Source organism: Oryzias latipes, chromosome 1 (assembly GCF_002234675.1).
Source record: "Oryzias latipes chromosome 1, ASM223467v1".
NCBI classification, from domain to species: Eukaryota; Metazoa; Chordata; class Actinopteri; order Beloniformes; family Adrianichthyidae; genus Oryzias; species Oryzias latipes.
The window spans coordinates 14934248-15073213 of record NC_019859.2 but is presented as its reverse complement, the minus strand read 5'-3'; the positions used below and the strand labels follow the sequence as shown (position 1 = coordinate 15073213).

General features: G+C 38.7%; 6 protein-coding genes and 4 long non-coding RNA genes across 21 annotated transcripts; 5 read left to right on the top strand and 5 right to left on the bottom strand.

Moving 5' to 3' along the window:
* Positions 1-33902: 33902 nt before the first annotated feature.
* Positions 33903-90386, top strand: bdh2 (3-hydroxybutyrate dehydrogenase 2). The gene is made up of 13 exons (XM_023957017.1): positions 33903-33939; positions 40176-40266; positions 40699-40777; positions 41483-41579; positions 84550-84640; positions 85688-85766; positions 86471-86567; positions 86882-86990; positions 87139-87199; positions 87960-88073; positions 88253-88311; positions 89266-89358; positions 90136-90386. Exons 2-13 carry the CDS (start codon positions 40195-40197, stop codon positions 90187-90189), a joined length of 1005 nt encoding a protein of 334 aa, XP_023812785.1. The 5' UTR covers positions 33903-33939; positions 40176-40194; the 3' UTR covers positions 90190-90386.
* On the bottom strand, positions 36721-39717 carry LOC105354166. The gene is made up of 2 exons (XR_908844.2): positions 39342-39717; positions 36721-36966 (listed from the first exon to the last, which is right to left on the bottom strand). It is a non-coding gene; the product is annotated as an uncharacterized LOC105354166 (long non-coding RNA).
* Positions 43315-43826, top strand: LOC111947685. Its single transcript, XR_002873566.1, has 2 exons — positions 43315-43349; positions 43524-43826. It is a non-coding gene; the product is annotated as an uncharacterized LOC111947685 (long non-coding RNA).
* On the bottom strand, positions 50364-59756 carry LOC105358280. Its single transcript, XR_002873565.1, has 7 exons — positions 59350-59756; positions 56757-56882; positions 54844-54911; positions 53029-53197; positions 52445-52567; positions 52104-52228; positions 50364-50693 (listed from the first exon to the last, which is right to left on the bottom strand). It is a non-coding gene; the product is annotated as an uncharacterized LOC105358280 (long non-coding RNA).
* Positions 60601-67343, bottom strand: LOC111947681 (3-hydroxybutyrate dehydrogenase type 2-like). 7 transcript variants are annotated; one of them, XR_002873561.1, is made up of 9 exons: positions 67089-67340; positions 65966-66056; positions 65453-65531; positions 64649-64749; positions 64210-64337; positions 63251-63260; positions 62883-62913; positions 62545-62708; positions 60601-62096 (listed from the first exon to the last, which is right to left on the bottom strand). XR_002873561.1 is itself a non-coding variant. In XM_023957019.1 (8 exons), exons 2-8 carry the CDS (start codon positions 66035-66037, stop codon positions 61982-61984), a joined length of 690 nt encoding a protein of 229 aa, XP_023812787.1. In that variant the 5' UTR covers positions 66038-66056; positions 67089-67343; the 3' UTR covers positions 60601-61981. The 7 variants fall into 7 exon arrangements, 4 of the variants coding, with proteins under 4 accessions (XP_023812787.1, XP_023812792.1, XP_023812795.1 ...); XR_002873562.1 differs by having other exon boundaries at positions 60601-62051; XM_023957019.1 differs by lacking the exon at positions 63251-63260 and having other exon boundaries at positions 67089-67343.
* Positions 69657-76179, top strand: LOC110015130 (protein TsetseEP-like). Its single transcript, XM_023957041.1, has 5 exons — positions 69657-70063; positions 71667-71792; positions 74966-75268; positions 75717-75882; positions 76009-76179. The coding sequence occupies exons 1-5, from the start codon at positions 70032-70034 to the stop codon at positions 76018-76020; spliced, it is 639 nt and encodes a 212-aa protein (XP_023812809.1). The 5' UTR covers positions 69657-70031; the 3' UTR covers positions 76021-76179.
* On the bottom strand, positions 76991-80966 carry LOC105354169. The gene is made up of 3 exons (XR_908849.3): positions 80269-80966; positions 79121-79269; positions 76991-77742 (listed from the first exon to the last, which is right to left on the bottom strand). It is a non-coding gene; the product is annotated as an uncharacterized LOC105354169 (long non-coding RNA).
* A 229-nt stretch (positions 90387-90615) lies between the features above and the next one.
* LOC101158668 (sodium/hydrogen exchanger 9B2) lies at positions 90616-100924 on the top strand. Of its 6 annotated transcripts, XM_023956994.1 has the most exons (14): positions 90617-90683; positions 91101-91177; positions 91972-92241; positions 92526-92727; positions 92937-93107; positions 94010-94152; positions 94229-94356; positions 95317-95492; positions 96911-97017; positions 97232-97381; positions 97473-97581; positions 98777-98913; positions 99007-99229; positions 99499-100924. In XM_023956994.1, exons 3-14 carry the CDS (start codon positions 92095-92097, stop codon positions 99558-99560), a joined length of 1755 nt encoding a protein of 584 aa, XP_023812762.1. In that variant the 5' UTR covers positions 90617-90683; positions 91101-91177; positions 91972-92094; the 3' UTR covers positions 99561-100924. The 6 variants fall into 6 exon arrangements, with proteins under 6 accessions (XP_023812773.1, XP_023812762.1, XP_023812766.1 ...); XM_023957005.1 differs by lacking the exon at positions 91101-91177 and having other exon boundaries at positions 90616-90683; positions 91980-92241; XM_023956998.1 differs by lacking the exon at positions 91101-91177 and having other exon boundaries at positions 90618-90683.
* Positions 100925-101825: 901 nt separating this feature from the next.
* On the bottom strand, positions 101826-104523 carry cisd2 (CDGSH iron sulfur domain 2). The gene is made up of 3 exons (XM_004065871.2): positions 104334-104523; positions 102829-103043; positions 101826-102693 (listed from the first exon to the last, which is right to left on the bottom strand). The coding sequence occupies exons 1-3, from the start codon at positions 104434-104436 to the stop codon at positions 102604-102606; spliced, it is 408 nt and encodes a 135-aa protein (XP_004065919.1). The 5' UTR covers positions 104437-104523; the 3' UTR covers positions 101826-102603.
* Positions 104524-106673: 2150 nt separating this feature from the next.
* Positions 106674-129052, top strand: suclg1 (succinate-CoA ligase alpha subunit). The gene is made up of 9 exons (XM_004065870.3): positions 106674-106789; positions 108556-108656; positions 112918-113034; positions 113151-113363; positions 113884-113941; positions 114794-114877; positions 117558-117709; positions 122476-122664; positions 128787-129052. The coding sequence occupies exons 1-9, from the start codon at positions 106756-106758 to the stop codon at positions 128811-128813; spliced, it is 975 nt and encodes a 324-aa protein (XP_004065918.1). The 5' UTR covers positions 106674-106755; the 3' UTR covers positions 128814-129052.
* Positions 129053-138966: the final 9914 nt, after the last annotated feature.

Sequence of the window (138966 nt, the reverse complement as noted above, 5' to 3'; positions counted from 1 at the left end):
TCAAGAAATATTGACAAAAATGGGGGATAAAAACATTTCTTTCATGTGCTGGTTCCAAGTCTCAGTTAAATAGGGAGGGTGGTGTCAGGAAGGGCAACCAACGTTAAAAAAAATCAGTCATGTGAACCACAAACAAGATAAGATAAGATAAGATATTCTTTTTTGATCCCACATTGGGGAAATTCAATTGTCACAGCAGCTCCAAAAAGCAGAGAAAAGTGACAGCAATGTGCAAAGGTGAGGGGTGTTCCAAAATTTGCAAGTATACAAATACAAAAATGTGCAAAAATAGAAAAAGTAAAAAGTAAGTAAGAACTTATGTACACTATTACGACATAACATATGTTATGCCTAATTATAAAATTAAATAAATAAAGTAAAAACACAGAATATACAGATGAGCTATGGATGTATGATTACCGGTTTGTACATGCATATTTAAACTGTGACATTGTACAATCTCACAGCTGTTGGGATGAATGACCTGCGGAACCGTTCCTTCCTGCATGGGGGGTGTAACAGTCTGCCACTGAAAGAGCTGTTCAGTGCTTCCACTGTCTGATGTAGTGGGTGAGAGGTGTTGTCCATGATGGATGTTAGCTTGGCCAACATCCTCCTTTCCCCCCACTTCCTCCACAAAGTCCAGTGGGCAGCCCAGGACAGAACTGACCCTCCTGACCAGCTTGTTAAGTCTCTTCCTGTCCCGGTCTGTGCTGCCTGCTCCCCAACAGGCCACGGCGTAGTGGATAACAGAGGCCACCACAGAGTCATAAAAAACCTCAATACTGGATCTGTTGTGGCTCGAGTCGACAAAGACCATTGCTGGTGTTGGTGGCAATATTGATTGAAGAAGGAGAGGAGGAAAACATCTTCATTGGCAGAGAGAGAAAAGGAAAGTCAGGAGTGGATTCAACATTCAACTGCTGGAGGCACATTGGATAAGGGAGCAAGTCTGGCTTCCAAAGCTTTTGGATTTTCATTGCTTTATTTACTGTATTATCCATGAAAACACTAGCGGCTGGATGACTCAGTTTGCTGCATGCTGGATAGTGCGTGGGAAACCTGGTGCGATGCAATGAGTTTACTCCAGTGTGGGACCCCATTAGCCAAGATCCCTCATGCTACTTGCTAAGGGCCCAACTCTGGGTCTCCCCAGCCCGGATAAAATACAGGGTTGTATCAGGAGGGGCTTCCAGTGTAAAAATCTCTGACAAACCATATTTGCAGATCATTGAAAACTGATTTGCAATGATGGGATATGCTGAAAGGTGAACAACAATAATCCATGACAACACTGAGGGGGGGCTACATTTTTATCTGAACTAGTGATCTTGATTTTATGGCGGGTATTGTTTTTCTAATAAGTAAACCCGACAGCATTTCAAACTTTACTTTGTCCCACCCAATTGCTGCTTTCAGAGCATTTCGAAGGTGATCTCAGGTCAATGAACCCATCACACCTTAGGCCTTATTTTCCATCAGTAGAATCCATCCAGGTTTGTCACATACCTTTGGTATCAACAATTCACGGAGAAAATGAAAACATGGTAACTGGAAAAAAAAACAGTACACACAAATGTCAAATACAAGTTAAATGTATTTTAAGCTAAGAAAGTAAAAAGAAAAGCAGAACTAAAAACAGACTCTGGCACATTCTCTCGAGCACGTGTTGATCTTTCTGTCAACATGTAATGCTCTGTCATTTAGGATCTGAAGCTTTGACTTTGATCTCTCACTTCGCTGTAGCGTCCTGCATCTCTCAGAGCCCAGCTCTGCCCTTTAAGTTGCTTTCTCCAAATAAAACCTTCAAGAAGCAATTATTTTAATATTTGTTTTCCTGCAATGCAGAATTTTCCAAAATGCATTTGATTTGAAGAGTTGCTAAAAGTGACTTGACATAAATTTTCTACCAAAGACATGATAAAAAATATAACAAGGTATTGAGCTGCTATAGAAGACAGTGAAGCATAAATGCACTTACAAAGATGTTTTCTTTTTTTCAGTTTCACTTTAACATGGAAATTCCTATTTGCCTATTTTATTTTTGTTTAAATTTGTATATATTTAGAAAAAAGGCAGTCTATTAAGTTTGGTAATACAGGTCATAAATTCCTTTCTTAAACCTACTTGGATGGGTTTAGAAACAGTGGAAGCTGAAATTGTTCCCAGATAGTTTGCACTTAGAGGTGGCCATCACAGAGCACTTAGGTTTGCTTTTCTAAAGTTTATGTGTTTGGAAGTGGTACAAAGATTAATGCTGGCTTTAAACCAGCACTCAACCACAAGCACTGAGCTCATTAAACCAGGTTTCTTTCTCTAGCATGAATAGATAACACTTACAACAATTTTAAAGACATGTATCGTATCAAAAACATTATTTGTGCTCCATAGTTGGGGAATTTGGAGTTTATAGATTTTTATAAATATAAAGAAACAGCCTACAATGAAGCGCAGTGTAAGTTTGGCTACTCTGGTTCATAATCACCTGCAACCTACTTTTGTCCAAGTATGATTTAAACCAATTGGATCCAGCGCAAAAACATCCCAATAATCTTTTAGATAAAAAAATCTGTAATTTGAACTAACTAGAGTGACACTAAGCAGGATTTGTTTTAAGACCAATTCACTGTTACCTCTTTTGTTTACTTATGCCATTTTGCACCAGAACAAGAGTAATCTTAATGAGGCTGTGTGGCCCCAAACAAGACTTGAGGACATTTAAAACAATTGTGCCAAGCTGACAAATGATTTTGTTTCTAATGGCCTAATAACTGCAGTTTTCAGAGCTTGGGAAATAACAGCTGAGGGAACAAAAGTCAAGACCCTTGATAGAGGGACAGCTAGAGTAGGTCTTGACATATAAAAACATTTTTAAGACGCATCTGAAGTTCTTTAACTGCTGAGTAAAACTCAGCTAAATCTAAGTAATAATGTAGAACAACTGACCTCACCAGCAAATAAACTTTAATCTCAATACAGGGGCATGATGCCTTAGAGCAGGGGTGTCAGACTTGATTGCTCAGGGAGCCAAAATCCAACACACGCTGAAGGTCGAGGGCAGAAGGGGATGCATTTTTGTTGAAAACACCAAACTAAACTTTAAAAACGTGACTTTTAACATAAAAATCAATAGAAATAGACTGAAAATATTATTCCAGAATGAATCTGTCATGATTACAGCTGGCAGCTGGACCCTCCCTCTTCCCTTCTGTGTGTTCAGCTGTTTGGGGTTGTGGGTTGGTGTATAAGTTTCAGGTTTTCAGTGTCGCAGACCATGACCAACCCAGCAGGAAGTTTTCAGCTTAGGGACTTACCTGGATCATCCGCTGAAGGAGGCTCCACCGCCGGTGAAGAGCTGTTGGTCCTGGCTTAGGAGACGTTTGGTTTCGTTACAGAACCAATTTAAACTTTAAATAGATATTAATTTTATACTCTATAAAAATGTATTCTGTCAAATTTATACAAGTTAGAAATAAAGTAATATTAAAAGAACGAAAAAACATTGTCATTTATTTACTCTTATGTCATTTCACAATGGAAATATACTAAAAAGTTTTCCTCTCCATAAAAATTTATCCTGTCAAAATTACACAAACTTAAAATGGGAACTTGCTGCATAACAAAACAAACAAAGGTTGGAAATAAAAATAAAATTTGTGCTTTTCTACAATAAATCAATTTCTGTTTTTCTTTGCTCTTGTGTCATTTTATCAGAGCTAAACGTCTGGCATCACATTTGGCAACAAGCTGTTTTGTTTGGTATGAGGTCCTGTGTTGTGGAGATTCTCAAGATGAACTGCAGGACATTGTCAGTGTGACGACACCTGTCTGCTGTTTTGTTAGCCTTCATTACTGAGAAGAGCTTCACACACAATAATGTGCTACCCAACATGCACAATGTTGGAGCCACATGTAGACGGAGCAACTCAAAATTCCTTTTTTGTTCTGTAAAGTGGCGTGCAAACTCAGTGTGCTCAGCTTCTCAGCAAGGGCGTGTTTGATGTTTGTCTCATAGCGCTGTCTTAGATTATATTCTTTAACTACAGTCACATTCGCTCCACAAATGAGTCAAACAGGTTTACCAGTAATGTCAGTAAACATTTATTCTACCTCCAATCGGTTTTAGAGGCTCTGTTTTCATAATCAACTCTTTTTCATTGTCAGGGCTAGCAGAAGTGTTCGGCTACATTCTCTACAGTGATTATGATGCCACCATTATATTTCATCAAGCAGTTGAAGCACTGCATTATGGGATCTGTAGTGAATATGCTATGAGCGCTACATTTTGCCAGGCCATTAATAACAATAATATAAAAAGATCTTGACTTTGACAAATACCATGGAGGAATGCCATCATCATTATCATTTATTTATTTATAAAGCAACTTCCACCACCAGCCAAGGAGACCTGAAGTACTATACACATGGAGAACGAAACATAAAAGAAGCTGTGAACACATAAGATGGTGTGTACACTCCACGCATGTGATGGGTGTTCAAGAACCCATGTTCAGTGCATTCTTGAACACACTTTTAGCATATGAAGTTCACACTGGACTGTCCCTACCTGTCAGTTCACACCCCTTCCTCTACCTGCAGGCAGCCTTGCCAGGTAAATTAGTTGATCAGAGTCAGCTGTAATGCAGCCTTTAGGGCAAGCACTGCCCAGCTGATCAGAGCCAGAAAGTCTCCAGTATCTGACTCTCCAGCCAGTCTGGGGTTTCACTGACTTGCTAGCCCAAACATTGCTGCTGTTTGGATCGCCTGCTCCCTTTTTTCACTTTGGTGAGACTGTTCAGATTTTGTTATCTTCTATTTGTATTTGAAACATGAACGGCTTGGATTCTCTTTATTTTTAACCAAAGTTCAAGTTGGATTGCCTGGCTGTGCCTCCCTTCCTCTCCTATGGATACATTCAGTTCACATTCTTCCACAAGAGTCTTCCTAATAACAGAAGTGAGTGACCAACCAACGTTAGTTTTCCCACAACTCCTCCTTACTTGGAAATAACCTTGTCCTTTCATCACAGTGTGCCTGACACCTCCTGGTAGACTAAGGAGCAATTACGTTATATCCACAAAGACTCTTCTTGTGCCCTGGCAACCATTAAGAGTTTTTTTATTTTTTTGCTTTATTAGTTCTTACCAGTGTTCATATTTGGGATCCATTTGAGTCACTTCCTGAAACAAACCAATACTAGCCAATATACTCTGGGTTGGAGGAGGCTTGGTGCAAAATGTTGAGGTGGTGCCAATCTCATGAATCTTTCCCCAGACTTTTTCTTTCACATCTCTTTTCTAAAACATGAAATCATAGCAATCTGGCCGGGCACAAACCGCAGTAATTTTCTCCTCTATGATCAACTTTCAAACGATTGACACTTCTGCAAATGAAAAAGGATGCTACCCATACGTGACTACCAAATCTGAGTCCCTGATTGGTTTGTAGTGCCCAACAATGGTCGTGGTTTTGAAAGAGGAACCTTAAAAAGCAAATTAACACGCATTTACATAGACTTTTCATAGGAAGTGTTCGCTTAAACATGCTTTTCTGAACCTGGTATGAACGTAGCTTTAGAAAAAAAAATCTGCACTTCTTTTCCTGCTTGACATAAATTAATTTTTCTGCTGTTTGTGCAGCATTGTAGTACATTTTTTGCTTATGTATTAATGAATAAAATGGTTCTTTATTTTTTTCTAATTTGTGTCCAGAGAATCCATCTTGATTTGGACTGACATTGAAAAAATATTTATTGTAAATGATTCATAAAACACCTTTCAAGACTTGCTGACCACACCATAGCCTTGTTCAAAGCTCCATTTATTTATACGTTGCACTTTCTCAATCAATACTGTATTTCTTTGTTTGGCATGCTAAGTGCTTATTTTCCCGCTCGTCAAAAGCACATGTATTCTGCCCAAGGACATGCTGATGAGTAGAGTGCAAAGACATGCAAAGATTTTCACAAAAGCAAACACCTTTTGCAGCTCTTCAGAGGTAAATGGTTATTTTTTTCCTCAATCTTTGATATTTTCACATCTCCTCAATCATTTGCTTTATTTAAAGTGATTGCACCTAACATGAAATGTTTTTTAATGTATTTAAAAAAATAAAATACCTGATGACCTTCCACTCCATCTCTACATTGCAGCACTGTTGATCTTTTTCAAAAAATCAAGTATCTTACCCTCAAAAGAGGAGCAGCACGATGCGTTCAATGTCCTAAGCTCTGCAGTTTCCAAAGTGCACCCTTTGTTTGCGGTACTTCAAATTGTTTTCTTCTCTGTGGAAAACTCTTTCATTGTTGCGGTCATTGATTTCAGTTTTTGCTAAATGCTGAGAGGCTGTTGCAGTCATTGTGAGTAATCTTGGACACTTCCTCCAATGGCAGCAATGAAAGCTTGTTGACTCTGTTCTCTTTAAGAACATCTTTTAGAAATCGATGTGTGAAGAGAATGCAGCCAACTTATTTCCCTCTAAGCAGTTTAAATCCAGTTACATACATATATTTGCCACAGTGACAAACATTGTTCCATTTGTGGATGAAAGAACAGCACAATTCTTTTTTAAGAAGTTAATTTCAATAAATCAAACTACTATTGTTTGTTTAAACCTGTTAATCAAAAGGAAAAGGATTAAAAACAGGATTTCCTTTTACAACATATACTTCAGGTATTCTTTGCTGGAGGAAAAGCATACTTAATATTCTGAAGATCCACAGTACACACTTGATACTTTGACCATATTCTTCACAGCCTCAGCAGCAGAGATATATGCATCATTGTAGTCTTGCAAGTGTAACCCTGACATGCTTTGCAGCTTCGCCCCATCCACAGGTATGACATGAGGGTCTCGCGAGAGTTTGCGCGATTCTCGCACTATGCTTTATAAAGGGGCATGCGCAGTCAGTTTGTTGACGGAAGTCGGACAAAGGGGCTGTCACTGCATGCATGAGACGCAGGCGGGTGATGAGACGTGCTATGCGAGCGAGTAGCGTGCGAACTGGTGAGTGTTTTGTATATATCAGGGTGTCATTCTTATTAAACACTCTCGGTTGTGTGCCCAGGCGGATCAGTTGATGCTGGCGTTAGCTGAGTTCGTCTCGCTGAACGGGTTATGTGTGTTTTGTTGTTCTGTTCACACGGTGGTTAGAAATGCTGACGTGTTGTTGTCACTGATGTTTGGGATTTGATTCACTCTTTATTGGTTTGTATTCACAGAATTTATTGATTATGTTGATTTGGAGTACTCTTTTTGAACTTTAGTTGTTTATTTGCTGGAATTTGTGTTTTACTTCAATGTCCTCTTCCAAACAAGTTAGATATTCCTGGTTCTGTGCAGGCCAGGTTCCACCGAGGATGGAGGCTGTTCGGCTATGAATTCAGGCTTTTCCAAGCTGGAAACATTGGACTGGGTGGTAGGAAGCATCTACACTACACCCCCATATGTGGATATGATGGATAATGCAATGAACTTTGCTTACATTGAACTTCTTGGACTGGATTTATGAACATTATTGGAGGATGGACAGCAGATGCACTGCAGTGAACTGATTTATGTTTTTTTTTGCTTGTTTATTTTCTGTTGTAAATCAAATATAAATACCTATATACACTTTCTGCATCTTAATGTTGCTTCTCATCATTTGCACTTCCTCTGAAACGAACTTTGGCCCTTATAACTAGTTTTAACTAGAGTCTGGTGGATTCTAGTTAACTGGCTACATAAATTGGCGAGCTAGCTAGGAGGAAGTGCATGGTGGTTAGTGTTATTGTTTGTATTTTTTTTTCTCTCTCTCTGAGTATCAAGAATAACCATGAATGTGTTTTTGGATCTTGGTATTAAGTTGCCAAATGCTATTTTAGTTGAAGGCATTATAAAACCTGCATATGATGAACTGATTGATTTTGTGCGACCCTATGGCTCTATTAACAGGATAGAGACCATTAGTGATGCAGATTCTGAGTTTAATGATGCGCTTGTTGTAGAATTTAACAATGGGAGTGCTGTTAGTGCACTGCGTCCTATATTACCATATACATTTCTTTCAACCGAACATGAACTTAAATTTTATATATCTGAACTCGCTACGATTTTCACCGAGCATTTTTCTAAAACTAAAACAAAATCATACTTGTCTGAGTTACAAAACACAGCCAAACTTACGGGTGTTGAATATAAGGACATGCTGGCGCATATGTTGGCTCAGGTTGGGTTGGCTGTCACAGAGCTGGGTCCAGCTACCAAGGAAGAAGAGGAACAAACCCCGCATGCAGAGCCTACTCTGCTTCTCCCATCTGCTAAAGACTCTTTATTCACCCCACTTTCACCTGTTCCAGAGACTTTTAGTGTCAAACCGGAATGCAAGCCGCATCAACCAGCACCAGACCCCCTGTTAACCTCCAGCAAGGAAAAATCCAATCCTAATATAGAAGTTCAGCCTTCTGAAGTCCAGCGCTACATTGTAGAGCATATTGTAAAGAACGAAGAGGTTGCAGTGCACCATCAGAGGCTAAGGGTGTTTTCGGGTAGGATACCCAGACCGTCAAACGAATCTGATTATGAGACCTGGCGGTCAGGAGTAGAGCTACTGTTGGGAGACCCAGCTGTGTCTGATCTTCAGCGTTCCAGGCGGATTGTTGAAAGCCTTTTGCCACCTGCAGCAGATATGGTTAAACATCTCGGTCCTAATACAATGCCAATGGTGTATTTAGCCACTCTTGACTCTGCATATGGTGCCGTTCAGGATGGGGATGAACTATTTGCCAAGTTTATGGACACCTATCAAGACACCGGAGAAAAAGCATCAGCTTACCTCCAACGCCTTCAAGTTGCTTTAAATGCTGCTATAAAAAGAGGTGGAGTCAAGGAGTCTGATAGTAGTCGCCATTTACTAAATCAGTTCTGTCGTGGATGTTGGGATGATGGGTTGATAACAGAACTCCAACTTAAACAAAAGAAAACTCAACCTCCTACTTTTGCAGAGCTGTTGTTGCTGTTACGCACCGAAGAGGACAGAGAAGCGACAAAGACCCTTCGGATGAAACAGCATCTGGGTGTTACTCGACAAAAAGTTACTAATCATCCCCAGTATGTGCGAACAGACAATAATGATGGGGGAGCAGTGGCTAAACTGACCAATATCACCCAACAGCTTGCTCATCAGCTAGCAGACATACAGCGGCAGCTAGCTATGCTGACTCACGGACAACCCAAATCAGCCTCTCATCCACCGGCAACAGCCCACAACAGACCACCAGCAAAAGAAAAGCACCACACAAACCCTCTTCGTCATCCCATGCCATTTCCACAGAAACCAGGCTTTTGTTTCCGGTGTGGTGAAGATGGACACATCCGTCCCCAGTGTAAGAATGAGCCAAATTCTGCTTTGGTTGCCCATAAAAAGAAATTATTTGGAAAAAAACAATACAACAGTTCCACTTACAATCATTTAAACTGAGTCCGGCTTCGGTTGAGGGACAAACAGGAGCCAAACGGGACCCAAACTGTCCCAAGAAGAGGATCGTCCGGTGTGGGAAACTGTTACAAGCAAAGCTTATAAAGAAAATGCCAAAAGGGCTCGTTGGTTCTAAATGCACCGCTATCCTTAAAATAGCACAACAAAACCATAATTGCCTTTTGGACACTGGTTCTCAGGTCACCACAGTTTCAGTTTCCTTCTTTAATCAGTTTCTCCATGATCAACAAATTCGTCCGCTTTTTGACTTATTACAGGTCGAAGGTGCAGCTGGACATTTAGTACCATATTTGGGATATGTGGAGTTGACAATAACGTTTCCCAAAGATTTTTTAGGGTCTGAGATTGATATGCCAACTCTAGCACTTGTGGTCCCAGATGCAAAGCCCCACAGCCACACACCTGTTTTAGTGGGAATGAATACATTGGAATCTTTGTATGACTTGGGTCGTAATAGTGATGTTTTCTCCCTGCCCACTATTCCAAAATATCGAGCTGTTCTGAAGTTGCTACAGATCAACCATCAGCAGAACCATGCAGGCTCTTCTGGAGTTGTGAAGTTATTAAGTCAGGCTCCAGTTTCTGTTCCCGCTGGCCGTACTGTTGTTCTAGAGGGCACTGCACAATTAAATGGACAGCTGTCAGGTCAGTGGGCTGTAATTGACCACTCAGGATCTGTACTTCCTGGGAAGCTGTATGTGCAGAGTTGCCTGGTCACAGTCTCAACACAGTCTCCCAATAAGGTTCCTGTTATTGTGAAAAATGAGTCTAAACAAGATGTTACCATTCCCCCTTTTGCCGTTATAGCCAGTATAGGGGCATCGCCAACCATCTTGAGTCATCAAACGAGGGATGTCTCCCTGGACGAGAAGGGGAGAGGGAAATTATACTTTAATTTTGGAGACTCGCCCATTCCTATTGACTGGAAAGAGCGAGTAAAAAATAAGCTCACCCAAATGTCTGATGTGTTCTCCCACCATGACCTAGATTTTGGTTGTACAAACCAAATAAAACATCAGATTCATCTCCATGACCCGACACCATTCAAGCATCGAGCCAGACCCATACATCCGAATGACATAGAAGCTGTGCGGAAACACATACAAGATCTGCTAAAGGCTGGCGTAATTAGGGAGTCTGAATCTTCATTTTCCTCCCCAATTGTTGTTGTTCGGAAGCGGAACGGAGATGTGCGCTTGTGCATCGATTATAGAAAACTAAACTTACAAACTATAAAGGATGCCTATGCCCTGCCAAACCTCGAGGAATCCTTTTCAGCATTAACTGGGTCAAAATGGTTTACAGTTCTTGACTTGAAGTCCGGGTATTACCAAATAGAAATGGATGAAAAAGACAGAGCCAAGACTGCCTTTGTGACTCCATTGGGTTTTTGGGAATGGAACCGCATGCCTCAGGGGGTGACGAATGCTCCAAGCACATTCCAAAGATTAATGGAGAAGTGCATGGGAGATTTGAACCTCAGGGAAGTTCTTGTTTTCCTAGATGATATCATTGTTTTTTCTGCCACCCTGGAAGAGCATGAAGAACGCCTGTTGAAAGTGTTGAAAAGATTAAAAGAGTTTGGATTAAAACTCTCTCCAGATAAGTGCAGGTTCTTTCAGTCAAGCGTGCGCTACTTGGGACATGTGGTGTCAGAACGCGGTGTTGAAACAGACCCAGAGAAAGTGTCCACTTTAAAATCCTGGCCAGTACCCCGAAATCTGAAAGAACTAAGATCATTTTTAGGTTTTGCCGGATATTATCGGCGGTTCATCAAAAGCTATGCCACAATAGTAGGACCACTTAATCATCTTACTCGTGGCTATGAACCTAGCCGCCGGACTGACAAGAGCAAGAAGACTGCATCAAAGTACACAGATTCAAAACAACCGTTTGGAGACAGATGGACTCCTGCTTGCCAAACATCTTTTGAAACGGTGATAGACAAATTAACATCGGCTCCTGTTCTTGCATTTGCTAACCCCAAGCTTCCCTATATTTTGCACACAGATGCAAGTTTGTCTGGACTGGGGGCTGTGTTGTATCAAGAACAGGAGGGCCAGCTTCGTGTCATTGCTTATGCCAGCAGAGGACTCTCCCAGAGTGAATCTCACTATCCTGCACACAAGCTGGAGTTTTTAGCATTAAAATGGAGTGTCACAGAAAAATTTCCTGACTATCTGTATGGTTCCCATTTTACTGTGATCACTGACAACAATCCTCTCACTTACATCTTAACCTCTGCGAAATTAGATGCCACCAGTCATCGGTGGTTGGCTGCCTTGTCGACGTACTCATTCAAGCTGCAGTATAGATCTGGCAAGCAAAATAATGATGCAGATGTTTTGTCACGGCGACCTCATCCCCCCATACTGAATGAATCACTTCAGAATGGGGAGTGGGATCCTGCCTATTGTATTGTAGAGCGTCTATCTCATTCAGGCAGACCCTCTGAATTACCTCCTGAAGTGGTGGATGCAATCTGTCAAGGTGCTCTGTTGAGAAGTTGTCTACCTCCGTCAGCTCGCATTGATGTTGCATTGGTTGAATCAATGACAGTCTCTACTAACGTCTTTCCAGAAGCCTTTGAGGAGGAGTCATCTCATGGCTTGTACATTGTACCGTCCATGACTGACATTGACCTACAAGAATTACAGTATGCAGATCCAGCAATCAGAGAAGTTATACAGCAGCTTGAGGCGGGAGAGAAAGTTCTGCCTGTTGCACATCGACTTCTTCCTGAGCTCTCTTTGCTACTGAGGGAATGGAGTAAGTTGAAGCTGGTGAATGGAGTCCTTTATCGGGAGAAGAAAGAAGAGGATAAACCTCATCTCCAATTGGTTCTGCCACCAGATTTGCGCCCTGTTGTTCTTGAAAGTCTCCATAATGATATGGGTCACATGGGGATTGAGCGGACATTGGACTTAGTACGGCAAAGGTTTTTCTGGCCCAAAATGGCAGCCGCAGTGGAGCATTATGTCAAGACTTGCAATCGCTGTGTAAGGCGTAAATCTTTACCTGAGAAAGCAGCACCCCTTGTTAACATTCACACCACCAGACCATTGGAACTCCTGTGCATGGACTTTCTATCTCTAGAGCCAGATAGCAGTAATACGAAGGACATCTTAGTATTAACTGACCATTTCACCAAATTTGCTGTCGCTATTCCAACTCCGAATCAGAAAGCCAGGACTGTCGCAAAGTGTTTGTGGAATGATTTCATAGTGCATTATGGCATCCCAGAACGTCTGCATTCTGACCAAGGCTCAGATTTCGAGTCTAGGTTAGTTGGAGAGCTTTGTGACATGACTGGCATCAAGAAATCCAGAACAACTCCCTATCATCCCAGAGGGAATCCGGTAGAGCGTTTTAACCGGACATTGTTAAACATGCTAGGCACGCTCGATAATGAACAAAAGGTTAAGTGGAAGGAGCATGTCAAGCCTCTGGTTCATGCATATAATTGCACACGGAATGATGTAACTGGGTACACGCCATACGAACTCCTTTTTGGGCGGTTACCTCGCTTACCCGTAGACTTAGCATTTGGGTTACCGATAAAGGAACCTCCAACTGTAGCACATACAGACTATGTAAAGAACTTAAAAGCCAGACTAGAAGAGAGTTATAAACTTGCTTCAAAGAATGCTTGGAGGTCTGCAGATAAGAATAAAAGTTCTTTTGACAAGTATGTGAAACCTGCTAGTCTGCAAGTGGGAGACCGTGTATTAGTTCGTAATGTTAAAATCCGTGGGAAACATAAGCTTGCTGACAGATGGGAGCACGATGTGTATGTGGTTGTTAGTCGTGCCGGTGACCTACCAGTATATGTGGTACAACCTGAATCTGGAGGGGGACCAACTCGCACGCTTCACCGGGATTTGCTTCTCCCTTGTGGATTTTTACCTCCTTGTTATTCGGACAATGCCCCAAACTGTACTACCCTTCGGAGGCCGCATACTCGTAGCCAGAGTCGACTTCAGTCTTCCCCTGATATAACGGAAGATCAGGAGCAAGAGGATGATGAAGTGATCATTCCTACGGGACGGACTGTCCTTCCGATGAGTTTCAGTATAAAACATGTGACTGATCATGACCAGCAAGCTGAGGTCTCTACTACTGCAGATGTCATTCCCTCCACCACATCGGGCTGTGTTAGTCCTCCTCAGCAAACTCTGGTTGTGGGACCTGCTGTGTTTAGTAATCCTCCTTGTTCAGATGCAGCACAGATTCATAATGCGTCCGAGGACGGACATGGGGATGAAGAGGATTTGGATATGGTTCTAGGACCACAAGTCACTGAGGAGGACGATAAGCTGCCTGCCCCTGTTCACCCTCTGGATGTCGCGGGCCCTTCCAGCGATGACTGTGAGCAGTCAGCCCAGTCTGTGTCACATGTGCGTCCAGTTCCGAGCCCTGTTACTTGTTCAGATGATGCTGATGCACTTCTGAGAAGGTCGAGTCGCATGCGCAAGCCGCCTAGTCGTTTTCAGTATTCTGCTTTGGGTAATCCCCTGGTGTCAGTTGTGCAGAGCTTGTTTCAGAGTCTTTCTGATGTTTACACAGAAGCTCTTGCACTCAGCGATGACCCCATTATCGCTGACCCTTAGCACAGGTGCGACTGGGACAGTCGTGGTCCAGCTGGGGGGGGTGTAACCCTGACATGCTTTGCAGCTTCGCCCCATCCACAGGTATGACATGAGGGTCTCGCGAGAGTTTGCGCGATTCTCGCACTATGCTTTATAAAGGGGCATGCGCAGTCAGTTTGTTGACGGAAGTCGGACAAAGGGGCTGTCACTGCATGCATGAGACGCAGGCGGGTGATGAGACGTGCTATGCGAGCGAGTAGCGTGCGAACTGGTGAGTGTTTTGTATATATCAGGGTGTCATTCTTATTAAACACTCTCGGTTGTGTGCCCAGGCGGATCAGTTGATGCTGGCGTTAGCTGAGTTCGTCTCGCTGAACGGGTTATGTGTGTTTTGTTGTTCTGTTCACACGGTGGTTAGAAATGCTGACGTGTTGTTGTCACTGATGTTTGGGATTTGATTCACTCTTTATTGGTTTGTATTCACAGAATTTATTGATTATGTTGATTTGGAGTACTCTTTTTGAACTTTAGTTGTTTATTTGCTGGAATTTGTGTTTTACTTCAATGTCCTCTTCCAAACAAGTTAGATATTCCTGGTTCTGTGCAGGCCAGGTTCCACCGAGGATGGAGGCTGTTCGGCTATGAATTCAGGCTTTTCCAAGCTGGAAACATTGGACTGGGTGGTAGGAAGCATCTACACTACACCCCCATATGTGGATATGATGGATAATGCAATGAACTTTGCTTACATTGAACTTCTTGGACTGGATTTATGAACATTATTGGAGGATGGACAGCAGATGCACTGCAGTGAACTGATTTATGTTTTTTTTTGCTTGTTTATTTTCTGTTGTAAATCAAATATAAATACCTATATACACTTTCTGCATCTTAATGTTGCTTCTCATCATTTGCACTTCCTCTGAAACGAACTTTGGCCCTTATAACTAGTTTTAACTAGAGTCTGGTGGATTCTAGTTAACTGGCTACACAAGGTACATAGAAATCTAAAAATGTTGTTTCATAAAACAAACAAAAAAAAACCCAAAACACTGGACTTTTCTTCAAAGACACTAAAGAAGGATGTGCATAGAGCAACTGTAACCAAAGAGAACTGCACTCCCAAAAACTGTTTCTGAGGCCACTCAAACAAGACAATTCCTTTTCTCTCTTTAATTGAATTGGGAAACTCTAACCATTCACACAAACTCACAAAATGAAGGATAAGGACTGACCGTTAGGGTTTAAGGCTGACATGAGATCGGGCTTCAGTTTCCTCCCCATCAGGTGACCAAAGGGTGAAGCAGTTTCACTGATTTTATCAGCAGAAATAATACATTTAAGCTGCCACTTAAGTTTTGCAAAACCCGTTAAAACAGCTTTGAGGGTAAGTATTCAAAGCCAGAATATCAATTAAAAACCACATTTCAGTGCCATTATATTCTTTAACTTAAAATTAAATTACGTGATGTTAAAAAATATTAAACACCCAAAGCACACCAAGAATGGTAATTTTTGTTTTAATATTCTACTTCGCAACCCATTTCAACTTTTTGTAACCTGGAGATCTGATCAGTGTTTTTTTTTATGTGGCTTCAAACAGGAAGTTTAAACGTTGCTCTTTTGTCATTTTCTTTTTAATTACATGTATTTAAGGAAGGCATTTGATAGAGGAGATAAGAAAAAAGATACCATGTGTAATTTATACCAGTTTTCTGGTTCTGCTCCTAGTTTCATTGTCAGGCCTCTGTACCAGATTTCTGTGTCTCTCCTACCTCTCAGCAAGACAAGTTAAAGTACCTGCTGTGGACCGAAGCAGTGAAACATAAAACTAAAAGGCCACAGCAACCCTTGAACACCCATTGAGGGCTTGATGGTCCATTGAAGGTACAAAGCATCATGTTGATAAAAGCACAAGGACTAAGCTGCTTTCAGGATAAGCACGTTGTTGCGGCCTGTTCATCCTGAGATAAGGTATATAAATGATGTTGTGAGCAGGTGTGTGTGGAACAGAGTGTCTCCATTTTTGTCAAAAGAAGAAAAAAAGTTTGCTCAACAACTATGTGTGTGTTCTCTCCCAGTTTTAAAGGAACTGTTTACAGGTTTAACCAAACTGTGTGGACAGAGCAGAGCACTTGGTGCTGTAGGACATTGTGACTTGTCAAACACAGGTGGAATTAACACGATAAATAATGGCCGGGTTCCAGCTCACTGTTCCACTGCAGGAGATACGACAAATGCCTCATTCATCTGACGTGGCCTCAGCCGCTTACAGCAATGGAACGACACAAAAGTGACAATTAAAAGACCCTGCTTGAGTTCAAATTAAAAGAGTCTTGTTTAGTAAAGCTCGACTCAGAGCAACCCAATACACTCATTCATCCGTTCGGATGACTAGTTTGCCATGGGCCCTGGATTTCTTTTTGGCTATTTTTACTTAAAAGCTCTAAAATATGTCATACTGGTGAATGGTTGTCCATAAATAAAAGTAAACCTTTTGTTTTTGTATAATGAACTAAAATAGCTATGAGCTACAGGGATGTCTGACTGTCAGCGAAACAAAAACAACAATGTGTAAATCAATTTGGTGCATTTATAAACAGCTCACGGATTCAGGATTTTACTAAATAAATTTACGATGTGTACCTCTTGAAAGAGCACCAGCAATAAATTATAGAACATTTTAAAACGCAATAGTACAAATTTGTAAACTGTGAGCATAAATGATTTATTGTCTCACAGAGTATGCTGGTCTGTGCAAGATGCTGCTCCATTTTCTTCATTATTATCGTTTCTTTTCATTAACCCCTAAAATGCATTATCTAGATAGATATGAGAGTCAAGCTGAGATGTGTGATACCCTCTAGTGGAAATTAGTGAAGCACGTAGAAACAACAGGATGAAAGCATTTTTTGATCTTATTATGATTATTGTTGTTTTGTTGTGGTATAAAATATTTTTGTCTCTTTAAGGAATTTAGGATTACTTGATTGAAGGATATAAAAAATCCCAAACCAAAAGGTTTCCATCAATAAAAAAGGAAAGCTGCAATATTAACTTGCACAGTGTTCTTACATTTAAAATGGGTCAAACCATAAGTCGTGTTTAGATGTAAAACTGTTTTGGCTAAAAGGCCTGAACAACATTTTTCACTGTTCACACACATTGAGGGTTTCTAACTATGTCCACATATATGCTGAAGCTTTGCAGCTTTATTTTTTTCCCAGCAAAACAAGCTGATAAGCAAACCATTCATCCATCCACTCATTTATCTTCTCCAGCTCGCACTGCAGAGATGCCCGGACTTTTTTTCTTTTTACAGAAAGGTCCTATAACTTTGCCTATAGCTTTCAAAAAGTGCTTCCTGCTCCACTCATACATTGAAACAACCCATTGTGAAACTTATGACTAAAAATCATGAATTAAATCACAACAATACATAAAAAGTGCATTACTGTTCGGCCACTAAAGACAGAAATTCAAATTAATTTGTTGCCAAATAAAATTGAATTTGATCTTTAAAAAAACTAGGATCCACCATTAATAAGTGCTAAAAATGTTAAAACCAGAAAATAATAATAACAAATGTGAAGAAAACACTACATGATCACATTACTGTGAATTTAGAAAGAAAAAAACATCCAACATTGCACCATTCAAATATTGTACAAGTCCAGATTTAATTTGAATGTGTCTAGCTATGCTAAAAATGTTCATTGTAGTGAGATAAAAGCAAACTCCCAAGAGTGGCAGCTCAATGTTTAGTCTTTTGTATATTTTAGATTTTTTGTTTTTTGTTTCATTTGCAACTGGTCTTAAACCTGTTGCATGCAGGCTTTTCAGTCTGATATGATTTCACTGCACTACCTTTGTTCCACTTTTATTCCAACTCCAGTGGGAAGTCACAGTCGAATCAAAGCTGAAACAACAGCTGCTTTGCTAGCAGTTCTGAAACGGAGAGCGGTGGAGAGTCTCTGGAACACCAAGTGTAATTATTTCTCACGTCTGAAGGGATTTCCCTGGATCTCAATACCATCAAGACCTGCCACCCACTTCCCAGGAGAAAGGAAACAGATAAACCAGCGATCCTCATCAGGTTTGTGAATCAAAAACACAAGCTAGTTCTGATGAATCAAAGGAAGAACCTGAAGGGATCTGCTGCTTATCTGAACGACCATCTGACCAGAAGGAATGTTGAAATCGCCAAACATGCACGGCTTCTCAGGAAGCGTAAGCAGATTGAGAACATTTGGGTTAAAGGCTGCAGGATTTACGTCAAACCACTCGGTCCACCGGACCGGTCCAAGGTTCTGGTTATTAACACCATGAAAGACTTTGAGAAGTGTATGATCACGGAGGTCTGAACCAACATGCAGTAACAAATCAAAGAGCCACACAATTTCAAGAAATATGACACCTGGATTCATCGCTTTCTCCAAAAGTCTGAAGTGACCTGATTTTCAGCAAAAATCTGACCTGCAGACAACTTGACCTCAACTTCCAGCGCCGCTGATATCAGCTGAAGAATGATATGGGCCTGCAGACATCTGCAGACATAACATCGAAGAGAACTATAAGCTTTGTTTAAACACAGAAGAACGGCTGTTATCAGTAAAAGAAGAAATACCAACCTTGGACAATCGACAGATTATGGACTCTTTTAATTTTACTTCACAGCATTACTTTATTATAAAACATAAATAAATACCAAAAAAATAATAAAACAAATGATTAATCAATTATTGAAAATGGTTAAATTGATTGACTTTTAATGATATTACTTCACTTGCTCCAAAAAATGGATAAGTTGATTCAGGATTTTTCCTAATGTAACATAATTTTGCACATTTTTAACTTTTGATACTTGGTCAAATTTTGAAAATTTTGGAAACAATGTTATGTCTATTTTACTAATATAGTATTATTTTTTAATCATATCAATGACTTTTATAAGTAACATAATCTGAATATATTTTGGATACTTCATTGCCATGTTGATTTCTAAAAGTTATTTGTTACAAAATAAGTTAAGTAATTCATCTTTGTCATGTGCTTTATTGATATTTCAGGATTCTTAATTCTGTCCGTTAAAAGTTATGAACTGGATATTGATAAATCATGTGATAAAATGGTTACAGTGGAACGGGGTGGGATTATATAAATTCGCTTCCTTCCACTCCCTTTCAAGCAATATTAATTATTATGTCTCATTATCCTAAGTTTGATTAGTTATTGTATGAATGTATAACTGATGATTGTATTGTTTTTGTGTATTATTCCTATTTGATTGCTTGAAATAAACCATTTCAAATCACAAAAAAAATTATAAAACCACACAAAAAGTAAATTCCATTACTTTTATGGTGTTGGCATGAATTCCTCATCCTGTTTTATTCTTTTTTTTTACCACAGAAATTTCTGTTTCACCACTCTCAATATGTTTAGTTCGACTTGCCATGGGGGACAGATGAAACACTACTTTTCTGTCTGCAGTATAAAGTTGTATTACAAATTTATTGTCATAAATTTCTGTGGAAGAGGCTGCGTTTTTCTACATGTTCTACGTCACATGATGTATTTACAAGGATTCTCAGCTTGTTAAAGCTCAGCGGCTGGATGGTCCAGTTGGATGCCTGTATGGGACTGATGCATAAGAAACCATGGTTCGTTACCCAGGCGGTGTGATGAGCTTCATCCATTGTGGGTCCTTAGGCAAGACCCTTCACGCTACTGCCTATGTAGCCACAAGGGGGCAGAAGTCTGGGTCTTTCTGTGCTGGCCCAAAATACTGGGTTGTGTCAGAAAAGGCAGTCCGCCATAAAAAATCTCTGCCAAAAACCAACTGTGGCTGATTCGCTGTGCCTAAAGGTGAACAATAGCTCAGCTTGTTAAACCTCTTTGGTTTTACTGCATTTTCCCCAGGAAAAAAGACAAAACAGAGTAAATGTATTTGGCACCTTTCCTGCCCCTAATGCCCCACCGACAACAAAATAAAGATGTAAAAACAAAACCTTTTCTGGCTGATTTTGCCAGAATTCTAGACACATGCAGTTCTGTATCAACATGACCTGTGTCCACAATTAGCACAGAGCAAAGAAAATAGCTTCCTAAGGAGTACTCTGTGTGAAACACTCCCACTTCACACAGCAACTGTTCAATGTCCCTCCACCCATTAATTGTTTCCTCAGAAATACATTTATGTCAAAACGATCAACTATGGGTGTCATACTAGTATTTTATATCTTTAAAACAGAAAAAAATCTTAATGAACCCATATACTGTATTGTATGAGAAAGTGCAGTGATGCTGAAAGACACCTGTCAGAAGTGCTTCTACTTCTCACCTAAAACGGATTTTTTTTTTTTTACCCAAACCCTAATTGTAAAGTAATGAAATCATAAAGCATAAAATTAGCAGAAACTCTTCCAGTTGAGTGTGAATTAAATATTCCTGTTAGCCTAGTTAGGCAATACATAATTAAAAAAATCATTAAAAAATCAAATAAAAGTGACAAGTAAAAAACGATGACAGAAAATAAATGTCACATTTTAACAAAAAAATAAAAATGAGAACAGAGTCATAATCTTTTAATAAAAGGTCATAATCTTGCAAGAATCAAATAGTAAAAATTCTTCATTTTAAAAGAGTTATGCTTTTTTGAAAACAAAGATGTCATTTTTTTAAAATAAAGTTGTGGGTTTATAAAAAAAAGGAAAACAGATTTAGTGAGACTCTTCAGCAATGGGTTGTCCATCCTGTTTCTCTGAATTATGTGCAACACAAATTCAACAGCTAATAAGTGTCTTTGTTGAAACATTTTCAAAGCTAAATGTACTTTTTTTGTTGAAAAAGCATCACTTTCCCCCCTAAAATTATTGAAGTGTAATCATACAACTTACTTTTCATAATTGTATGACTTTATTCTCTGAAATCTTTGTCTTACTTTCTCATACTTTTACCACAAAATTTTAAATAAGCAATTATTTATTTTTTTTTTCTTAATTAATGGTGGCCCTAATACTCTGTCAAAAACTCTAGTCCAATTTATTCACGATAAAAAATAATTTTAAAAAAAGTGAGATAAATTAAACTTTAAAAAACAATAAAAATAAATAAATAAAATAAAAAATAAATGTATATAATAAAAAGTTAACCTGAGATGATTGCGGAATTTTTATTTGTATGCACTGTCCTCGTTTGTGAGAAAATATTATTTCTATTATGTTGGTTTGTTATAGAGCACCAACACTGCAGTGTTGTACAAATTCATCCACATAATGCAGACAGAACTGTGCATTTGAGAGGAGTACTGCAAACTTAAACATGTTACTGACCAAAAGCTGAGGAGTCGTGTGTTTATGGCAGTGTATGATCCTTATTAAGCCCTAAAGAACGATTATAGTTGCAGCGACAGTTGGTTGTTAATAAAATGACAGTTAAAATCTACTTTGCAACAGGTTCCTGTTATGAGGAAACTCCCTTGATGTGACATCCAAAGCCTTCAAAGAACCACCTTCGTTGACATTTATATAATGTAATATTTTTTTGTTGTTGTTCTTGGCTCTTACAAAAAGTCAAAGTAGGTTAAATGTTATGTTTATATTCATATTAGCTAAAAAAAAAAAAGGACCCTGGGCTATTAATGGGATTCTGTATGCAAGCGATATGAGCTCTGAACAAATGTTTCTTTTCTGTAGATAGTGAGTTTTTGTTTTAGTCTTTAATTGCTTTATTAGCTGCTGTTCTGTGATTTCTCAACACAATCTTTGTAATCTTGGCATCGTAAGACCCTCGGCCAAGTTCCCAAAACCAACCTGCAGTCATCAGTGCGAGTGTTCTGTGAATTTGTATGTCACAGAGGGGTGAAATAGGGCATTGAGCGTCATGGATGTGAGGCATTGAATTAGAATGCATTGTAAGTGGCTTCAGCTAAATTAACAAGCGGTACTAAGGCACTGTGCTGATGTCAAAAGAGGTTGTCCCTGAGGGGCTAATTGCTGGATAGAGTTAGCCATGTGAAGTTGGGGGGGTTTCATGCGTTGTCTTTTTTTATTTTATTTACAGATTCATAAGTTCTATTTTTTTTGTGTTTTTGGAAACTGTGGAACACAAAAAGTTGGTTTGTAAAAACATTTCCATAAAGAATTATTGCAAAAAAAAACATTATAATGGATTTTTGGTTTGTTTATATATTTAAGCTTTTAAAATCTTCTAGTTTCATTTCATGAGGGTACTTGATATTGAACACTAATGTGTGTGATTTCCTCCTGACAACAGCATGAGCTGAAGCTCATAACTTATAGGTTTTTTTTTCAAAAGCGGAGGCTTCTGAAATGGATTGAAGTCCAACTCCTCCAGCTTTAGTGTAGCTGGTAGAGTTCCTTTGCAGGGGTGTCCGGATTCCATGTGAAAGCCTGCTGAAAAACGTTAATCTCAAACAAAAAATTCTATGGATAAAAGAGAACCAGAATATTTCAAAGAGAAAATTGTTCAGTCCAAGAAAGACAGCAATGTAAATGCAGTGTGGGCAATGGGAAAGGAGTGCTCTTTACAGCATTTAAAAAAATATATTTATTTCAAACCCAAAATTACAATAAACACAAGAGTTAAAAATCGACACATAAATTGTTGTTTTATTTTTTCAAACTACATAAAAATAATTTAAAAAAATATTGGGAAGGATATTACAGTAAAAAGAACATAGTTGGAGTGGGACTTAGCAAGCTCTACTGCGCTACCAAGTGGTCAAAAATGTAGTTGCATACTGAGTGTTAAAAAAACATGATGGGGTCCATTACATGCTAATCTCGTTTTCTATGTTTTATTAGTTTTTTTGTCTATCCTTCAGAATCATTGGGAATATAATATTTTACTGAGTCTTATATTTTTCAACGCACAGTGCGAAAAGGGTAACTCACTTAGCATTATGCTGGCAAGTAGCTAAGTGGTAACAGTGGGTCTCTGAGACGTTTAAGCAAAGATCCTGTCTGTGTAATTAAGCTATGATGAATTTGAAGAAAACCGCTGTTTCTACATTTTTTCCAGGTGAATTTTGGCAGATTATCATTTTCTGGCTGTATTTCTGCAGGCGAATTTTTAACATGACTTTTTTCCAGGTAAACTTTGGCCTGCGAACTTTAAAGTTAAAAAAAAATCATATACATAATAAAACAGGATAAAAAATTCAGTGTTTTAAATTCAATGTAAAAAAAAGTTGGACTCTGATTGAACGGTATTTCTTCCATAATTTCTAGCCTTGTAAAGTTTCTTCATTGACATTATGTATGATTTTTTGAATACTTATAAACTTTTGCTTTGTTCTAAACCTTCACACCACACACCGATAAGCACATTTTCTTTTTTGTAGTGCGGATGCACTGCTTTTTGAAGTTCAATTGATTTCTTAACTCGTAACCCTCTTCTCTGTCCTTGAACATTTGTTGAATGTTTACAGGAAGTACCTTTTTTCTGGCTTTTAACATAATGAGTACTGTTTTAAGTTAGTTAGTAGTTACTAGTTAGTTACTAGTTCCCATAATTTCAATAAACCTGATTTTAAAAATTGTGTGTTTGTATGTGTCCTAATTTTGTCATCCATAATTACTCCGATTTCAGTCACTCTTTCCAAAACGTGATTATCAATAGCAACTTTTTTTTCTAAATCTGCAGGAATGTGGCGATTTCCCAAAATTATGAATTTTATTTTAACATTGAGTGAGAGTTTATTTATGTCGAACCATTTTTTAGTTTCCCTAACTCTGTATTTACTATTTTTACAACTTCCCTGAGATTCTCCCCTGTAAACACTATGATTGTGTCACGGACATATAAAAGGTATTTGAGTGTATTTGACACCATGTGTATGTCATTTAGATATAGAATGAACAGTTTTGGGCCTCCTAAAAGACTGACCCTTGTGGTACTCCACAGCTTAACCTTTGTGCTATCCTATGGGGTCCAGATGACCCGATCCTTGCACTGATGTGTAATCCCTAACATGACAAATGGGGATAAAGGTGGAGAGGATTTCAAGTAATCCATGGACACCAGTGAAGATCACAAATCATTGAAGAAAAAAGGTTCAGTGTACTGTCTAGTGGGTCTAGATGACCCCACTCCCAACGTTAAAGTGCCTAGGATAGCACAAGGGTTACATTTGGCATGGATGATTTACAATTTTCAGGTAAAACAAGCTGCTGCCTATTTTAATGTAACTGTTTAACCAATTTAATGCCAGTCCTTGTATTCCATATATTTCCAGTTTGTTTACTAAAATGTTATGATCAATAGTGTCAAAGCCTTTTATTAGATCGATGAACACTCATCGAACTCTTCATCGTCTGTGCCTTTTATAATTTTTTCAGGTAATTGCTAATCGCCACGGATGTTGATCTTTTTGTCAGAAACCATATTGACCGTCAAACATTAGTTTATATTTATCAACAAAATCTTACTTTTAAAGAAAGTTATCATAAAATACAAGAAAAGCATCATTTTATCAAGGGTCTAAGATGATGGAGGACATATATGAAGAAAATTAGGAAGATTTCTTTATTTAAAATCATTGCTAATCAGGAACAGATGAAATAATGCTGTTTGATAAAGCTTATAAATGTGATGCAGGACTTACAACAGCAAGCCCTCTCTGCTTCTATATCCATTCTGATGCATCCACTTGCAGACAAACAGATCCATTTATGTCTCTGTTTTCCTCGTCTGAACTGGCATCTGATTCAAAACTGTCATATTCCAATATTCTTCACCATGTTACACCGGTAATGTTAGGTTGGGGTTGTGAGGGCTGTAAGCTAGCAGGAGAGCGTGTAAACAGTTGGATGAGGGGAAATGGGGCAGGGCTTACTCTGTGCCAACAGTGCCACAACACAGAGGCGAATTTCTAACGAATCCTGCCGCTCTGCAGAAGCTATGTCCTGTAAACCAATACAGGTTTATATACTTTGGATAAAAACAGCAAAACCATCATTAAAAGAGCACTTAGAAAGCTTTGAAATAAATCAAAAGATGATTTGGATGGGACTTTCAGACCGTGTAATCCAGCTGTGTCCACATTCATTCACGCTGTTTCTAGGCAGATGGATGTGACTTCTTGACCTCATCCGTTTTGCTTGTCCAGGAACAAAGGTGCTCTTCTCTCCTTCCTTTCCTCTCTGCCATCCTACTTATTAGCACGGCTCATGGTTCTCATTGTGTTTGACACAGCAGGTGGAGGTCAGACAGGGGGTTGATGATATGACAGGGTTCAAAGAGGGGAAGGATGAGAGGGAAATGAGGGTGCACACTTGTGGATGAAAAGTTGGGCCAAATGAAAATCAGAGGGGGTTTGTCTTCTTTTTTTAGGGTTAAAAATTCTATAAGGATTTTTATGGCTGTGGTTTAAATCTCGTTCATTTTCTACGTCTGCATCCTCTTCTTCTAGAGGCTGGATTGTAGCTGTTATCAGTAGGGGACGTCGCACACTCCTAACAGGATGTTGCTGACTGACTTGACATCAGATCCATAATCTGCTTTTTGATGTTATGAGGCTAAGTTTAAAAAAAAAAAAAGAAATATTCTGTGAATCATTCATCCTTCCTCCATACTGAGAACCAGCTGGTCATCATAGGGATGAAGGAGCTCATGGTGGTAAGCACCAGTAATCGAAGAAATCCACAAAAGATGGATGGATTTCAAGAATTCCTTTTGTTCGGGGAAAATGCTTCTAGAAGCTCTAAACTCTGTGTGCCTGTTTCCAGATGGGGATAAAAAGATAAGTGAATATAAACAGACTGCAGTTTGAAAAATGGTGGGTGGCTTCAGGTGAATAATAGAGTAGAACCCCCAGGTCACAGAAAACCCGCAGCCATTTGCAAACATCCGCCTCGACTTCTCACAGTTGCAGCCCTGAAGTTGATGGAACTTTTTTTCCTCAAAGGAGAATCTATGTTCTGGTCAGTTTCCCTAGAGAGCATGGACTGAGCTTCTGAATTGAAAGAGCGTTGTTAGGATGTCTGCACGGAATCCTCCATACTTCTTTAAAAATCGGAGAAAATTAGAAATGACTCATATAGTCCCACGCCAGCCTTTTTCTCGTGTCCTGAAAGATTCTTGCCTGAATCGCTGTTTATTATGACTAAAGGCACTTACGGCAAAAAACTAATTAGGACTACTTAAGTTCATGTTTATTCATGTTTTATCTGAGGGCCCTCAAAGAACATGTTTGACTTTAAAAATGGGTTGCAATGCTTTTTTGTCTGTGTGGCCAGGTACCTCAGAGACAAGGTGTACCCTAAATTACTACAGGTAATTTAGTGTTCTTGTTTTTTTTATTTCCAAGTTATTATAGTGAGATCCTCCTATCTTGACGTACCAGAAATGCACTGCGGCACTGAAAAAAAAAAAAAAACAAGCATGAAAATTGATAATTTATTGTAAAAGCTTGTTTTTTTTTTAAATAATGGTTAGTATTTGTCCTAAAAAAATGGTTCTGTAAAGTTCAGTTAAAAAGAAATGGATGTAGTTGGTTAAAACTTTGTTTCAAATATTGACATTGCAAAATCTAATGGCGACTTTTAGTTAGTGCCTATATTGAGCATCATGATAAATGCAACAAACGTTTGAAATTAATTAACATCTTTGTGCCTTATTCTGAAAACCAACATGTCACTGAGCTGCCAGGAGACAGCTGTCATGCAGTTTGAGTTCTCAACAGCGTCCATCCATCCTCCCTGGAAAACGTTGTTCCTCTGGTCTCCAACAGTGAGTTTTTCTCTTTCTTTGTCTCTCCTTTGTTTGTTGGTGCGTGGAAAGAAGCAAAGAAAGATGCTGTTCTTTACAGACCAACTTTTCTGAAGCTCGATTAGAGCAGACATCCAAGTTCAAAGAAAAGCAGTAAACATTTGCAATAGTCATTATTTACTTTATTCGCCTTGTGAAGTGATTTCAAATGCACAATTTCATTTTAAGATTCTTTCTTATGGTTTAAACTTTGCTGCAACCCGCTGGTGCATGTTAGAAAATAATTGACCAAAGACGGGTTGCTTATAAGTCTTTAGTGTTTAACTGACAAGAAGGAACTAATTTCTGAAACTCCAGACATTTAGATCTATAAATTTAGAATACAAAAGGAACCTGGACAAGGCTTTTCAACAAAAGCACATTTTTAAGGCAATTCTTTTGTGTTTAGTGCATTTGTATTCATTTTCAATAAAGATTTAATGTGAACTTTTATGTTTCTTCAGTGGGGGTGTACTACTGTTGCAGCCTCATTGACCCCATTGATTTAAACTGGGGTCTTAACATCATTTTGGTGAGACAATTCTAACCAAATCAGCCAGCATTTACCAAATCTGTTATGATTTCTTCAAATTCAAAAGAAAAACATTAATCAAGTAAAGGTCAGAGCTTTGAGTTTAGCAATCAGTTGGTGTTTTCTTTAACAAAACAAATTCTACTGTTGGTTAATTCAAGGGAAAATATCCATTAGATTTGTAAGAAAGCCATAATGAATACATCAAAAATCATAAATAAGTTTTTTCTTTCAATTTCCAAGTTTCCTGTAATCTCTCTTATTCTCACAAAGTAAATCACATTGCCTAACTTTTTTCTTTTTTTAAATTTCATCCATTTAAAAGTTTTCTCCCATGGTCAGTGACTGTGCTGTTTTGTAACCAAGTCGTGATCATTACTTGTGTTATGGTCCTGGCTCTCGGCCGGCAACAGGGAAAAGTAACATTTCCACTTTAAGCAGAGGCAGAAAGGCAAAACAACTTCCCAGTTCCCCCAGGAGTCAACAAGAACTAAAACAAAGGTCCTAATTTTCTCCAAGTGATTGTTGTTAAATGAATAACAAGAAAAAGACCAGAAGTGATGAACCAGCCAGTCAAAAACCCACACAAAACAGAATGGACCTGAAAACAACAGTTTTGCTCCTTCCAAAGTGGATCTAAGAGCGTTGCTGCTCCAGGCACTAACCCAACAGAAAATGGAACCCAACAACCTCAAACCACATGGGTTATCAGAGTCATTATCTGATTCAAATGGAATTGAAAAGCTGTTGCTGGCACAACACAGAAGATCATAGTGGTTGGATACCAGTTACTCCAAGTGTCAGTCAGCAGACAGAAGTGACTAAATCCAAAATAGAATAGGGACTCTTTTCTACATGTTGACCCTCAAAAACAAAAACAAAACACTTGGCACACTAAAATTATAAATCCACATTCATTCTGACTGAAGAGCCAAACGTTTTCTTGATGCACCTCTGAATTTATGCTTCAATGAAGCTTCCAACTCTTTTTTTTGGGTCAATACTCTTATTGTTGCAGAATGAGAATTAAAACATAGCATATATTTTAAACTTTGATTAAAAAAAACATCCTTTAATATTGAATCCTTCTTTTAAGATATATAAAAGATGAATAAAATTAAGACAAACCTACATTTAACACTCATTTTTTTTAAAGTTATACTAGTTAAAAAGAAAGTTCTCACTTTTCACCACCAGATATCATAAAAAAAATTCTTTGAGTAATAATCTAAGGCAATATTGTTCATGAAGTGGTGCAACACGTGGTTTATTCCTTCATTAGAACATTACTAAGCTGCAGCACCTGCTTGTTGGCAAAAATATTAAAAGTAAACTAAAAACACTCAAAAATACATTTTATTACCTAAACCTCAAACTATATTACTGGTAAGTCAAAAAAATAAAATAGATAAGCACATGAAAAAAATACAATAAAATTAAATAAAGCTAATTAACTTGTGGATTAGCACCAGCAAAGAAGCATGATATTTAGTTCAATATTCAGCAGTCATATATTTTAATTTTTATGCTCTATTAGCAGTAGTTCATTACATATTAGCACTGTTCTTGTGTTTTATCACAAAACCTGTAATTAATTTGGTTGCCCAAGACAGATAAGAAGTTCAAGCACAAAAGAGACCTGAATGATAAGATCCTCACTATACTTGAAGAATAAGCATCGGTGCCTTAAATGTTACATAGAAACCCCATAAAACAAGTCAGTTCATTCATTGTCTAAACTCGTTTTGCCCCTTTTGGGGTCATGGGGCTGCCCGAGCCTATCCCGGGTGCTCGTGGGTGAAGAAAGGGAAAACCCTGGACAGGTCACCAGTCTGTCGCAGGGCCACAATTACACACACATGCACTCTCACATGCACACCTATGGACAATTTAGAGTAACCAATTAACCTATGAAGCTTGTTTTTGGTCGGAGGGAGGAAGAAAAGCCACACATGCACAGGAAGAACATGCAAACCTCTACACTCCACGCTCCACTCTTTTTCAGGGCCCCCAGCTCGGACTCGAACCAGGGGCCGGCTGTGAGGCACCGTGCAGCCCCCCAAAAAAACAACAATTTTATTATATTTAGTATTCTGCCTTGAAATAGGCACCTATCATCTTATGTGAACAAAAACTTGTGTCACAAATTTTTGAACAAGGGGGGTAGTTTCCTTTATTATTTTAATTTTAAAGGCATTTATGGCATTAAATTTCTGAGCAGTTGAAGAGTTGTATTTATGTCTGAAAAAATTTTTTTCAAATATGAAAAAAATTTTTGTCTTTTCAAAGACAATATTGAGTGTTTTCTTTTTTCAAACTTAAACACTTCAAGAAAAACTGTTCCGCCGTCTTTGATCAATTTTTCCGATGATTTAGCTGAAAGGTTCCTGTATGAGAAAATACAATTTTAAACACTATAATAGCTCAGTGAGTTCAATCAAAGAGTTTAAAAAAATAATGTCCACCTTTTATAAAGGCCTGACAAATAACCTTGGATGTAATGCATGTGCAGCTGTTGAGAGGAAAATGCTTTAATTCTCATGTGACTGAACCAAATCAATAAGCCATTAAAGGTCTGTAACAAGTCACTTTTAATGTAATTTAGTCGTCCTTCCACAACAACAAATGTTCTGTACTATAGCAGAGTGTGTAGTGATTCTTTACCAGGAGTCCATCAGTTAGACATCACAAATTCTGCATTCCTACTATGTAATATTTGATTAGACTCTATCAGATTAATCATTTTTTAGACCAATCCAACACATAAATAAACAAAAGTATGATTTAGAATGATGGTGAAAAAACAAATGATTGATTATTTTGCATAATATGCAAAATAATCAATCATTTGGGGTTTTTTTAAGTCCCGTGTTAGCAGTATCGTACTGTTTTAGTCACCTTATGGGTCAGTTGATTTCAGCTACTAATTAATATCCAAAGAAAATAAAAGAATCAAAGTAAATAAACATGTTAAAGACAAATCTTTTTCTGTTGATGCACCATAGATTCTAAATCAGAGAATTAGTGTCATTTTCCGTGCGTCATCACATTTTTCGGACACTTGAAACTCTTGGAAAGCTCTTGGGTTTTCTGGAGTACTGTCATTTTCACTTTCCAACTGAAATTGCGAAGCTTCTTGTGAGGAAGAGCACTCACCACTGAAGACACTTTTCTTTGTGAGGCTGTGGGATTGTTTTGGAGCAGGCACAGAACACATTCATGGGATAAATAGGTTTGAAATAAAAATTGCAAAATTGGGGATTTTGGAGGTTTATTTGTTAAATTAAATGTGACGTGTTTGCGTGGCTTGTTTCTGTTATTTATTCATTTTTATTACCAAGACCAAGGCTAAATGTCAGCTGGTCCAAAACCATGTTAAGTATTTCTAATTCAGATCATGTTTGTCTCTTGTAAGACTAAATTGTAATTCAATAGAAAAACGTCAATTAAAAACGAGTTCACAGTTTGAACTCTAAATATGGGATATAACTGTTGACGGTGCAATAAAAGCAAATCCTTAGTTTTAGAGGGCGGCCAATCTTCAATCTGTTCCATTCCCGCCTTGCCCGCCCATGTGTCGAAATGTCCCTGGATAAGACACTGAACCCCACCTTGCTTCTGGTGGCAGGTTGGCGCCAGTGTTCGGCAGCGGAGCCGCCATCAGTGTGTGAATGTGTGTGTGTGACTGGGTGAATGGGTCTATGACTGTAAAGCACTTTGGGCCTCGAAAGAAGGTGGAAAAGTGCTATATATGTATACGCCATTTTTGGAGAAGCAAGAGATAACTGCTCCCTGGATTTGAATCAAGTGGTGATTAACCGCCTCCTGCAGAACGTGAAGCAATTCAACCACTGCAGCAGATCTGTTGGAGCAGGAAAATATCTAAAACATCCAGGACAGTGGCCCTCGAGGACCAGGATTGAGACCAGTGAAATACAGTAAGAGTAAAAAAATACTAAAACTATAAATGCTTAACAATTTATTTGGGCTGCAACATCAGTACAGCATTAGAATTGGGGTAGCAGTATTAGACACATATTAAAATATTTAAACAAAAAAAAGAATTATAAAAACATGAATCAGATACAAAAATAAATTAAATACAAAGAAAATTAAAGCTCTGTCATCATCTTACAAACCCCCTTGCTGAAAAGTTCGCTTTAAACATAATTTTTTCTCTAAAGAAGAAATTAAAAGTACTTTAAAGCTAAACATGAGTTCTTATTTAACTATTTTGAGCACAACCAGAAAGATTGTCACAACAGTATATGCATTAAGTATATAAACTTAATGCATACTCAATCTGGCTGACATGCTGATCATGAATACTTCCAGATTTTAAACAAACACACTGAAAGCACTATTGAGGTACAAGAAAAAAAAAAAAAAAAAATCACACTTGGAATAAAAATATGTAACCACGTAAAAACGTACCTGATAAAAACCTTTTCTGGAACTTGCATTCTACCAAATCCATGAACTTTAATGAAGACTGAACCTTTTAACTTGACATTTATGGAGAATATTTAAATCATTTTTATTAAAAAACCACATGGTTTGTTAATCCATCAGACATTTTTATGAAGTCTCATAAAATTTAATAAAATGTGTCAACACCAGCATCTTGGTTTATGGGTTCACTTTTTAACCACAAGAAAATGTATGATGGGATATTTTTTTACTAAAATTAAGAAAATTATTTGTTAAATCTAAAAAAAGTCAGTTAAAGAGAAGTTTAAAAGTGATTCTGTTTCAGGATTAAAATCTTTAAACTTCTTATCACTGATGCTGTTATTGCTGTAAAAAAAAAACAGAGGTTTGCTTCGCTTTTAAACACAGACATCATTTCAAATTAAAAGCATCCTATTCAGGAGGGTTTAACTGCCAAGTTGTTTACCCCATCAGTTCATAGGAATAAACCGTTACCGCTAACCGTTAGATGAGGTAAAAAAAACTGTCCGCCTTTTGTGAAAAATGCGATCCGAGTCGGGTTCAGATCCCCGAACATGGAGTGGTGACAGGCGCCACGAGATGTCCAGTGCGGTAATGCAAGCGAACCCGGAGAAGCCGGCCGGAGCCCCGGGGAGAGTTCTCCTTTCTTCGTGAAGGGCAGGCCACAGATTCAGATGGCCAAAGATGGCGCAAAATCCCAAATGTCCTTAATTGAGTTCAGACATCAATCTGTTAAATTTTTTATACACACCACCACATACGCATGTGTGCTCTTGTGTGTGCGTGAATGTGTGCCAGTGCATGTGTGTGTTTGTCTAAACCTAGCATCATTGACCCAACATACATACTTGTTCATTTATGTTTATCTAAGCAGTCAAAAGAAAAGTTTATTAAATCGACATTGCAACATTGTCTTGAAACTTCATGTATTATAAAAAGTTTCAAAAAGATGTCTTTTGAGGACATGAATGTCTAAATGATTTAACTCTTCTCTCTTGAAACTGTAATTGAGTTACGTATATGAGAAGAATGAGAAAACCAGATTAGTCTCAAATGGTTCTCATTTATGTCTAAGAGACGTAAATGAGACAGAATCGAGATCTCATCTTCAATTTTGCTTTGCTACGGGAAATCTATGAAGAATTGATTTTTGCAACAGATATAAACAAACTATTCATCTGGGAACTTCTGCTTGACTTCCTTTAGCAGAAAGTAGTCTATTTAAGTCTATTACAAAAATTAGTCTATACTACAAGTGATGCACTATACTTGAAATTATTATTATAAACTATGTGTTTTAAACTTAAAATGTTCCAATTTAGTCTGAAGAAGTATTGAGTTAATATCACTATTGCATTACTTGTCATGTACAAGTACCTATATACAGTACTTATACTAACACTCAAGTAAATATACTTCAAGTGTACTACTTTTACCAAGGGGGGTTTTTTGGTTTGAATATTGAAACCTTTAGGTATGACCTTTACTCACTTTTTATTGGATTCAATATGCGAAATGTTTTGCTAAGGTAAAACAGAATGTTTTCTTTTTATTCCAATATTTCAAAGTGAAGGTGTGATAAGGAGATTAAGACTGGACAAATCCCTAAGCAAAAAGTAGTACTGTAAACTCAAGTTTATTTTAAAAAAGTATACCTGAATATTAGCACAGCATGTTTACCTTAGACCTAGTACATGTAGTGCAGAAAGTATAATAACTGAAAACATTCTGAGACAAAAATGAAAACAGTTTAGACTTGCAAAATACAGATTGTATATCAAAGGTAAACTGAAGTATACAACATTCCCACTTTTAGTAGACTGCAGCATACTGGAATAGCCTTCAATAATGAGGAAAACGTTTAAAAACTACTTTGTTTATTTTTACATTGGCTCTAATCTCCTGTAAAATACGTGTAAAAATAAAAGTTGTTTTGTCTTTAGTCAATGCAGTGACGGTTTGTAGATTGGGTCATTTCCACTTTGAACTTCCATAGTCCAAGTGTAGCAGGTTCTATGGTACTACTTCCTGGTCTCGAACCAATAGGATTCCAAGAACGACATCACGTGTCTTTTCCCTTTCGTCTGTCGTTGTGATTGCTGTGCAGCCAAAAAGTAAGTTCTCAACAAATTCCCGTGGTTTTGACCACGAGTTTTTGGTTTTCTTCTTGTTATTGCTTTGATGAAAGCACGAAGTAATTTCTAGTTTGTAATGAAAAGTCGTCCTCGGTGTTATGCAAGTATTAATAACAGAAATGCGTGCTGTTGGAGTGAACATGCAGTTGTCTCATCATCATAGGCCTCAGTGGCGGTTCTACACTGACTTACTCCCTGGGCGAGTAACCCCACCAGCCCCCCCCCCCCCCCCCCCCCGCACACATGCAAAATTTGACAACAACATCCTGTTGTGTTCCTTATATTCTATTTAGCCATTTTACAAAAAAAATGCATGACTTTTCTAGCCTCGTATTACAGCGGGGGTCAAACTCAGTCACACAGGGGGCCTAAGTTAAAAACACGCTTAAGGTTTTGGGCCGAAGAAGATAAACATTTACTGAACACACTAAAGCTAAACTTTTAAACCTTTTAAACTGAACTTTTTGAACATAAATATGAATAAAAACAGGAACACAAGTTAAACCTTAAATAACTTGTAATATTTTGCTCTCCATAGAAATATATTCTGTCAAAATTATACAAATATGAACATGCTTCTGAACAAAACAAAGAAAGCCTGGAAATATTAATAAGAAATTACAAATCAAATAATTCCGTTTTTTTGTTGCTCTTTTATCATTTTTTAGAGCATTTTTTTTAGAGCTGGACTCCTGCTTCATTTTTAGCAATAATTTCTTAATGTGTGACGTCCTGTGTGTGTCTTTGTGAAACATATCAGAGGGATTAGATCTAAAAAAAAAAACTTATTGTGATTGATATGTTTAGGTCTTATAAAACATTAAAGACTAAATCATAGAACTCATCAGTGGGATTATTCAAAAAATATTTGGCATTTCCCTAATTTTGTGCAACACCAACAGTAGAAATCCTCCAAAAAACCTCAATCCATAAAAAATGGTCTGCGCTCATCCCCCCTCCCCCTCCCCTTCCCTCTGACACACGCGGCTCCGTCTCTATGACGGGAGCCGCAGCTGCGGCTCAGAGTTGATTGTCAGATAGAAAAAGACTCCCCTCACACCTGTTAGTGTGATTCAGCCAGCCACCGGTGAGTTGCGCCCCCCTCTCGAGTTTTTTGACTTATGTTCCAAAGACTGCCGCAAAGAGGTGTGGCCGCAAATGTCTTGCAGCAGAAGGCGGTGGTCACGTGCGTGTCGGGTCTGCCGTGTCAGAGCAAGGAATTGTGGGAAATAATCCCCATTGCCTGCTTTTGTCGAAATTTGGTTGAGCATGGGTGTTTGTTCTGCCCAATTCCTTTTCATGTGCCTGTTTTACGTTGTTTCACTCTGAGTTATTTCATCTTTTTTTTTTGTTTTTTTTTTTTTTTTTTTGCACCATAAGTGTGAAGAGCAAATAGGATGAAGACATTCTTAACAGTCTGATGTATCAAAATAAAAGTGTTGAGTGCCGGCAGCTGAAGCAATTTCAAATTAAAAGCTGCAAGCTTCCTCTTTGAATATCGTTGACACGCACGCATCGGGCACGGCAAATGCCGCCCCCCACGAAGTGCCGCCCTGGGCGACCGCCCACATCGCCCATATCAAAAACCGCCACTGATAGGCCTTATTGCATTGCAGGAGCTGCGTGTGGTTTGAAATCCCCTTCTCTTTTGCATTAACGCAACTTTTAGCGAACTTGCTCTAATATAAGATATTTTTACGCAAACTTAGAAATCGTTACAAGAACAATTAGTATTCTCATTGTCAAGAGTCCCATCATCTATTAACATTTTACTCTAGTTGCAACCTAGTTTTCAAAATAAAAGTGTTATGAAATTAAGCTTTTTGTTTTACTTTGAAAGAAACTGATGAGAAAAGGACCGAATTGGCCAAGTTCATGTTTAATAAGATACAGCATAAGCTCTCATTAACATTACCTGCTATCAAAGACAATATTTACTTAAAAGGTCTGTAAGGTTTATAGCATGGGACTTTGAAACTGTCACTGGCGTTCCGTAATCCTTAAAATGGTCATGAATGTGATTTATAAATGCTACGAGTTGAACTGTAAAGTCTGCAGAAGTTATTAGAAAATTCTGAGTTACATAATTCTGATTGGTGTGTTTTCATAAGCCATGATAGGATGGATAATAGTGGAAGCTACTGGCCTGAATTTTCAGTTTCCTGTATAGGTTTTGGCATTCGGAGCAGACACCAAAGTAAGAATTTCATAGTGCAGGGAAACACGTTTCTCACTGTGCGTATGACAATAAACCCTTTGAATCTTGAATCTTTGTATCTCTTCATTTAGAAACATTTATGTCATCAGCCACAGACTTCCCAATAAAAGCTGTTTGTTTAATAGACAGTGAACACAGCTAATGAACAAACAGGTTTTGTGTTTATCATCATAATGATCTTATTGATCAGTACTAGGGCTGCACAATATGAGGAAAACTTGCGATATGCGATATTAGTGATCAATATAGCGATAACGATATAATTTGCGGTAAATAAACAAATAGAAAAATAAACAAAATCATTCCCATTTCATTGCAACAGTTTAAAATTATACTCCAAATGACCATCGACATGGGGGACAAACATCTAACATAATAGGCCTCCATCTGATTGGTCAACAATGGGAAGGCGTCCATCTGATTGGTCAAAGCATAAAGGGATTTATTTGATTCTGTAACGCTTCCAAGATTATGGGACTAGACGCATTAATCCGAATTTGTCTCAGGGAGCCCAAGGTATGTAAATGAAAACAAGACAGCGATAAAAGTAAAATGCAATCGATTGTATTAACAGAAAATAGACATTTAAACAATACAAACAAACAACAAAAGGAACCGGGATATGGGTCTGAGTCCTATTGAGTGGTTTCCAAAAGTCTATTGGTTGGGATGTAGTTGAGGTTTCCTGCAGGTGAGGAGTTGTTATTGAGGGTGGAAGTATCACGAGCTCAGATTTGGGTGGCTCGCCATCAAGTTGTAGATCAAAGCATACATAACAAAAACCTGACCTAGAAAGGGTCAGAAAAAAACAAATCAGTCATTTCACTGGGTATACTGAAATAGAGCAGATTAATCATTGTAGAAAGTAAAAGAAAGAAACAATATTATCAAAAATCAAATAGCTGTTTCAAATAGAATTCAAAGTGCGTACACATGTCAAACAATTCCATATCATTTCCGGTTCCGGGTTACACGGCAGGACGCGTGGCGTGCCTCTCTGCGAATACAACTATCTTCAAATTACTTAAAAGGTTGATTTTCAAAAAAGAGAGCTGACCATGCCCCCGAAGAAACCCCAAGAATATGAAGACCTCAAAAAGACTCTTGACATTATTCAAGAAACGCTGAAAAGTTTTATGGAACAAGTGTCGGCTAAGCTAACGCCCCTTTGGGATATGATGGAAGAGTTCCGAAGATTTCGGGCTCAAAACGAGCAGCGAGAAAATCAGGTCGAGATTCTGGAGAAAAGACTGGACGATGTGGAACAGCAAGTAAGGATGAATAATGTCATTCTCACTGGAGTACCAATCAAGCCTCGAGCTAGCACTGCTAATGCTAGCGCTAGCGTAGCTAGCAGTGCTACTAATACGGAGTTCGGTGCAGCGTCTTTGGAGCAGCAAATACATTCATTTCTCACATCTAAAGGGATTTCCCTGGATCTCAATACCATCGAGACCTGCCACCTGCTCCCCAGGAGAAAGGAGACGGATAAACCAGCGATCCTCATCAGGTTTGTGAATCACAAACACAAGCTAGCTTTGATGACCCAAAGAAAACACCTGAAAGGTTCGGCTGCTTATCTGAACGACCATCTGACCAGAAGGAATGCTGAAATCTCAAAACATGCACGGCTTCTCAGGAAGCGTAAGCAGATTGAGAACACTTGGGTTAAAGGCTGCAGGATTTACGTCAAACCGCTCGGTCCAGAGGACTGGTCCAAGGTTCTGGTGGTGAACACCATGAAGGACTTTGAGAAGTGCTTGACCACGGTCGTCTGAAACAACATGGAGTAATAAACCAATGAGCCAAATAATTTCAAGAAATATGACACGTGGATTCCTCACTTTCTCTGTATGTCTGACGTAACCTGAATAACAGCAGAGTTCTGACCTGCAGACAACTTGACCTCAACTTTCACCGCAGCTGATATCAGCTGAAGAAGGATATGGACCTGAATCTAATGTCTGCAGACATAACATGGAAGAGAACTATAAACTCTGTTTTGAACCCAGGAGATCAGCTGTTATCAGTAAAAGAAGAAATACCAACCTTGGACAATCGACAGTTATGGACCCTTTTTACTCTTCCCCTATAGCATTACTTTATTATAAAAAAAAAAAAAATACAAAAAATATTAAAAAAAAGTAAAACAAATGATTATTCACTTATTGAAAATTGTTAAATTGATTGACTTTTAATGATATTACTTCACTTTCTCCAAAAATTGATAAATTTATTCAAAAATCTTTCCTAATGTAGCATAATTTTGCACATGTTTTTAACTTTTGATACTTGATGAAATTTTGCTATGAAAATTCCTGAAACAGTGTTGTCTGCTTTACTGATATAGTATTATGTTTTATTCATATGAATGGCTTTTATAAGTAACATAATCTGCATATAGTTCAGATGACTGATCTGCATTTGCCATGTTGATTTCTAAAATAGTTATTTTTGACGTAATACTTAAGTAATTCATCTTTGTCATGTGCTTTTTCGATATTTTATGATTTTTATTCTGTCTGATAAAAACTGGGAACCGGATATTGATAAATCATGTAATAAAATGGTTATAGTATAATCGGGGTGGGATTATATAAATTCGCTTCCTCCCACTCCCTTTCAAGCAATATTTATTAATATGTCTAATTATCCTAAGTTTGATTAGTTACTGTATGAATGTATAACTGATGTTTATATTGCTGTTGTGTATTATTTCTACTGAATTGCTTGAAATAAACCATTTCAAATCAAAATCAAAATATCAAGGTTCAAGGTAAGTGGATAAAAGTTTTAAATCAAAAATGTACTCTGAAGTTACCAATTAATTTTATTAACAAAGTAGAATAATTTTAAACAAATTAAACTTTCAAATTTCAAACGTTGCGCAACATGGTTTTTCATTCCATTATCTAATTCAAAGAGTGGCCATTTTGGCATCATGGAAATAAAAGTAACTAAAACAGTTCAAAGTGTTCAATTAACACAAAAGTAAAGCGACTTAACAAAATTGCTTCGGCTTGAATTCAGCCGACTAAATTAAAACAACCAAACAAGAACCATTAAATAAAACAAAGTCTCAAAGGTGAGGCAGCATTAGCTTAGCTCTGTGACTATGATAAAGCTTTTTTCTGTTTTCGGTGTCGCGACCGCAAAAACTCACCAATGAGCAGGTCTCTTTGGGGTTAGTTAGTGTCCAAAGGTAAATGCTGAGGTGTCCAAATATGTTCGTATTAAGAAAATGTTTTAGGCGTCCTGGTGTGGCCACAGCAGCAGCAACAGCTGAGAGCAAGAAGCAGCCAGCAGGAAGCAGGAAGTAGCAAGCAGCAAGCAGGAAGTGCACCAGCTGACCAGGAACTTATATACACACCGGGCCTCTCATAATAAGGGCGGGGCCAGGTGTTCACAGTTAGTCTGATGGCTAGTCTGATGCCAAGGGTTACAATTCGTTAAATGCTTCAAGCTGCTAGAAGATTGTTTTAACACATTTTGGGTTTGCGATTTATTGCGATATTCTCCGTCTTTTGCAATATGCATATTGCAGAGCTGGATATTGCGATAACGATAAATTTGCGGTAAATTGTGCAGGCCTATTAGAGATTAATATTGGGATAACTGTATAATTTGCGGTATATAAACAAATAACAAAATAACCAAAAAACATCATTCCCATTTCATTGCAACAGTTGAAAAATTATAATCCAAATGACCCTCATCGACATAGGAGACAAACATCTAACATAATAGGCCTCCATCCAATTGGTCAACAACGTTAAGGCGTCCATCGGACTGGTCAAATGTATAAAGGGATTTATTCGATTTGTTAAATGCTTCAAGCTGCCATAAAGTTGTTTTAACACATTTAAGGTTTACGATTTATTGCGATTTTCGCTGTCTTTTGCGATATGCATATTGCAGAGCTGGATATTGTGATAACGATAAATTTGCGGTATATTGTGCAGGCCTAATCAGTACTGTATTTTTGCCTGTTTCACAGCCGCCGTGAAAGGTGCATCATGGGTCGCCTGGATGGGAAAGTGATTGTGCTGTCTGATGCTACGCAGGGAATTGGACGTGCTGCAGCAATTGTATGTAGATTTTGTTACAATTTTCTTCCAAATTACATTGTAACAAATTCCAAATAGTTTAAGGTTGCAAATCTAACATTTATGAATAGTTTGACCTGCATCATGTCTTTTAGCCATTCCTTGTGTAGACAATGTTTTATCATCAACAACTATTTTCCTATAAGCTATTATTTTGATAAACTGCCTTACTCACATTGGTCAAATCATTTTTATTGGATGTGTCTTACTTAATGAATTTACTATTTAGTCTCTAAATAATTATAAGAGGTCTGTGGATTTGAAAAAATCCATCTGGCAAATGTATTCCTACATCTATAATAGAAAAAAAGGCTGTTAGTAACCATCTTTTGCAAAAAAAAAAAGGGAGAAAAAAACTGTGTTTGCCATGACAGACATAGATGTTTGGAACTAACTCAACCTTTTTAAATTCAGGCTTTTGCAAATGAAGGAGCTCAGGTCACTGCAACAGACATAAATGGAGAAAAGCTGAAGAAGCTGGAAGGAATTAGAGGTAAGATAAAGAGAGTGGTCTGCTGCTGCCATCTGCTGGATTACAAGAGGCTTAAGGCCTGGACAGTGGAAGATTTTTCTGTCATTTTACATCTTAATTGTTATGGATTTGACTTTTAAGTTCAAAACACAACCTCTAAAGCTGTGACTTAGTTTGGGTTTGAGTGTGTGGAGCTTTCAAACATGCTTCATTTACCAAATCATATCATCTTGTGACAAGTTTGAAACAAAGTGCTCAATTTATCAACTTTTATAGCAAAACTTAATAATGATTAAATAAGATGTATAAAAAAAACATACAAAAATATGTATGCTTCTGCAAAACAGCAGAAGTTGTAATATATTTATAATTAACCATAATCCTTAAATACAAGTGTATTTATGTGTTAAGTGGAAACTGCTTATGTTTAACTTTTTGTTTAGCACAAACAAAAACTTTACTGAAATTGTAAATTAGAGGAATCTGAGCATCGCCAACCCTTAACCTCTCTGCAAGTCGCTGGTCATAAGCGACCATCATAGACTGTAGAAGTATTTGGCAGACTAAAGTCTACCAGAAATAAATGGTGGAGAGAAAAAAGGGTTATTGAACGAGTTTTTGCTGCTAAGGCTGTCAGCACATATGCATGTACTCTCACTCATAGAAGAGGATGTAGAAATGCACATTAAAACTGTGTGCACTGATCCGTTTTCTTCCTGATTTTAGGAATCAGAACCAAAGTGGTGGATGTGACCAAAAAGGAGGAAGTGGAAGCTTTGGCTCAAGAACACGCTCATGTGGATGTGGTGTTCAATGTTGCAGTGTGTGTGTGTGTCCCACTCTCCTTCTCTTTAGAGAACAGCCCAACTTATTTGTTCCTGTAAACGGTTGCCTCACTTGTTTACGCCCCTGCTTAATCGCCACTCCAAAGTCCTTGCATCGAAAGGGTTAAATCTCAGCTTGTGCTGCTGTCAATCCTTTTAAAAGGACTACTGCTGATGCTTTGGTAAAGCACAGAGACTGATGACATTCACCTAAACCCCATTTCTAGTTTCCACCATTGTGTTATCCCCCAATAAGAGGCATTATGGTCTGCAGCCTGTGATGACATGCACTAAAGCTTTAAATGTTGGTACAGGTTGGTGCACCATGGCAGCATAACGTGAGGCAATTCAACCACTGCAGCAGATCTGTTGGAGCAGGAAAAGATCTAAAACATTCAGGACAGTGGCCCTCGAGGACCAGGATTGAGACCAGTGAAATACAGTAAGAGTAAAAAAAAAGAATACTAAAAATATAAATGCTTAACAATTTATTTGGGCAGCACCATCATCAGTACAGCATTAGAATTGGGGTAGTAGTATTAGACACGTATTAAAATATTTCAACAAAATACAGAATTCTAAAAACATGAATCAGATACAAAAATAAATTAAATACAAAGAAAATTAAAGCTCTGTCATCATCTTACAAACCCCCTTGCTGAAAAGTTCACTTTAAACATAATTTTTTCTCCAAAGAAGAAATTAAAAGTACTTTAAAGCTAAACATGAGTTCTTATTTAACTATTCTAAGCACAACCAGAAAGATTGTAACAGCTTTGTTTTATACCCAGAGATCTATTTAAAACGATGTGCAAACTTAGTTTATAAACTGCATTAAGTACATGAACTGTGGCGTACTCAAAATCTGTCTGACATGCTGATCATGAATACTGCCAGATTTTAAACAAACACACTGAAAGCACTGCTGAGGTACAAGAAAAAAAGAATAAAAAAATCACACATTGGAGCAAGAATATGTAACCACGTAAAAAAGTACCTGATAAAAAAAATTCTGGAACTTGCATACTACCAAATCCATGAACATTAACTTTTATGAAGACGAAACCTTTTAACTTTACCTCTATGGAGAATAAATAAACCAGGTTTATCACAAAACCATCCTGTTGTAAATCCAACAGACATTTTAATGAAAATGTCAACATCAGCATCTTGGTATATGAGTTCACTTTTTAACCACAGGAAAATATGTATGATGGGATATTTTCTACTAAAATTAAGAAAATCATTTGTTAAATCTAAATAACAGTTACAAAGCCGTCATATCTATCCATTTGGTATGTTCCGAGTCATACCATTTTTTAACTATTCTAACGGCTGATTTTTTTATCCGTTTCAAATTCCAACGGCTGGAATCGCAAATGTCTGGCAGACACAAAATGGTGAGATACATTTTTCTGTTTCATTGAATATAATTTTTTGTGTGTGAAAACTATGGTTAGATAGATTGTTAGATTGAAAAAGAAATAGTTAAATAGTTATGGTTCATAAATATCAATTTCTATCAAGCATATTAATTTAAACAGCCATGGCCCGTACCGAAACGTATATTGGAACCGAAGTCTGAATCGAACCAAATTATTGAGATTTTTTAGCTTATTGTTACACCCCTAATATATTTAGATAGATATCATTTTGCTGGAAGTGACATACATTCCATAGATAAGTGAACAACTTAACTATCATGCAAACAGCAGCTTTTTTTTCTTTTCAAATCTAGTACGGAAATCCCAAAGCAAAACCCCTTCAAGGTAAGATACTGTTTCATTATTACAATTTGTTGTGTGTGTACTATAGTTAGATCAATTGTTTGTTAAATATATATGCTTTCATTGTTTTCTTTTGTACAATAAAATGGAAGCTAACCACTCAGCTTGTAGGTACTTCAACGTTAACGGTTTCACGTATGTTTGCCGAATTAACAGATAATGGAGAAGCAAAATCCCCCCCAGCAAACCCCCCGGCGCAAAATAACCCCCCAAAACCCCCTCCCCAATGAAACAACCCCCCCACCCCGCCCCAGACCCCTGGTCTGGCACAGCGCCACAAACAGGGCCAAGGAGGCGCGCAGGGTGGCCTCAGAAAACCAAGTGAGTTAAAAATGTTTGCTCAAAAACATGACATCTTTCTCACATACGACACACCTCATTTCTCCACGATATTTTTTTTTACAAAGAAGTACAATTTATAATTACAAATATTATTGTAAAATTGACTTTAAATGTAAACAGACACATTGCAATTTTGCCTTTTTAGAGTTTTCATCATTAAACTTTTACCATCTATGAAAAAAGAAACCAAACCTCAAACCCAGAAATGACTTTCTGCAAGGCCTTTTTCATAATATTAACAGAAAAGCAAGGGATTGGTGTGGTTGGTGTTTTTATAAACTTAAGGTAATACTTAAAAAATGCTCTTTTCCACATTGGAAACTAAAGAAAAGTGATTGTTCTCATGCTGTCTGTACAGCAGTTTCACTCACTCCGCCTCCGCCCCATGACTGTTTCGAAGAAGAAAACCCCTCAAGCCAGAAAATATGGAGAATCAAAATACCCCCCAGGAAAATAACCCCTCACCACAGCAAAATAACCCCCCACCCCCACGTCCTCAAAGGAACCCCCAAGCTGCCCCCAACCGTATGCTCAGACCACTGGTCTGGCATACCGCCAACGCAAGAGCCAAGGAGGCCCGCAGGGTCCAATGGGAAAACCAATTTCTGTTGAGGAGGCTGCTGGCCTTGGCCAGAAATGAGGAGGAGAGACGCCGCCTCCGGCAAATTTATGGCGCAAACTAAAATTAGCCCAAGTTCACGCTGCGACTTTTGGTGGGACCAGTGCCATTTGAACGGCATCCTTCCCCTTTCTGCTTGCAACAATTCAGCGTGTTGTGGACAGAGGTGCCACTTGAAAATGTTGCTGTAAAGTTGAAAAAAATGTGCTGTGTTTACTTTATACAAAATATTGGTGTGCTCATCTTTTAAGGATTTCTGTCCACCAAGATGGCGGTGCTCTCCTCCCATGAGGAATTACGTGATGTCTCCTCTAGTGATATGTGCCTTAACCGTTCACATATGTATTCTGAACTCACAGGAAAATGAAGAAATTTCCACCCACACCCTCTCTCAGAACCCCACCCCCTCGTAGAGCCACTCCCCAGCCCAGAGCCCCACCCCCTCCCAGAGCCCCACTCTGGCCCAGAGCCCCACCCCCTCCCAGAGCCTCGTTCCCGCCAAGACCCCCACTCCGGCCCAGAATCCCACCCCCTCCCAGCGCCCCGCTCCCGCCAAGACCCCCACTCCGGCCCAGAATTCCACCCCCTCCCAGAGCCCCGCTCCCGCCAAGACCCCCACTCCGGCCCAGAGCATCATTTATATGGCATGGGGCGCAGGGCAGGGCCAGGGAATTGGCCAGAATACAATGGGAGAACCAAGTGAGTTATAAGTTTTTGCTCAAAAACATGACATTTCTCTTTAACCAAAGTGCATTTTAAGAATGGTGCACTCGTCACAAAATACTCATTAAATTAATTAAAGTTTCAATACTTTTGACTGTTTTTTCTCACAATTGTAATCCTTTGCATCCTTCTCACATATGATACGCCTCAATTTTCCATGATATATATATATATATTTTTAAAGAAGTAAAATTTATAGTTACAAATACTCTTTTAAAATTGATTTCAAATGAAACACACACTTTGCAATTGAGTCTTTTTAGAGTTTTCATCATTAAACTTTTTCCATCTATGAAAAAAGAAACCAAACCTCAAACCCAGAAATGACTTTCTGCAAGGCCTTTTTCATAATATTAACAGAAAAGCAAGGGATTGGTGTGGTTGGTGTTTTTATAAACTTAAGGTAATACTTAAAAAATGCTCTTTTCCACATTGGAAACTAAAGAAAGGTGATTGTTCTCATGCTGTCTGTACAGCAGTTTCACTCACTCCGCCTCCGCCCCATGACTGTTTCGAAGAAGAAAACCCCTCAAGCCAGAAAATATGGAGAATCAAAATCCCCCCCAGGAAAATAACCCCTCACCACAGCAAAATAACCCCCCACCCCCACGTCCTCAAAGGAACCCCCAAGCTGCCCCCAACCGTATGCCCAGACCACTGGTCTGGCATACCGCCAACGCAAGAGCCAAGGAGGCCCGCAGGGTCCAATGGGAAAACCAATTTCTGTTGAGGAGGCTGCTGGCCTTGGCCAGAAATGAGGAGGAGAGACGCCGCCTCCGGCAAATTTATGGCGCAAACTAAAATTAGCCCAAGTTCACGCTGCGACTTTTGGTGGGACCAGTGCCATTTGAACGGCATCCTTCCCCTTTCTGCTTGCAACAATTCAGCGTGTTGTGGACAGAGGTGCCACTTGAAAATGTTGCTGTAAAGTTGAAAAAAATGTGCTGTGTTTACTTTATACAAGATATTGGTGTGCTCATCTTTTAAGGATTTCTGTCCACCAAGATGGCGGTGCTCTCCTCCCATGAGGAATTACGTGATGTCTCCTCTAGTGATATGTGCCTTAACCGTTCACATATGTATTCTGAACTCAAAGGAAAATGAAGAAATTTCCACCCACACCCTCTCTCAGAACCCCAACCCCTCGTAGAGCCACTCCCCAGCCCAGAGCCCCACCCCCTCCCAGAGCCTCGTTCCCGCCAAGACCCCCACTCCGGCCCAGAATCCCACCCCCTCCCAGCGCCCCGCTCCCGCCAAGACCCCCACTCCGGCCCAGAAATCCACCCGCTGCCAGAGCCCCGCTACCGCCAAGACCCCCACTGCGGCCCAGAGCGCCATTTATATGGCATGGGGCGCAGGGCAGGGCCAGGGAATTGGCCAGAATACAATGGGAGAACCAAGTGAGTTATAAGTTTTTGCTCAAAAACATGACATTTCTCTTTAACCAAAGTGCATTTTAAGAATGGTGCACTCGTCAAAAAATACTCATTAAATTAATTAAAGTTTCAATACTTTTGACTGTTTTTTCTCACAATTGTAATCCTTTGCATCCTTCTCACATATGATACGCCTCAATTTTCCACGATATATATATATATTTTTAAAGAAGTAAAATTTATAGCTACAAATACTCTTTTAAAATTGATTTCAAATGAAACACACACTTTGCAATTGAGTCTTTTTAGAGTTTTCATCATTAAACTTTTTCCATCTATGAAAAAAGAAACCAAACCTCAAACCCAGAAATGACTTTCTGCAAGGCCTTTTTCATAATATTAACAGAAAAGCAAGGGATTGGTGTGGTTGGTGTTTTTATAAACTTAAGGTAATACTTAAAAAATGCTCTTTTCCACATTGGAAACTAAAGAAAAGTGATTGTTCTCATGCTGTCTGTACAGCAGTTTCACTCACTCCGCCTCCGCCCCATGACTGTTTCGAAGAAGAAAACCCCTCAAGCCAGAAAATATGGAGAATCAAAATACCCCCTAGGAAAATAACCCCTCACCACAGCAAAATAACCCCCCACGTCCTCAAAGGAACCCCCAAGCTGCCCCCAACCGTATGCTCAGACCACTGGTCTGGCATACCGCCAACGCAAGAGCCAAGGAGGCCCGCAGGGTCCAATGGGAAAACCAATTTCTGTTGAGGACGCTGCTGGCCTTGGCCAGAAATGAGGAGGAGAGACGCCGCCTCCGGCAAATTTATGGCGCAAACTAAAATTAGCCCAAGTTCACGCTGCGACTTTTGGTGGGACCAGTGCCATTTGAACGGCATCCTTCCCCTTTCTGCTTGCAACAATTCAGCGTGTTGTGGACAGAGGTGCCACTTGAAAATGTTGCTGTAAAGTTGAAAAAAATGTGCTGTGTTTACTTTATACAAGATATTGGTGTGCTCATCTTTTAAGGATTTCTGTCCACCAAGATGGCGGTGCTCTCCTCCCATGAGGAATTACGTGATGTCTCCTCTAGTGATATGTGCCTTAACCGTTCACATATGTATTCTGAACTCACAGGAAAATGAAGAAATTTCCACCCACACCCTCTCTCAGAACCCCACCCCCTCGTAGAGCCACTCCCCAGCCCAGAGCCCCACCCCCTCCCAGAGCCCCACTCTGGCCCAGAGCCCCACCCCCTCCCAGAGCCTCGTTCCCGCCAAGACCCCCACTCCGGCCCAGAATCCCACCCCCTCCCAGCGCCCCGCTCCCGCCAAGACCCCCACTCCGGCCCAGAATTCCACCCCCTCCCAGAGCCCCGCTCCCGCCAAGACCCCCACTCCGGCCCAGAGCGCCATTTATATGGCATGGGGCGCAGGGCAGGGCCAGGGAATTGGCCAGAATACAATGGGAGAACCAAGTGAGTTATAAGTTTTTGCTCAAAAACATGACATTTCTCTTTAACCAAAGTGCATTTTAAGAATGGTGCACTCGTCACAAAATACTCATTAAATTAATTAAAGTTTCAATACTTTTGACTGTTTTTTCTCACAATTGTAATCCTTTGCATCCTTCTCACATATGATACGCCTCAATTTTCCACGATATATATATATATTTTTAAAGAAGTAAAATTTATAGTTACAAATACTCTTTTAAAATTGATTTCAAATGAAACACACACTTTGCAATTGAGTCTTTTTAGAGTTTTCATCATTAAACTTTTTCCATCTATGAAAAAAGAAACCAAACCTCAAACCCAGAAATGACTTTCTGCAAGGCCTTTTTCATAATATTAACAGAAAAGCAAGGGATTGGTGTGGTTGGTGTTTTTATAAACTTAAGGTAATACTTAAAAAATGCTCTTTTCCACATTGGAAACTAAAGAAAAGTGATTGTTCTCATGCTGTCTGTACAGCAGTTTCACTCACTCCGCCTCCGCCCCATGACTGTTTCGAAGAAGAAAACCCCTCAAGCCAGAAAATATGGAGAATCAAAATCCCCCCCAGGAAAATAACCCCTCACCACAGCAAAATAACCCCCCACCCCCACGTCCTCAAAGGAACCCCCAAGCTGCCCCCAACCGTATGCCCAGACCACTGGTCTGGCATACCGCCAACGCAAGAGCCAAGGAGGCCCGCAGGGTCCAATGGGAAAACCAATTTCTGTTGAGGAGGCTGCTGGCCTTGGCCAGAAATGAGGAGGAGAGACGCCGCCTCCGGCAAATTTATGGCGCAAACTAAAATTAGCCCAAGTTCACGCTGCGACTTTTGGTGGGACCAGTGCCATTTGAACGGCATCCTTCCCCTTTCTGCTTGCAACAATTCAGCGTGTTGTGGACAGAGGTGCCACTTGAAAATGTTGCTGTAAAGTTGAAAAAAATGTGCTGTGTTTACTTTATACAAGATATTGGTGTGCTCATCTTTTAAGGATTTCTGTCCACCAAGATGGCGGTGCTCTCCTCCCATGAGGAATTACGTGATGTCTCCTCTAGTGATATGTGCCTTAACCGTTCACATATGTATTCTGAACTCAAAGGAAAATGAAGCAATTTCCACCCACACCCTCTCTCAGAACCCCAACCCCTCGTAGAGCCACTCCCCAGCCCAGAGCCCCACCCCCTCCCAGAGCCCCACTCTGGCCCAGAGCCCCACCCCCTCCCAGAGCATCGTTCCCGCCAAGACCCCCACTCCGGCCCAGAATCCCACCCCCTCCCAGCGCCCCGCTCCCGCCAAGACCCCCACTCCGGCCCAGAATTCCACCCCCTCCCAGAGCCCCGCTCCCGCCAAGACCCCCACTCCGGCCCAGAGCGCCATTTATATGGCATGGGGCGCAGGGCAGGGCCAGGGAATTGGCCAGAATACAATGGGAGAACCAAGTGAGTTATAAGTTTTTGCTCAAAAACATGACATTTCTCTTTAACCAAAGTGCATTTTAAGAATGGTGCACTCGTCACAAAATACTCATTAAATTAATTAAAGTTTCAATACTTTTGACTGTTTTTTCTCACAATTGTAATCCTTTGCATCCTTCTCACATATGATACGCCTCAATTTTCCACGATATATATATATATATTTTTAAAGAAGTAAAATTTATAGTTACAAATACTCTTAAAATTGATTTCAAATGAAACACACACTTTGCAATTGAGTCTTTTTAGAGTTTTCATCATTAAACTTTTTCCATTAGACTGACTTAAGTAGAAATGCTTTGTGTAGGCACAACGTTTAAAATTTCACGTCATTTTCTTATTTAAACAATTTTATACACGGAGATTGTTTGAAGTTTTTTCTTGTGAAGTCATATATTGATTTTATTCTGTTGTCAGTTTCTCCTTCGGAGGCTCCTGGCCTTGGCCAAGAATCAACGGGAGAAGCGCCGCCTGATCCGCATATATGGCCCCAGATAAAATGGTGGTGAAATATTATTGGATGTTGATCAAAATTAATACATATATATTTAATCTGCAACTTTTTTTTTTGGGAACAAATGGGGTTTAAGTTTTTTTAAGGCATTAGTAGCAAGATTACTTTTATAAATCTTATAAAAACCGCCAAACAATTAGATTAGACTACATGTTTTTCTTATTCTTTTAATTCTGTTTTAATATAAAAATATGCGGTGAATAATGCACATTAAAGTTGAACACTGACTTCCTAGTGACATGAAAGTTTATGTGAAAATTCTAAAAAAATATATAAATTGACTTTGAAGCAAATTGTTATATAGTTTACTTACAATAAAAAAACATGCTCAATAGGTTTTTTGGCAACTCTAAATTGTCCATAGGTGTGATTGTTGTGAGTGTGAGAGTGAACAGTGCGATTGTGGATATTCTACCCTGCGACAGACTGGCGACCTGTCCAGGGCGTCCCCTGCCTTCGCCCACAAGTGGCCGGGATAGGCTCCGACAGCCCCGTGACCCCGAAAGGGAAAAACGGAATAGAAAATGGATGGAAGCTCCCCCTGCCCGTCCAGAGGGCCAAAGAGAGTAGAGTCCACATACTGGACCGGTTCATGGTTCCGTCAGAACTCAGATGTTCTCTTTGTGTTTTACAGAAGTAGATCCTGATGGCCTGCAGAGTTCTGTCGTTCCAATGTTCTTAGCAGCAGGGTTGTTGGGGTGCATCGTGTGTAGTTTGGGCTTCAAGCGTAGCCGTCTCACTGACTGTGGCTCTGGAGCTGACTGACCTGGAATCTGAAGATGCTGAAAAGAGAGATTTAACCATGTAGCCATTTATTAAATATAATCTAAAAATGAATTAAGCAACAGAACAAAAGAGACATTTTTTATTCCTGAAAATTAAATATTCTATATTTATGTAAGAAAAAAACAGCATAGATCTGAATTAAGTGCTCTCTGTAATAATTCTCTGTACTGTTGTGAGTTAAGCTATTCAGTCTTTTACTTAGAATTCTCTAAAGACAAAGCAAGAACACGTGAACATGAATGATCAGTTTTTATCATTTAGCCTAAAGTGTCGTTTCTGTACTGTACTTGGTGGATTTACTTCTTATATTAAAAGAAAGAAAAGAAAAACGACCTTTACTGAAACAAACTAAAGAGCTTTTTTTAACCAGTAAAATTCAAACGTAATGATTAAAGCATTTTATAAATGAGTTTATCAAATGTAGATTATTTCTCTGGTAGTTGATTCAAACTATATATTTGAGTCTAGGGTTGTGCCGATGGACGATGGGTGACTGACATCCCGATGGAGAGAAAACATTGTGAATGCCACGCCCCCGCCACGTTGCGAGTCAACACCATAAGCCGCGGTTACATGTGCAAAATATCTTGATCGGATCAATGGTCGGATTAGAATTCAACCGTGTACATGGGCCCAGAGAAATGTTTTCAGAATATAACAAACATTCACATGGGTCACACTTTAGGTCGGAATAAATCATTCGCACATATGGGATTACATATCAGCCAAAAATTGAAAGGGCGTAAAGACAACTAAGCGGGCGTATTCAGGAACTGAGTGAGTGAACCTTAAAACCGTGCTGGCGCAATCTTAACAAAGCGACCCCGTATTTTACAAGTGAACGGCTGAAATCCTAACCGAGCGGTGATCTTGCTCGGTCAATTCTCTTTTGCGCCCTCACCTGGATTTACGCTCGGTGTTATGGGGGCGTTTTTGTCACTTGGGGGCGGTATTCAGGGGCGTGTTTGTCACTTAGGGGCAGGAATCTTTCTGGTTGATCTGATTGGCTAAAATTTGCATGTCAAGCAGTGGGGCGGGACTTTCACTTTGGAACTTTAATAGAAAAGGAACGGCGGCTGTAACGTGGATGTAAACTGTAACAAATGCGTCTAACATGTGAATTTCACATGTAACAAAGCACACACACCCCCCCCCCCCCCCCCCCATCAAACACAAAGCTGTAAGTCCGCGCCCCGCCGGTCCACTAGACTAGTTAAGTGCGGGAGCAGACTACTGCTTTTCTATTTTGTTTGTTACTCTTTTTGTTAAAGTCCCTTCCCTCAGTTTGGACTGGATCATCGCGGATGAGTCATTACTTGGGTAATAAAATAAATAAAGTAAAATAACGAATAGCAATTATATAAGAACGAAAAATAAAAAATAGCCCCCCCCCCCAGGTGTCTCACAGGCCAGTCCACGGTTGGTGTCGGCTTCTTCTATTCCTCTCTTTTTAGAATTTGATGATAGTTGATGTCTTCTGTGCTATCCTATGGGGTCCAGATGACGTGATCCTTACATTGACGGGTTATCCCTAGCATAACACAGGTGGGTAAAGGTGAAGAGCATTTCATTTAATCCATGGACACCAGTGAAGATCACAAATCGTTGAAGAAAAAGGTTCAGAGCACTGTCTAGTGGGTCTAGATGACCCCACTCCCAATGTCAAAGTGCCTAGGACAGCACAAGGGTTACCATTCAAAGTACTTACTAATAATCAAACACAACAGCTGAAAGAATATTTACTCACATTTATCTTAATTCTTGTACAAATCCTCCTCTTCCTCCTTTTCTTCAATCTCATCTGGACTCTGGGAGACAGACTCGCCTTCTGCCGTGTCGGCTAACAAGCTCATGAATGCTCCACTGGGTCCTGTAAAGTTGTTTACATTTTTACTGTATCTTCTACATTTTTATTATAGCAACCACTGCTGCCAAATTATTTTTGTTTAAATAACAAAACTTTTTCTTTTATTCTTAAAAATGCAAAACGTAAAAAAAGGTTACAGCACGCGCTGCAGAGCCACTGACATGACAACTAAGAACGCACGGATCCGATTCAACAAGTTGTTTAAGGCAATATGCTGCAAACTCTTTGTTAAGTTGTTATCTTACATGTTCATCTAAATGCACAGACATTTAGATGACTTCAATTTTAAATTTGATTTTCAAAATCAGTATGTGTCTTTAAGCACAACATTTCAAATTCTATATATGTAGAGCTTCCGGAGCTTGTAGTCTCAAAGATAGCTAGCATGTTGAAAAAGTGTGAGCACCCCTGTTCTAGAGTGATCCAAATCTGTAAAATTAGAATTTGAAGTCAAAAAGACAAACCTCTGGAGATACTCCAAAGTTGATGCCAGCTCCGGTGGATGGTGGATGTTGAAGGTTTAGTAGTTTGGGAACATCATGCATAGCAGAGAGATAAAGGAAGTATTGTTGGCTTGCACAACAATTCCATCCAGACTCAGCATGAACTTTCTTGCAGAAAGGCAGGAATGCCCTAAAAATGAAGAAAGAGTATGAAAAAAAAAGGATGTCAGTAAAAAAAAAGGTTAGTTTTCTATAATAAAAAAGAAACAAGTCTACCCTCTTGTTTAACAGTACTTTGATCAGAATGCTTAAGCTCAATAGCCTAAACCAATAAATAAGCACGGATCACAAATCAGATAATGAATTAACTCCCACTTAAACTACTTTTTTTCTTTTGTTTGACAGTACCGCGAATTAGCCGCAGCTTCAGCTGTTTTTGATAAAAGTCCCATCCTTTTAACCGTCTCCACCAATCATTCTTGGAGGCTTAATCACACGTCATCAGTTTGACCAATCAGAAGTTGTTAAAGTCTTCACTTCCTTGTTCTGATTCTGCTCATAAAGTCTCTCAGTTCGAACAAAAATACCAGCTAAAGCTAGTCTTAAGCGGTGTAGCTTTACGCGGGATCCGGTGTCAGACCGTAGAACAAGTGAACAAAATAATGAAGCTAAGAGCAGTGATCTCCGGCCGTTTTTGCACTACATCTCCCATGATGCATTGGATTAAATTGACAGTGTATCGGCACTGCAACGAGTTTTCCCTGTTAAACGTCTTGAAACCACAATGAACACACATCAAGTAGTTTTTAAGTCTTCTTGATGAATTCAGAGGTCAACGGTTTAGTTCTCCTTCAAGGTTTGTGTTTATTAACAGCCAAACATCCCAGAGTTTGGTCCAAGTCATCTTTCTAACTGAAACACTTTTCTAATAAGGTCTGGATTATTTTATATGTTAAACTTAGGTAGAAGTAATAACATTTAAGAAACAGAATTAAGGTGAAGTGGCCAACAGACACAATTAATCTAAATTAAAACGGTTTAATCCTCTAAAAAAAAATTTTTTTTGTTAAAGTTTTCAAAGATTATCTTTGATTAAGACAAAAGAAAAACGAATCAAACTTCAACATGTTCACCTTTTGTGTCGCTACAGAAAACATGTTAGTTTTTTTGTGTGTAAAATTTATCAAACATATTGTGATAAAATTGTTCAAAAATTACAGTTGCCTTTGCACCAACATTTAAAAAATAAATCACTATTTAGAAAGAATATATGTGTTTTTTGTGAGGTTACATAAAATTGCATGTTTATAAACTGAAGGGAAAAACAATTACCAGGGTAAAATTTCAAATAATTTAGTTAAAAATTATTACTGAAAACTAACTTATTACAACTTTTAGAGAGAGAAAAACAGCTGCAACCTCCAGCTTTTTCTGCCACAATTATCACAAAAATGCACGTGAGACTGTGGAAGGACTTTAGATCAATGCAGACTATAGACTTTCTCCTTTTTTCATTTTTGGATGCTGGTGTGCCGCTGAGTTTTTGTCAGGGATAAAGTGTGCCGTGGATCAAAAAGGGTTGAAAATCACTGCCCCAGAGTCCAGTGGCGGCGTGCTTTACACCACTCTATCCAGCGCTTTGCATGGTACTTGGTGATGTGTGTCTTGGATGCAGCTGCTCTGCCATGGAAACCCATGGCATGAAGCTCTCTGCGTCCTGTACTTGGACTAATCTGAAGGTCACATGACTTTTGGAGCTCTGTAGAAATTGACTGTGCAAAAAGTCTGCGATTTCTTTGCACTTTAGCATCCACTGACTCCTCTCCATCAACTTACGTGGTCGGTGGCCGAGTTGCTGTTGTTCCCAAACTCTTCCATTTTGTTCTGATAGAGCTGACAGCTGACTGTGGAATATTAAGGAGACAACAAAGTTCACCACTGGATTTGTTGCACAGGTGGCGTCCTATGACTGTTCCATGCAGGAGTTCACTGAGTTCCTGAGAGCGGCCCATTCTTTTACAAATGTTTGTGAAAACAGTCTGCACGTCTGAGGGCTTGATTTAACACACCTGTGGCCAGACCAAGTGATTCGGACACCCAATTCTAGATTCTGGATGGGTGAGCAAATACTTCACTTTACGTGTTGTAGAATGATTATTTGTATGTGCGTGTGTGGGAGCGCACAAGTGTGTTGGGGGTGCGTGTTGATTCTTCTGCAGCGGACCGCTCTGGAGCTCCAAGCGAGTTTCACCTGTGCTCTGTGGTACACACATCTTCTCAGAATATTATATACTGCCCAGGTATAAACGAGACTGCAGACACATTGTCACCTTTCCAGTAGAAATGAAGCCTGACACCCATGAAGAATGCGGGGCAGGAGGCTCCGCCGTTATTTATGCATAAAATGTGCTGCATAAAATAGTTCCCAAACAAAACATGTAGTGATATTCATCAAAATCTAATTGTGCGCATTCAGTGTTATGTAATGAAAGAGAACAGTAATAACCCCACCCCCCCACACAAAATCCTCAGGCGGGCGGCCGTGTCGCGCACTTGAGAACGCATGCAGCTTGTAATGGAAATTAATACAATGGAAATGAATAATTAGAACACAGTAAATTTGTCGTATTTCCTCATGAGACTGAAACTTCTGTTGTAGAATTAATGAGGATGTGTGCTTCTGAAACCGCACGCCTAGTAGAGGGAGCGCCTGAGTAGAAGGAGCGGGCTGCGTGCAGCATAGAGGCAGTGACAGCCGCTCGTAGCCCAAGATGTGAGAGGGACGGCGCAGGGAGAGAAGGACAAGTCTGAACACAGGACTAGCAGAACAAGTTAATTATCAGCAAAGATGAATGTGTTTTATGTGTTTATTATAGTTCCAGTCATGCACCATATGCAGAACTTAAAAAAAAAAACGTTCAAAGAAAATGACCCCCTAGCTATGTCACAAACAAGCTTTTTTAAACTGCACCACAAGGCACCAAGAACATGATTTTCCAATTGAGTGGGTCTTTAAAAAAAACCTTGTTGGGTGTTTTTAACATGTTCCTGTAGCCTGTTTCTCATGATGGAGACTATATATACAATAGTTTAAGATTAAAATTGCTCTTGTGTTGCATGAGGAGCTGCTGAAAACCCGGTGTTTGAAAAAGCGATGGGCGGGAGAAAGTCCTCCACTCAAATTCTGAATTCTCCATTTGCAGACAAAAAGATCCATGTTGGTCTTCATTTTTCTCATCTCAGCTGTCATTTGGCTCCAAACTGTACAGCTGGCTGCATAGCTCCAATATTGTTCACCATTTTTTGCAAGACTAATGTTAGCTTTGGCTTAAAGTTGAACCAAAGGGTTGATGGGAAATTAGCAACAGGCTAACTTTCGGGTAAACAGTTCCGCCTTCAACTCAGAAGCAAATTTCTACTGAGCTCCAGCTGCTCTGCAGAACATACGTCTTAATAAACAACACAGGCATTAGATGTTTTATTCAAAGCAAACAGACAAGTTGTTTAATCAAACTTAAGAGAAGAAATTACTTCTAAAAAAATATGACCTATGTATTTCTTAATCCATACATTTTGTGAGTTGCCCTACTAAAACTGCATATTGGTTTATCACCATTTACAGGTTGATCAAACAGATTGCAGATACAAATAGTGAAAAATACAAACATGCAAAAAGAAGTCACAGATCTGTTTTACCACCATCAAACATTTGCACATGCCAGTGTAAAAAATTAAAATGGATTACTTACCGCATACTACAATGATTAGGAGTCATATTCATGTCATCTGTATTTACTTCTTCTGGAAGGCACACGTCATCCACATGGAAAAACATTGCATCTTCCTTTTCCTCCAAGTAGGCCAGCAGAAGATCACTGCATAAGTGACATCAGCAGGCTTAGTAACGGTTTTGGATTGAACACTACACACATATTTTCAAATGCACATATTCTATGTTTCCAGGACATATAAGCAGTAAATCCATCCCATTAATTTGTTTTAAAACCACTCACTGGTCATGATACAGAGCATCCCTCCTTTACGTGGTCTTAAAATGACAAATAAGCTCTTTGACAGCATGAAGTTAACACTCACACAGGTCAAAAACACATTTCAAATCAGTGGCAACACATGAAGCACTAACTTTAAGTCTGGGAAAACTGTGAACCCCATAAAAATGGGCCTTAAAAGCAGCATATACATACTGAAATTTTCAGATGAGCCTGCTTTATGCTTCCTACTAGACGTGTAAGCAGTGAATGATGATTTTTGAACGTCATGTCCACAACCAGTTTCAGATGATGACATGCCGGACCTTTAATGATCTTTAAATGAGATACAAGGTCTTTTACAGTAACATTGCACATAATGAAACTGCACACTTTAAAGTTAGCAAATAATGGCTGTAGAAACGGTCTGTGGTGCGGTCACATTGTGAATGGGATGAACCCTGCTGACCCTGGCTGGAAGTACAGGGCTCCAGACTAACTTTTTTCACTAGGAGCACTGTGGCCCCTGAATGAAAATTTTAGGGGCACAACCTGAAAATTTAGGGGCGCATACCGTAAATCAACATGCAAACCAGATCTTCTAATTTCCACTGTATTATAAATACACTAAATAAAATAAATAAAGTAAATAAATACTTTAATTATAGATGCAAAAATTACAATCTGCTTTTTCAAAGTCAGTGTCAGATTTTATTCTGCACTTTTGAAGATGCAACAAGAAGGTAAACTGACAGCAGCATCGCTGTCATGACAAAAAAAAATAGTAAACAATATACCATAAATTTAGAATAAAAAAAGTTTTTAGTAACAAGTGATTACCGTAATAACCTTTCGGTCATTTCACAGTTAAGAACAATACTTAAATGTATGTAAACATTAGGGGATGGAAATTCATGTTGGCGAAACCAAATAGGTGCAGCCAAGATGCACAATAATTTGAGATCACCCAGATGGACGTAACGCTGCACAGATCACCTGGTGTGAGACATATTTTTGTTTTTGCTCTAACATCACCTGTCAATCAAAACCAAAATATCACCAGAAAGGGGCGGAAGCAAGACCCCAACCTGACCAAACACAGCTGGAAATTTAGTACTGAACTGACTGAAAGCTGCCCTACAGACTACAAAACAATGCATTATGGGACATGCGTCCTGATGGGTTTTTGTAGTTCACTGATCAATTAAAATAATTTAAAATACCAACTGATTAAAAAAAGGCTACATACATCACAAAACATTGAAATAATTATAAAAGATGTAATATCACAATATTACTTAGGGGGAGAGGCATAATTATTAAATTGAATGTTAAGGACAACTCCAACTTCCTGTTGCAGCTTCGCCATCATGCCCCCCCCCCCCCCCCGGGCGCTGGTTCATCTTAAACACGTCTATCGTTGCATTTTCCACACGTGTTTTAAGTGCGTCTAAGACTAAATCGTGTTGTCGCTCACACGTGTTTATGTTCGAGCCCCGTTAGCTGTCACGCATGTAGGTGTGGGACATTTATGCTCCTCAGCTGACCATCTCCCAGCCGTGCATGAGAGCCGTGGTTTGCTTCGCGAGTTTGAGACCCCTGCTGTACACTCTGGCACTGGTATACTAGCCGCAGGTCGAAAGAACGAATCAATAGTTCGCTAGCTGTTCATAGCTCAGACGCACATATCAGGTTGTGATGATTTGTCTCCGTTTCCTTCCCACAGACGTTAACGCGCACTCGATTATCTCTAGGCCCCGCCCCTCCACATATTTTAGCCACTTGCAGTGACTTTCCCTATTCTTCTCACACGCATTGGCCGCCTCAGGCATCACTCAATGACATGCGAGTGTGCGCTCGCGTGTGCTCCAGTCTCACGAGTGTGTGTGTGTCTGTCTGCGTGCGTGTGGGCTCGCGTCTCATTTATGATTTCATTGCTCATTTCATTGATCATTGACGGGCCGCTTCCACGTTTAATGAATAAAAAAATACGGAGGGTGGGGGAGGCAAATTTACTGGTCGCGCATGTGCGACTGGATGTAAAATTCAGTCGCACAGTCTCAAATTTTGGTCGCAAAATGCGAGCAAATGGTCGCAGTCTGGAGCCCTGTACAAAATGTCTACCCACAATACTGACGCATTGGAAATAATATCGAGGCTCATATTCCTATTAACTCTGTAATGCAAGAAATACCCCTTCAATATGTACGTTTTTATTACAAAAAATACAAGTTATCATTTTTAGAAATTAATAATTACTTTTACCGCCACACTGCGAGTAGCCCAGAAGTCTGTACGTACGGAGCTAGCTTAATTATGCACCTGAGTTGGAGGAACGAAGTAGCAAACTTACCGTGCAAACTCCAAAGTTTTTACTTGAATCTTTTAAAGACAAGCAATATGAATGTTGAAGATTCATCCCATGGATTGTTAAAACACAGAAAACATTCGACAGTCGCTAGTCCAAAGTCTCTCGTTCTCTGCACTTCTCCCGCCGCTTACCGTCTCCTGCCCGTTAGTGACGTCAGCCACAGCGTTTTCCCTCCCACTGTGTTCAACCAATCAGAAATCTGTGTCACTTGAGCCTGTGATACAGTTTGAAATTCAAATCTGGTTACAACAGGCTTCTGTTAGTTCAATGCTTCTCGTCACCCCAAGTTTACAATTGACATTTTGATGTTTGACATTTTCCATCAATGTATTCTTTCTGTCTGCCTGTCACTTAGTTGGTGTCAGTATTGGACATAAAGACAGCAGGTAATGCAGGAAAACAGCTGCACTTTATGAGATCATTAATAAACAATCCATCATTTAAAAAAAGAATCAGCACAATGTTTTTTACCTATTTCTTCAGACTAAAAAACGTTAATGTTTCAGATCATTCATTCATCATTCATTTTCTGTACCGTTTTTTCCCTTTCGGGGTCACGGGGCTGCTGGAGCCTATCCCGGCCACTTGTGGGCGAAGGCAGAGGGACATCCTGGACAGGTTGCCAGTTTGTCGCAGGGTAGAATATCCACAATCACACATCCATTCACTCTCACACTCACACCTATGGTCCATTTAGAGTTGCCAATCAACCTATGAAGCATGTTTTTGGATGGTGGGAGGAAGCCGGAGATCCCAGAGAGAACCCACGCATGCACGGGGAGAACATGCAAACTCCACACAGAGAGGTCTCATTGATGTTGTTTTTCTTCTTGCTGTGAGGCAAGAGCGCTAACCACTGCGCCAACGTGCAGCCCTGTTTCAGATCATTTTACATGTAATATTATTTATTAATTGAATTATTTTTCTCTGCATCAAATGGTTCAGTTGATCTAAATGTTTCTAGTTTAAATAAGGACCAACAGTTTTTTTCCTTTCAGGCACTTTACGCTTCTTCTCTGTTTTAGACTATAACAGGGTTTCTGTGGCTAAATAAAGTTAATATTTGTTGAAAGTGGATTTATATTGCTTTTTTCTTTTGTTTTTTTGTTACAAAATACAATTTTAGGTTTACTTACACCATTTTTTTAGATACTAACCTAATTTATTGTCACCGCCGCGAGTGTATGTGTGGGGGGGAGGTTGTGGGGGGTTAGGGGGGCGCAAAACATTTTCTTTTTCCTAGGGGGGCTTGGCAAATAAATAATTATAAAGCACTGTGTTAGTTCAAGATGATGCAGACTAAAATCAAGAAAAAATATATATTTTCAGCTTGTGAGGCTGCATGAAGGGTGATTTTTTTTAGGACAAAGATAAATGAACTCAAACTGCCCCCCCCCCAGTTGTTTTATGTATTTATTCTTTTTAATTATTCATTTTATTTGTTTGGTCCAATACACAATCATGTTTTTTGTTTACTTTAAGCAGATCCAAATTTGATCCCAAATGTCCTTAATTTAGTTCAGACATCAATCTGTTAAATTTTTTATACACACCACCACATACGCATGTGTGCTCTTGTGTGTGCGTGCATGTGTGCCAGTGCATGTGTGTGTTTCTGTTTATCTAAACCTAGCATCATTGACCCAACATACATACTTGTTCATTTATGTTTATCTAAGCAGTCAAAAGAAAAGTTTATTAAATCGACATTGCAACATTGTCTTGAAACTTCATGTATTATAAAAAGTTTCAAAAAGATGTCTTGAGGACATGAATGTCTAAATGATTTAACTTTTCTCTCTTGAAACTGTAATTGAGTTACGTATATGAGAAGAATGAGAAAACCAGATTAGTCTCAAATGGTTCTCATTTATGTCTAAGAGACGTAAATGAGACAGAATCGAGATCTCATCTTCAATTTTGCTTTGCTACGGGAAATCTATGAAGAATTGATTTTTGCAACAGATATAAACAAACTATTCATCTGGGAACTTCTGCTTGACTTCCTTTAGCAGAAAGTAGTCTACTTAAGTCTATTACAAAAATAAGTCTATACTACAAGTGATGCACTATACTTGAAATTATTATTATACTATTATTACTCACTTATTTTTTATTGCATTCAATATGCGAAATGTTTTGCTAAGGTAAAACAAACAGAATGTTTTCTTTTTATTCCCCCCCAATATTTCAAAGTGAAGGTGTGATAAGGAGATTAAGACTGGACAAATCCCTAAGCAAAAAGTAGTACTGTAAATTCAAGTTTATTCTAAAAAGTATACCTGAATATTAGCACAGCATGTTTATCGTAGACCTAATACAAGTAGTGCAGAAAGTATAAGTGAAAACATTCTCAGACAAAAATGGAAACAGTTTAGATTTGCAAAATAAAGATTGTATATCAAAGGTAAACTGAATTATACAACATTCCCACTTTTAGTGAGTAAGTGCTTTTAGTAAACCGCAGCATACTTAAGGAATAGCCTTCAATAATGAGGAAAACATTTAAAAAAATACTTTTTTTTTTTACATTGGCTCTAATCTCCTGTAAAAAACGTGTAAAAATAAAAGTTGTTTTGTCTTTAGTCAATGCAGTGACGGTTTGTAGATTGGGTCATTTCCACTTTGAACTTCCATAGTCCAAGTGTAGCAGGTTATACGCCACTACTTCCTGGATTTGGCTCCTAAAGTGAATGAAAACTTTAAACAAGTGTGTGAAGCAGAAATCACTATGGAAGAAGCAGAAAAAGCCATGAGAAGTTTAGCTTTAGATAAATCTCCAGGATCTGATGGGCTTACTATTAACTTTTATAGACATTTCTGGGAACACTTGAAAGAGCAGTTTCTGTTGGTCATAAAGGAAATTTCTCAGTTAAACTTCATTCCAACTACTATGAAGCAAGGCGTCATCACCTTAATTCCTAAACCTGGGAAAGACGCCAGACTAATTGATAATTTGAGGCCAATATCCCTCCTTAATAGTGATTATAAAATTTTAACCAACATTTATGCATCTAGATTAAAAACAGGACTGAATCAGATCATCTCGGACACACAATCAGGATTCTTAAAAGGATGTTCAATTCACAATAATATCCGGTTAGTTCTTGATCTGATTGACTATAATCAATTAATTGAAGATGATGTCATGTTTTTGAGCAAACATTTTTAACTCACTTGGTTTTCTGAGGCCACCCTGCGCGCCTCCTTGGCCCTGTTTGTGGCGCTGTGCCAGACCAGGGGTCTGGGGCGGGGTGGGGGGTTGTTTCATTGGGGAGGGGGTTTTGGGGGGTTATTTTGCGCCGGGGGGTTTGCTGGGGGGGATTTTGCTTCTCCATTATCTGTTAATTCGGCAAACATACGTGAAACGGTTAACGTTGAAGTACCTACAAGCTGAGTGGTTAGCTTCCATTTTATTGTACAAAAGAAAACAATGAAAGCATATATATTTAACAAACAATTGATCTAACTATAGTACACACACAACAAATTGTAATAATGAAACAGTATCTTACCTTGAAGGGGTTTTGCTTTGGGATTTCCGTACTAGCTTTGAAAAGAAAAAAGATCTGCTGTTTGCATGATAGTTAAGTTGTTCACTTATCTATGGAATGTATGTCACTTCCAGCAAAATGATATCTATCTAAATATATTAGGGGTGTAACAATAAGCTAAAAATCTCAATAATTTGGTTCGATTCAGACTTCGGTTCCAATATACGTTTCGGTACGGGCCATGGCTGTTTGAATTAATATGCTTGATAGAAATTGATATTTATGAACCATAACTATTCAACTATTTCTTTTTCAATCTAACAATCTATCTAACCATAGTTTTCACACACAAAAAATTATATTCAATGAAACAGAAAAATGTATCTCACCAATTTGTGTCTGCCAGACAATTGCGATTCCAGCCGTTGGAATTTGAAACGGATAAAAAAAAAAATCCGCCGTTAGAATAGTTAAAAAATGGTATGACTCGGAACATACCAAATGGATAGATATGACTGCTTTGTAACTGTTATTTAGATTTAACAAATGATTTTCTTAATTTTAGTAGAAAATATCCCATCATACATATTTTCCTGTGGTTAAAAAGTGAACTCATAAACCAAGATGCTGATGTTGACATTTTCATTAAAATGTCTGTTGGATTTACAACAGGATGGTTTTGTGATAAACCTGGTTTATTTATTCTCCATAGAGGTAAAGTTAAAAGGTTCCGTCTTCATAAAAGTTAATGTTCATGGATTTGGTATGCAAATTCCAGAATTTTTTTTATCAGGTACTTTTTTACGTGGTTACATATTCTTGCTCCAATGTGTGATTTTTTTATTCTTTTTTTCTTGTACCTCATCAGTGCTTTCAGTGTGTTTGTTTAAAATCTGGCAGTATTCATGATCAGCATGTCAGACAGATTTTGAGTACGCCACAGTTCATGTACTTAATGCAGTTTATAAACTAAGTTTGCACATCGTTTTAAATAAATCTCTGGGTATAAAACAAAGCTGTTACAATCTTTCTGGTTGTGCTTAGAATAGTTAAATAAGAACTCATGTTTAGCTTTAAAGTACTTTTAATTTCTTCTTTGGAGAAAAAAATTATGTTTAAAGTGAACTTTTCAGCAAGGGGGTTTGTAAGATGATGACAGAGCTTTAATTTTCTTTGTATTTAATTTATTTTTGTATCTGATTCATGTTTTTAGAATTCTGTATTTTGTTGAAATATTTTAATACGTGTCTAATACTACTACCCCAATTCTAATGCTGTACTGATGATGGTGCTGCCCAAATAAATTGTTAAGCATTTATATTTTTAGTATTCTTTTTTTTACTCTTACTGTATTTCACTGGTCTCAATCCTGGTCCTCGAGGGCCACTGTCCTGAATGTTTTAGATCTTTTCCTGCTCCAACAGATCTGCTGCAGTGGTTGAATTGCCTCACGTTATGCTGCCATGGTGCACAAACCTGTACCAACATTTAAAGCTTTAGTGCATGTCATCACAGGCTGCAGACCATAATGCCTCTTATTGGGGGATAACACAATGGTGGAAACTAGAAATGTGGTTGAGGTGAATGTCATCAGTCTCTGTGCTTTACCAAAGCATCAGCAGTAGTCCTTTTAAAAGGATTGACAGCAGCACAAGCTGAGATTTAACCCTTTCGATGCAAGGACTTTGGAGTGGCGATTAAGCAGGGGCGTAAACAAGTGAGGCAACCGTTTACAGGAACAAATAAGTTGGGCTGTTCTCTAAAGAGAAGGAGAGTGGGACACACACACACACTGCAACGTTGAACACCACATCCACATGAGCGTGTTCTTGAGCCAAAGCTTCTACTTCCTCCTTTTTGGTCACATCCACCACTTTGGTTCTGATTCCTAAAATCAGGAAGAAAACGGATCAGTGCACACAGTTTTAATGTGCATTTCTACATGCATGAGAGTACATGCATATGTGCTGAGAGCCTTAGCAGCAAAAACTCTTTCAATAAACCCTTTTTTCTCTCCACCATTTATTTCTGGTAGACTTTAGTCTGCCAAATACTTCTACAGTCTATGATGGTCGCTTATGACCGGTGACTTGCAGAGAGGTTAAGGGTTGGCGATGCTCAGATTCCTCTGATTTACAATTTCAGTAACTAAAGTTTTTGTTTGTGCTAAAAAACAAAAAGTTAAACATAAGCAGTTTCCACTTAACACATAAATACACTTGTATTTAAGGATTATGGTTAATTATAAATATATTACAACTTCTGCTGTTTTGCAGAAGCATACATATTTTTGTATGTTTTTTTTATACATCTTATTTAATCATTATTAAGTTTTGCTATAAAAGTTGATAAATTGAGCACTTTGTTTCAAACTTGTCACAAGATGATATGATTTGGTAAATTAAGCATTTTTGAAAGCTCCACACACTCAAACCCAAACTAAGTCACAGCTTTAGAGGTTGTGTTTTAAACTTAAAAGTCAAATCCATAACAATTAAGATGTAAAATGACAGAAAAATCTCCCACTGTCCAGGCCTTAAGCCTCTTGTAATCCAGCAGATGGCAGCAGCAGACCACTCTCTTTATCTTACCTCTAATTCCTTCCAGCTTCTTCAGCTTTTCTCCATTTATGTCTGTTGCAGTGACCTGAGCTCCTTCATTTGCAAAAGCCTGAATTTAAAAAGGTTGAGTTAGTTCCAAACATCTATGTCTGTCATGGCAAACACAGTTTTTTGCTCCCTTTTTTTTTTTTTGCAAAAGATGGTTACTAACAGCCTTTTTTTCTATTATAGATGTAGGAATACATTTGCCAGATGGATATTTTCAAATCCACAGACCTTTTATAATTATTTAGAGACTAAATATTAAATTCATTAAGTAAGACACATCCAAAAAAAATGATTTGACCAATGTGAGTAAGGCAGTTTATCAAAATAATAGCTTATAGGAAAATAGTTGTTGATGATAAAACATTGTCTACACAAGGAATGGCTAAAATACATGATGCAGGTCAAACTATTCATAAATGTTACATTTGCAAGCTTAAACTATTTGGAATTTGTTACAATGTAATTTGGAAGAAAATTGTAACAAAATCTACATACAATTGCTGCAGCACGTCCAATTCCCTGCGCAGCAGCAGACAGCACAATCACTTTCCCATCCAGGCGACCCATGATGCACCTTTCACGGCAGCTGTGAAACAGGCGAAAATACAGCACTGATCAATAAGAAGATCATTATGATGATAAACACAAAACCTGTTTGTTCATTAGCTGTGTTCACTGTCTATTAAACAAACAGCTTTTATTGGGAAGTCTGTGGCTGATGACATAAATGTTTCTAAATGAAGAGATACAAAGATTCAAGATTCAAAGGGTTTATCGTCATACGCACAGTGAGAAACGGGTTTCCCTGCACTATGAAATTCTTACTTTGGTGTCTACTCCGAGTGCCAAAACCTATACAGGAAACTGAAAATTCAGGCCAGTAGCTTCCACTATTATCCATCCTATCATGGCTTATGAAAACACACCAATCAGAATTATGTAACTCAGAATTTTCTAATAACTTCTGCAGACTTTACAGTTCAACTCGTAGCATTTATAAATCACATTGATGACCATTTTAAGGATTACGGAACGCTAGTGACAGTTTCAAAGTCCCATGCTATAAACCTTACAGACCTTTTAAGTAAACATTGTCTTTGATAGTAGGTAATGGTACAGCTTATGCTGTATCTTATTAAACATGAACTTGGCCAATACGGTCCTTTCTCATCAGTTTCTTTCAAAGTAAAACATAAAGCTTAATTTCATGACACTTTTATTTTGAAAACCTGACACCGTCTTTTCAGCTCTAACTAAGGTAAAATGTTAATAACTGATGGGACTCTTGACAATGACAATACTAAATGTTCTTGTAACGATTTCTAAAATATAATATATTTGCTAAAATATCTAATATTAGAGCAAGTTCACTAAAAGTTGCGTTAATGCAAAAGAGAAGGGGATTTCAAACCACACGCAGCTCCTGCAATGCAACTAGGCCTATGATGAGACAACTGCATGTTCACTCCGACAGCACGCATTTCTGTTATTAATACTTGCATAACACCGAGGACGACTTTTCATTACGAACTAGAAATTACTTCGTGCTTTCATCAAAGCAATAACAAGAAAACCAAAAACTGGTAGTCAAAACCACGGGAATTTCTTGAGAACTTACTTTTTGGCTGCACAGCAATCACAACGACAGACGAAAGGGAAAAGACAGGTGATGTCGTTCTTGGATTCCTATTGGTTCGAGACCAGGAAGTAGTTCCATAGAACCTGCTACACTTGGACTATGGAAGTTCAAAGTGGAAATGACCCAATCTACAAACCGTCACTGCATTGACTAAAGACAAAACAACTTTTATTTTTACACGTTTTTTACAGGAGATTAGAGCCAATGTAAAAAAAAGTATTTTTTTTAAATGTTTTCCTCATTATTGAAGGCTATTCCTTAAGTATGCTGTAGTTTACTAAAAGCACTTACTCACTAAAAGTGGGAATGTTGTATAATTCAGTTTACCTTTGATATACAATCTTTATTTTGCAAATCTAAACTGTTTCCATTTTTGTCTGAGAATGTTTTCACTTATACTTTCTGCACTACTTGTATTAGGTCTACGATAAACATGCTGTGCTAATATTCAGGTATACTTTTTAGAATAAACTTGAATTTACAGTACTACTTTTTGCTTAGGGATTTGTCCAGTCTTAATCTCCTTATCACACCTTCACTTTGAAATATTGGGGGGGAATAAAAAGAAAACATTCTGTTTGTTTTACCTTAGCAAAACATTTCGCACATTGAATGCAATAAAAAAGATGTGAGTAAAGGTCATACCTAAAGGTTTCAATATTCAAACAAAAAAAATCCCCCTTGGGAAAAAGTAGTACACTTGAAGTATATTTACTTGAGTGTTAGTATAAGTACTGTATATAGGTCATGTACAAGTAATGCAATAGTGATATTAACTCAATACTTCTTCAGACTAAATTGTAACATTTTAAACTTACAACACATAGTTTATAATAATAATTTCAAGTATAGTGCATCACTTGTAGTATAGACTTATTTTTGTAATAGACTTAAGTAGACTACTTTCTGCTAAAGGAAGTAAAGCAGAAGTTCCCAGATGAATAGTTTGTTTATATCTGTTGCAAAAATCAATTCTTCATAGATTTCCCGTAGCAAAGCAAAATTGAAGATGAGATCTCGATTCTGTCTCATTTACGTCTCTTAGACATAAATGAGAACCATTTAAGTCTAATCTGGTTTTCTCATTCTTCTCATATGCTGTGACTCAATTACAGTTTCAAGAGAGAAAAGTTAAATCATTTAGACATTCATGTCCTCAAAGAAAAATACATCTTTTTGAAACTTTTTATAATACATGAAGTTTCAAGACAATGTTGCAATGTCGATTTAATAAACTTTTCTTTTGACTGCTTAGATAAACATAAATGAACAAGTATGTATGTTGGGTCAATGATGCTACGTTTAGATAAACACAAACACACACATGCACTGGCACACATGCACGCACACACAAGAGCACACATGCGTATGTGGTGGTGTGTATAAAAAATTTAACAGATTGATGTCTGAACTAAATTAAGGACATTTGGGATCAAATTTGGATCTGCTTAAAATAAACAAAAAACATGATTGTATATTGAACCAAACAAATAAAATAAATAAATTAAAAAGAATAAATACATAAAACAACTTGGGGGGGGGGGGGGGCAGTTTGAGTTCATTTATCTTTGTCCTAAAAAAAATCACCCTTCATGCAGCCTCACAAGCTGAAAATATATTTTTTTTTCTTGATTTTAGTCTGTATCATCTTGAACTAACACAGTGCTTTATAATTATTTATTTGCCAAGCCCCCCTAGGAAAAAGAAAATGTTTTGCGCCCCCCTAACCCCCCACAACCTCCCCCCCACACATACACTCGCGGCGGTGACAATAAATTAGGTTAGTATCTAAAAAAATGGTGTAAGTAAACCTAAAATTGTATTTTGTAACAAAAAAACAAAAGAAAAAAGCAATATAAATCCACTTTCAACAAATATTAACTTTATTTAGCCACAGAAACCCTGTTATAGTCTAAAACAGAGAAGAAGCGTAAAGTGCCTGAAAGGAAAAAAACTGTTGGTCCTTATTTAAACTAGAAACATTTAGATCAACTGAACCATTTGATGCAGAGAAAAATAATTCAATTAATAAATAATATTACATGTAAAATGATCTGAAACAGGGCTGCACGTTGGCGCAGTGGTTAGCGCTCTTGCCTCACAGCAAGAAGAAAAACAACATCAATGAGACCTCTCTGTGTGGAGTTTGCATGTTCTCCCCGTGCATGCGTGGGTTCTCTCTGGGATCTCCGGCTTCCTCCCACCATCCAAAAACATGCTTCATAGGTTGATTGGCAACTCTAAATTGACCATAGGTGTGAGTGTGAGAGTGAATGGATGTGTGATTCTGGATAATTTACCCTGCGACAGACTGGCAACCTGTCCAGGATGTCCCTCTGCCTTCGCCACAAGTGGCCGGGATAGGCTCCAGCAGCCCCGTGACCCCGAAAGGGAAAAAACGGTACAGAAAATGAATGATGAATGAATGATCTGAAACATTAACGTTTTTTAGTCTGAAGAAATAGGTAAAAAACATTGTGCTGATTCTTTTTCTAAATGATGGATTGTTTATTAATGATCTCATAAAGTGCAGCTGTTTTCCTGCATTACCTGCTGTCTTTATGTCCAATACTGACACCAACTAAGTGACAGGCAGACAGAAAGAATACATTGATGGAAAATGTCAAACATCAAAATGTCAATTGTAAACTTGGGGTGACGAGAAGCATTGAACTAACAGAAGCCTGTTGTAACCAGATTTGAATTTCAAACTGTATCACAGGCTCAAGTGACACAGATTTCTGATTGGTTGAACACAGTGGGAGGGAAAACGCTGTGGCTGACGTCACTAACGGGCAGGAGACGGTAAGCGGCGGGAGAAGTGCAGAGAACGAGAGACTTTGGACTAGCGACTGTCGAATGTTTTCTGTGTTTTAACAATCCATGGGATGAATCTTCAACATTCGTATTGCTTGTCTTTAAATGATTCAAGTAAAAACTTTGGAGTTTGCACGGTAAGTTTGCTACTTCGTTCCTCCAACTCAGGTGCATAATTAAGCTAGCTCCGTACGTACAGACTTCTGGGCTACTCGCAGTGTGGCGGTAAAAGTAATTATTAAAATCTAAAAATGAAAAATTGTGCTTTTTGTAATAAAAACGTACATATTGAAGGGGTATTTCTTGCATTACAGAGTTAATAGGAATTATGAGCCTCGATATTATTTCCAAAGCGTCAGTATTGTGGGTAGACATTTTGTACTTCCAGCCAGGGTCAGCAGGGTTCATCCCATTCACAATGTGACCGCACCACAGACCGTTTCTACAGCCATTATTTGCTAACTTTAAAGTGTGCAGTTTCATTATGTGCAATGTTAATACAGTGATCCCTTGCTATAACACGGTTTACTTTTCACGGTTTCGCTACTTCACGGATTTGCATCGTGCATTGTGCTCTGCATTCTGATTGGCTAAAAAGCCACTCCGCTTCTTCTCTATAGTATCTGTGCGTCAATAACGCTGCAGTTTAATATGTACACGTACGTAAAACAGCTTGCCAAATTTACATTACGCAAGTGCAAATCATCTTTTGCAATTTCGAGTTTCTCAAAACCCATAGAAAAAACAGCGACTTCAACTGCCAATCATTATGTTCTTCTCCCGATCAAACACACCTGCACTGCGGGCTTCAAATGAAGAAAACACTGCAGGATGCAGCGGCTCAGTCTGAAGAGCAGTGAAATACACCTGAGTCACTATTTGTCCCACTGTACTTTGTATTTTTTTCATAATCATTTTAAATTTTCTCCTGTTTAATCCATTACTCGGGTCGCGGTGGGCGGGGCTAATCTCCGCGATTTGAAGCCTTCTGTTCACATTGATGATTAAACTTATTATTTGACAGCAGTACAGAAGTTATTTGTTGAAAAAACGTTTCTAAAGTACTTCTATTTGTTTTTGTGAAACAAATGCTTGAGCCTGTAAAATGGTTTGTTCTTTCTTTTCAATGTATAAGAGTATTTAATTGTATAATAATTGTTAAAAAAAATAAAGGTTTCTACTTCACGGATTTTGCCTATCACGGGTTCTTTTTGGAACGTAACACCCGCGAAAAACAAGGGTTTACTCTGCAAAAGACCTTGTATCTCATTTAAAGGTCATATAATTGCAGAAAGTAGGTCCGGCATGTCATCATCTGAAACTGGTTGTGGACATCATGATCTGTGTTCAAAAATCATCATTTACTGCTTACACGTCTAGGAAGCATAAAGCAGGCTCATCTGAAAATTTCATCATGTATATGCTGCTTTTAAGGCCCATTTTTATGGGGTCCACAGTTTTCCCAGACTTAAAGTTAGTGCTTCATGTGTTGCCACAGATTTGAAATGTGTTTTTGACCTGTGTGATTGTTAACTTCATGCTGTCAAAGAGCTTATTTGTCATTTTAAGACCACGTAAAGGAGGGATGCTCTGTATCATGTCCAGTGAGTGGTTTTAAAACAAATTAATGGGATGGATTTACTGCTTATATGTCCTGGAAACATAGAATATGTGCATTAGAAAATATGTGTGTAGTGTTCAATGAAACCGTTACTAAGCCTGCTGATGTCACTTATGCAGTGATCTTCTGCTGGCCTACTTGGAGGAAAAGGAAGATGCAATGTTTTTCCATGTGGATGACGTGTGCCTTCCAGAAGAAGTAAATACAGATGACGTGAATATGACTCCTAATCATTGTAGTATGCGGTAAGTAATCCATTTTAATTTTTTACACTGGCATGTGCAAATGTTTGATGGTGGTAAAACAGATCTGTGACTTCTTTTTGCATGTTTGTATTTTTCACTATTTGTATCTGCAATCTGTTTGATCAACCTGTAAATGGAGATAAACCAATGTGCAGTTTTAGTAGGGCAACTCACAAAATGTATTGATTAAGAAATACATAGGTCATATTTTTTTAGAAGTAATTTCTTCTCTTAAGTTTGATTAAATTTGTTGTGTGTGTACTAGGCCTGCACAATATACCGCAAATTTATCGTTATCGCAATATCCAGCACTGCAATATGCATATCGCAAAAGACGGCGAATATCGCAATAAATCGCAAACCCAAAATGTGTTAAAACAATCTTCTAGCAGCTTGAAGCATTTAACGAATCAAATAAATCCCTTTATGCTTTGACCAATCAGATGGACGCCTTCCCATTGTTGACCAATCAGATGGAGGCCTATTATGTTAACCCTGGTCCTGAAGAGCCTCAACCCTGCCTGTTTTCCAGCTCTACTTAACCAGCTTGCTGTTGATTGGCTGACTCAAGTGATTTCACATCCTGATTGACTGAACACACCTGATTTTGGTTATCATTATCGAGCAGTCTAGGGAGAATTGGAAAACAGACAGGGTTGTGGCTCTTGAGGACCAGGGTTAGCCACCCTGACGTTTGTCCCCCATGTCGATGAGGGTCATTTGGAGTATAATTTTTAAACTGTTGCAATGAAATGGGAATGATGTTTTTGTTTATTTTTCTATTTGTTTATTTACCGCAAATTTATCGTTATCGCAATATTGATCACTAATATCGTATTAGTCGCAAGTTTTCCTCATATCGTGCAGCCCTAGTGTGTACTATAGTTAGATAAATTGTTTGTTAGATATATGTGCTTTCATTTTATCTTTTGTACAATAAAATGGAAGCTAACCACTCAGCTTGTAGGTACTTCAACGTTAACCGTTGCACGTATGTTTGCCGAATTAACAGATAATGGAGAAGCAAAATCCCCCCCAGCAAACCCCCCGGGTTATTTATGTGTTTGAGGGGAGGGTGGCTTTGTTACGTGTGCGTTTTGTTATGTGTGAGAATTCGGACTGCGAGCCGAACCGCCGCTTTGGGTTAGCGGCTGCCGGACTCACAAGGACAGAGCAGAGCACAGTGTGTGTGAGCTTTTCAGAGCAGAAATGCCGCTCAGTCCTTAGAAACTGTTCAAAAAATCACGACACATGGAATTGTGTTTCTAATTGTGCCCCGACAAATAAAGGCTGATGTTGTTAGCCCGTGTTGTTAGCCTCTCCTAACACTTGGGTGTTCTTCAGTTCTGTTCTTCTTCCACAAAAAAAGCACTGACCACAAGGATTAAATATAAAATGATGAGCGAACAGGCACTTCATAATATTCATAAAATTAATAAAAGCACGTTTGGAAGATCGCCTCGTATATTAACGAGCTGCTGCATAAATATGTGACAGCACAGGTTTGTTTACAACGGGACACATTTCCTTTTCGGTATTTTCGACACGATATTTTGCCCATGTAACCACGCACTGGTCGACAATCCTGTAGATGTCGTTCACGTCGATTTTCGGGAGACCTTGTAGAAAACGGGCGAAATGTACCATCTTTCGCAATCAAAATCTGCCGTGTCGCTGCTATAGAAGTCGCAAGCCGGAAATGGTCGGCCTCACACTCAAGGCGGCGGAAGTAGAACTCCTTACTTTCGTGCACGGAGCCTATTTATAGTTAGAAATATTATTGTAAAATTGACTTCAAATGAAAACAGACACATTGCAATTTTGCCTTTTTAGAGATTTCCTCAATAAACTTTTACCATCTATGAAAAAAGAAACCAAACCTCAAACCCAGAAATGACTTTCTGCAAGGCCTTTTTCATAATATTAACAGAAAAGCAAGGGATTGGTGTGGTTGGTGTTTTTATAAACTTAAGGTAATACTTAAAAAATGCTCTTTTCCACATTGGAAACTAAAGAAAAGTGATTGTTCTCATGCTGTCTGTACAGCAGTTTCACTCACTCCGCCTGCGCCCCATGACTGTTTCGAAGAAGAAAACCCCCTCAAGCCAGAAAATATGGAGAATCAAAATCCCCCCCAGGAAAATAACCCCTCACCACAGCAAAATAACCCCCCACCCCCACGTCCTCAAAGGAACCCCCAAGCTGCCCCCAACCGTATGCCCAGACCACTGGTCTGGCATACCGCCAACGCAAGAGCCAAGGAGGCCCGCAGGGTCCAATGGGAAAACCAATTTCTGTTGAGGAGGCTGCTGGCCTTGGCCAGAAATGAGGAGGAGAGACGCCGCCTCCGGCAAATTTATGGCGCAAACTAAAATTAGCCCAAGTTCCGACAGCCCCGTGACCCCGAAAGGGAAAAACGGAATAGAAAATGGATGGATGAACAATAAAATGGAATATTTATGTGATAACAAATTTAAATGCTGAAATAATTTAAGGATGTGATTTCGGTTTTTGTGATTTCAGGGAGAAGAATCAAGAAGAAAAACGCTAGTAGTTGTTTTCATTTTGTTGTTGTTTGTTTGTTGTGTTTTGTTGATGTTCTTGGTTTGAACATTATGTTCATAAATGGATAAATTTAACCATTCACCTCACACCTCGCACCCAGAGGGCCATTTATTTGGCATGGGGCGCAGGGCAGGGCCAGGGAATTGGCCAGAATACAATGGGAGAACCAAGTGAGTTATAAGTTTTTGCTCAAAAACATGACATTTCTCTTTAACCAAAGTGCATTTTAAGAATGGTGCACTCGTCACAAAATACTCATCAAATTAATTAAAGTTTCAATACTTTTGACCGTTTTTTTCTCACAATTGTAATCCTTTGCATCCTATGTACATATGATACGCCTCATTTCTCCACGACATTTGAACGGCATCCTTCCCCTTTCTGCTTGCAACAATTCAGCGTGTTGTGGACAGAGGTGCCACTTGAAAATGTTGCTGTAAAGTTGAAAAAAATGTGCTGTGTTTACTTTATACAAGATATTGGTGTGCTCATCTTTTAAGGATTTCTGTCCACCAAGATGGCGGTGCTCTCCTCCCATGAGGAATTACGTGATGTCTCCTCTAGTGATATGTGCCTTAACCGTTCACATATGTATTCTGAACTCACAGGAAAATGAAGAAATTTCCACCCACACCCTCTCTCAGACCCCACCCCCTCGTAGAGCCACTCCCCAGCCCAGAGCCCCACCCCCTCCCAGAGCCTCGTTCCCGCCAAGACCCCCACTCCGGCCCAGAATCCCACCCCCTCCCAGCGCCCCGCTCCAGCCAAGACCCCCACTCCGGCCCAGAATTCCACCCCCTCCCAGAGCCCCGCTCCCGCCAAGACCCCCACTCCGGCCCAGAGCGCCATTTATATGGCATGGGGCGCAGGGCAGGGCCAGGGAATTGGCCAGAATACAATGGGAGAACCAAGTGAGTTATAAGTTTTTGCTCAAAAACATGACATTTCTCTTTAACCAAAGTGCATTTTAAGAATGGTGCACTCGTCACAAAATACTCATTAAATTAATTAAAGTTTCAATACTTTTGACTGTTTTTTCTCACAATTGTAATCCTTTGCATCCTTCTCACATATGATACGCCTCAATTTTCCACGATATATATATATATTTTTAAAGAAGTACAATTTATAGTTACAAATACTCTTCTAAAATTGATTTCAAATGAAACACACTTTGCAATTGAGTCTTTTTAGAGTTTTCATCATTAAACTTTTTCCATTAGACTGACTTATGTAGAAATATTTTGTGTCGGCACAACGTTTAAAATTTCACATTTTCTTATTTAAACATTTTTATATACGGAGATTGTTTGAAGTTTTCACTTGTGAAGTCATCTGTTGATTTTATTCTGTTGTCAGTTTCTGTTACGGAGGCTCTTGGCCTTGGCCAGTTCAGAGGAGGAGAGACGCCGCCTCCGACAAATCTATGGCGCAAAATAACCCCCCACCCCGGTCCAGGCCCCTGGTGTGGCACAGCGCCACAAACGGCGCCAAGGAGGCGCGCAGGGTGGCCTCAGAAAACCAAGTGAGTTAAAAATGTTTGCTCAAAAACATGACATCTTTCTCACACACGACACACCTCATTTCTCCACGATATTTTTTTTTTCAAAGTACAATTTATAGTTAAAAATATTTTTTTTTGTGATTTCAGGGAGAAAAATGAGGAAGAAGAATGCTTTTAATTGTCTTCATTTTGTTTTTCTTCTTCATGTTCTTTGTTTGAATTGTTATGTTATGTAAATGGATATATTTAATATATAGTGTTCAAAAATAACTTTGTGACTACATTTAATAAATAAATAAATGCTCTGCTAAAAAATGACAGGCATGGTTATCGATGAGTTTGGGAACTGGATGTCAACAGAAAAGTTAGACCCACAGACTGTAACTTAGGTAGACTTCAGAGGAATGTTAAATGTGTGGAGGTAAAAAGCACAAGATTTTGTCTCCTTATTCAGCTGTTATGTTTGATTGGATCAAACATTAACTGACTTTCAACTAGATGTGGGTGTATTTTAGTGGCTGTAACGTGTGGTAAAAAAAATCAGCACAATCTATAAAAATAGGCCAAATTTGCTGAATTAGTCACATCTTCACAGTTCTCGAACGATGATCAATTCTTCTTCTGTGGAACCACCAGTGGAGACATACTAAAAATCACTGTCGGTCCTAAGGGATGGGAAAACGGCGTTCGGAAGCGCAGGGGGGGTGGGCTCTGTTGCCCCCGGCCGAAAGCGAGTCGGGTTCAGATCCCCGAACATAGAGTGGTAACAAGGCGCTGCGAGATGTCCAGTGCGGTAACGCAAGCGAAGCCGGAGAGCCGGCGGGAGCCCCGGGGAGTTGTACTTTCTTTGTGAAGGGCAGGACAGAGGTTCAGAATGAGAGTGAGAACCAGAGTGAGACCAAGGTGGACCACTTCAGGTGAACTTGGTCTTAAACCTGTGGGACGGGTGGAGCCAAAAACAGTGTAACCCTTGTGCTATCCTAGGCACTTTAACATTGGGAGTTGGGTCATCTAGACCCACTAGACAGTGCTCTGAACCTTTTTTCTTCAATGATTTGTGATCTTCACTGGTGTCCATGAATTACATGAAATCTTTCCACCTTTATCCACCTTTGTCATGGTAGTAATAACACGTAAATGTAAGGGTGGGGTCATCTAAGATAGCACAAGGGTTAACCTGTCGGATTTAAAGAAAGCATCCTTCGGATCTGAATATCCGGAGACTCTGCTAAAGGACTCCTGGTCCTGTTGGTGAAAAACTGGAAAAAGTATTTCTCTTTTGAAGTCCAGATTTTGGATGATAAAACGGTCCGCCAATGGATCAAATTCCCCACCATCCAAAAGGAAAACAAGGTGGACCACTTCAGGTGCATCTTGGCCTTAAACCTTGGGGACGGGTGGAGCCACAAGACCGTCAACCTGTCGGTAATAACAACAAAGTCCTCCTTCCGATCCGACTTAACAGGGACGCCGTGAATCCAGGTTTGTGGACGTGAAGCTGGCGAGGAAATGTTTTACGGCAGATTGTTTGATCTTAGCTTGTCGTTTTCATCAGATTCATGCCAACTGTCGGATTCAGAGGATGTTCTTCACAGACAGGTTACACTGAGGACAAGCTCCCTGCTGAGTTCAAGCTCCCCCTGCCCGTCCAGAGGGCCAATGAGAGTAGAGTCCACATACTGGACCAGTTCATGGTTCCGTCAGAACTCAGATGTTCTCTTTGTGTTTTACAGAAGTAGATCCTGATGGCCTGCAGAGTTCTGTCGTTCCAATGTTCTTAGCAGCAGGGTTCTTGGGTTGCATCGTGTGTAGTTTGGGCTTCAAGCGTAGCCGTCTCACTGACTGTGGCTCTGGAGCTGACTGACCTGGAACCTGAAGATGCTGAAAAGAGAGATTTAACCATGTAGCCATTTATTAAATATAATCTAAAAATGAATTAAGCAACAGAACAAAAGAGACATTTTTTATTCCTGAAAATTAAATATTCTATATTTATGTAAGAAAAAACAGCATAGATCTGAATTAAGTGCTCTCTGTAATAATTCTCTGTACTGTTGTGAGTTAAGCTATTCAGTCGTTTACTTAGAATTCACTAAAGACAAAGCAAGAACACGTGACCATGAATGATCAGTTTTTATCATTTAGCCTAATGTGTCGTTTCTGTACTGTACTTGGTGGATTTACTTCTTGTATTAAAAGAAAGAAAAGAAAAACAACCTTTACTGAAACAAACTAAAGAGCTTTTTTTAGTCAGTAATATTCAAACATAATGATTGAAGCATTTTATGAATGAGTTAATCAAATGTAGATTATTTCTCTGCTAGTTGATTCAAACTATACATTTGACTCTAGGGTTGTGCCGATGGACGATGGGTGAGTGACATCACGATGGAGAGAAAACATTGTGATGCCACGCCCAGAGAAATGTTTTCAGAACATAACAAACATTCACAAGGGTCACTTTAGGTCGGAATAAATCATTCGCACATATGGGATTACATATCAGCCAAAAATTGAAAGGGCGTAAAGACAACTAAGCGGGCGTATTCAGGAACTGAGTGAGTGAACCTTAAAACCGTGCTGGCGCAATCCTAACCAAGCGACCCCGTATTTTACAAGTGAACGGCTGAAATCCTAACCGAGCGGTGATCTTGCTCGGTCAATTCTCTTTTGCGCCCTCAGCTGGATTTACGCTCGGTGTTATGGGGGCGTTTTTGTCACTTGGGGGCGGTATTCAGGGGTGTGTTTGTCACTTAGGGGCAGGAATCTTTCTGGTTGATCTGATTGGCTAAAATTTGCATGTCAAGCAGTGGGGCGGGACTTTCATTTTGGGACTTTAATAGAAAAGGAACGGCGGCTGTAACGTGGATTAAAAGGGTAACAAATGCTGTGAATTTCACATGAAACAAAGCAACCCCCCCCCCCCCCCCCCCCCCATCAAACACAAAGCTGTAAGTCCGCGCCCCGCCGGTCCACTAGACTAGTTAAGTGCGGGAGCAGACTACTGCTTTTCTATTTTGTTTGTTACTCTTTTTGTTAAAGTCCCTTCCCTCAGTTTGGACTGGATCATCGCGGATGAGTCATTAGTTGGGTAATAAAATAAATAAAGTAAAATAACGAATAGCAATTATATAAGAACGAAAAATTAAAAATAGCCCCTCCCCCCGACGATATCATCATCCATCCCGATGTTTGACAGCAAACATCGTCAACTGCCAATTTAAGGGACATCGCCCAACCCTATTTGAGTCTCACTTACGCTTGCAAAGTCTCAGAGCCACGCCCCTTGGGTACAGTGGCAGCAACTGTTGCCAACCCGAGGTAGGGTACACTGAGCTCCAGTGGTGTCCGGGACGCCAGGAGACCCGAACAGACAGCTCTCAATCCGGCTTTGGACGCTGCTCCAGCCTGCGGACGGACGAAGGTCAGCTGAATCAGAGTATGAGGCACACTCAGCCCCTGGGAGTCCTGGCAGCAGCAACGCTCCTCAGCAATGGTGCACCAAGAAATCACCGGGTCGGGCAGAGTAGTGACGCGATCAAAACAGCAGGAAAACAACAGCACCTACAAATAAGCAAAGTTCTAAAGCTAGTCATTACAGTGAATACAGACCGGAGGATGACCTGTTGCTCAGACTTTCATTTGAGACGGATCTGTAGATGTACAGGAATGGTGCTTTTCTGAGGGTTCTGGTTAGGGGTTAAGGTTTCAGGTGAGAGTCGGGGTTAGGATTAGGGCTGGGCGATGTGGCCAAAAATTAAAAAAATTCAATCGATTTCCGATTTTTTCCGGATCCCCCCACCCCCTACTAAAGGAAAGCAATAAGTACAAACGGCAGACAACTTAAAGCAAATTTTGCTTTTATTTAATCAAACGCAAAACAAATGTAACCCCCATTTCTCATCACACTCTCTAAACACACTCTTGGAATCAAAGTTAGGTATACTTGTGTTGTTTATATAATTTTGTTTCAGAAATCCTGTTTAAAGCTAAAATCTGCATGAAATATTCCATATGTAGTGGAGAAACAGTTTTTTGTCAGTCAATAGATTTCCTCGTTTTCTCATGGTAAAGTTTGAGAGAGGTCTGTAACGTTCATCATAGTTACATTTTAATTGTGAAACAGGATATAGCAAAAGAATCCAGGAAATCACATTGTATGATTTTTAAATGATCATCAAGCAAAGGAAATAATCCTCCACTTATTGTGTCATGTCTAATGTAAGTAGAGACGTCCTAAACAGTGAACAGCTTTGTTCACTGTGTTTGGCACTCAGCAGACAAACAAATAAAAAGTATTAAAACAGTCCGTTTTATATTGAGTATTTTATAACGCGTGCATCATTCTTGAAATGTATTAAGGTTAAAGAAAAATGTTCTGTTTTGGAGCAAAGACTCATAACTCACTTGGTTTTCCCGCTCAATCCTCTTCTGATGTTGTTGCCTGTTGACAGCGCTGTGATGCACCAGGTGTCTCACAGGCCAGTCCACGGTTGGTGTCGGCTTCTTCTATTCCTCTCTTTTTAGAATTTGATGATAGTTGATGTCTTCTGTGCTATCCTATGGGGTCCAGATGACGTGATCCTTACATTGACGGGTTATCCCTAGCATAACACAGGTGGGTAAAGGTGAAGAGCATTTCATTTAATCCATGGACACCAGTGAAGATCACAAATCGTTAATAATTTTTTTCACTTGTTCCACGGTCTGACACGATCTGTAAAGCTACACCGCATGATACTGGACATGATACAGAGCATCCCTCCTTCACGTGGTCTTAAAATGACAAATAAGCTCTTTGACAGCATGAAGTTAACACTCACACAGGTCAAAAACACATTTCAAATCTGTGGCAACACATGAAGCACTAACTTTAAGTCTGAGAAAACTGAACCCTATAAAAATGGGCCTCAAAAGCAGCATATACATAATAAAATTTTCAGATGAGCCTGCTTTATGCTTCCTAGACGTGTAAGCAGTAAATTATGCTTTTTCTTAAACACGTCATGTCCACAACCAGTTTCAAAAGAAGACATGTCGGGCCTGCTTCTGCAATATTAGATTATTTTTTAAATTTATCTATTGATTTATTTCAAGCATTGTAGTCAAAGCAAAAAAAGAAATTACAAATATTTTTCAAACTCATTACAAAAATGTTGAAATGCATAGTTTAAAAAGACAAAAAAACAAAAAGTCACTTAAATCACATTTGCTTTATTAAATATAGAGATAATTAACTAAAGTTAAGTAGAGTTTGATTTATTGCTTGAAAAGGAGTGGGAAGAAGCTAACTTAAATAATCCCACCCCTACTGAGTTCATTCATTTGATAGTTTAACAGTGTTTTTAAATCCGGTTCTGATCGGATAGATTCTCTTGAAGTAACAAAATCCAGTACCTAGTAATGATTGATGATCTTCAGAAAACATTCATTCATGATTTCAGTAAACAGTAACGGTACCGATATGTAATAATAATTGATTATCGTTAGAACACATGATCACAATAAACCATTAATTTTTGCTACACATTGCAGATCAAGTAAACAAAATTGATAGCTTATTGATTATAATTAAAACATTTCAGTAATCATTATTGCACATTACAATGTAATACTTGGTTGTAATTAAAAGAACTGATTATTTTACCACAATAAAGTTCACACATGTTTTTGAAATTATTCAAACACCTGTTGATCCTTAAATCCTCTTATCTTCATATCCTGAAATCACAGTTTCTTTATACATTTTCTTGAATATTTGAACATTGTTTGAGCTCATTACTTAACCCGTTGATAGTTTAGTGCCACACACCAACACAGAAACTTTTCTTTGTGGTTCTTATCAATTTGATCTTGAAGTTTCTACATCCCCTCAGTCTGTAGCCTCCTTCATTTTCTAAGAACTGTTTTTTTATATTGAATGGTAACGATTTGGCGACTGGCTCTGTATAAAAGTTTAAAAATCCACAAGGTCATATAGTTTTGAAAGTCTAGATTGATAAAATAAATTGTTTGTATGATCAAGATATCCGGCTTTATGTACAATTCTGATGGCTTGTTTTAAGTAAAAAGAGAAAAATGTAATGAGTTATAATTATTCCCTCAAATTTCTATTCAGTAGGTGAAATATGGTAATATTAAGGAGTAGTACAATACATATATAGTTGCATTCCAATATGTTTAGATTTATTTACGATTGAAAAACTTTTTGAGACTTTAGTTTAAATGTGTCTGACGATCTTTTAAATGAGATACAAGATCTTTTACAGTATAAACATTGCACATACTTAGTGAAACTGCACACTTTAAAGTTTGCAAATAATGGCTGTATAAACGGTCTGTGGTGCAGTCAGATGATTGTGCAAAATGTCTTCCCACAGTTAGCAATGACTGACGCATTTGGAAAAAATATTGAGGCTCATTCCTGTAAACTCTGCAATTCAATAAATACCCCTTCAATATGTATGTAAGAATTGATTTTTGCAACAGATATAAACAAACTGTTCATCTGGGAACTTTTGCTTGACTTCCTTTAGCAGAAAGTAGTCTACTTAAGTCTATTACAAAAATAAGTCTATACTACAAGTGATGCACTATACTTGAAATTATTATTATAAACTATGTGTTGTAAGTTTAAAATGTTACAATTTAGTCTGAAGAAGTATTGAGTTAATATCACTATTGCATTACTTGTACATGACTTATATACAGTACTTATACTAACACTCAAGTAAATATACTTTAAGTGTACTACTTTTATCAAGGGGGATTTTTTTGTTTGAATATTGAAACCTTTAGGTATGACCTTTACTCACTTACTTTTCATTGCATTCAATATGCGAAATGTTTTGCAAAGGTAAAACAAACAGAATGTTTTCTTTTTTCCCCCCAATATTTCAAAGTGAAGGTGTGATGAGGAGATTAAGACTGGACAAATCCCTAAGCAAAAAGTAGTACTGTACACTGAAGTTTATTTTAAAAAGTATACCTGAATATTAGCACAGCATGTTTATCGTAGACCTAATACAAGTAATGCAGAAAGTATAACTGAAAACATTCTCAGACAAAAATGGAAACAGTTAAGATTTGCAAAATAAAGATTGTATATCAAAGGTAAACTGAATTATACAACATTCCCACTTTTAGTGAGTAAGTGCTTTTAGTAAACTGCAGCATACTTAAGGAATAGCCTTCAATAAAGAGGAAAACGTTTAAAAAAAACTTTTTTTACATTGGCTCTAATCTCCTGTAAAGAAACGTGTAAAAATAAAAGTTGTTTTGTCTTTAGTCAATGCAGTGACGGTTTGTAGATTGGGTCATTTCCACTTTGAACTTCCATAGTCCAAGTGTAGCAGGTTCTATGGAACTACTTCCTGGTCTCGAACCAATAGGAATCCAAGAACGACATCACGTGTCTTTTCCCTTTCGTCTGTCGTTGTGATTGCTGTGCAGCCAAAAAGTAAGTTCTCAACAAATTCCCGTGGTTTTGACCACCAGTTTTGGGTTTTCTTTTTGTTATTGCTTGGATGAAAGCACGAAGTAATTTCTAGTTAGTAATGAAAAGTCGTCCTCGGTGTTATGCAAGTATTAATAACAGAAATGCGTGCTGTCGGAGTGAACACGCAGTTGTCTCATCATAGGCCTTGTTCGCATTGCAGGAGCTGCGTGTGGTTTGAAATCCCCTTCTCTTTTGCTTTAACGCAACTTTTAGCGAACTTTCTCTAATATAAGATATTTTAATGCAAACTTCGTTAAAATGTAAAAATGTTCTTGTAACGAAATCGTTACAAGAACATTTAGTATTGTCATTGTCAAGAGTCCCATCATTTATTAACATTTTACTCTAGTTGCAACCTAGTTAGAGCTTAAAAGAGGGTGTCTGGTTTTCAAAATAAAAGCGTCATGAAATTAAGCTTTATGTTTTACTTTGAAAGAAACTGATGAGAAAAGACCGTATTGGCGAAGTTCATGTTTAATAAGATACAGCATAAGCTCTCATTCACATTACCTGCTATCAAATAGAATATTTACTTAAAAGGTTTGTAAGGTTTATAGCATGGGACTTTGAAACTGTCACTAGCGTTCTGTGATCCTTAAAATGGTCATCAATGTGATTTATAAATGCTGTAAAGTCTGCAGAAGTTATTAGAAAATTCTGAGTTACATAATTCTGATTGGTGAGTTTTCATAAGCCATGATAGGATGGATAATAGTGGAAGCTACTGGCCTGTTTTTCTTGGTGCAGCCACACACAATCATCTTTAACAGTTAGCTGTTATCTTGTGTTATTTATTGCTTTAAATGGGTTTTTCTCGTTTTATTTTTATTTCTTTTTTACTTTTTGCTTTGCATATAGAAATTTGCACGACATCTTGTGTTTTTTGTGTGTATGTTTTGTGCAAATTTTCAGTTTCCTGTATAGGTTTTGGCACTCGGAGTAGACACCAAAGTAAGAATTTCATAGTGCAGGGAAACCCGTTTCTCACTGTGCGTATGACAATAAACCCTTTGAATCTTGAATCTTTGTATCTCTTCATTTAGAAACATTTATGTCATCAGCCACAGATTTCCCAATAAAAGCTGTTTGTTTAATAGACAGTGAACACAGCTAATGAACAAACAGGTTTTGTGTTTATCATCATAATGATCTTCTTATTGATCAGTGCTGTATTTTCGCCTGTTTCACAGCCGCCGTGAAAGGTGCATCATGGGTCGCCTGGATGGGAAAGTGATTGTGCTGTCTGCTGCTGCGCAGGGAATTGGACGTGCTGCAGCAATTGTATGTAGATTTTGTTACAATTTTCTTCCAAATTACATTGTAACAAATTCCAAATAGTTTAAGGTTGCAAATGTAACATTTATGAATAGTTTGACCTGCATCACGTATTTTAGCCATTCCTTGTGTAGACAATGTTTTATCATCAACAACTACCGTATTTTACGGACTATAAGTCGCCCTTTTTTTCATAGTTTGGCAAAGGGTGCGACTTATACTCAGCAGTGACTTATATTAGAAATAAATTGAAATAAATACATTGTTAACCCTCCTGTTATGTTCATTTGTGAGGAACAGAGATGATGTTCCTGGGTCAATTTGTTGTATGAGGTATGTTAAGTGTTAAGAGTATGTTAAGTGACTCAGAGAATCAGCAAACTTTTTTTACAGTAAGATCTTGAAGGCTAAAAACATAATTTTCTATTTTCCAATGATTTCATAGATTCAGAAATGCAATAAAAATGACAACTGTTTCTACAAATACAGGATGAAAACAGAGTATTAGTTGGACAACTATGCTTCAAGAAAGGAATAAATAAATAAGTATGAGAAAGAATTACTATGAAATTATGAGATAAACAGTCTGCTATGATTGTGTCATATGAGATTGTGCAAGTTATTAGTTCTTGGTCTCAGATTTTGTCAAATAAATTTCCCGTCAAAATGCGACTTATAGTCCAGTGCGACTTATCTGTGTTTTTTCTACTTTATAATGCATTTTTGGGCTGGTGCGACTTATACTCTGCAGCGACTTATAGTCCGGAAAATACAGTATTTTCCTATAAGCTATTATTTTGATAAACTGCCTTACTCACATTGGTCAAATCAATTTTATTGGATGTGTCTTACTTAAGGAATTTACTATTTAGTCTCTAAATAATTTTAAGAGGTCTGTGGATTTGAAAATATCCATCTGGCAAATGTATTCCTACTTCTATAATAGAAAAAAAAGGCTGTTAGTAACCATCTTTTGCAAAAAAAAAAAAAGGAGCAAAAAACTGCCATGACAGACATAGATGTTTGGAACTAACTCAACCTTTTTAAATTCAGGCTTTTGCAAATGAAGGAGCTCAGGTCACTGCAACAGACATAAATGGAGAAAAGCTGAAGAAGCTGGAAGGAATTAGAGGTAAGATAAAGAGAGTGGTCTGCTGCTGCCATCTGCTGGATTACAAGAGGCTTAAGGCCTGGACAGTGGGAGATTTTTCTGTCATTTTACATCTTAATTGTTATGGATTTGACTTTTAAGTTTAAAACACAACCTCTAAAGCTGTGACTTAGTTTGGGTTTGAGTGTGTGGAGCTTTCAAAAATGCTTCATTTACCAAATCATATCATCTTGTGACAAGTTTGAAACAAAGTGCTCAATTCATCAACTTTTATAGCAAAACTTGATAATTAAAAAAAAATGTATAAAAACACACAAAAATATGTATGCTTCTGCAAAACAGCAGAAGTTGTAATATATTTATAATTAACCATAATCCTTAAATACAAGTGTATTTATGTGTTAAGTGGAAACTGCTTATGTTTAACTTTTTGTTTAGCACAAACAAAAACTTTAGTTACTGAAATTGTAAATTAGAGGAATCTGAGCATCGCCAACCCTTAACCTCTCTGCAAGTCGCTGGTCATAAGCGACCATCATAGACTGTAGAAGTATTTGGCAGACTAAAGTCTACCAGAAATAAATGGTGGAGAGAAAAAAGGGTTATTGAACGAGTTTTTGCTGCTAAGGCTGTCAGCACACATGCATGTACTCTCACTCATAGAAGAGGATGTAGAAATGCACATTAAAACTGTGTGCACTGATCCGTTTTCTTCCTGATTTTAGGAATCAGAACCAAAGTGGTGGATGTGACCAAAAAGGAGGAAGTAGAAGCTTTGGCTCAAGAACACGCTCATGTGGATGTGGTGTTCAATGTTGCAGGGTGTGTGTGTGTCCCACTCTCCTTCTCTTTAGAGAACAGCCCAACTTTTTGTTCCTGTAAACGGTTGCCTCACTTGTTTACGCCCCTGCTTAATCGCCACTCCAAAGTCCTTGCATCGAAAGGGTTAAATCTCAGCTTGAGCTGCTGTCAATCCTTTTTAAAGGACTACTGCTGATGCTTTGGTAAAGCACAGAGACTGATGACATTCACCTCAACCACATTTCTAGTTTCCACCATTGTGTTATCCCCCAATAAGAGGCATTATGGTCTGGAGCCTGTGATGACATGCACTAAAGCTTTAAATGTTGGTACAGGTTTGTGCACCATGGCAGCATCTTGAACTGCGAGGAGGCTGACTGGGACTTCACAATGAATGTCAATGTGCGGAGCATGTATCTCATGTGCAAGGCTTTCCTGCCCAAGGTGGCTAACCCCAACCCTCTTTACTCTACACTGGACAAAACGACACGTATTTAGTGAGCCATCAAAGCTGGGCTCATTCTTTGTTGGCTAATATGAACTACTAAATGAAGTCAGTCACTGTTATATGTTGTGTTTTTTGTCTCTCTAGATGTTGGAAAAGAAATCAGGAAATATTATTAACATGTCTTCAGTTGCTTCAAGCATTAAAGGTAAAAATATTCTCCTTAGTGTTTGCGGCAATTGTGGAAAAAGCACATTTTGAAATTATTTCTGCAAACAAAATGTCACATACGTTTCTTTGCTGCTTTTTTATCCCAAAAGTCTTCACTCATTCTATTGGGACAGGCAAGAAGACGCTTCCACAGACTGGAATTCTGTTTTTTCTAGTTTATCAATAATTCAGATAAAAAAAAAAAAGAGCACTTGAGCACTTGAATTTGTAAACAATTTGCTAACTTTCCTTTAAAGACCCACTGAGATGAAAATCCTGTTTTGGGTGTTTCTAACATGTTCTTGGTGCTGCTTGGCTCCGCTTCATTCTGATACATCCACTTGTAAATGACTAGACGTGTTTGTTTTCCTCATCTGAGGTGTCATCTGGCTTAAAACTGTACAATTGGATACCTCCAATATTGCTCGCCATTTTTGTTGTGGCGGTGATGTTAGCCCACAACTCTTGTTAAACTCCTGCTGCTCTGCAGAAATTTTGTCCTAGAAAACAACTCTTTTGTTTGTATGTTTTGGCTAAAAATGGCATAATCATATTTAAAAGACAACTGGAGACACTTTTACAATAGATCAAAACATGATTTAGTGAGACTTTACACTTTTAAAAAGCCAAAACATAAATGTTGACTATTGAATTTATACTTTTCTCTCTTTTGTTTGATAGTTTTTATTGCATGTGTGATCAAAAGCTTCTTCTTCACATGCTAGTTTGTGAATGACGGTTGTTCCCTGTGAATGCAGGTGTGGTGAACCGTTTCGTCTACAGCACATCGAAGGCTGCTGTAATAGGACTCACCAAATCCATAGCGGCAGATTTCATCGAGCAAGGCATCCGCTGCAACTGCATTTGTCCCGGTAAGTCTCCGCCCACTGTCACAGGGGATCTCCGCTCTGCTCTTACGTTCTGCTGACTTTTTGATATCGTGGAAAATTCCTTGAACCCCTAAGTGAAGTAATAAAAAAAACAGACTTTTTCTTTGTTTAGGAATATTGCCTAACCTGCCTTTTTACTATTTTTTTCCCCATCATCTTAGGGACTGTTGATACTCCGTCCCTCCGGGACAGGATCCAGGCCCAACCTGACCCAGAAAAAGTACAGTAAACCCTAATTTTTTCCAAAATATTTTGATTGATATCTGATAGAAATGTTCTTTCCTTTTAATATATTCAAAGTTTCAGGTTTTTGCCCTTGAAAAAGAGATCTGCTGATCTCAGTAGGACTTTCTCAGTTAAAACAAAATAATTACCGGTAAAAGGAAAAATCTATTTATATTGCACATTTCACTTTTAACTTGTATTGTTTTGTATTGTTTCAAATAAACCCTTTTTTAAGGTTTTACATGTACAAAAAAGATAGAAATAAATAAATAAAACATGCATAGGATAAATGTTTAGGCGCCTGCCTTTAACACATCATCACTGGAAGATGTTTGTAAAGCTTTTCAAGGGTGTTAGAGCTCTGACTGAGAAAAATCTACAGTATATCAAATAAAGTTTTTCATTAAATGAAATGACATATGACAACAATTCTACCAGTTTCTATCCTCTGTGCAGCATCATCCCCTTTAGCAATAGGGTCTACATAACCTTTATAAGTTGAAGTGAAAAGGAAAAAGAAAAAGAAAATACATATTTTCAACATTAACACAAATGTGGACTACAAAGATCTTTAATTTGGATAGCAATGTTTTTTTTTTAATATTTAGTCTTTATTTTCCTTACCTTTTATTATTTTGCCTTTTCTGGCTTATAAAAAAAAAACTAACGACATTCCAGGAGGATAAAAAATACAACTTGGCCCTTCTGATTTCAGCCTAAGCATTTCAGCTTTTTATTGGACTAACAATTTTATGCATCTTTGTCGATAAGAACTCTGATTAAAGAGTAACATTTTCCTTATCATACCTTAAACACTTTCCAGCTATGTATATCTAGGCTGTCAACCGCTGAAGGGCAACGGTCAAAAACAAAGGGCATCCGTGTGTGCGCGCCAATAACTGGATGTCCTGAAAGGTTTTGTAACGTTTGAATGTTTTATTCTTTGCAGGCATATAAGGATTTCATGGCTAGACAGAAAACTGGAAGAATGTGCACGGCGGAAGAAGTTGCACACCTCTGTGTGTACCTTGCCTCCGATGAGGTGAGGATTTCCTAAGAAACGCATTAAAGTCCCACTTTGATCATCTGTTGATCTATTTTTAAGGCATTCCCATTGATTTTTTGTAAAAATTATGATTATGCCGTTTTTAGCCAATCATTTTTTAAGGCATCGTTATTGCAGAACAGCAGTAGTTTTTTACGAATTCGCCACTGACTTTTGGGCGAGACCGGTGGCTTGGAGTAAGCCTTTCCCCCACTTCCCATCATCCCTTTGTTTACGCTCACAGCCGCTAGCCTACAGCCCCTCACAACACCAACCTGACATCACCGATGCCACAAAAATGGTGAGCAATATTAGAGCTGTATAGGTTTGAGCCAGATTTCAGCTCGGACGAGAAAAACAAAGACATACACGGATCTATTTGTCTACAAGTAAATGCATTAGAATGGAGCGGACCAGTTATGTCTTTTTCCATCAACATTTTTTCGTCTGTTCCTGATTCAAAATTATTTGAATAAAGAAATACTCAGAAATGCAACTGTAAGATATATTTGCTTTAGATGGATGGATGGATAGATGGATAGATGGATAGATAGATAGATAGATAGATAGATAGATAGATAGAGATATCTATCATATCCTCCATCACAGTTTTCATCAGAGTGGGTCTTTAATGTATTTGTATTTAATACTTTAAATACATATATATATAATACATATATACACATATATTTAATGTATTTTTCCAAAGTCAGCTTGTTGATTAGTTCTGGTTGAATTCTCCCAGCAGTTTACAAGCATTTCTATGTTCTACAGTCCGCCTATGTGACTGGGACGGAGCACATCATTGATGGAGGATGGAGTCTATGAAGAATCCTTTATGATTGGAAATTTTCATTCAAAATTAAAATGAAGCTGCACTTCTTGATGGTGATTCTGTAGATGTTTTTACTTAGTTGAAGATTACTTGAATCATTGTTGAAAATAATGCAGCATACAGTACTTCAAATGTGTGTAATAAATGTGCCAGATGATTAGAAAACATAATAAAAACATTTGAAAACATGGTCTGTTTCAGACCAATATTTATTTACAAGATACTGCTGTGACCAAAAGGATATATGGAAGAATGTTGCAGATTTCCAAAGGGTTTGATGGTGTAAAGTGGCTTTACTAGTTTTCACCTGTTGCCCCCTCACCTTTCACACTCCCGCCTTTCCTGGAGCGCACGCGGGGAGGGGGAAGGAGGGCGGATCGTGTTCCCAGCACTAATCTGCCTCATTCCTCTGACACCAGCTGGTGTGCGTTGAAAAGGCGAAGCGCAGATGACACTCCACGTCCTGTGATGGTATTTACGAAACCAGGTGGGTTATGTGCCTTTTTCTTAAGTTTTGTGCCCAGCTCTCGTGAAGGCACGAGCCAGCTGACATTTTGCAAAGGGGGGGGTTGAGTGGGAGTTGCTCAAACTGAAGTAAAAGGAAGCGCTAGCAGCTGAGACACCCACATCCTTCTTAGTGTTGACATTATTGAGCACTTTTAGGTGAAAAATCACTTCACGTTTTGCTAGCTTTGTTAGCAATTTGATATAAAATAATGTATAATTTTGAGGTTTTCATTGAGCATCGTTTTTTTGTTTACGCTCAACTCATGTAGTAGTTAAAACAGCGCGGATTAGCAAATGGGTCAAATATTTGACTTAACATCCAAACCGGCTACTAGCTAATGCTAGCTAAACATTATGTCCGATAATGGATTTAGTAACGGTTCATTTCTTTGCTCAGTCACGTGGTTTGTGTTCACTACGCCTACATCATTCCCCCCTTGCCGGACGAGACGTGGTTTACCTACAATGCCAGAGGTTAGCAGAAACTAACCACACATACATATAGCTCCAATTCCATATACATGCGTTTTAACACAGTGACTTAAGCTCTTCTTGCTAACCAAATTGGACCATATGGTCGGGCTGTAAGTAGTGTGGTTTGCTCACAATTGGATTAGCCGACGTCTGTTGCCATGTGTGCAGCTTTCAAAACATCGTAGTAGGTAGGGTTACTTCAAGTTGTATTAAATATACACAAAGAACTATACCTCTATTAGTTTTTTTCTACAAAACTACATGTTTTTGGATTTATCAGCTTAGATGCTTCAATAATACATAGGATGGATTGTCTTGAATTTAAGTAAAAAGAGCTTTCTTTGAATTTTCCTGAGATTGCTGATCATGTTGTTCTTGGAATGGAGGTGTCTCTTTCAGTATTTCATTTTTGTGTTGCATTAAACAAAAAAGGAACTTGTTTAATCCAGCTTATCTGACTGAAGGACGTGGCCTGGATGAAGTTTTAATGTTCAAGATGAAGTTGATGAAGACCTTATTTATTATAAGTGTAAGAAGCACTTAGGAGTGTTTTTAATGACGTGAAAATCCTTATTTACATGTTATGAATTGCATATGTAGGCTTGATTTGTCTTTAAAACACCATTTGATGTTCCTTTTCTATTTAGTGAGTAGCTGACATCATGTATTTGTATTGCTTTTGCTGTATTTGGTACAAAAAATGTAAATAAAGATGATATCTTAATTTACATATGCAGTTGCTGTCTTATAATTTGAACACAACAGCTATTTGATCTCCCTCATTCCCTTTGAAGCGATTTAGGTTCAAACGGCGCCTCAGTCCGGAGTGGAGTGAAGGAATGAAGTGAGCAGCGATGGCCCACGCCGTCTCCAGGTTTCTACTGTGACAAAGGAGGAAAGGAAGTTTGCTTCCAGCCATGGAGGACAGCCAGCAGAAAGCTGCCACTGTGGAACCCAGCCCTCCACACAGCTCGCCCCCCAGCCCCGTACCCAGCCCACTGCCAAGCCCAGCAGGCACCCTAATGCTCGACAGAATCGCTTTACCTGCTGCAAACCATGTAGAGGTAAAGTCAAAGTTTGGCTCGTTTTTTGCTCAACAATGAATTGTGTATTTTATTTCCTTTAGTCTAGGCAGTCGGACATTTATCCAGAATTGCTTGTAAAATTAGAACCTAAAATTATTCTAGCTAGACTCTCTCCTCTTTTTTTCTACAAGTGACACAGTAAATTTAGGTTTCATCAAAATGTCTAGAAAAGATCTTCTCTTTGCTCAGTACAGTTTTAGGACCTTTTAGCTAAACTTGTTGTCCACTATGTCAACAACTTTCTTGTTCTTTTTCTTTGAAAGCACTTGAACGTTAACCAGATCCAGGTGGTGGTCCGGCGCTGCTCAACTCCAAATGTAACCGAGGAGACCACCTATTTTATTCCTCGCAACCCAGTTGTGGATGCCGGGACCAACACAGACCCACCTGTGGTTTGTTGCCCTTTGCTCCGCAAGATTTGCCCGTGCCCGCCCAGGGGCCTGCTCGCCTCGCTGGTTACCAAAGGTGAGCCAGTTCATCTGATCGTAAACTCATCTGTTTTTTCACTGAGTTCATAGTGCATTTATTTATCGCTTTATCTATAAAAGTCTGCGTATAACTGTAATGCAGGAATACATGTTTAAACAGATTTTAAATAGATGCATGTACATCGTCTATAATTAATTTCAGTAAACTTTGCCGTATTTAAGTCGCCATCTTCTCCGTCTCTTTAGTCCTTCTAGCAGCTGTGCTCTTCGGGGTGGTTTGGTCCATCACAGGGGAGGAATGTCTTCCAAATGGAAACCTGTTTGGCATCACTGTTCTTTTTATCTGCGCTGTCGTTGGTGGCAAACTAGTCACTCTCATCCGGCTGCCTAAATTACCACCATTTCCACCGCTCCTAGGTGAGTAAGAACACTTTTTTTTTAATGCGGACAATGGCACGTTTTTATCTGTGTCATCTACAAAGGAGCTCTTTCTAATCTGTCTGGACCGGTTGGCATTATATCTTATCATCTTGCATAAATCTACACCCATCACAAAAGAAAAAGACTTCAGTAAACTGATTTCCACCCACACAAAAGGCTATCAGAAGACATAATGGTACCAATGTCGTAGCGTTTGAGTGAGGGTCATCTGCTGGCTGCAGGAATATCCTACATTTGATCACTATAAGCCACCTCTTAAAGCTTAGTAACAATGGTTCCGTACCAAAACTCAAACCCTGGTGTTTTCTGAAAGCCTGGGATGAAATGCCACTGCACATAGGATCTGATTCAACACAAAGATTCTTTTAAAATATACAGATGGTCCTGATAAGGCATGGTTTGAGGAAGTCATTTCATCAAAAATGTTCAAAGGTTCCCAAGCGCGAATGTGTCTGCTGCTCACCGCTCCCCCAGGGGATGGGTCAAATGAGGAGAACAAATTTAGCACACAAGTGTGTGACAGATAGTGGGACTTTAACTTTAACTTTATTAGTTTACTGTATCAGTTCAGATCTTTATTGTCCCATGATAAATCTGGGTGTCAACTCTGGAACAGTTTCTCTTGTCACACTTTTTATCCTTACTTTTCCTGTTTATAAAAGGTCAAATATTGGTCTTTTACATCAACTATAACCTGGTTGTGTTTTATTTACAGAAAAAAGGGTGTTAGTTCAGCTTTCATGCTGATGCTGTAAGACAATCTCCTGTTTGAGTTCAGGGGTCAGCAGGTGATTCTTGCCTTTGTGTGAGAAACAACCACCTAGAATAAACAAATGATCGGCCCTTCTCCTGTTTTCCATCTCTCTGCTGGGCCACAGGTATGCTGCTGATGGGCTTAACGCTGAGAAACATCCCAGTGGTAACAGACGCCATGCATATTGACTTCAGGTGGTCTGGTTCTCTCAGGAATATCGCTCTGGCTGTTATCCTGGCCAGAGCTGGTTTGGGGCTGGATCCTAAGGTGAGATTATATTTGACTTTTTAACGCAGCTGTTTAAATAGGAGCTAACTGTGTGTTGTTGTTTTTTAATTGTCAGGCTCTGAAGAAATTAAAAGCTGTGTGTGTTCGCGTGGCAGCTGGTCCCTGCTTGGTGGAGGCCTGCACCACAGCGCTGGTCTCTCACTTCCTCATGGGCTTACCCTGGGTGTGGGGCTTCATTCTCGGGTAGATATTTTTTTTTGCCCCATCTAAATCTTAAGATTCTGTTTTTCTAATGCAGTGATTTACCCTCTTTTTAACCTCTCAAATTTTTACAAAAGAATCCCGACCTTTTTGTTGATTTCTGCAAAGACAGAAAACAACCCAGCAATTTACCAAAGACCCCTAATCTGTAATGATTGCCATCTTTACAATCCCACTCCAATCGTCAAATGATCTATTCTGAATGATCTTTTACTGATGCTTATGCCGTATTTAATTATAAAACCTTTGTCGTTTTCTTGGGCATACATATCAGCAGGGGGGCAGGAGTTTATAAGAAATTTGCAGCTGAGTTGTGAGCCCGCCCCCACTTCCCACCAAATGTGTGCAAAAAGAGCTTGTGGCTTAAAAAATGACAGAATTCTTGAAGGTTTTTGGTGAATGTAAAGACATCTGCCAATAAACTGTCTGTCAATGCAGAATGTATGAATTAATCTTAAATGAAATGCAATGACGGGAGGTGACTGACACTTGAGTCTCAGCATAAAGGAATGAATGTGAATGTAAAGCTGTCCACCCATGAGGAAATTAAACAAATATGACAATTCCCTGCTCCAATTAAGACATTTATACTTTGGAAATAGATTTATGGTTTGGAAATGACTGCAAAAATCTGTACTGCCAACATTTAAGACTATACTTATCTTTCTTGTAACTGTAATTGTTTTGTATCTGTAAGGCGACCTTGGGTTTCCAGAAAGGTGCTATATAAATACAATTCATAATTTTTATTATTAAGGTTTGTTTTAGCAAAGTTTAAGTCTTACAAACTTCTCCATGGTTACATTGTCTGTAAGAATTTCACTTTTGTAAGTCCAGCATCTTTTTATAGATGGAGTTATCAGGTCATAAATGTCTGCTCTGTTCAGAAATGTTTCCTTTAGATTTTCAGATCTCCATGTAAGATGAATCTGTTGTTTTTAGTTTTGTTCTGGCCGCTGTGAGTCCAGCGGTGGTGGTTCCCTCCATGCTGCTGCTGCAGAAGCAGGGTTACGGCGTGGAGAAGGGCATTCCCACTCTGCTGATGGCCGCCGGCAGTTTTGATGACATTCTTGCCATCACAGGGTTCACTACATGCTTAGGCATGGCCTTTGCTACAGGTGATGTACACTCCTTTAAATAAAGCAATCCATACATTTACTAGATTTTTTAAGTACATGAAGTACTTTTGTATCTACAAGTGTTGGAAACCCTGTGATCTGTCATTATCCCAGCAGAGGGACCAACTGAGCTCATGATCTTAAGACACTTTAAACTTGTATTAGTTTTTAAAAGTTTTTAAACCTCAAAATTAAACAATGTTTTCTGTGTGTTACTATACTGACTTAAAATATCTTTTTGACATGAAATTATTTTTTTCTCCTAATTCATGGCGTTTAACCAGACATAACTTTAGTTTTTTAGCTTTGAGATGTGAAAGCGTTATGATTTTCTTCACCATAGATCAGAGGTCGGGAACCAGCGGCTCCAGAGCCGCATGCAGCTCTTTCATGCCTGTGCTGCGGCTCTCTTTGCTCTTGTAAAATAACTATCATGTTCTAAGATTGTCGTGGTGCCTTTAACACTGTCAGGTAGTGCAAGCAGGCAGGAGGGGGCGTGTCTGCAGCTGTAAACGCCGACCAGAGTCTGTAATGGGATGGAAATTTTTTCTGGAAAGACAGTCAGTAGCGATCTCGTAGGGGACACATGAGCGCCCAAAAAAAAAGGCTTTTTTCCCCGTAGACTAAATTAGTTAAATTTGCATCAAGAGGCCCCTACTATCCTGTCACCTTGCTGCTATAATGACCGTATGTCTGTGTAGAACACGCTGGAGGGGGGGTTGCACGTGGGGGAAAACAACGAACAGGTAGCGAGGTGGGGGCGGGGCTTAGACTCGCCGCTTTTGATACCAGACCCGCAACAAACTAACAGCTGCTCCCTAACAAAAAGTAGTTGTCATCCAAAAATTAATATAATTTATTGGGTTCATTGGATTTAAAGAAAATAGATAAATAGAAAGGAGTCTGCATTAAAGTGAATTTGTTTCCATCATCTCATTCATCTTATCTCTAGGTGTTTGACAGATGGAAAAGTCTACTCAAGGATGTGGAAAATGGACTAAAGATCAAAGGAAAAATCACGCTCATAAAGAATAAAAATAACTAAAATAAATAATTAAATAAATATCCTGACAGCATTTTAAATCAATACAAGCATCTCCAAATGAACTATTGCGATATATCTGCAAAAACATTTTTTCTAACACCCCTAGTGTTGGGGCTCCCTGTGCTTTCATTTCTGTGGGAAGCTGATCCAAATGGCTCTTTGAGAGGTTCAGGTTGCCGACCCATGCCGTAGATCAACAGAGCAGACGGAACAATGTTCTGTCAGGAGACACAGAACCAAAGAGTTCTTAAAATATCCACACAAAAAAGTCAGCTCAACTCAATATTCAAGGCTGAGAAATGAATCAAATAAACGTTCAGTCTAATATTCAGCACAACTGATTTCTTAATTCATTTTCTCCTAATCTCATTAGGCTCCACGGGGTACAACCTCCTCCGAGGGGTTCTGGAAGTGACCGGCGGGACGGTTGCTGGAATTCTCCTCGGCATCCTCATTCAGTACTTCCCAAGTGTGGACCAGGTGTGCCATGTCTTTATGCATTACATTCCTACAAGTGTGTCGTATTGACAGCGGGTTATTCTTTGTAAACATGATCTTCCGAATCAGTGCAGTTTGATTAGAATGGGATTAGAAATTCCGATTCTGCAGACGTCTTTACCAGGATAATTCAGTGACATAAAGTTGGGATGTTTCCTTCAGCTGAAATATTGTCATTGTTGACTTTCTCTTGTAGAAATACGTGGTGATGAAGCGTTCCTTCTTGGTGTTGGGTCTGTCTGTCTTTGCTGTGTTTGGCAGTGATGTGGCAGGCTTTCCCGGCTCTGGAGGCCTCTGCACCCTGCTGCTGGCATTCCTGGCTGGCCTCGGCTGGGGGGCAGAAAAGGTGAAGGCTGTGCAGAGAGTGTTAGATCCCAGCATCAGCAGATTCCACGTGTCTGCTGCGGCCTTGATATCGTCTTGTGTTTTGTCTTAAGGCACGTGTGGAGGAGGTTGTGGGGTGGGCTTGGGATGTCTTTCAGCCTCTGCTGTTCGGACTAATTGGTGCGGAAATTCGCCTCTCTGAATTGGAGGGACATGCAGTCGGTAAGATTACTGAAAAACCTTAAGCTACATTCAAACACAACAGAGAAGTCCAGTTTCAATATTTATGTCCCACTTTGATCATCTTTTGATCTATGACTGGATACTGGGACATAGTTTCTGCAGAGGAGCAGGAGTTGATAGGAGATTCCCCTCTGAGTTGTGGCAGGGATTGTTGGCGCAGAGCAACCCCGCCCCCCCACTCCCCATTATTTGGAGCTTGGAGCAGGGAGCTTGCTGCCCGCCCAGCGTATTATATACTCCAAAAACTTAGAAGGGCAATATTGAGCTTAATTTTTTTATATATATGTCCTCCATCATCAGAAAGATTCCACAAGAATATGTTAAAAACACGATTTTCATGGGAGTGGGCCGCTAAGTCAATGTACAGATGCAATCAGAGATGCTGTGGCACATTTTCAAGATCCCAATGTTTCCAGAGTTCAAATATCAGAAGTTTTGGCAAAGAATTTGCATCTCATGAGTCAGAAACTCTTCTTTGGTCTGTGACGTGTTGATGATTTGATCAACCAAAACCAACATGGAGGAGAATCTGATCTCTGCCGTTTGTGCTTCGACTTAACTTGACATTTCACTTTTTTATATGAGGAAAATTTCATTTCAATCTTATTTAACATTTTTCACTCCTTGGACTAATGTGGGACAGCGAGTTGTCAAACTGGGTCACAGAGAGATGGAAATAGCTCTAAAAGGGGCCGTCATTCAGGCGCAGCTCCTGCAGTAGATGGTGAACCTCCCCGCACTGAGAGAATGTCTGAATGATGTCATGAACCCAGACATGGAGACATGATTACTGATGTTTTTGAGGGGCTCCTCAAAAGAATTCCACATCATCCGTGTCTTCATTAATGCGTAGATGAGGCTAAACACTTTTAGTGGTAGCTCCTCCCACACACAGCGGGACGCAGTGAATTTGACGCGGGACGTGAAATTGATGTCAAATTTGCATAATTTGCTACTTCTTTATCTCTTTCTTAATAATAAAATCCCTGTCACTCCCGACACTCGTATCCTAAAGTAGCAGACTAATTTGCCTTTAGGGTTTGAGTTTATTCCAATGCAAATGTGGTATAACAATCAGTTTTTATTCACAATAAAGCCCAACCTTCTTGTTTTTGATATTGTGATGGTCATGTATTTGAAGGTGTTTTATCTCTCCTTTTGTCTGTCTTTGCAGGTTTGGGTATAGCCTCTTTGCTCATCGCTCTGCTGGTTAGAGTGCTGTTCACCTATGTCTGTGTGCTGTTTGCTGATTTCAACACTCGAGAAAAGGTGTTCATAGCTCTGGCATGGATTCCCAAAGCAACCGTGCAGGTCAGCAAATGGTTTCCATGCAGTTTGCACCAAATTGAGTATCCAAAAATTCTCTCCCAGATGAGTCACTGGTTTCATTCTTGTCCTCACCAGGCGGCTATAGGCTCCAAAGCTTTAGACATGGCTCGAGTAAACGGTGACTCACATCTGATCCAGAACGGCATGGACGTGCTGACTGTGGCTGTGCTCTCCATTCTCCTCACTGCTCCCATAGGAGCTCTTATTATAGGCCTCTGCGGGCCCCGCCTGCTGCAAAAACCAAAGATCTTAGACTGTGGTGAGCGAGTCAAACCCAATTTGTCTACGTTCTTTTTAGGTGGGTAAAGGTCAACGTTGAGGAATGAAAAGTGCCACTGCTGCTCTTTGTGATTTCCCTCCACCTGCTTTAGTTTCCTTACCTTACTTAAATTCCAGCCTGGTCCACGTCAACAAACATTTGCATAGTTCTAGATCCTCTAGTTTCAGCTCAAAATCCCAGTGAGTTTTCCTGCTTCTCTATCGCTCACTCCTCTTTACATCTGTAACTCAGAACTTGAACAACTTGTGATTTAATTTTATGAAATGTGTGTCTTTTTTTGTATTTAGGAACAGAAGCAGGAGGAGATGATGACGGTGAAACTCCAGTCACATTCGAGAGTACACTCTGATAACTCCATCCACTGTTCTTCACACCTCAGATGTCTGAGCTGCCCTTTAGCCACCAAGTGGCTCTCCGTTGGTCAGCTCCGGATGTTTATCAGTCCTGTATTTATAGCCTCTGGTGGTTTCCAGACCCCACATTCTAAACAAAGACACTGTGTCTGTTGTGTCCTGCTGGATGAATCTTTTAAAACAAGATCTTTTGTCTAAGGAAAGGAAATTATTCTTCTATATGCTGTTGTGAGGCTCCCAATCGTTTAGAAACATGGATTGATTATCCAGAGCTTCACTGAATCCAGTATTTGTTTTCTGTTGGTTTTAGTAGTTGGACTTGAAAGGAAAAGGGGTGTATAGATAAACTACTGTTTTACTAAAGCTGCTGACACACCGGGCTAAACGTGGGTCATTCAATGCACATATCTATCATGGACAAGCAGGAAGGGGCTGCTTCTTCTATTTCCACTGTTTACTAGCACATGTCTTCCACCGACAACTGGAAGAGGCTTGGTGTGAAATATCAAAGCGGTGCACATCTTGCTCCAGGATTTTTCTTTTACAGCTCCATTTTCGATAAATGTCATAGAATTCCAAACCGCAACTCTTAATTTAACTTCCGCAATCACTGTTCAAAAGGTTAGCACTTCAATGAATTAAAAAAAAAAATCTATTCCTCACTATCAAATCCAAGTCCCTGATTGGTCAAAACTTTCAACGTGCGTTCAGTATCCACACGTTTTGTACGTTGATCCCGAAAACAGTCATGGAAACCTGCATTGCTTTGCGTGAATGCAAGATTTTGAACGAGGAAGCCCGAGACGCGCATTTCAATAGACTTTTCATTGGACGTAGTCTCTTGAACGTGCGACGCCTCGGGAGGTATGAAAGTAGCTTTAGACTACTCACTAAAAGCACTTGTCTTTGTGGGGTTTTGAAGTCAGCCCTTAAAGCAATATGTTTTTATTAATGTCAATGTGATAGTTCAGCATGTTTGTGACATGTTTTATATGTTGATGAATTGAATAGTTTACAACAAATACCACATTTTTTACTGCACTATACTTGGGTTGATACATAATGCTAATGGAAATGCCAAGAGACAGCTACTACCGTACATCCTATGCTTTAGTTTATATGTTGATCTATTCAATAGAGAATTGTGTTTTTATCACTGTATAAGTTTAAACACATTTAGATCCATTGAGTGTAATGTTTGTCTTTAATTTTATCTTTATTCAAACAAATGTTAGAGAATATGGTTTAAGTTTTTTTTTTTTTTTAAATGTTTTTTTTGTACATCTACAGTATTGCTGCAAATATTAACCAATACACTTTGTACAAATAGAACTTGCATAAATTGTTTTATCACACTGAATTCATGGCTTTGTGTGTTCCTATACAACATATCCTTAAAATGCTGCTAAAATGATCATTCCTGTTGAAGCGTTTAAGGAGCTCTCTTCTATTATGGATCATATTTGACCAATGGAGACTTTATTTTAATTTTCCTACCAGTGCTACTTTAAAGCTTGGAGAATTTTAATAGTTTTTATACAAATGATTCTCAACTGATAATGGTCTGAATCCTTTGCAGTACAATCTTGCATTTCATAATTGAAAACCTGAAAAAAAGTTTGTACTGTAGCCATTTTTACTACAGAATCTGCCTTTCCCTTCTGAGGTCGCCATAGCGAATCAGCTTCCTCCATCTAAACCTGTCCTTTGCATCTTCTTCTCAAACACCAGCCACCTTCATGTCTTTGTTCACTACGTCCATAAACCTTTTGGTCTTCCTCTGGACCTCTTGCCTGGTACACACACACCTTCCTGCTGTCCTTCGACCAACAGAAGTCCAATTTCCACTGGTTCCCCATTGGACAAGTAGCACACATGGTGGTCGTGGTTAACCTCGACCAATCCAGTCTGGATATCATAGGTCTGTTTCACATATCTTATTAGGCAAAGACATCTGTATTTATCCGGGCTTGGGACCAGTGCAATAAGATTCTTACTTGGGACCCTTGCAGCCCTATCACAGCAACATTTTTGCCTACAGAATGTCCTCTCCATGTATGTACTTCTTTAAAACCCACAGAATTATGTACAAAGTAGTGATTTTTTGGTAATTGTATTTAGCACCATCACAGTGTTGCTACTATCTGTGAATGCTAGCATGCTAAAGTTAGCATAGACATTAGCTTTACCTTAAAAGCAGCTTTAGACTGTTAGCGTGTCTATTGAAAAGATAATTGACAATATTAAGAAAATGAGACAAATGACTTTTGTACATTTTTATTTGCATTAAACTTCAACATTTTTTCATACTTGAAGAAAACAAGCAGTTTTAATCTGACAGAACTATTTTAGTTAACTATGAGCATTTATTTTGACAAGAATTGACATTTTTCACAATTATACTGTAAGTACTTTAGTTAAAAGTTATAGCAATGATTTAGATAACACATACTGTCAGCAAAAAGACCATAATCCTTTGCAGTTAACTCATGTTAAATTTAGCAATATGATAGTATCACTTAGTGGTGTATAAAGGAAATTAGGTTAAATACAAAAAAAGAAACTTTAAGGAATGACTAAGTTGGCTATCATACATACTATAACTTATTTTATATATAATGTTAACTTTCACACCATAAAGAAAAAGATTAAAATATGGCCAACCAAAAGGCAAGAAAGAAACCTTTACAGTGCAACAAGTAGACATGTTGGCCTACAGACTAAGTAATGACATTTTAAGGGAAAAGGTTTCCATCTGACTATCAGACTTCATCACGGAGTTACTGTAGGTCTTTCAGGCTTCATGGCGATCTTACTGTTCTTTCTTCCACAAAGAATGCACATGATTATGAGGGGCTTTAACCATTTTCTAAAGGCCAAGCTGGTAAAAAAAAGGCCCTTGCAGAAAGTGACTTCTTTAATTTCATTAAATTAAAAATTTAGAGTCAGGCTGCAGATTGTGTTATCCAATAAGAGCAAATGTGGCACAGAGACAAAACCAGAAAAACAAACAAGTGGCAGAATCTGTTAAAAAGAAAGCTATAGAATCTTCTTTTTGAGTATGAGCGGTCCCACGTTGTCTCCAGTGAGTTCATTGTGCTTTAAGTGTGACTTGTCACAAACAGGAAACTAAAAGAGGAAGATGATGATGATCAGTGAGATGCAGAAAACACACCCTTATCTCAACCACGAAAATAAACCCTAAACTATAAAGCAGTTTCTGTTAAGTTTAATGAAAAAAAAAAAAAAAATTCCATAACTTACAGTTTTGGAGCGCCAGCAGCGACAGTAACACACATTTTGACAGTTCAGGTCCTCAATATCAATTTCGTTGACCACTTTAGGGTTCTCTTTCTGGATCTTCAGATTGATCAGACTGTCTTTCTGCTTCTTCTTCTTGGGCAGAAAAGGGCGAATGGTCAGATAGCCCAGCAAGGCCAAGATGCCCAGGAGCGGCAGCAACCGGAGCCACTCTGACACTGCAGACAAAGACGTTTGCACATCAGCAACACACTAAAAGAAGCCATCAAGAGTCGGGGGTAATCCTAACAAGAGGCTCGTCAAAACTCCCAGAATATCCCTTTTTGTCGTCACCAGCAGCTTGATCTGAGCTGACAGGAAATATTTCCTGAAAATACAGTTGTGTTTAGGCTCCGTCCTCTCAGCGCAATGAGTTCAGCGATGCAACCAAGTATGTCACATATCATGTCGCTCTTATTTTGTAAACAATTTTACATAGATGTCATGTGCAATTCACCAGCTTCATGCCGGAGCTGCATTTAGTGTCACCTTATATCATCAGTAACCGCCTGGAAACTGCTATGGGGAAAACCCTTCCTTACATTATGAGGCGCAAGCAAGGACAAGCCACAGAGGGAGGATTTGATCAGTTACACAAAAAGAGTTTTACTCAATCATGAGGCACTTTTACTCTAAAACAACTCTATTCTTAAAAATAAAATAAAATAAGGAAGAAGGGTCTTTCAAGATGGAAGATTCTAAGTGATGTTCCTGATAAATACTTAGTAAATGTCATAATTTCATGTCAAAACAAAGCAAGTATTTTTTGTTTTTTTCAACTTTAACACTCATTTATTGCATCAAACCTGTAAACAAAGTTGCTTTCCCCCCATTGAAACCAGGATATTAACTGAATTCTGCAACACAGTGTCATGTGTTTATGGTTTGACACACATCATCCTACTGAGCTGTAACAACAGGTTTAGTGTGTTGCTATGCAAAAAAGGGTCCAGGGAAAATAATAGAGATGCATCTGTTTGATATATTCAAAGTACTACAGCTGCAGCTGATGAATGAACTGTTGGTGCTAAACCTGGGATCAGACCAGGAAATGCAGTTGCTTAAACCCAAAAGAACCATTGCAATTAATGAAATTGAGTTAACCATTGATGAATTGAATGAGGTAAAAACCCATGTGATTTATAAATGTTTTATCTTAAAACTTAGAAACAAAACAAAAACCTGCATTCACCTGTAAATGGCACATTTCAAAGAACAAACCATAATAAAAAACCATAATCACATGTTTCTGCAGGTTGGGATTAGTTTTGATCTGTAACCAGGGTCACATTTCACATTTCTGCTAGTTATTTTTATATATAAACACGTGCTTTTTTTGGTGTAAAAAGTATCAATAGATGCTATCGCGGGTTCAAATGTGCACATTTATTAGCTTGTTACTCTGTGTTGAAAAGTTCAACTTGTCATTTTTCACATGACAGAGACCCGCAAGGCTTTTTTTATTTTACCTGTTAGCTTGGTGAATCCACCGATGCTTTCCGGTAGTGGAAGCTTTTTCAGATAAGCTGGAAGCTGGACTTTTATTATTCTTGAAATAGTTTCTAAAACCATCTCGAATCGCTCCGCGGGGTCCTGTTTTGGCTTTGACTTTGTTAGTTCCTGGGTTCGCTTTATGTCATTACGTTGGTTTATAGGCGCGCCTTGGCGCGCGTGCGCAAACTCCGCCCGTAAAAGAGTCGCCACTCCCGAAACCAAGCGTAGACACTGTCGTGAATACAGATTCTGTTGTCATGTGACAACAGCGCTCGACCAATCAGCGTCGGAGGAGCTGGTGTACTCTGATTGGACGCCGGTGGTGCAACCTAATGATGCTGTGAAAGGGCACCTTGGCTGGATTTTAGAGTTTTCATCGTTTAAATTTGTTCGATTTTAAACGTGTTTCTAAAATATCACTAAAAATATGAATATAGTTATATTCTCACCAAATACCGAATGTATTGTGCCTCATCCCCATTTCCCCCTGTAAATAAAAAAAGAATTGTGGAATGTTCCTATGAGCTTTCACGTTTTAAAACATAAAAGCATTTAAATAAAGGACCTGATGTTTCGGTTGTAACAGTCAAAGATAAAAACATTAATGTCCAATAGAATATCAAAATATTAGAGACGTTTTTATATGTAGGCCACAAGATAGATTTTAAGTATATTCAATACAAATAAAGTGAAATTGCAAGAGTATTGAAAAGGGGAAAAAAGTTGATTCTCCATAGGCTGCACTTTTACCAGGTCAATGCAAATGAGGAGCTGATAAACAAATCCAGCTAAGTTTGAGGACTAGGAGGCAATTAAAAAATTAAAAACAAAATTAAAAACAAAGAGAGACTGTTTCAAAGTAAAAGTGAAAGCAAAATAGTATCACATAAGTCAGTAATAGTTAAATGGCAAGAGATAAATCAAATAAGTTGTTATAATTTATTTAGTATTACTTTTAACTTGTTCTGTCCAACAGTTGAGCAAACACATAAGAGCTGAAAGCCTGTTTTGTTGAACAGATTTTACTGTTACAACAGGGGTTTATGGATCTTCAGACTAACAAAGTGTAAATTTGTATAAAAAGTGTTGTATTTGAGAAAAAGCTTTATTTATAATAATTATGTTTATATGCAGAAAAAGAGTGGTATGTTCGAGATGGGGGATAAAGGCTTAAGATGAGGGAGATAGTGGGGGGAGCAGTTTGATAATACAGAGTCATAACACAAGAGTCATAAGTAAATTGCATGACTTAGTTCTCACATACACACCATCACACACCAACAAATTGTATGCACACAACTATTTACATGTTACTAGTGTATCTCACAGGGTGCACTGACTGAAAATTGAGTTATTCACACAGACAGGTACACACAAGATTTGCATGTCCAACATTATTGGAGAGGGGTGTTAAAAACATTGCATGCCAATATTTTTGCAAAAGTGAATAAGCAGGTGAATGAACGTGTGCTTCTTAGAGTGTACCTTTATCACATTGAATGCTCCAGCAAAGGCAGGAGGCCCGGCACCCCACACCCCACAGCCAGCTGCAGACAGCGCAGCAGCCCAGCCGATCCAGGCACTCAAGGCGGACACTGGTGACCAGCAGAGGCCCCAGACAGGGCCACCTAGCTCAGATGTTGTGGACTCCCTCACCATGTGGAAAAGTAAATAAAATGAAATAAATAAAATCCCATACAGTCACAAATAACTGCAATAAATTCAGTTGTAAAGTACTAGAGGAGAATCATCACTAATCAAGTCAAAGTTGCAGTAATTATTTTTACAAAAGGAAATTGAAACGTGTTCAAAAGTCAATGTCACATTGTTTTAAAAGTAATTGCAAACTTTAAGTACTTTTAAATCGCTTACTGATTGCAAGCTTTTCAAAATTTTGATACATGAGGATCTGCAGCTAAATACCTGAATAATGTAGATATCCCTAAAGCAAATCAGGGTTTGTCTTTATTATCATTAAATGTAGTAAAATCTAAGAGGTTGAAAACTTCTGGCTATTTAATATTAAAAAAGTGCTTTTTTTTATCATTTGCAGATGTGATAAAAGAAGTAGCCTACTTTGACAGATTAAGGGCGCCATCTAGTGGCCGTTCTGTCTCCACACTTAACAGTCGACTTCAGAACTCAGAGGGTGCCGAGGCCCCTGATCTGCGCCTGTATTAAAAAAATAAAACAAAAGCAATTTTCTCTTATTATTCTTTTTATAGACAAACATAAATCATTTATCGGCTTGAAAAGAATATCTTAATATATAATGCAATGTAAAACCTCTTTTTGATTAGATATTGTTAAAACTCGCATATTTTACAGGGATATCTGTGGTCAGCTGCATTTAGTGTGAGGTCCTTAGACCCTGGTGTCATTGCTGAATGACCGAAGATGTCTCATAGCAGGTTGTTTGCCAAGCTGCTTTGTAAGTATTTATATACGCTGCAATTCTAATCGTTTGAAATGCTTAACCGCAGCTTTTTGTAACATATGCATACTTAAAGCTCTCCGTTTTTACGCTTTCTGTGGACTTTTTTAGACAAGAGTCTCAAACTGTCGATGCTACTTAGCCACATTAGCACTTCGACCGCTTCAACCGGATTGGACTGTACGGGAGCTCACTGACAGCTAGCCACTAAGTCACCCAGCTAACTTTTTTGCTAACGAGAACAGTCCCATACCTTTACTCATACAACGCAGCTGTTGGTGTTGACCTTGACCTGTTTCATGAATGAAACAGGCAGGGTTATTTAGCATGACTGATGTATTATTAGTTAGCAGTTCTATCAGTTTTCATCCAGTCTGCATTATAATGAAGTGTTTACGATGTTGTTGACAGTTGTTGACACACTTAATAGCAGATATTTGTTGTTCTTTTCCCCCCACTATAACAGCACTTCAACATTCAGCTAGTGTAGGTACAATGAACTTTGCCCAGTGACGTCGGTATCTTAAGCATGAGAGGTCAAAGTTCATTCATTTAGCAAGCAGGTGGTACTTTGTTTCTACTTGCTTTTTCCGCTGATATTCACACTGAATGTCTCTGTATCTGTTGTTGTTCAAAGTGAAGTAATTTTTTATTTTATTTGAAAATCCATTTTAAAAAATTTTATATACTGTTTATACATATTTAGTGTTTTGTTGCTTAAAACCATTTTTGCATTGGCTTTAAAACAATGTCATCTGTTTAAGCCCGCTGTGGCTTGTGCCATTCAGTTTCAAAAATCAGTGACATGTCACCCGAAAACTTTTTGGCCTCAACAAATTTATTTGCTTTTTAAATGTTTTCAAATTACTTCCCAAAATGTCAGGACGGACGGGAAAGAAAAGGCCACCACAAATTCCCAAAGCTGCAGATGACATTTCCAAACTTCAAGCTGCAAAACTTTGGCCTTTTTAAAGCTCAGTAATGATCAAAAATGATTAATTGATGTTTCTTTTTCTGTTAACTTCTTTTCTGGTCATTGACACAAATTCTACCCACACAGACACAGCAATACATGTTAGTATGGGGTTTTGATACACATGAACACAGTCAAAATGTAGAAAACTGGTTTGGTGTTGAAACAAAATCTTATATCACAGTAATCTGTCTAATCTGATGTTGTGCAAACATTCTGTAAATGTTAAGGTTGTAAAGATCTGCCTAGAACCCCTAGAAACTAAGATTGTCCATACAATGAATGCACGCCCTGCTTCTAAACTTATCTTTTCTTTTTTAAATATTATTTATAGCTTGTTGTTTACAGTGTAAGACAGCTGCTCAGTACGTGTCAAACTATCGACAGTTTTGACATCTACATAGTCAACGTATTTTTGTTTTGCTCATGTTTTTAGTTAAAAGTTTTGATGAAGGTTTGAGATAAGCTGACAGTGTTGCTTAGCAACAGTAAAGGAAATTGCTGTCAAACCACTAGGGATTTTGGACCCTACTGATGATGATCTTGAAGGAATCCTGAAATTAGGAGTGCCATCAAACATTTCACCTTTCACTACGCAAAGACGAACCTCCGAGGTGAAATGCCTCCCATTTTCCATATCTGCTTCTCCTCATGTTTAAATTGGACGTGGTAAATGTTTTTGCATCATGCAAGCTCCTGATTTCTTGACAGTAATTTTAGGCTTTGTGTTGATGTCTGACAGCAGTTTCTTCCCTGTGTTGTTGTGTGTCTCACTCCATCCGTCCATTAGTGCAGCAGAGTGGAGTCAGACACTGCTATACAGGATCCAGAAAGAACCTCTACATCTCCAAGGACACAAAGGTCATCTGTCAGGGTTTCACAGGGAAGCAGGTTTGTTTCACGTTCAATTATTTAGCTTTTGTCATGGGAAATCTCAGATATGTTCTTCTTTTCTTGTATGACTAAATGCAAACTTTTTTGGTTTTATTTCTAGAATGGTGCAATGCTGTTTTATTTTATTATTATTATTATTATTATTATTATTATTTTTTAATTTTTCTATGTTATCCTGACCAGAAGCTGAGCAAATAGATAGAAACTGAGCCTTCTGTGATTGACTGGATGTGTTGTTACCAGGGTTGTTTAGTTTAAAAGTACATAAGGTACATATTTATATAAACCTCTTTTTGGTATTTGAAACAAAACTTTTATTTTCAGTACAATTTTATTACTATGCACTATTTTCATTATCAAAACTATCTCTTTTTTTGTCCACAACCAAATAGAATATGAACCATATACCATATGGTCCAATTCATATAGAATATGAATTGGACCATATAATAAAAAGAAAACGCCCAATCAGAACACTTTATAACACATTTTCTTTGGAAAAATAGATGTAATCAATTCTCCCCATGGCAGAAATTACAGCAGAAAAAGGGCACAAACAGCTTGATTTTGTCAGATGTGCCTTTGTTTGCTTAGATTATCTCAGTTTAACAGCAAATATGTAACATAGATGGTGAACCGTGAACTCCTGTAGTGGTGTGTAAAGGTCAGACTTTTTTCATACTGCTTCCATGTGAGCAACTGTGCAACACCTCAAGCTGCATTCATTCCTCTTTTGCTTACATTTTTGTTTCCATTTAACTTTTAGAGGAGAACCCACTATTCATCACATGCTGCATTAGGCCTTTCATTAGTTTGACGTTTGCAGCTTCTTATTGTTTGCTGGATGCTTTGCCAATGGCTTCCTAAAACAAACAAACAAACAAAGCTAACAAGCACAAATGAAGCAGGAAAGGAAAGAAAACATCTTTTTAAAGTTTTTTTTATGGAATAACTGCAGTCAGTACAATTTTGGTTAAAACTCAAAAAATAGATCCTCTTTTGATCTATTGTAGAACCGTTCCCAGTGGTCATTTCATTATGAGGATGCTGTTTTTAGCGCCAAAATCAAAAAAACCTGAGTGTATTTTCTGCAGAGGGGCAGTCGTTCATTAGAAATTCGCCTCTGAATTGTGGGAGCAGAGCAACCCCACCCCCCTTCCCTTCCCCATTACTGAGAGCTCACAGAATATTTTCTACCTCACAAATAAGCTCTCTTCCAACAGCGTTTATCCATCTGCTACTGATTTGATTACCCAGAAATGTAAATTTGAGCTTAATTTTATTTATTTATCTAAATGTCCTCCATCATCAGAAAAATGCCACACAAACATGTTAAAAACACCAAAAACACCATTTTCATCAGTCGGGCTTTTTTTCTTCTTCATAACTTGTTCTGTCCAACAACTGAGCAAACATATTACAGCTGAAGGCCTTTTGTGTTGGACAGGTTTTATTATTACAAAAAACCAGAGTGTAAATTTGTATAAACCCCTTTTTGTTTTTTTATTATTTTTAAATTTTTTATTTAATTGTTACATTTAGTGTGTGTGGGGAGGGAGAGGGGAAGAGAGTGTTTGTGCGTGTGTGTGTGTGTGTGTGGGGGGGGGGGGGTGAAAGAGAATAAAAGGAAGAGAGGTGGAGAAAGTGGGGTAGACAAGTGCTGATTTGAATCAATTATTATTTTAAGCTGTAACAATTATACCAGATCTGCTGGAAAGACAAATATTACATCAAAGGTGAAAATCTGAAGCTGAGAATATCAGTCCATCAACACACTGTGGGTTAGGAGGAGGGATGAAGCAGACAGGGAGCAGTGTGGCAGTTTGCACGTGGTGGTGGAGATACATGCATGCTGCTGAAGTCAACCGCGTGATCATAAGGGGAACCAGATCCTTTGCAGCCCGACCAGCCAGACCAGGAGACGGAGGGAGAGACCCCCAAGTCAGGAGCACCCCCGGCGACAGGACCCAAGCAGCCCGGGGGGGGAAGGGGGGAGGGACCGCCCACCCACCAAGCCAGGCGCAGAAGGGGCAGGGGGCCCCCCGGCGCCGGGAGGCATAGGCGAACCCGGCGTCTGGGCTAGAGACGTTTCTGGATTTATTATAAGGCTTTACATTTGTTGTACTGTTTTTATTATGACCTTTAACATCTCTCATTCATTGATTATCTGAGCTAAAAGAAATGCAGGGGTTCCCCTCTGAATGGGGCAAAGTGTGTTCAATAAGCGGGGATTTAGCAAATTGACATTCCGCTTGTGTCTGTGCTCACATTTCATTTCTCAGCTTCCAGCATGAGGCTATTAAATATAGTTCCAATGAACACTCTGGTAATTAGAAATAGATGAGCAATGAAGCAGGTGCTATCCAGCGCACAGTTCGGTGTCCTCCCGGCTCGATAAGTGAGCCATTTTTCCAAATGATTGTCCCAACGTTCGCGATAATAAGAAGTGGTAAAATCCGCCGCGTTAGCAGGGTGAAGAAGCTCGTTAAAACTGTGGAGGAAAATGCTGATTCATAGCTTCTGGTTCCTTCTAATTGGCTTGTTATCCTTTTTTCTTTTCTTTTTTTTGTTCGGATCTTGTATTCGTTCTTTTAATTTGTACTCCTCGTTGTCTTAGCATCTTCGCTAATAACTGAGTCACGACGTAATCATGGAGCATACCGGCTGCAAACCAAAGTTTTTCTTTTTTTTTTTTTTGCTAAACTGATTCATTCACATCATTTCATCCTCTAAAACAAGTCTTTGAATTCCTAAACTCTCTGATTCTGCGTCATTTTCATTTCCAATGGGCCTTGAAGGTAATCACGAGAAGAGTCAGTAGTGAGAGTTGGCTGCCGTCCTTCTCAGCCCAGGCTATAGGCAGCTTTTAATGGCTCCATTCATTTGTTAAAGTGACAACATTTTCTCTATCAGACGTTTGTCACTTTCCAGTTAATGTGTCTGACAAAGAGGGCTGGGATCAGTTTGATGCTTTTTCTCACGTCACAAAGAAAAGTAATGTTCCAAACAAGCTGGGAGGCTTTTCTCCTTTTTATTTAGTTTCATCCAAACTGTCAGAAAACATGACTCAGTCCTTTTAATAATGCCAACTATGTTTCCATAAAAAGTAAATCCATAAATCCATATTTGACTGAAAAACAGCACCTCAGATACTTTTTACTCTTTTATTCATTTGTGCCATTTGATGTTAATTTTTAGGTATTTGTGTAATTGTTACTTTATTTGACCCGTTGATACCTGACTTTATTTTCAGCTAACACAATCTCTTAATTTGAGGGAATTTTTGGGGCAGAAGTGGTTTCTCTGGTGTCAGAGGGTTGATATTGAGATCATATGAAACTCCTTCTCTTTTCTCAGAGGTTTAATGTTTGTTCTTAAGTTCGTTTGCAGTAACGTCATCTTTTATTTTACCAGGTTTAGTAAAGGTTACAAAAAAGTTACTGTCAGTGTAATTTGAATTCAAGCCAAACTTGAGATTACAAAGTTTTTCTTGATTTTTTTTTTTTTTTCTTTCTGCGTTTTTAAATAGTTTAACCTTTATTTAGATGCAAAAATACAATTTTCTGTGTATTCAATTGTTGCATATTAAGAAACACAAGTGAAAAAAGGAAGAAAAAGTCGTTTTATCTTTGCAAGCTGGTGCTAATGACCGTTTTTTCAGCTCCATCCATTAGAAGCTCCTTCAATGTGTGAACTGAAGGCTTTTGTTGATTGGCTTAACACAGAAAGCAACACATTTCTTACAAAATTCTCAAGTACAATAATTAAAAGGTCAATGGCTAAAATGTTGGCAGTGTCCAGAGGAAGTGCTTTGGAAAGACTCAAGCACATGAAACACAAGATGACTCAAACGGATCTTTAGTGCACAATAATAACGCTTTTTCTGAAAGTAAATATAAAATTCTCACCTCCAACTAACTGTTTCTATCAGTTATTGTCAGTCAGAAGCTGCACGTTTCTGCAAGCCAGATTAAAGCAAGTCACTCTACTTATTTCACTTCCTATAAAGTTGATGGAAGGGAAATTAATTATTTTGGTGTCTTTTTTCTTAAATGAAATAAAATACAATTTTTTGGAACACCTTTTCATCCTCCAAAAGCAGTAAAGTCCTTTAATTCCTAAATTCTCTGATCTATAAAACTCTGAATTGTCTCCATCTTACCAGCAGATTACTCAAAGTCCTCTTTAGTTTTGCAGCCTGGATTGCCAGAGCCGCTGCTTTCGATCTGGCTGATTTCTGTTCCCTCCCTCCACACAGGGCACGTTTCACAGTCAGCAGGCTCTTGATTATGGGTCCAAGTTAGTTGGAGGCGTTTCACCCGGTAAGGGCGGCAAGACGCACCTCGGCCTTCCGGTTTTTAACTCGGTCAAAGAGGTACGTCTCATCCTTTGGTGCTCCTTCACGTTCAGAGATTTACGCTGCATTCTTCCCAGAAACATTGGGGGTGACTGTTTCCAAACATCACTCAGTCATTGTGTTCCTGGCTGCAGGCGAAGGAGGGCACAGGGGCAGATGCCACTGTCATCTATGTCCCTCCCCCGTTTGCGGCAGCAGCCATCATCGAGGCCATCGACGCAGAGATCCCTCTGGCTGTGTGCATCACCGAGGGTATCCCCCAGCAGGACATGGTGAGAGTCAAACACAAACTGCTGCGCCAGAACACCACCCGCCTGGTGGGCCCCAACTGCCCCGGAGTGATCAACGTAAGCACCCTGCATCCACACACAGTACTCACGTGTTCATCTTTTGTGTGTGTGTGTGGGGGTGTGTGTGTGTGTGTGTGTCACTTTTTCCCTTTAATTAGTTAAAGAGCAAAAGACAGAAATTTGATGAAAATATAATGACATGACATTCAGGTAAAGTGAGATATTTCTGCCTCAACTTGTTGTTTTTCCTGCTACGCATTTTGCTGCAAGTAAAGAAAAAAGAAAAAGGATTATCATAAAGAAAAGAATTTTCACTTGCAAACAACAACATGACATCCAATAAAAAAAGATGATAGATTTTTGAACTTGGATGATATATATTAGAGCTGGATGTCCTCACCCCCTGCAAACTCGGGGGCATTAGGCTCCTAACTGGTTACAGTGCTTTCTCAGATTTATACCAAATCTTCATGACAGTTGCTTCTCTGTGGAGGACCCTGTTAATTGGAAGCAGCAGTAATACTGTCAGAGGAAATGTTCTTTCTTTTTAATTTAAACCATTTCCTCTTTTTTTCAGCCTGGGGAATGCAAGATTGGCATCATGCCAGGGCACATTCACAAAAAAGGACGCATCGGTGAGAAGTCTGCCTTTCCTTTTTTTCTTTTCTAAAATGAAAATCCAGTTTCCATAAAAGAAAAAAAATTCAGCATGATCAAAATTTGCTATGCGAGCAATATTTGAAAAAGAAAAGCTGCCCTTTATAGAGATTCTATAAAAAAACAGGATTTTTCATTCCATTTCATTTTGCAGTTTGTTCTTGACCTCAAAAACATTCCTTCTATGAACCAATTTCTCTTTTAATATTTAGTAAATACATCAGTTGGTAAATACATCACTGTGTCTAACACGAAACAGTAAATAGATGAGTGATTTAAAGAGAGAGAGACAGAGTTATCTTCCTTGAACTCTTTACTTTAAGGACAATTCTGGAATTTTATGAATCTGGTCAATCGAGACCCAGGTTTTCCTCCTTCTAGCATCTCTGAGTTTGTATTTCAGTAGCTAAAGCTAAAATCTAAATGTTACCTTATTGTTCATCCTCAGCTCTGTGCCCAGCTTGATAACACTTACCGTAACCTAAAAAAGAACGTCTGGAGAGATTGGATCATTATTGCTTTCTGCTTCTTTGTATCATGCTTGTTCATTCACTTACCTCTGTAAATTTGGACAAAACTTGGGCAACATTAGAAAAAAAGTAGAAACTTTTTCTATAGAAGTTGGCAGTTTTTCCAATGACTCCTGCTGTGGATAACGCGATGAGCTGATTGTTGCTGCCATTGAACCTTTACAGCATCTTTTCTGCTGGGATGTTTTAAAAAAAAAAGGATATGTGATGAACATTTGGTAATATCAGTCTTAATGAATCTGTTTGCACTTGTTTACATGGATAGTACGTTTATGCCATGCTTCACGCTCCCCATTCCAGGCATTGTTTCTAGATCGGGCACTTTGACGTATGAAGCTGTGCACCAAACTACACAAGTGGGCCTGGGCCAGTCGCTCTGTGTGGGTAAGGCCTCATGACATCATCCATTCAAAAACAGCACATCACAGTTGAAACAAATTCCTTTTGAAATCCAGAAACCCCCTTGAAGAAACTTCTGGCATAAATGTAAATATAATTTCTGACTTCACAGACTGCTGATGGGGGGTATTAGCAGAATGCCTCTGACCACACACACTACATCATATGAGGAGGAGGCTTTATTTGAAACCTTTTCTGATGTCATCAGGGATAAAATGCCTTGGATCCTATGTACACCTACAGCAATGATGTTTTTCCTGCACCATTTCAGAACTGGATTAGGCCAATATACGGATCTATACTGAATATAGGATTAATAATACTAAGCTGATTTGCACAAAACTTTTAAACTTGTTACGATAATATCAGTGGAAAGGTGACTAAGATGTAAGTAGATTTTTCCACTATTTCCTACTCTAATGTTGTTTTTTCTTCTTTATGATCGAGTAAAGCATAATAAACAATCTTTAGGGTAAACGTTGTAAGCCTCGCTGTAATTATAACTGACTTTTTTTTTAATACTGCCACTAAAGCTTGTTTCACTTTTTTTTCCTACAACGCTTTCTGTAAGGATATTATTTACTTGGATAAATGGAGCTTTTAACGAGATGAACTTGACCTTTGCTGAATGGTTTCAAATCTCCACTGAAGATAATTATCTAAGTTTGCAGCAATTAAAGCCATTAAAACACTTCATAACTGCTTTTCTGCAGTCTCTTGTTAGGCTTTTTCATTCATTCATTCATACATTCATCTTCTTCCGTTTTGAACCTTTCGGGGTCATGGGGCTGCTGGAGCCTATCCCAGCCACTTGTGGGCGAAGGCAGGGGACGCCCTGGACAGGTCGCCAGTCTGTCACACATATCACACACCCATTCACACTCACACCTAGGGACAGTTTAGGGTAACCAATGAACCTATGATGTTAGGCTTTTTCATTTTGTCATAATGCACATGACAATTGCTGTATACATTAGCTTACAGTTGAGACCAAGCATATTTACATTCCATTGCAGAACATCAACAGCATTTTTGGTTTTTAAAAATGTTTCAATCAGATTTAGTGTTTGCGTCTGTCTCACAGAGAGTAGTAATTTACAATCATTTCTTTTACCAATAAATTATGGCTTTTTAGAGATTCAGGAAAACTCAGATTTCTTGATTTAAAAACTTACAAAACACTATTAAGATACTTGTGTTCATTTTTTTTTTGTTTCAAGTAAATCTAAAAGAATGTTATTGTTCCCCTTTTCTCTCAGCAGACTTATGGTAAATGAAAACACTTCTATATTTAAAAAGCAGTTCTGTTACAAACCCATTTCCTTTTTCAGTCTTTTGTTAAATCATTAGTAAGTTTCAGTGTTTAGAAAAAAATAAACTGCACCCACTGCTGCCTGGTGCAAAAATATCCTTTGGGAACAGGACACAAGTCCATTGGTTCTCACACTCAAAAACATCCTTCCATAGCGTCTTTACAAGTTCAAAATGTTATTTCTCACCAAAAGTATCGGGCTTACTAGACCAGACTTAAATCAACAAATCAAATTCATACCAATGTAGCCAAATATTCAGCTAAAATATTCTGAAAATTACAAAATGCAACCTTTACATTTTTATGAATTATATTTACCAAAGAGCCAATGTGGACATTTTTATCCTATACTCACATTTTTTGTTTTTTGTGGGTTTTGGACAAATTTTGTCCCTTTTTAAACCTTTCATTAAGTATAACTAGCATCAAAATTAGCTTACACCTAAATGTTAGGATCTTACGTTTGGCTAACTTTAGTCAGAAACATTTACTGGATTGTATCATTTCAGGATGTTGCCAAAAATACTTTGGTAACGTCTCTGTTGGACACATGAATTGAATGAAAAACAACTTGGCTTCATTATTATTTCAACATTTAATTAAGGAGTATCCTCCAGTCAGAGTTAATAAAGCCAGTCTTGCAACTGTATTAAATATTGTAAAGTTCATTAAGGGCCTTTATTGGTGAGCCTCTTTGAGACTTCAGTGGGTTTTGGAATGCCCTTTGGGCTTGTGCAAATTACAGTTAATGCAATATTTAAGATTGCTAATCTTTAGTGCTGGTAATATGATTCTGCTAGATGATTATTCTCCTAATCTATTTTCTTCGTCTTTTGCGTTTTGCCAGTGGTATTAGCAGACATTTAGGTGGCTTTTGATCCCTATGACTTATGACTTATTATGACTGACAAACTGTTGTACACAAAAAAGGTACTTTTTGTAGGGTTGTAGATTTTAACGCATTGTTCCTAAAATGCCAATGACACAGTTTTGTTTAAGCTGTCTCATTATGGTAAAGGTGTGGTGGAAAATAGAACCAACACTAAAAAATGTTCACAATTCCTGGAGAACAGTGCCTCCGATGTGAAGCCTTTTGTTTAGTTTGGAATAAACACCTTAGATTTGGTTCAAAAGGTTGTCTAAAACCAATTTCTCAGGATTTATAGGTTAACTAAATTGATATTAAGTTCATCCTAAGCTGCAATGAACCTGCTTTATGTTCCTGAGGTACATTTTGAGAATGCTACCAGATCCCATTTGCACAAAACTGCTTCTTTTGTCAAATGTAGAGGGTTTTCTATCGTTTACAGAGAACATTTGGGGGTGCTTAGGTGTTTTTTTTCCTCCTGTTAGGTATTGGCGGCGATCCCTTTAATGGGACGAACTTCATAGACTGTCTGGAGGTGTTTCTGCAAGATCCAAAGACGGAGGGAATCATCCTTATCGGAGAGATCGGAGGGAATGCAGAGGAAAACGCGGCTGAGTATTTGAAACAGCACAACTCTGTAAGCCAAAAACCCGCCTTTGATTTCTCCTCACCTTCTTAGTAGTAGTTTTTTTTTCTACGGCAACTCACATCAACAGATGTGTGTGCTGGTATGAAAAATGTATAGCTTTTTTTGTTCTTTTTTTTAATGAACACTTAGTAATGCCCTTTCATCTTGCCTTTGCTCCAGTGAACACAGGAAATCATCAGAAGTGATAACATAGGGAAGCTGTCAGTGCGTTCTTTCTTTTAGATTGCAGCCTCTGGCGTTCTCTCTTAGTTCTCCGTGTGATGTATGTGATCAGGTTAAAGAATGACAGATGGAACGAAGGTGTGATTCCCAGGTCATACTGGCGAAGTCAACAGTTTCTCGTCTTGCCCCACTCCAGAAGCCTGGAGATTAGCTCCTCAAGCCAAGAGACCGTGAACATGTCATTCACGACTTCATCTGCTAAGACGTTTTCTGTGTTGCAAATGACTTCTTCCGTGTTCATTTTTCTTGGCGTGTTTTTTGGAGCTGTGTGTATGTGTGCGAATGTTTGTGCTAAACAGTGTAGAGCTGAGAAATAGATTTGATTTGCCCTCAGCTCCCCTAATGCATGCAAATCTCCTACTGGCGTCTCAGGAGAATAACTACTCTCAGACAACAAATAAAGTACAAACACCCTCCACCCAATCACAGGGAGTGTTGACAGTGAGGGACACTTCAAATGGAACACTGGCATGAAAAAGCCCAGCAGAGCGTGGGAGTAATCTGCAGATGTCCCGTTGAAAGTCAATTGTGGAGAAAATTGTTCATAAAACAGTGCTCTTAGACCTTATTTTTAATAGTCAGGAACCGTACAAAGATGTCAGAACACATCGTTTTCACTCTGAGTCAAACTTAACTTTTCTTCATTTGAATACATTGGGATTCAGCTGGCATAAAGGCTAGTCTCACATAGCTGGAGCTACTTCCATGGCTTTCTGCTTTTAGGAGGTTGTGCCCTTATGTGGAAAACACATGGAAAAAGACACACAGCCACTACGTACTTTTAGTGCATTTTCCACATATTCGTTGATGTGCGCAGATGTCCGTTGATGTTTTCAGCCAACAGCTGACTGACTGTTGTCATTTCACAGCCGGTTGTTTCCTCTCTACCGGATTTTAACCTCCTCTCGACATCACGGTTCAAAAATCCCCATTACTTGGCGCAGTGAATAACTGTACTTATATAGTGTTTTATAATAAGTTCATTTGTATCGGAGCTTTTTTTAATGAGGAAATTCTTTCAGTTTTTTTACATTTGTTTATGATGGCCATTAAGTCCAACATGAAGTTTATCTCCGTAAAGTTTCTTAATGGAGACTGTGCAGGAGTTATATCTGTCTCTGGTTTGTTTTCTGTTCCACCTGTATTCAGTTTTTAGCTGTTCAAAATTCTTGAGTGGTTTTCGCATATTTTGCATAGTTTATACTTAATTAGTATATAAATCTTACGTAATTGTGGATGATTTTTGCAAGATGCATACGCAAATTTGTGACTTTCCACGACTGTTCCACGGATGTCTAACGAACTTTTCACGCATGTACCACCGATGTATAACCTTGATATCGCCCATATGGCGCATAGATCACATTCAAGTTACACGATTGATGGACGAATTACTAATAAATTGCAAATAAGCAGCACAATAATCACACGCGGATCATGTTCTACGTTGATTTACGTGTTCTTTGCGTGGTTTATTCATATTTCTTCCGTGTTTTTAACGTACTGGTAGTTCATTCTTGATACATCTGTGAAAATTTCACATGTAGACCACAACGTTTCTCACTTCTTCCACGCATGACCAATATTCAAGTATGTATACCTACAGAAACACTTTGGGGCAAATACATTTTTTAGTCACTTTTTCTGCAAGTTGTCCTACTTAAGAAAAGATCTGTAATTTTCATCATCGATACATTTCAACTTTGAGACACAGAATGCAAAAAAAAAAATCCTGAAAATCACTGTCGGATTTTTAAAGAATTGATTTGTTTAATGTTGTAGAAAATAAGTATTTATCTCCTATAAACAAGCAAGAATTCTGTCCCTCACAGGCTTGTTACTTCTTTAGGAAATTCTTCTATCCTCCACTTATTACTTGTATTGATAGATTTTGGTTTAAACTAGTTCTCTGTATAAAATACACCTGTTCACACCTTTAAATACTCAGACTGCAACCTCTCCACCATGACCCCTACCAAAGAGCTGTCAGAGAACATTAGGGACAACAAGACTGGGATGAACCAATCTGCAACAATCGAGCTTGGTTAAAAGAGATCAACTGTTTGAGCAATTATTAGAAAATGGAAGAAATAAAAGATCACTGACAATCTCCCTTCCACCTAGTGATACATGCAAGATATTACCTAGTGTGTTACAAATGATCCTGAGAGTGGTGAGGAAACAGACCAGAACTACACGAGGAACTGGTCAATGACCTGAAGAGACCTGGGATTACAGTAACAAAGGTTACTGTTAGTAATTACATCCTCATAGATTGTAATCCTGCAGTGCTCTAATGGCCCTCCTGCTTAAAACATCACATGCACAGGTCTGTCTAAAGTTTCCCAGAGACCATCTGGATGATCCAGAGGAGGATTGGGAGAGTGTCATGTGGTCAGATTAGTCTGAAATAAAACTCTGGTATAAGCACTACATGCCATGTTGGGGGGAGGGGGTCTTTTGAGATGCACCATACGCACTTTGAAGCAGGGGGGGGGGGGGACATCATGCTTAGGGGCCGCTTTTCCCCAAAGGGAAGACAAATGAAGAGGATGAATGAGGCCATGTAGTGTTTGATTTTTAGACAAAAACCTCCTTTCAATAGTGAGAGCAATGTGGATAAAACGTAGCAGGATCTGCCAAACAACAGACAATGATCCCAACTTTTTGGGCAACAGAGAGGCTACAATATTTCAAGGTTGTGGTTTAGTCTATCCAGTCTCTGGAACTCATTCCAGTAGAGAATCTGTGGATATTGTTGAAAGTCTTTGTTGACCAACAACATCCCAAAACAAAAAACATTATTAGCTCTTGAGAAGATCTGCATGGAGGAATGGACCAAAATAGCTACACTGAGTTCAGTCCTGGTGAAAACCTACTGGAAATATTTGACCTCTTACATTACAAAGTACTGAGATACATTTTTGTTTTTGACTGTCTTCTAACTGTCCCTTTCTTTTCTGCACCGTTATATAAATAAATTCGCTAAAAATCAGACAATGTGATTTCCTGGATTATTTTTTTATGTTCTGCCTCTCATGGTTGACGTGTTCCTCTTGGTGACTGCCAAATACTTTATTGCCCCCTCGTTTATTTATAAATAAATATCCTACACCCTGAAGTTACTAAATTGTCTTCTGCAGTGTATGCTTAGAATAGCATATTCAAGCACATGCCAGTCCCTTGCCAGATTATGAGTTTCTGTTTTCCTCACTTTAAACACTAAATAATGTTTTCCAAAGAGCGAGCAACAGTCATGGAAGTGCACAGAGATGGGGGGGGGGGGGGGGGGGGGGTCCATTGTTGCTCTCATAATTGAGGTAATAAGTCTGTATTGTTAACAGTGGAAGACAAAAAGACGTGTGAAGCCAATAACACTATGAATCGCCTCCCTGCAGGAGTTGTTGCTCAGTGTCAAGGGAAGCAGCGATTAATAGAGTAATTAAACCTTTTTTTCGTTTGAGGTAGATTTAAGACTTGATTCACAAGAGGGGCGTTCTGTGCACTCAGATCGTGCTTCGACTTTGAAGCAGCCTCTTTCCTCTAATTTGCTTTGTTCTTACTATTTCTTCACATACAGAACAGATGTTTGTAAAATAGGTTGAGTTTTTGAAAGTGTTATTACCGTGCTCCATCTCCATTTTCCCCTATTAGTTTCGTGGTTGTTTACGCTCTCATTAGCAATGGACTTTGAACAGAGGCCATCAACGTCTGCCTCGCTGATGTATGTCCAGCTGCTTTTATTCATCAAAGATGATCTCCGGCTTTTCATATTGGCTGCCATCTTGTTGCTGCCAGCGAGGCGTCTCAGTTTTCGGCGTGGAGATGGTGGCAGGGGCGTGCGTCTGGGAAAGACCCGCGTGCACGTGCCGCAGCCGGCACCCGAACTCAGCTTGCCAGCTGCATGCACAGCCGTCCTCTGCAATTACGCTGTTATTCCTAAGTAAGAAATATTAGCTGCTGTTGGAGCACACACTCTGCGTCTCTGTCCCTTATGCTAGTTATGATGTTATTGCTGAAGATGAAATATTGGCTCTCTTCACCTTGGAAATGATCTTAACTGTTGAACGTAGCATCCATCAATGAGCAAGCAGCACAGACAGGCGCTAAGCTAATCACTGGCTGCATGACTAATTACCATTTCAGGAGTGAGATGATGGGAAATGACAGCAGCCTGAGCCTCTATCTGGTCATCCAGCAGCCCATGCAATTAAATGGCTTGATTGACCCTTTGTTTTCATAATGCTGGCTTAGACAGAGATGACTGGTTAGACAAGCCTGTTATCATGGAAGCCTCTAATGGGAGGACACGAGGTGCTTTGTGTCTAATGAATGAATAAAATGCTGGTGAAAAAAACAAATTCATTTGTTTTTTGTTTTTTTTTAATCACAACTGCCTGCATCATCCCATTGTTTTGCCCTTATTCTTAAGACGCTGTTTTGCAATATAATTAAATCACTTTTCCCCCAAAAGAGTACATTTTATTTTATTTTATTTTATTCTTTTCTTAATGTGTAATTTTATGATACAGGGTGCTAAGGCAAAGCCCGTGGTGTCCTTCATTGCGGGGCTGACGGCTCCTCCTGGCCGTAGGATGGGCCATGCCGGCGCCATCATCGCCGGTGGGAAGGGCGGAGCCAAAGAGAAGATCGCCGCCCTTCAGTCTGCCGGAGTTGTCGTCAGCATGTCCCCGGCTCAACTGGGCAGCACCATGTACAAGGTGAGGGTTTAGTACGGGCCGAGCTGCCGGTTAGTGTCAAAATGAACACATTTGGTTTTGTGTTTGGCTGACTCTCTTTTGATTTGAAGACCAAATTTCCCCTGTTAAATTACCGTCAAAAACACAACACAGGGTCACGGGCACATATGTCGAGTCACAAAACATCAATTCAGCAAAGTGCGCATTCATGCCGACTACCACTAAAGATAAAACTCCATTGTTCTGCAATGGGGAACAATTGGGCGCCGATAAACAGTTTACATGTTTTTTAATAAATGACTTTGTATTTTCTAGCAATAGTTTATTTTTTAATAATTTGTTATTGTAGATTGTCGGTTACAATAAATAATAAAACACTGTCATGTTGCAGCAGTGACGTCACAAACAAGACAATGTAGATTCAGGAATAATAATACTATTACACCACAGTGAGGGATTGAAGAGAAAACTAAAATAAAACAACTTTTGCCAAATTTAAGCAAAAAATGCCAGAAAAAAAGCTTGCTCATTTTGATCTTACTGTTTTAATTTTAATTTTTATAACAGTCACTATGATAAACTGCCCACTTCTTTATATAAAATGAATTGTATTCACAACAGAAATTTTAAACGTAAAACAAAATTTTGTGTTATTGATAGTTTTTTGCAACTTTGTCTAAGAACATACGTTTCATTTTGAAATCTTACCCCTGTAGTTTAGATTCCCACTATCATGACACTTGACTAAAACGAAACATATTTTTAATGTTTTGCCTTATAGATTTGAATTTGGCAAAAAGATGAGACGTTTTTGTATATACCTGATAAAAAACATTGATCTAATTTAACCCTGCTTTTCTTGGTTGCAGCTTAAAAAACAACAGTGTTTTAGAAACCAGAACTTTTTTTCTCCCAAACTTTGAGCCCAAATGATCTTGATTATAATCACAAAGGCCAACATCCTGGCACAAACTGACCAATCTGTCCTCAGATCACATCATTTTCTGCGCTGGAGACTTTTTAACCGAAGCAGATTTATTCAGTTGACTAAAACCTAAAGGCTGGCTTACTCTGAAAGAGCAACCATGTTGGCAACGGGAGAAAGGCGCAGGAGGAACAGAAGCGGCGTGTTGTGATAACATCAATACAGTCTACGTCTGGAAATATCCCCCAAGCAGTTTTTTTTGCTGTTTCATTACAGCAAAATAAACAAAAAAAGACTATTTGAACTTTATGTTGAAAGTTTTACATGCACAGTTGTAAAGTAGAAGATGCTACGACCTATTCCAGCTCAATTCCACAGAATATAGTCAGTTTTCTGGGCTTTTTAGTGCCTCAGAATGAAACAAAATCCACATTTTCACATCAACAGCTGATTATATCGGACGATAAAAAGGTTCATAAGTAAACTTTTCCACAATTCTACTGTCAAAATTGATTACTCAGTTATTGAGATTAAATCAGATTACTCCTTTGACCCTTAGGCTCTAGTGTCAGAGAGTGTGTTGGGTCCAAAGCCTGAACCTTTTTTTTTTTTTTTTTTTTTTGAATGTGCCACTAAAAAAGACGGAGCAGAAATGCGTTGACAGCTGCTGCGTTGGTGCAACTGCTTCTTTATTTCACTTTATCTCAAGAGAGGCCCCAGTTAACAAGATGTATAAAAAGTGAAAGCATGGATTACGGCCATTCATCATCCTATACTTTCATTACCACTGCTGGCACTACTGCACACAGATATAGATTTACATTTCTTTTTTCCTAGAGTTTAATTCCTAATCATTATGTGTAATGATGAAAAACGTGCTGTGTGATTGCTCATTTTGCACCATGTTGTGTTCATACATCTCTGTTAATCTCATTGACCGCTCTAATTGAAATAATTATATGTACCGACCGCTTTGGGTGTGGCCAGAAACAACAACTCCTCCTCCTCCTCCGCTCTCTGGGCTGCTTAGGTGTTTGAGTCCACATCTGTATCTTCTGATCAGAAAACACTCTCACCTGTACAGGTGAAACCTGCAGAGAAGACCTAACGTTAGTGGCACAAGATCACCCTGTAGTATCGACGTTTTGTATTAGCAGCAATTTTTCCCTAAAAATACTAACAGCTTCTTGTTTCTGCTGATGCTTTAAAGGACCCATATCATGCAAAATCAACTTTTTGAGCTTTTAGGTGTATTATAATGTTCATTCCTCCCTGTAAACATCCACAAAGCGGTATTTTGATCAGTATTTTGATTGGCATTCTTCTGAAAACCTGCGCTCCGAGCACCAGCCCCTCACAAAACGAGCTGATGTAGACCAGTGAGAACAGCCTCTTCCAGGAAGAATCTGCGCTGACTGTTTTGTCCGAAAACCCACCCTAACCCCTAACTACTAAAAAACGATATCGTTTACGTAGTAGTATATGTAGTGCCCTAAATTTTAAAAGAAACTCAGACACCATGCTCACTACTTTTTTTTTTAAACGGTGGATATGATGTCATCGATTTCATGAAGTTAAAATCTTATTGATATGAGCGTTTTACGATGATTATTTATGAGTCCTCTGTCTTCTGAAGATAAAAACGCTGGTGGCTTATTAGAAATGAATACATTAAAATACATTTTTTTGGCAAAAATTGTTCCGACGCAATGCATTGTGGTCCTTATTCGCCGATCTAGTGAACACCGATTCACACTGGATTTTCGCAGAGACCTCTGGGAAATTTCTAGGGCACTTAATTTTGGAATATAGTGCACTATATAGGGGTTAGGGTGGGGATTCGGACACAGCCAAACAGCCACTTTCTCTGCAGAGCCAGCGGTTGCCGGTCTCTAATAATGGCCAAGCTCCTTTATGATATAAAATGGGTGGCACCCACAAGGAGGGAAAGGCGGTACCTCAGAGTTCATGGCGTTTTATTTCCCGGTAGGAAAAGAGATAATGAAGAAAACTCATATATCATGAATAATTTATTCTTAGTAATATATTATCATATATTTGGATATACCGGTAGTTTACTGTGAAAGGCTTAAGAAAAGCATGATACAGGCCCTTTAAAGACCCACTCCAATGTAAATGGAGTTTTTAACATATTCTTATGACTTTTCTCTGATGATGGGAGACATTTATTAGGAAAATTCAGCTTAAAATTGTTTGTTTCTTTATTCAATTTGTTGTGATTAAGAACCTGATGAAAAAATTACGTTTGAATAAGATTGAATTTACAAACTACAATTGGAGGGGCAACAAGCTCCTTTTTCTGCTTCATTCTGATGCATCCACTTCCAGACAAAAAAATCTATAAACGTCTCCGTTTTCCTCGTCCAAGCTGGTATCTGACTCCAAACTGTACGGCTGGATAGCTCCAAAATTGCTCACCATTTTAGTTGCACCGCTAATGCTAGCTTGGTGGCGTGAGGGGCTGGAAGCTAGTGGATGATGGGAAGTAGTGGTAGGCTCACTCTGCGCCAAGAGTCCCGCCCACAACTCCCACCGCTCTGCAGAAACTATGATCTAGAAAACGACAGTTTTTTAAATTTTGGCTAAAAACGACATCATCCTAATGAAAAGACCACTGGGACGCTTTTATAATAGAACAAATGATGATGGAAGTGGAACTTTGACCCCTTTATTTCCAGATAGTTCATTCCAGGTCAAATGTGGCAGGTCATTTTTCTGCTTCACATAGTTTCCTGTTGTTTGATTTAAGGCTTTAAGGGAGCAAAAAAAAAAAAAAGAACATTAAAAAAACCCGGAGTTGGAATCCTGCAAAACGATAGCAGCGTCTTTATTGGAAATGCGTTTCAGCCTCGTACCTGGAAGCCATTGGCGCGGAGGAGAGGCAAACCCGAGTGTTTGTTATAGGCAGGAAACGTTTAAATAAGGGGGATGAGGGAAAGAAAGATCCAGTAGCAACCAGTTCACGCCTTCTATCTTGTCAGAAAATTCCTCTGTAGCACAGAGTTTTAAAGTTTAATCCCCTGAGCCTGGATGCAGCATATGCGAATATATATATCCCCCTCCAGACCAGGGGGGGTAAATTTGCACGCTTCTTCCTTTCAAGTCTAATCCAAAAAGAAGAAAAGGAGTTTTTTTGTTTTTTCATGAAGCTATTGTTTGCTCACTTTCCTTTTTTGTTTTGGTTTAGAACAGTTTTGAATATAGAAGAAAACAGAGGAATGGCTTAAACCTCTTTGAGTTAAACATACCTATGTAATTTTTTTTAACTGCTAATAAACACGTATATTTTTTCTCTTCTCTTTTCTCTTCTTTCTGTATTTTTGGTTTTGAACCTTTTGAAATAAGGGCATTTCCCTTTTAAGAGAAAAATAAGGCTTTAATCCTAAATCTGTGTCCTTTGTTTACTTAGAAAATCCTTTTTTATTGATGATCAGACCATAAATAGTGTTTTACTTTCAAAAGTTTTATCACACTACATAAAAACAACTGGAACTGGGTCGTCTCTGCATTTTAATATGAAAGTCTGTATATGCGTTGTCTGTATATTGGACTGTATATGAGAACTGGACTGATTAATTCCTCCCCCCTCGTGTTCAAAGTAGGAAGTACATCTTCTTGCTGATCCTATTTTTTTAATATAGTTTTTCTATAGTTCAAGTTGTTCAAGTTATAAGCTGACCAATCAGATGCCTCAAAAACATTTGAGACCATCGACAGATTTCGTGTAGCCCTCTTTCAAATGGTTGGGGTGTGGCCTTCTAAGAAGCTCACTCCTGATTGGCGAGAGTGGTTGACATAGAAGTGATGACTCAGACCAATTTGTGCCAATCACTGCTTACTGACATTGCCTGGCTCCAATATGGTGGTGTCTGTGGTGAATGAAGTGACTTCATTTCCTTGGAGCCAGAGGTGATGTCATACTCACTCGTTCCAGTTCTTCTTTACAGTCAGTGGACTGAAGACAGCAAAGAAAATACTCTTATTTTGGTGGAACTGAAGTTATCTGGAGTATTTTTGCAAATGTTACACGGACAAATCAACAAAGTTTTTACATTTTTCTTTAGAGAAAAAGAAAGCATTCATCCAAAATCCAAAATTTCAATCATCTTATAATCTTTCCTTCCAGCTGTAAAGGTCAAACTAAACAAAATGGTTTCTTCTAAAAGACATGCTCCCAGCATGCCTACGATGCCCCCCCTGTATCGGAGCTCTCATCGCTGCTTGTTTGCAGTTGTTTTGCCTGCTTTCTTTCACGCCACGCTTTCATCAGCTCTTCTGTCTCAGTCTCTCCCATCACTTTTGAGTGGCAACCTCTGCTTTTTACCTCTCGTTTTGTTCTCGACTCTTGCCGCCGTCTGTTTTCCTGCCCCGTTCATTACAAACTGCTCCGCAGTTGTACCTCGGAGTTATGATTCCTGTCGAGTACCCTTGAGTTACTGCCTGGTTGTGATCCACACATCAAAGCACGCCGTCTGTTTTTGTCACAAACACAGCCCGTCTCCTTTCTTCTCGTCAGCGCTCGCATCTCTTTAAACCTCCCTGTTTTAGCGCACGTTTATAGCCGATCCACTTAACCCTGTCGCGCTCCGTTCCAAACTCTAAAGCAGGAATGCGGTAAACCAGGCCACAAGAGTCTATTTTATTCTAAATGTTGTCCTAAATAAATGTTGTCCTTCAATAAATTGTGTTGCATTTTGATTTTTAATTCCAAGGCCCTTCTCCTCCTCAGGGTGGCAGTAGACCTTTAGATATCCACACGCTACAGAGGAACCAACATGTGCTCCGGTCCTGATAAATGGCATTTGCATAAAGTTACTCCCAGAATAGAAAAAAAAGAATGAATTCTCAGGGAACGATGTATTCTATCATCCTGCGATTTGTGTGATATTCTCCAAATTGAATATGTAAATAGCAACATCCTTGTTCTAATGGCTAGAATAACGCTTCCTCATTTCAAGTCTCCAATGCTTGGACCGCGCAGATAAACACGGCAAGCGTTGAGCCAACATAAATCAGATCTTTACACCCCTATCTGCCTCATCAGTCACGTCGGAGTGAGCTGTTTTTATGCGCTGCGCTGACACGCATGTGCCGCATTGTTTGGCGGGTGGGAGTCCTGCAAAGCACATCCAGCTCACGGGATTAAAAGTTGGGCTGTCCTCTCACGCCGGTTCTCTCTGGGCATTTTTCTCCGCAGGAGTTCGAGAAGAGGAAGATGTTGTAGGATGTGTGAGACAGCTGACCTTTGACCCTCTTCCCTCCACCGCCTGCTACGTGAAGTGATTCTGGAGGTGGACGTGCCCTACAGGATCTGTAAACCCTGATAATTTCATCAAAGATGCGCACATCCAGTGTTTATATTGTAATTTCAGCCATGAACTTGTACCTTGCACATAATGGAAAAGAAAATAAAACAGTAGTGTCTTAATGGCTTTCATAAAGATCTCATTGTACACCCTTTAAGCGTGTGTTTGCTTTTTTTCGATAACACAACTGAAAGGGGGATACGACTGTCATTTGTTTGCAGCCTGGAAGCTGTGTTTTACCTCTCCGCTGCCCGCTTTATACCTAAAATGTCTTAAATCCTTCTCCAACTGTGCTTTGAACATGCGCACACTAAGGTTTTGACTGATTTTTAGTGTGAATATTTTATAAATCTGTGCGCTAAAAGTGTCAAGATTGCCATTCACGTAGATAAAGAGAATAAAATGAATTCAGAAATGAGTGTTGAAGCACTTTTCTGAATGTTTTTGTCAAAAAAGTCCCTTTCTTTTTAGGTGACATGACATTCATTTGCCATGCCTTCTTTTTTTTGTAACAAAAAAATGATTAAAGATTCTTTTGATTCCAGAAGATTAATTGGCCGGAATTCCTCACATGTGGTGCGTGTCAGTTGAACCCAAGGCTGGATCACAGCGTCTCCTACTTTGGTGGCCTCATGGCAACACATCTTTTCATTACTGGCCTTTTAAGAAGCAAAGGGGGAAGTTCTAAAGCTGCCAATCTGTTCTGAGCCTCTTTACCGCAGACGCCTGTTATTGGCGGCACAGTGGCGCTTGTCAGTGTCAGTCCCATGACTCTTTTTAACCGCTCTCCCTGTGATAGATGTCTGCGCAGTCACAGATCCGATTGAATGGTGCGCGCTTTGATCTGGCTGATTGTGCCGCCGACCTCTGTCAAAGTCACTGTGGTCATTTCATCTTTCCTTCTTTAAGATCAAAAAAACGAACTGGGTCAGCATCCATCTCCACGCATGAAATGGAGCGTGGATGTCCGCAGCTTCTTTTGAAGGGAGGTGATGTGACACACTTATGAGCAGTTTGTGTCTTACCTGCAGCAGATGGCTGCCGGAATGCTGTTCGGGGAACGAGGGAGGAATTCTGAAGTGTGGGAATCAAACAGGAAAAGGAGGCGAAGGTTTCACCTACCAAAAAGACTCAAAGCTCAACATTTTTACAGTAGTTTAAGCAATTTCTGTCATTTTACATTAAAAACGTGTATTTTTTTCTTGATCTGCTACTAAGATTGCAGCATTGTCTTAGATAACCCTAGATAACCATTGGTATCATATTTAGTACATGCATTTCTGAGATCTCTATCTCATTAGCATGATCCCAACTTTCCCTTTAAAACCCGTTGTATTTAACTTGGTGCATGTTTCTGCCCTGTAGTTCATCATTATTCCAGTAGGGGCAGTAAAATGCTGTTCCTGGTTATTTCAAAAATGGCTGCTACCAAGAAATCTCAAAAACACTTGGTGAGTTTTTTCTAATTTTCAACACTTTACGCACTTCTTTTTAAAAAATAATATAAATAACTACTTGCTGTATAAGGCAAAATTTGGTAAATAATTCTTTCTTATACAGTTATACCACGTTAAAAATGTGTGGATCAAATTTGAGTAAATAAGCTGTTTTTTGTCATGGATATCGATGTCAATATATTTGCATCTTAATCTGACAAAGACTAACCAAATCATTCGACCTTCATAATTAGCATAAAAAGTATCAAAAGTGTTTTTTGGATTTGAAGAAAGGGTTTGAAAGAGATCTTCATTCCAAGACATTCAAAATTTCTGTCAAGTTTTTAAGCTAGTGAGCTTTACAGGGTTAAAAAAATAAATAAAAGAAACAAAAACAACCAAGAGCTATTTTCTCAGAAGCTGTTTACGGAAGCACTCTAAAAATCAAAGACTTAATTTACTGATGTAATTAAAAAAGAAAATAAAAGAACAACAGAACAAACCTGGATGTAGTTTTTTTCTGATGATTGATTTGTCAGTAAGTCAAGAAAAGTTTATTTTTTCAATATTTGTCACATTCCAGGTGAATGAAACATTAAGCCAGACTGATAGATCCGCACATACCTGTTGCCAGAGAGGCGGGACAGGTGTACAGAACCACAGTGCATGCATGTAACTGTCAGGTAGATTACTATCACAGTGCTCACAAATGTCTGAGTTTCCAGGGCAATTTATACTCCGGGTATGCAGTATAAATTGCCCTGGAAACTCTCTATATATTGAGAGAACTTTCACGTTTCATTTTTACAGTGTGGACAAGAAGTTAGAATGAGTTAAAGATAATAAATATACAAGTTGAGGTCATGTTTGGATCTGTGCTTCCTGTTTAACTCTTTAACAAAGGTGTGTAATGAAGCGCATAATGCTTTGCACCGGACATCTCCACAGCACCACTTTTTTATCTTCTCTGCAGCAGTCAGGCACGACAGATTATTCTGTGTACACTTTAACAATTACTTTTTAATCTGCATTTGCAAATTAACATAATGACTGACAGTGGAACAAAAAGCTTATTTATTTAGAGGCTTAGAAGCCCCTGCTTGTACTGAAGTTGCCAAAGTTGTAGCCCATGGACGAGATCTGAAGGAGGCCAAACTTTGCCTTCTGGTCCTGTTTAGCAACAGTTTTTATTTTTATTTTGTCTTAACTGTTGTTTATTCCTTATTGACCCAATTGAAAAAAAGGTTTCAAAATGAACATCTGATAAGTACAGCAGCATGGAGGTGAGGTGGATACCACTTCTCTCCTGCAGCACAATAGTTACTGCCACAAATCATAACTGAGACCTTTTCCTTAAAAATTTGTGAATCCCTATTCTTGATGTATTATTCTATAACAATTTACCTTTAAAAAAAAAAAACTATGAATATTGATAATTACGTCAATAAAACACTTTGCTGTTGTTGAAGTGTGCTAGTCAGTTACCTCAGATGACCATAAACCACCTCTGCAATTTACCTCATTCATGATTGGTGTGTTGCTATGGATACAGAGAAATTGCCGTGCTAAATTAGAAAAGGTCAACAATTGAAAGAAGTCATGGCAGCAGCAGACACCCTCCTACCAAGGCAGGCAGTCTTCAGCCTAATGACATTGTTGTTAGAAACTTATGTAAAGAAAAAAAAAAAGGAATTTAAACCCTTTTTTATAAAAATTTGGGCTTTCAGCTGAAAGCAGGAGGTCGTGGAGACATAACACACAATGACTACTCTACAAAATGTTAAACATTAACTTTTGTGTGGAGACAGTTAGGAATCAGTTTAACAATTTCCTAAAGAGAACAAAGGGATTGCTTTATCATTATTGTTTACCTTTGTTTGAAAGACAGTTTGCAAAAATTAAAATTAGAAACAGTTCTTTTTTAATGAAAGTCGTGGACATGATAAAGTCTAAAACTGCATTTACATCGCCTCCAGCAAAGCATATTCAAATGACCACTTCCAATGAAAAGTCTAGGTTGTTTCTCTTTCGGCTTTTCCCATCAGGGGTCGCCACAGCGAACAAGTCGCATGGTTTACTTGGCAATGTTTTACGCCGGATGCCCTTCCTGACACAACCCTCTCAAAGCAACCGGGCTTGGGACCGGCACAGAGGTAGAGAAGGGAACAGGGAGCAGCCCGGAGTCGAACCCTGGTTTCACGGACGGAAGGTGCCGCAAACCAGCACAAGCTAAACCGGCTCCCAACGAAAAGTCTAGGTAAACACGTATAAATGGGCGTTTTAGGCTTCCATATTTGAATCTCATTTGTTTACACATGGCTATACAAGTTTTTCACGTGGCCATTAAACGCACGTTTAAAGTTAAACAAGGTCAAACTTTGACCAAACAGGAACTCTGATTTGGTTGTGACAAATGAATGACGTCCTTTCTTCATTCAGAGAGAAGTGCCAGCCATCTGAAAAATGATCATGGAGGAGAAATTGATAATCCGGGTTTGTGCCCAGACGGAATCATGTGACACCACATGATTCCCACCCTGACCCCTAACAACTAAGAAACTATATAGTGCGGGACTGTCTAGTGCCTTGGATTTTAAAAGCAGTCAGGACACCATGCCTCCTTTTCTGTTTTAAACAAGAACATGAAGTCATTGATTTCACAAAGTCAAAATCTAATTGAGATGAGCGCTTTACGACAACCATTTATGAGTTCACTGTCTTCTGAAGATGAAAACGTTGAGGGTTTATAAAAAAAAAAGACATTTAAATAAATGTTTTTGACAAAAATTGTTCAGACGCAATGCATTGTAGTCTATATTTGATGTACAATGGTTTTTCGAAGAGACTTCTGGGAAATATGTAGGGCACTCGATTTTGGAATTGTAGATTCGGACGGCACTACAAAACAGCAAACGCACTATATAGTGCACTATGTAGTGAGTGGTGAAGGAATTCCAACACAACCCAAGTCTTTCTCATATCAGGATAGAGCTGTGAAAATTTCTGGAGCAAGATTTGCAGGATCTGTAGCGCTTCGACATTTCACAATGCATTGTGGTAAAAGGACCAAATTTGGCATGGATGTACCTTAGGATCCATTCTTTCAGAATTTTTTTTTAGCCACAACAAAATTCCAAAATGGCAGGCATTTGTAAAGATGGTGGCCATACAGTCAATTGTTAAAAAAATATTTGATGTCTTCATACGCAAAATGCAGTCTTTAAACTTGAAGGGTACCTACAGAAAACTATTATATGTATTTATATATGTATATATATGGGTGTGTATTTTAAAATTTTGGGTGTTCTCGTGGAAAACGTGCTTTTTTTCCTATACTCACATCCAAGGACTTGTTTTTAGTACGTTTAGCACATACTTGAACGTGTGTCACATACCCAGTGTGTCTGCAGCTTGACAGATAGATAAACCTGATGGCATCCTTTTGTGGTTTTGTAGATTGTTGTTGTCAAGTTCTCATGTTTTACTAATTGTAGAAAGTCTACATCATTTATATCTATTTCTATACTTTACTAAATGATTCAATTTTTCTTTGGTATTAATAAAGATCTATTTATCTATGTTTTAATTAATAAACAAAGGTTTTTATATCTTCTCTTTTTTGTAAGACCAAAACATTTATTCGAAAATGATAATATAAGTAAAGTTTTGCCTTGAATACAAAAAGAGTTTATACAAATAAACCCTGCATGTGTCCAAAGATTTCTGACACCTATTGTAACAGTAACATCTATGTAACACAAGAGATCTTCCATTCTTTGCTCAGCTGTTGGAAAGGAGAAGTTAAAAAAACATTTATAAACAAAGGATTTTAATGATAATTCAACAAGAATGGAGTTGAATGCAGAGGTTTGGCTCAAAGTTTCCACTCCAGATCAGATTATTGAGTTCTTAGTAGCTTTTTACACCAGAATTTACCAACTGAGAGTATCAAATGGAAAACATGACTGATGTATGGGTTGGACTTGATTAGATTATTTTGCACTCAGGAGCTTCTTGAAACAAAATTCCCTTTAAGCGGTATTGATGAAAGGTTCACTTGATATCTTCCTTTTGACCAGAAGATCAATAATGCTTGAATTTACTCTTAATTCTCCCCAATCAGCCAGTAACCTTTACTCACAAAGCCCTGAAAGCATGTCTGAAACCACCAAGAAAGCCTGACTTCCAAAAGTAAAAGAAAAAAAAAGTCTCAGTCACTCGTCGGAGCTGAAGACGCGAAGATTTCTTGGGCAGACGGCAGTCCTAATGAACATAACAGGGTGCTCTGCAGGCGGCCTTGCACGCATTGCAACACTTTATGACTAATGTATGTGGGGAGAGGTTGAACTATGCCAAGATACCCAGCATGTTAATTATTAATTTAATTGAACAGTTGCTAATGAAACCCACAAAATAAATCTCATGTCAAGAGGTAACAGACTTCTTTTGTTTTCACTGGACGTCCACCACCAGTGAAGTGTTTTATTGTGCTGCAAAAGACTCGGAGGACGTGAAAGTCAGATTTGCCGTTGCGCCTTGGTTTTTTTTGGCAGCGTTTACCGATGAGCTGCTCAACTATTTAGTGCCAAACGATTTTCTTTTCCTTGTCTGAAAGTGGGAACAGATTTAATGTAAACCACTGAGGTCACAGGGTTAGCTCTACACAATTAGAAAGATTTGTTAAAGACCCACTCCGATGAATTTAGGTTATAGGTGCTTTTATCATGTTCTTGTGGGATTTTGTCATGATGGAGGACATATATAAAGAAAACTAAGCGAGTACTTAAGTATTTCTTTATTCAAATTGTTTAGAGTGAGGAGCAGATGAAAAAATGCCAAGCTTGGAAGTGATGTAGAGGCCTCTATAGTAAGCCCCCATCTACCTGCTCCGCTCCATCCTGATGCATCTACTTACAGATAAATGGATCCATGAACGTCTTCGTTTTCCTCGTCTGAGCTGGTATCTGACTCCAAACTGTACCTCTGGGTAGCTCCAGTATTGCTCGCCATTTTTGTTGCACCGCTAATGTTAGCTTGGGGATGTTAAGAGCTGTAAGTTAACAGAAGAGAGTGTAAAAAGAGGGATAATGGGAAATGAGGGGAGGCTTACTCTGTGCTACAACCCACCACAACTCAGAGCTAGATTTCTAAAGAACTACTGCCGCTCTGTAGAAACTATGTTCTATAAAAAAATGACATTTTTTTTTTAAATTTAGCCTAAAATTGTAAAGGACCACTGGGAACACTTTTAAAATAGATCAAAAGATGATCGGAGTGGATCTTTAAGAAGACAAAAAAAAAAAAAAAAACTAAACTTGACAGTAGCAATTTGCATGAGACGATATTGTTTTAATGGAACTACTGGCTTGAAATTGCTTTGGGAATTGAGGGCCGGATTGAGAAAGGAAAAGCTGGAGAGAAGGGATGTTTTTTATGCCAATGTGGAAAAATAAATTTAAGGCAATATATATATATATATTAACAATTTGTTGGTCAGTTCTATTCAAATTAACAGCCAATGAAAAATCAAATTGTGTCTTTAATGGACACGACTACTGTTTTCTTAGTCTTACTCTGATCATTATTTGATCTATTATAAAAGAGTTGCCAGTGGTCTTTTATTTATGTTGATGCCATTTTTATCCAAAATAGAAAAAAATAATAATTTTCTAGGCCATAGTTTCTGCAGAGCGGCAAGAGTTCATTAGAAATTCACTTCTGAGTTGTGGGCGGGTCTGTTGGCGCAGTGTGAGGCTGCACTCATTTCCCATCATCCTTTTGTTTATATGCTCTTCTGCTAGCTTGCCGCCCCTCACAACCCCAACCTAACATTACAAGTAAAAAAAAATGTCAGAGGTATTCAACTGTTTGAGCCAGATGCCAACTCAGACAAGGAAGGATATATATATATATATCCTTCATAATGAGAGATATGCTACGAAAACATGTTAAAATCACCCAAAAAACTATTTTTATCGCAGTGGGTCTTTAAAGTGCAAACACTTCACAGAGTTCTGCATGTGTTCCAGAGAAGTGTGTTGTGAAATTTAGGTCAGTCACATTATCTGCTCCACTTCCAGAATATGTCAGACCTGTAGGAAAAAAGCCTCCCTGTGGTGATGTCTTCACTTAAGTGTTTCAGTATAGAGGGAGCTTTGGTGTGGGGGAGGGGGAAGGGGATCAGAGAAATATCGACAATTTCTGCAAGAAATACAAAAGACATTGAGGTCTTACCGATGCTCCCCATCAATTTGACACTTTGATCAATGCCGTTCTGCACTGAATGTATGCTACCCTCTTTATCAGATGTATCAAAGTTTAAACTTTACTACAACAACAAAAAAGAATGACACCAAGAGAAAAATTGAGCCTATAAATCGTCCAACTTTTTATAGGACTGAGAACAGCACCTTCAGTGCATCAATGTATCATTTATGGTCGGGTTTTACGTGGAGGAGTGTTTATTTTATGGCTTGTACTCTTCTCCATCTTTGTATCTTGGTAAAGTACTCTAAATTAGGTCAACTGTGTTCCCACTGACACAAAACTCATCATTTCAAAAGCCCCGAAGCTCACTTAAGTGCCCCTAAATTAGATAGAAGCCTTAGACACCCTTTTATTCATGAAACACGGCCCAAAAGAAAGAAAGCCCTGTGGAGTTAAACTCACCGTACAGAGAGGGTGTGGATTCTGGACGGAGACGAAATGAGATTTACATTCTTCTCTATTGGTGGACACATAATGACTGTGCAGTGTGGAACTCATATGCTAGGTTATCATGTCTGCCCAGTTGGCGCTGCAGCTCTTCATTGGAATTCCTCCCGGTGGGAATGGCGGCTAATCCCGAGGAATGATAGGCTTTGATGTGCGGGGTCATGTTTTGTGATGTAGGCACATTTCTTAGCAGGGTTGCAAAGACTCAGAAGTCTAACTTTGAAAAAAATCTAAAAAAAAACAGAATTGACAAGATTATTAGAATTCTGATCACACAGTCAGCGGTTTTACTTTCTGAGCAATCTGCCCCCGACGTAACCCTTTTTGTCATCTTTATTAATTCCGGGATTTTTTAAAAAAAATTAGCCATTCAAAACACATACTCTGCAATGGGATTTGTTATTCAGCAGTTCTAAAATTCTGTTTTAACTAAGAGTAGCTGGCAATGAAATGGCACGAAGATGAATTCGTCTTTTTAAGTCCGTCTGCAGTTGTTGATTTGTCCTGTCTTCTTTGGCACCTTCCTACAGTCGGTGCAGAGGATGTGAAGATCCTTTAGAGGATGAAGGAAATAAAAATTTGTCATGTAATAAATATAACCAATCACGCCTTATTTTATTGTTCTTATTAGGACTACAGCAACATTTCTTCCTGCATTAGTGATTCCAAACAATACTTTAGAAAATACACAAAAATATCTGTGCAGAATTTGGGCTAAAAGTCTCAAGGTTAAGATGGGAAATGCCTCCAAAGGTCGTTGAGAGTGACCAAACTAAGATTCTGTGGGACTTTCAGCTACAGACGGACAAAATAGTAACTTCTAATAGACCGAACATCATACTGCTGAAAAAGAAGAAGTAAGACGAAGTAATAAATGCAACAATCACAAGTGGTAGCGACTTCAGGGGGAAGGAACCCGAGAAGATGGAGAAAAACTAAGGGTTCAGAGAAGAGCTGGAAAAAATGTAGAAGGCAACATTAGTCCCCCTTGGTACTTGGTTCAGTCAAGGCGGTGACCCCCAAACTGGGACAATGGCTCCAGCAGATTGTAGATATGAGACCTCGGTCCAGAAGAGAACAGTTTTAGGAACAGGGAAGATACAGCTCAGGACCATCAAGCTCCCAGGCCTGAGGCACTGACTTGTTTTTCATCAGATTCAGAAATGTATGCTCCCAATATATTTGCCAACCTGTGTTTTTTATCTCATATCAGCATTCTTTGTGTAAAGCAGGTACATATTAGGCCAAGGAAGAATGTAAAATGTGAAGCAGTTCCGTTTGACTCCCTGAAAAACATGGAGGTGAATGCTATGGACAGCCTTTGTGGCTTAGACATTGACATAGCATTTTGTTTGTTCAGTATTACTTCATGTTTTGATTGAGAGTCCAATTTTAAGACCTTTTTTTTTTTTTACAATATCACATTTTTGCTGTCAGTCAGAGCAAAACAAAAACTAACAGACTCCTATTTAACTTTATTAGCAACCACCGAAGAATGAACACGAGCGCCCTCTATATAAAGAGGCAGTTATTCAGATCCAAACATGAAATAAATGATAGACGAACAAGAAATACATTACCTATTAAATGAAAAGTAGGGAGATGTTAAAAAAAAATGTCCAAAATGTTTATATTTTTCAGTTAAGCATTACATTATTTGCATACACTGAGTAAACCAAAGGCATGCAATGGGCCTGTGAGGCAGAGCTCGGTGCTGCCTCACCTCGAAGTTTATGCAAGCAAATGAACTAGAAATGCGCAAAATAAAGCGTTTTTTTATTTTAAAGAAATTATTAAAACAGGATTCATACATAGAAATGCCATTTCTAGAACATAGTGGAACATATTTGTTTTAATATTAGTACACATCTCATGATGGAAGGTAAGGACAGCAAGTAAGGCACTGCCTCATCTGTTTGTA

Coding starts and splice junctions, on each gene's coding strand:
- bdh2 (XM_023957017.1), top strand. CDS start 40,195: ATGGGTCGCCTGGATGGGAAAGTGATTGTGCTGTCTGATGCTACGCAG. Junction 40,267..40,698: donor TTGGACGTGCTGCAGCAATT/GTATGTAGATTT, acceptor TTTTAAATTCAG/GCTTTTGCAAATGAAGGAGC. Junction 89,359..90,135: donor TGTACCTTGCCTCCGATGAG/GTGAGGATTTCC, acceptor TATGTTCTACAG/TCCGCCTATGTGACTGGGAC.
- LOC101158668 (XM_023957005.1), top strand. CDS start 92,095: ATGGAGGACAGCCAGCAGAAAGCTGCCACTGTGGAACCCAGCCCTCCA. Junction 94,153..94,228: donor GTTTGGGGCTGGATCCTAAG/GTGAGATTATAT, acceptor TTTAATTGTCAG/GCTCTGAAGAAATTAAAAGC. Junction 97,582..98,776: donor ATTGGAGGGACATGCAGTCG/GTAAGATTACTG, acceptor CTGTCTTTGCAG/GTTTGGGTATAGCCTCTTTG.
- suclg1 (XM_004065870.3), top strand. CDS start 106,756: ATGTCTCATAGCAGGTTGTTTGCCAAGCTGCTTT. Junction 113,942..114,793: donor TCACAAAAAAGGACGCATCG/GTGAGAAGTCTG, acceptor TCCCCATTCCAG/GCATTGTTTCTAGATCGGGC. Junction 114,878..117,557: donor GGGCCAGTCGCTCTGTGTGG/GTAAGGCCTCAT, acceptor TCCTCCTGTTAG/GTATTGGCGGCGATCCCTTT.
- LOC110015130 (XM_023957041.1), top strand. CDS start 70,032: ATGATTCAAGTAAAAACTTTGGAGTTTGCACG. Junction 71,793..74,965: donor CCTAATCATTGTAGTATGCG/GTAAGTAATCCA, acceptor CTGAACTCACAG/GAAAATGAAGAAATTTCCAC. Junction 75,269..75,716: donor GAATACAATGGGAGAACCAA/GTGAGTTATAAG, acceptor TTCTGTTGTCAG/TTTCTGTTACGGAGGCTCTT.
- cisd2 (XM_004065871.2), bottom strand. CDS start 104,436: ATGGTTTTAGAAACTATTTCAAGAATAATAAAAGTCCAGCTTCCAGCT. Junction 103,044..104,333: donor TGGATTCACCAAGCTAACAG/GTAAAATAAAAA, acceptor CTTTGTCTGCAG/TGTCAGAGTGGCTCCGGTTG. Junction 102,694..102,828: donor GCTGCTGGCGCTCCAAAACT/GTAAGTTATGGA, acceptor TTCCTCTTTTAG/TTTCCTGTTTGTGACAAGTC.
- LOC111947681 (XM_023957019.1), bottom strand. CDS start 66,037: ATGGGTCGCCTGGATGGGAAAGTGATTGTGCTGTCTGCTGCTGCGCAG. Junction 64,750..65,452: donor GAAGCTGGAAGGAATTAGAG/GTAAGATAAAGA, acceptor TCCTGATTTTAG/GAATCAGAACCAAAGTGGTG. Junction 62,097..62,544: donor GGGTGGCCTCAGAAAACCAA/GTGAGTTAAAAA, acceptor CTTCTTCCATAG/TGATTTCTGCTTCACACACT.